Genomic DNA, 116,059 nt, shown 5'->3' on the forward strand with positions numbered 1-116,059 from the left:
AGCGGCTGCGCACAAGCGGCTGCGCACAAGCGGCTGCGCACAAGCGGCTGCGCAGAAGCGGCTGCGCAGAAGCGGCTGCGCAGAAGCGGCTGCGCAGAAGCGGCTGCGCAGAAGCGGCTGCGCGGAAGCGGCTGCGCGGAAGCGGCTGCGCGGAAGCGGCTGCGCAGAAGCGGCTGCGCAGAAGCGGCTGCGCAGAAGCGGCTGCGCAGAAGCGGCTGCGCAGAAGCGGCTGCGCAGAAGCGGCTGCGCAGAAGCGGCTGCGCAGAAACGGCTGCGCAGAAACGGCTGCGCAGAAACGGCTGCGCAGAAACGGCTGCGCAGAAACGGCTGCGCAGAAACGGCTGCGCAGAAACGGCTGCGCAGAAACGGCTGCGCAGAAACGGCTGCGCAGAAGCGGCTGCGCAGAAGCAGCTGCGCAGAAGCAGCTGCGCAGAAGCAGCTGCGCAGAAGCAGCTGCGCAGAAGCAGCTGCGCAGAAGCAGCTGCGCAGAAGCAGCTGCGCAGAAGCAGCTGCGCAGAAGCAGCTGCGCAGAAACAGCTGCGCAGGAACAGCTGCGCAGGAACAGCTGCGCAGGAACAGCTGCGCAGGAACAGCTGCGCAGGAACAGCTGCGCAGGAACAGCTGCGCAGGAACAGCTGCGCAGGAACAGCTGCGCAGGAACAGCTGCGCAGGAACAGCTGCGCAGGAACAGCTGCGCTGGAACAGCTGCGCTGGAACAGCTGCGCAGGAACAGCTGCGCAGGAACAGCTGCGCAGGAACAGCTGCGCAGAAACAGCTGCGCAGAAACAGCTGCGCAGGAACAGCTGCGCAGGAACAGCTGCGCAGGAACAGCTGCGCAGAAACTGCTGCGCAGAAACTGCTGCGCAGAAACAGCTGCGCAGAAACAGCTGCGCAGGAACAGCTGCGCAGGAACAGCTGCGCAGGAACAGCTGCGCAGGAACAGCTGCGCAGGAACAGCTGCGCAGGAACAGCTGCGCAGAAACAGCTGCGCAGGAACAGCTGCGCAGAAACAGCTGCGCAGGAACAGCTGCGCAGAAACAGCTGCGCAGGAACAGCTGCGCAGAAACAACTGCGCAGAAACAACTGCGCAGAAACAGCTGCGCAGGAACAGCTGCGCAGAAACAGCTGCGCAGAAACAGCTGCGCAGAAACAGCTTCGCAGAAACAGCTGCGCAGAAACAGCTGCGCAGGAACAGCTGCGCAGGAACAGTTTCGCAGAAACAGCTGCGCAGAAACAGCTGCGCAGGAACAGCTGCGCAGGAACAGCTGCGCAGGAACAGCTGCGCAGGAACAGCTGCGCAGAAACAGCTGCGCAGAAACAGCTGCGCAGAAACAGCTGCGCAGAAACAGCTGCGCAGAAACAGCTGCGCAGAAACAGCTGCGCAGAAACAGCTGCGCAGAAACAGCTGCGCAGGAACAGCTGCGCAGAAACAGCTGCGCAGGAACAGCTGCGCAGGAACAGCTGCGCAGGAACAGCTGCGCAGGAACAGGTGCGCAGGAACAGGTGCGCAGGAACAGGTGCGGAGGAACAGGTGCGCAGGAACAGCTGCGCAGGAACAGGTGCGCAGGAACAGCTGCGCAGGAACAGCTGCGCAGGAACAGCTGCGCAGGAACAGCTGCGCAGAAACTGCTGCGCAGAAACTGCTGCGCAGAAACTGCTGCGCAGAAACAGCTGCGCAGGAACAGCTGCGCAGGAACAGCTGCGCAGAAACTGCTGCGCAGAAACTGCTGCGCAGAAACTGCTGCGCAGAAACTGCTGCGCAGAAACAGCTGCGCAGGAACAGCTGCGCAGGAACAGCTGCGCAGGAACAGCTGCGCAGGAACAGCTGCGCAGAAACAGCTGCGCAGAAACAGCTGCGCAGGAACAGCTGCGCAGGAACAGCTGCGCAGGAACAGCTGCGCAGGAACAGCTGCGCAGAAACTGCTGCGCAGAAACTGCTGCGCAGAAACAGCTGCGCAGAAACAGCTGCGCAGGAACAGCTGCGCAGGAACAGCTGCGCAGGAACAGCTGCGCAGGAACAGCTGCGCAGGAACAGCTGCGCAGGAACAGCTGCGCAGGAACAGCTGCGCAGAAACAGCTGCGCAGGAACAGCTGCGCAGAAACAGCTGCGCAGGAACAGCTGCGCAGGAACGGCTGCGCAGAAACGGCTGCGCAGAAACGGCTGCGCAGAAACGGCAGCGCAGAAACGGCTGCGCAGAAACGGCTGCGCAGAAACGGCTGCGCAGAAGCAGCTGCGCAGAAGCAGCTGCGCAGAAGCAGCTGCGCAGAAGCAGCTGCGCAGAAGCAGCTGCGCAGAAGCAGCTGCGCAGAAGCAGCTGCGCAGAAGCAGCTGCGCAGAAGCAGCTGCGCAGAAGCAGCTGCGCAGAAGCAGCTGCGCAGAAACAGCTGCGCAGAAACAGCTGCGCAGGAACAGCTGCGCAGGAACAGCTGCGCAGGAACAGCTGCGCAGGAACAGCTGCGCAGGAACAGCTGCGCAGGAACAGCTGCGCAGGAACAGCTGCGCAGGAACAGCTGCGCAGGAACAGCTGCGCAGGAACAGGTGCGCAGGAACAGCTGCGCAGGAACAGCTGCGCAGGAACAGCTGCGCAGGAACAGCTGCGCAGGAACAGCTGCGCAGAAACAGCTGCGCAGAAACAGCAGCGCAGAAACAGCCGCGCAGAAACAGCCGCGCAGAAACAGCCTCGCAGAAACAGCCGCGCAGAAACAGCCGCGCAGCAACAGCCGCGCAGCAACAGCCGCGCAGGAACAGCCGCGCAGGAACAGCCGCGCAGGAACAGCCGCGCAGGAACAGCCGCGCAGGAACAGCCGCGCAGGAACAGCTGCGCAGAAACAGCTGCGCAGAAACAGCTGCGCAGGAACAGCTGCGCAGGAACAGCTGCGCAGGATCAGCTGCGCAGAAACAGCTGCGCAGAAACAGCTGCGCAGGAACAGCTGCGCAGGAACAGCTGCGCAGAAACAGCTGCGCAGAAACAGCTGCGCAGAAACAGCTGCGCAGAAACAGCTGCGCAGGAACAGCTGCGCAGAAACAGCTGCGCAGAAACAGCTGCGCAGAAACAGCTGCGCAGGAACAGCTGCGCAGAAACAGCTGCGCAGAAACAGCTGCGCAGAAACAGCTGCGCAGAAACAGCTTCGCAGAAACAGCTGCGCAGAAACAGCTGCGCAGAAACAGCTGCGCAGAAACAGCTGCGCAGGAACAGCTGCGCAGAAACAGCTGCGCAGAAACAGCTGCGCAGAAACAGCTGCGCAGGAACAGCTGCGCAGAAACAGCTGCGCAGAAACAGCTGCGCAGGAACAGCTGCGCAGAAACGGCTGCGCAGAAACAGCTGCGCAGAAACAGCTGCGCAGAAACAGCTTCGCAGAAACAGCTGCGCAGGAACAGCTGCGCAGAAACAGCTGCGCAGAAGCAGCTGCGCAGAAACAGCTGCGCAGAAACAGCTGCGCAGAAACAGCTGCGCAGAAACAGCTGCGCAGAAACAGCTGCGCAGGAACAGCTGCGCAGAAACAGCTGCGCAGGAGCTGCTGCGCAGGAACAGCTGTGCAGGAGCAGCTGCGCAGGAACAGCTGCGCAGGAACAGCTGCGCAGGAACAGCTGCGCAGGAACAGCTGCGCAGGAACAGCTGCGCAGGAACAGCTGCGCAGGAACAGGTGCGCAGGAACAGGTGCGCAGGAACAGCTGCGCAGGAACAGCTGCGCAGGAACAGGTGCGCACGAACAGCTGCGCAGGAACAGGTGCGCAGGAACAGGTGCGCAGGAACAGGTGCGCAGGAACAGCTGCGCAGGAACAGGTGCGCAGGAACAGCTGCGCAGGAACAGCTGCGCAGGGACAGCTGCGCAGGAACAGGTGCGCAGGAACAGGTGCGCAGGAACAGCTGCGCAGTAACAGCTGCGCAGAAACAGCTGCGCAGAAACAGCCGCGCAGAAACAGCTGCGCAGAAACAGCTGCGCAGAAACAGCTGCGCAGAAACAGCTGCGCAGAAACAGCTGCGCAGAGACAGCTGCGCAGAGACAGCTGCGCAGAGACAGCTGCGCAGAGACAGCTGCGCAGAGACAGCTGCGCAGAAACAGCTGCGCAGAAACAGCTGCGCAGAAACAGCTGCGCAGAAACAGCTGCGCAGAAACAGCTGCGCAGAAACAGCTGCGCAGAAACAGCTGCGCAGAAACAGCTGCGCAGAAACAGCGGCGCAGAAACACTCTATAGCCTCCGGTTACAGGAGCGTACCTCCATGTTCAATGTTTTTTGGGCAGTTGAACATGTAAAGTTGAATCCCGTACGCGCGTGGTAGGATCTCTAGACCACGCGCGCGTACGGAGTTCGTCACCCATGCTGTTGCAGTGAAGTCTCATCAGAAAATCAGAAACAGCTGCGCGGAGACGGCTGTGCAGAAGCGGCTGCGCGGAAGCGGCTGCGCGGAAACGGCTGCGCGGAAACGGCTGCGCGGAAACGGCTGCGCGGAAACGGCTGCGCGGGAACGGCTGCGCGGGAACGGCTGCGCGGGAACAGGTGCGCGGGAACAGGTGCGCGGGAACAGGTGCGCGGGAACAGCTGCGCAGGAACAGCTGCGCAGGAACAGGTGCGCAGGAACAGGTGCGCAGGAACAGGTGCGCAGGTACAGGTGCGCAGGAACAGGTTCGCAGGAACAGGTGCGCAGGAACAGCTGCGCAGGAACAGCTGCGCAGGAACAGGTGCGCAGGAACAGCTGCGCAGGAACAGCTGCGCAGGAACAGCTGCGCAGGAACAGCTGCGCAGGAACAGCTGCGCAGAAACAGCTGCGCAGAAACAGCTGCGCAGAAACAGCCGCGCAGAAACAGCCTCGCAGAAACATCCTCGCAGAAACAGCCGCGCAGAATCAGCCGCGCAGAAACAGGCCGCGCAGGAACAGCCGCGCAGGAACAGCCGCGCAGGAACAGCTGCACAGGAACAGCTGCGCAGGAACAGCTGCGCAGGAACAGCTGCGCAGGAACAGCTGCGCAGGAACAGCTGCGCAGGAACAGCTGCGCAGGAACAGCTGCGCAGAAACAGCGGCGCAGAAACACTCTATAGCCTCCGGTTACAGGAGCGTACCTCCATGTTCAATGTTTTTTGGGCAGTTGAACATGTAAAGTTGAATCCCGTACGCGCGTGGTAGGATCTCTAGACCACGCGCGCGTACGGAGTTCGTCACCCATGCTGTTGCAGTGCAGTCTCATCAGAAAATCAGAAACAGCTGCGCAGAAGCGGCTGCGCAGGAACAGCTGCGCAGAAGCGGCTGCGCAGAAGCGGCTGCGCAGAAGCGGCTGCGCAGAAGCGGCTGCGCAGAAGCGGCTGCGCAGAAGCGGCTGCGCAGAAGCGGCTGCGCAGAAGCGGCTGCGCAGAAGCGGCTGCGCAGAAGCGGCTGCGCAGAAGCGGCTGCGCACAAGCGGCTGCGCACAAGCGGCTGCGCAGAAGCGGCTGCGCAGAAGCGGCTGCGCAGAAGCGGCTGCGCAGAAGCGGCTGCGCAGAAGCGGCTGCGCAGAAGCGGCTGCGCAGAAGCGGCTGCGCAGAAGCGGCTGCGCAGAAGCGGCTGCGCAGAAGCGGCTGCGCAGAAGCGGCTGCGCAGAAGCGCCTGCGCAGAAGCGGCTGCGCAGAAGCGGCTGCGCAGAAGCGGCTGCGCAGAAACGGCTGCGCAGAAACGGCTGCGCAGAAACGGCTGCGCAGAAACGGCTGCGCAGCAGCGGCTGCGCAGAAGCGGCTGCGCAGAAGCGGCTGCGCAGAAGCGGCTGCGCAGAAGCGGCTGCGCAGAAGCGGCTGCGCAGAAGCGGCTGCGCAGAAACGGCTGCGCAGATGCAGCTGCGCAGAAACAGCTGCGCAGAAACAGCTGCGCAGAAACAGCTGCGCAGAAACAGCTGCGCAGAAGCGGCTGCGCAGAAGCGGCTGCGCAGAAGCGGCTGCGCAGAAGCGGCTGCGCAGAAGCGGCTGCGCAGATGCAGCTGCGCAGAAACAGCTGCGCAGAAACAGCTGCGCAGAAACAGCTGCGCAGAAACAACTGCGCAGAAGCGGCTGCGCAGAAGCGGCTGCGCAGAAGCGGCTGCGCAGAAGCGGCTGCGCGGAAGCGGCTGCGCGGAAGCGGCTGCGCGGAAGCGGCTGCGCGGAAGCGGCTGCGCGGAAACGGCTGCGCGGAAACGGCTGCGCGGAAACGGCTGCGCGGAAGCGGCTGCGCGGAAGCGGCTGCGCGGAAGCGGCTGCGCGGAAGCGGCTGCGCGGAAGCGGCTGCGCAGAAGCGGCTGCGCAGAAGCGGCTGCGCAGAAGCGGCTGCGCAGAAGCGGCTGCGCAGAAGCGGCTGCGCAGAAGCGGCTGCGCAGAAACGGCTGCGCAGAAACGGCTGCGCAGAAACGGCTGCGCAGAAACGGCTGCGCAGAAACGGCTGCGCAGAAACGGCTGCGCAGAAACGGCTGCGCAGAAACGGCTGCGCAGAAGCGGCTGCGCAGAAGCAGCTGCGCAGAAGCAGCTGCGCAGAAGCAGCTGCGCAGAAGCAGCTGCGCAGAAGCAGCTGCGCAGAAGCAGCTGCGCAGAAGCAGCTGCGCAGAAGCAGCTGCGCAGGAACAGCTGCGCAGGAACAGCTGCGCAGGAACAGCTGCGCAGGAACAGCTGCGCAGGAACAGCTGCGCAGGAACAGCTGCGCAGGAACAGCTGCGCAGGAACAGCTGCGCAGGAACAGCTGCGCAGGAACAGCTGCGCAGGAACAGCTGCGCAGGAACAGCTGCGCAGGAACAGCTGCGCAGAAACAGCTGCGCTGGAACAGCTGCGCAGGAACAGCTGCGCAGGAACAGCTGCGCAGGAACAGCTGCGCAGGAACAGCTGCGCAGAAACAGCTGCGCAGAAACAGCTGCGCAGGAACAGCTGCGCAGGAACAGCTGCGCAGGAACAGCTGCGCAGGAACAGCTGCGCAGAAACTGCTGCGCAGAAACTGCTGCGCAGAAACTGCTGCGCAGAAACAGCTGCGCAGAAACTGCTGCGCAGAAACAGCTGCGCAGGAACAGCTGCGCAGGAACAGCTGCGCAGGAACAGCTGCGCAGGAACAGCTGCGCAGGAACAGCTGCGCAGAAACAACTGCGCAGAAACAGCTGCGCAGGAACAGCTGCGCAGAAACAGCTGCGCAGAAACAGCTGCGCAGAAACAGCTTCGCAGAAACAGCTGCGCAGAAACAGCTGCGCAGAAACAACTGCGCAGAAACAGCTGCGCAGGAACAGCTGCGCAGAAACAGCTGCGCAGAAACAGCTGCGCAGAAACAGCTGCGCAGGAACAGCTGCGCAGGAACAGCTGCGCAGAAACAGCTGCGCAGGAACAGCTGCGCAGAAACAGCTGCGCAGAAACAGCTGCGCAGAAACAGCTGCGCAGAAACAGCTGCGCAGAAACAGCTGCGCAGAAACAGCTGCGCAGAAACAGCTGCGCAGAAACAGCTGCGCAGGAACAGCTGCGCAGAAACAGCTGCGCAGGAACAGCTGCGCAGGAACGGCTGCGCAGAAACGGCTGCGCAGAAACGGCTGCGCAGAAACGGCAGCGCAGAAACGGCTGCGCAGAAACGGCTGCGCAGAAACGGCTGCGCAGAAGCAGCTGCGCAGAAGCAGCTGCGCAGAAGCAGCTGCGCAGAAGCAGCTGCGCAGAAGCAGCTGCGCAGAAGCAGCTGCGCAGAAGCAGCTGCGCGGAAGCAGCTGCGCGGAAGCAGCTGCGCGGAAGCAGCTGCGCAGAAGCAGCTGCGCAGAAACAGCTGCGCAGAAACAGCTGCGCAGGAACAGCTGCGCAGGAACAGCTGCGCAGGAACAGCTGCGCAGGAACAGCTGCGCAGGAACAGCTGCGCAGGAACAGCTGCGCAGGAACAGCTGCGCAGGAACAGCTGCGCAGGAACAGCTGCGCAGGAACAGCTGCGCAGAAACAGCTGCGCAGGAACAGCTGCGCAGAAACAGCTGCGCTGGAACAGCTGCGCAGGAACAGCTGCGCAGGAACAGCTGCGCAGGAACAGCTGCGCAGGAACAGCTGCGCAGAAACAGCTGCGCAGAAACAGCTGCGCAGGAACAGCTGCGCAGGAACAGCTGCACAGGAACAGCTGCGCAGGAACAGCTGCGCAGAAACTGCTGCGCAGAAACAGCTGCGCAGAAACAGCTGCGCAGAAACAGCTGCGCAGGAACAGCTGCGCAGGAACAGCTGCGCAGGAACAGCTGCGCAGGAACAGCTGCGCAGAAACTGCTGCGCAGAAACTGCTGCGCAGAAACAGCTGCGCAGAAACAGCTGCGCAGGAACAGCTGCGCAGGAACAGCTGCGCAGGAACAGCTGCGCAGGAACAGCTGCGCAGGAACAGCTGCGCAGAAACAGCTGCGCAGGAACAGCTGCGCAGAAACAGCTGCGCAGGAACAGCTGCGCAGAAACAGCTGCGCAGGAACAGCTGCGCAGAAACAACTGCGCAGAAACAACTGCGCAGAAACAGCTGCGCAGGAACAGCTGCGCAGAAACAGCTGCGCAGAAACAGCTTCGCAGAAACAGCTTCGCAGAAACAGCTGCGCAGAAACAGCTGCGCAGGAACAGCTGCGCAGGAACAGCTGCGCAGAAACAGCTGCGCAGAAACAGCTGCGCAGGAACAGCTGCGCAGGAACAGCTGCGCAGAAACAGCTCCGCAGGAACAGCTGCGCAGAAACAGCTGCGCAGAAACAGCTGCGCAGAAACAGCTGCGCAGAAACAGCTGCGCAGAAACAGCTGCGCAGAAACAGCTGCGCAGAAACAGCTGCGCAGAAACAGCTGCGCAGGAACAGCTGCGCAGAAACAGCTGCGCAGGAACAGCTGCGCAGGAACAGCTGCGCAGGAACAGCTGCGCAGGAACAGGTGCGCAGGAACAGGTGCGCAGGAACAGGTGCGGAGGAACAGGTGCGCAGGAACAGCTGCGCAGGAACAGGTGCGCAGGAACAGCTGCGCAGGAACAGCTGCGCAGGAACAGCTGCGCAGGAACAGCTGCGCAGAAACTGCTGCGCAGAAACTGCTGCGCAGAAACTGCTGCGCAGAAACAGCTGCGCAGGAACAGCTGCGCAGGAACAGCTGCGCAGAAACTGCTGCGCAGAAACTGCTGCGCAGAAACTGCTGCGCAGAAACTGCTGCGCAGAAACAGCTGCGCAGAAACAGCTGCGCAGGAACAGCTGCGCAGGAACAGCTGCGCAGGAACAGCTGCGCAGGAACAGCTGCGCAGGAACAGCTGCGCAGAAACAGCTGCGCAGGAACAGCTGCGCAGAAACAGCTGCGCAGGAACAGCTGCGCAGAAACAGCTGCGCAGGAACAGCTGCGCAGGAACAGCTGCGCAGGAACAGCTGCGCAGGAACAGGTGCGCAGGAACAGGTGCGCAGGAACAGGTGCGGAGGAACAGGTGCGCAGGAACAGCTGCGCAGGAACAGGTGCGCAGGAACAGCTGCGCAGGAACAGCTGCGCAGGAACAGCTGCGCAGGAACAGCTGCGCAGAAACTGCTGCGCAGAAACTGCTGCGCAGAAACAGCTGCGCAGGAACAGCTGCGCAGGAACAGCTGCGCAGGAACAGCTGCGCAGGAACAGCTGCGCAGGAACAGCTGCGCAGAAACTGCTGCGCAGAAACTGCTGCGCAGAAACAGCTGCGCAGAAACAGCTGCGCAGGAACAGCTGCGCAGGAACAGCTGCGCAGGAACAGCTGCGCAGGAACAGCTGCGCAGGAACAGCTGCGCAGAAACAGCTGCGCAGGAACAGCTGCGCAGAAACAGCTGCGCAGGAACAGCTGCGCAGAAACAGCTGCGCAGGAACAGCTGCGCAGAAACAACTGCGCAGAAACAACTGCGCAGAAACAGCTGCGCAGGAACAGCTGCGCAGAAACAGCTGCGCAGAAACAGCTTCGCAGAAACAGCTTCGCAGAAACAGCTGCGCAGAAACAGCTGCGCAGGAACAGCTGCGCAGGAACAGCTGCGCAGAAACAGCTGCGCAGAAACAGCTGCGCAGGAACAGCTGCGCAGGAACAGCTGCGCAGAAACAGCTGCGCAGGAACAGCTGCGCAGAAACAGCTGCGCAGAAACAGCTGCGCAGAAACAGCTGCGCAGAAACAGCTGCGCAGAAACAGCTGCGCAGAAACAGCTGCGCAGAAACAGCTGCGCAGAAACAGCTGCGCAGGAACAGCTGCGCAGAAACAGCTGCGCAGGAACAGCTGCGCAGGAACAGCTGCGCAGGAACAGCTGCGCAGGAACAGGTGCGCAGGAACAGGTGCGCAGGAACAGGTGCGGAGGAACAGGTGCGCAGGAACAGCTGCGCAGGAACAGGTGCGCAGGAACAGCTGCGCAGGAACAGCTGCGCAGGAACAGCTGCGCAGGAACAGCTGCGCAGAAACTGCTGCGCAGAAACTGCTGCGCAGAAACTGCTGCGCAGAAACAGCTGCGCAGGAACAGCTGCGCAGGAACAGCTGCGCAGAAACTGCTGCGCAGAAACTGCTGCGCAGAAACTGCTGCGCAGAAACTGCTGCGCAGAAACAGCTGCGCAGGAACAGCTGCGCAGGAACAGCTGCGCAGGAACAGCTGCGCAGGAACAGCTGCGCAGAAACAGCTGCGCAGAAACAGCTGCGCAGGAACAGCTGCGCAGGAACAGCTGCGCAGGAACAGCTGCGCAGGAACAGCTGCGCAGAAACTGCTGCGCAGAAACTGCTGCGCAGAAACTGCTGCGCAGAAACTGCTGCGCAGAAACAGCTGCGCAGAAACAGCTGCGCAGGAACAGCTGCGCAGGAACAGCTGCGCAGGAACAGCTGCGCAGGAACAGCTGCGCAGGAACAGCTGCGCAGGAACAGCTGCGCAGGAACAGCTGCGCAGAAACAGCTGCGCAGAAACAGCTGCGCAGGAACAGCTGCGCAGAAACAGCTGCGCAGGAACGGCTGCGCAGGAACGGCTGCGCAGAAACGGCTGCGCAGAAACGGCTGCGCAGAAACGGCAGCGCAGAAACGGCTGCGCAGAAACGGCTGCGCAGAAACGGCTGCGCAGAAGCAGCTGCGCAGAAGCAGCTGCGCAGAAGCAGCTGCGCAGAAGCAGCTGCGCAGAAGCAGCTGCGCAGAAGCAGCTGCGCAGAAGCAGCTGCGCAGAAGCAGCTGCGCAGAAGCAGCTGCGCAGAAACAGCTGCGCAGAAACAGCTGCGCAGGAACAGCTGCGCAGGAACAGCTGCGCAGGAACAGCTGCGCAGGAACAGCTGCGCAGGAACAGCTGCGCAGGAACAGCTGCGCAGGAACAGCTGCGCAGGAACAGCTGCGCAGAAACAGCTGCGCAGGAACAGCTGCGCAGAAACAGCTGCGCTGGAACAGCTGCGCAGGAACAGCTGCGCAGGAACAGCTGCGCAGGAACAGCTGCGCAGAAACAGCTGCGCAGAAACAGCTGCGCAGAAACAGCTGCGCAGGAACAGCTGCGCAGGAACAGCTGCGCAGGAACAGCTGCGCAGGAACAGCTGCGCAGAAACTGCTGCGCAGAAACTGCTGCGCAGAAACAGCTGCGCAGAAACAGCTGCGCAGGAACAGCTGCGCAGGAACAGCTGCGCAGGAACAGCTGCGCAGGAACAGCTGCGCAGAAACAGCTGCGCAGGAACAGCTGCGCAGAAACAGCTGCGCAGGAACAGCTGCGCAGAAACAGCTGCGCAGGAACAGCTGCGCAGAAACAACTGCGCAGAAACAACTGCGCAGAAACAGCTGCGCAGGAACAGCTGCGCAGAAACAGCTGCGCAGAAACAGCTGCGCAGAAACAGCTTCGCAGAAACAGCTGCGCAGAAACAGCTGCGCAGGAACAGCTGCGCAGGAACAGCTGCGCAGGAACAGCTGCGCAGAAACAGCTGCGCAGAAACAGCTGCGCAGGAACAGCTGCGCAGGAACAGCTGCGCAGAAACAGCTGCGCAGGAACAGCTGCGCAGAAACAGCTGCGCAGAAACAGCTGCGCAGAAACAGCTGCGCAGAAACAGCTGCGCAGAAACAGCTGCGCAGAAACAGCTGCGCAGAAACAGCTGCGCAGGAACAGCTGCGCAGAAACAGCTGCGCAGGAACAGCTGCGCAGGAACAGCTGCGCAGGAACAGCTGCGCAGGAACAGGTGCGCAGGAACAGGTGCGCAGGAACAGGTGCGGAGGAACAGGTGCGCAGGAACAGCTGCGCAGGAACAGGTGCGCAGGAACAGCTGCGCAGGAACAGCTGCGCAGGAACAGCTGCGCAGGAACAGCTGCGCAGAAACTGCTGCGCAGAAACTGCTGCGCAGAAACTGCTGCGCAGAAACAGCAGCGCAGGAACAGCTGCGCAGGAACAGCTGCGCAGAAACTGCTGCGCAGGAACAGCTGCGCAGGAACAGCTGCGCAGGAACAGCTGCGCAGAAACAGCGGCGCAGAAACACTCTATAGCCTCCGGTTACAGGAGCGTACCTCCATGTTCAATGTTTTTTGGGCAGTTGAACATGTAAAGTTGAATCCCGTACGCGCGTGGTAGGATCTCTAGACCACGCGCGCGTACGGAGTTCGTCACCCATGCTGTTGCAGTGCAGTCTCATCAGAAAATCAGAAACAGCTGCGCAGAAGCGGCTGCGCAGGAACAGCTGCGCAGAAGCGGCTGCGCAGAAGCGGCTGCGCAGAAGCGGCTGCGCAGAAGCGGCTGCGCAGAAACGGCTGCGCAGAAGCGGCTGCGCAGAAGCGGCTGCGCACAAGCGGCTGCGCACAAGCGGCTGCGCAGAAGCGGCTGCGCAGAAGCGGCTGCGCAGAAGCGGCTGCGCAGAAGCGGCTGCGCAGAAGCGGCTGCGCAGAAGCGGCTGCGCAGAAGCGGCTGCGCAGAAGCGGCTGCGCAGAAGCGGCTGCGCAGAAGCGGCTGCGCAGAAGCGGCTGCGCAGAAGCGGCTGCGCAGAAGCGCCTGCGCAGAAGCGGCTGCGCAGAAGCGGCTGCGCAGAAGCGGCTGCGCAGAAACGGCTGCGCAGAAACGGCTGCGCAGAAACGGCTGCGCAGAAACGGCTGCGCAGAATCGGCTGCGCAGCAGCGGCTGCGCAGAAGCGGCTGCGCAGAAGCGGCTGCGCAGAAGCGGCTGCGCAGAAGCGGCTGCGCAGAAGCGGCTGCGCAGAAGCGGCTGCGCAGAAACAGCTGTGCAGATGCAGCTGCGCAGAAACAGCTGCGCAGAAACAGCTGCGCAGAAACAGCTGCGCAGAAACAGCTGCGCAGAAGCGGCTGCGCAGAAGCGGCTGCGCAGAAGCGGCTGCGCAGAAGCGGCTGCGCAGAAGCGGCTGCGCAGATGCAGCTGCGCAGAAACAGCTGCGCAGAAACAGCTGCGCAGAAACAGCTGCGCAGAAACAACTGCGCAGAAGCGGCTGCGCAGAAGCGGCTGCGCAGAAGCGGCTGCGCTGAAGCGGCTGCGCAGAAGCGGCTGCGCAGAAGCGGCTGCGCGGTAGCGGCTGCGCGGAAGCGGCTGCGCGGAAGCGGCTGCGCGGAAACGGCTGCGCGGAAACGGCTGCGCGGAAACGGCTGCGCGGAAGCGGCTGCGCGGAAGCGGCTGCGCGGAAGCGGCTGCGCGGAAGCGGCTGCGCGGAAGCGGCTGCGCGGAAGCGGCTGCGCGGAAGCGGCTGCGCGGAAGCGGCTGCGCGGAAGCGGCTGCGCGGAAGCGGCTGCGCGGAAGCGGCTGCGCAGAAGCGGCTGCGCAGAAGCGGCTGCGCAGAAGCGGCTGCGCAGAAGCGGCTGCGCAGAAGCGGCTGCGCAGAAACGGCTGCGCAGAAACGGCTGCGCAGAAACGGCTGCGCAGAAACGGCTGCGCAGAAACGGCTGCGCAGAAACGGCTGCGCAGAAACGGCTGCGCAGAAACGGCTGCGCAGAAGCGGCTGCGCAGAAGCGGCTGCGCAGAAGCGGCTGCGCAGAAGCAGCTGCGCAGAAGCAGCTGCGCAGAAGCAGCTGCGCAGAAGCAGCTGCGCAGAAGCAGCTGCGCAGAAGCAGCTGCGCAGAAGCAGCTGCGCAGAAACAGCTGCGCAGGAACAGCTGCGCAGGAACAGCTGCGCAGGAACAGCTGCGCAGGAACAGCTGCGCAGGAACAGCTGCGCAGGAACAGCTGCGCAGGAACAGCTGCGCAGGAACAGCTGCGCAGGAACAGCTGCGCAGGAACAGCTGCGCAGGAACAGCTGCGCAGGAACAGCTGCGCAGAAACAGCTGCGCTGGAACAGCTGCGCAGGAACAGCTGCGCAGGAACAGCTGCGCAGGAACAGCTGCGCAGAAACAGCTGCGCAGGAACAGCTGCGCAGGAACAGCTGCGCAGGAACAGCTGCGCAGGAACAGCTGCGCAGGAACAGCTGCGCAGAAACTGCTGCGCAGAAACTGCTGCGCAGAAACTGCTGCGCAGAAACAGCTGCGCAGGAACAGCTGCGCAGGAACAGCTGCGCAGGAACAGCTGCGCAGGAACAGCTGCGCAGGAACAGCTGCGCAGAAACAGCTGCGCAGGAACAGCTGCGCAGAAACAGCTGCGCAGAAACAGCTGCGCAGAAACAGCTTCGCAGAAACAGCTGCGCAGAAACAACTGCGCAGAAACAGCTGCGCAGGAACAGCTGCGCAGAAACAGCTGCGCAGAAACAGCTGCGCAGCAACAGCTGCGCAGGAACAGCTGCGCAGAAACAGCTGCGCAGGAACAGCTGCGCAGAAACAGCTGCGCAGAAACAGCTGCGCAGAAACAGCTGCGCAGAAACAGCTGCGCAGAAACAGCTGCGCAGAAACAGCTGCGCAGAAACAGCTGCGCAGAAACAGCTGCGCAGGAACAGCTGCGCAGAAACAGCTGCGCAGGAACGGCTGCGCAGGAACGGCTGCGCAGAAACGGCTGCGCAGAAACGGCTGCGCAGAAACGGCAGCGCAGAAACGGCTGCGCAGAAACGGCTGCGCAGAAACGGCTGCGCAGAAGCAGCTGCGCAGAAGCAGCTGCGCAGAAGCAGCTGCGCAGAAGCAGCTGCGCAGAAGCAGCTGCGCGGAAGCAGCTGCGCGGAAGCAGCTGCGCGGAAGCAGCTGCGCAGAAGCAGCTGCGCAGAAGCAGCTGCGCAGAAACAGCTGCGCAGAAACAGCTGCGCAGGAACAGCTGCGCAGGAACAGCTGCGCAGGAACAGCTGCGCAGGAACAGCTGCGCAGGAACAGCTGCGCAGGAACAGCTGCGCAGGAACAGCTGCGCAGGAACAGCTGCGCAGGAACAGCTGCGCAGGAACAGCTGCGCAGGAACAGCTGCGCAGGAACAGCTGCGCAGGAACAGCTGCGCAGAAACAGCTGCGCTGGAACAGCTGCGCAGGAACAGCTGCGCAGGAACAGCTGCGCAGGAACAGCTGCGCAGGAACAGCTGCGCAGAAACAGCTGCGCAGAAACAGCTGCGCAGGAACAGCTGCGCAGGAACAGCTGCGCAGGAACAGCTGCGCAGGAACAGCTGCGCAGAAACTGCTGCGCAGAAACTGCTGCGCAGAAACAGCTGCGCAGAAACAGCTGCACAGGAACAGCTGCGCAGGAACAGCTGCGCAGGAACAGCTGCGCAGGAACAGCTGCGCAGGAACAGCTGCGCAGAAACAGCTGCGCAGGAACAGCTGCGCAGAAACAGCTGCGCAGGAACAGCTGCGCAGAAACAGCTGCGCAGGAACAGCTGCGCAGAAACAACTGCGCAGAAACAACTGCGCAGAAACAGCTGCGCAGGAACAGCTGCGCAGAAACAGCTGCGCAGAAACAGCTGCGCAGAAACAGCTTCGCAGAAACAGCTGCGCAGAAACAGCTGCGCAGGAACAGCTGCGCAGGAACAGCTGCGCAGAAACAGCTGCGCAGAAACAGCTGCGCAGGAACAGCTGCGCAGGAACAGCTGCGCAGAAACAGCTGCGCAGGAACAGCTGCGCAGGAACAGCTGCGCAGGAACAGGTGCGCAGGAACAGGTGCGCAGGAACAGGTGCGCAGGAACAGGTGCGGAGGAACAGGTGCGCAGGAACAGCTGCGCAGGAACAGGTGCGCAGGAACAGCTGCGCAGGAACAGCTGCGCAGGAACAGCTGCGCAGGAACAGCTGCGCAGAAACTGCTGCGCAGAAACTGCTGCGCAGAAACTGCTGCGCAGAAACAGCTGCGCAGGAACAGCTGCGCAGGAACAGCTGCGCAGAAACTGCTGCGCAGGAACAGCTGCGCAGGAACAGCTGCGCAGGAACAGCTGCGCAGAAACAGCGGCGCAGAAACACTCTATAGCCTCCGGTTACAGGAGCGTACCTCCATGTTCAATGTTTTTTGGGCAGTTGAACATGTAAAGTTGAATCCCGTACGCGCGTGGTAGGATCTCTAGACCACGCGCGCGTACGGAGTTCGTCACCCATGCTGTTGCAGTGCAGTCTCATCAGAAAATCAGAAACAGCTGCGCAGAAGCGGCTGCGCAGGAACAGCTGCGCAGAAGCGGCTGCGCAGAAGCGGCTGCGCAGAAGCGGCTGCGCAGAAACGGCTGCGCAGAAGCGGCTGCGCAGAAGCGGCTGCGCACAAGCGGCTGCGCACAAGCGGCTGCGCAGAAGCGGCTGCGCAGAAGCGGCTGCGCAGAAGCGGCTGCGCAGAAGCGGCTGCGCAGAAGCGGCTGCGCAGAAGCGGCTGCGCAGAAGCGGCTGCGCAGAAGCGGCTGCGCAGAAGCGGCTGCGCAGAAGCGGCTGCGCAGAACCGGCTGCGCAGAAGCGGCTGCGCAGAAGCGCCTGCGCAGAAGCGGCTGCGCAGAAGCGGCTGCGCAGAAGCGGCTGCGCAGAAACGGCTGCGCAGAAACGGCTGCGCAGAAACGGCTGCGCAGAAACGGCTGCGCAGAATCGGCTGCGCAGCAGCGGCTGCGCAGAAGCGGCTGCGCAGAAGCGGCTGCGCAGAAGCGGCTGCGCAGAAGCGGCTGCGCAGAAGCGGCTGCGCAGAAGCGGCTGCACAGAAACAGCTGTGCAGATGCAGCTGCGCAGAAACAGCTGCGCAGAAACAGCTGCGCAGAAACAGCTGCGCAGAAGCGGCTGCGCAGAAGCGGCTGCGCAGAAGCGGCTGCGCAGAAGCGGCTGCGCAGAAGCGGCTGCGCAGATGCAGCTGCGCAGAAACAGCTGCGCAGAAACAGCTGCGCAGAAACAGCTGCGCAGAAACAACTGCGCAGAAGCGGCTGCGCAGAAGCGGCTGCGCAGAAGCGGCTGCGCTGAAGCGGCTGCGCAGAAGCGGCTGCGCAGAAGCGGCTGCGCGGTAGCGGCTGCGCGGAAGCGGCTGCGCGGAAGCGGCTGCGCGGAAACGGCTGCGCGGAAACGGCTGCGCGGAAACGGCTGCGCGGAAGCGGCTGCGCGGAAGCGGCTGCGCGGAAGCGGCTGCGCGGAAGCGGCTGCGCGGAAGCGGCTGCGCGGAAGCGGCTGCGCGGAAGCGGCTGCGCGGAAGCGGCTGCGCGGAAGCGGCTGCGCGGAAGCGGCTGCGCGGAAGCGGCTGCGCGGAAGCGGCTGCGCAGAAGCGGCTGCGCAGAAGCGGCTGCGCAGAAGCGGCTGCGCAGAAGCGGCTGCGCAGAAACGGCTGCGCAGAAACGGCTGCGCAGAAACGGCTGCGCAGAAACGGCTGCGCAGAAACGGCTGCGCAGAAACGGCTGCGCAGAAACGGCTGCGCAGAAACGGCTGCGCAGAAACGGCTGCGCAGAAGCGGCTGCGCAGAAGCGGCTGCGCAGAAGCGGCTGCGCAGAAGCGGCTGCGCAGAAGCAGCTGCGCAGAAGCAGCTGCGCAGAAGCAGCTGCGCAGAAGCAGCTGCGCAGAAGCAGCTGCGCAGAAGCAGCTGCGCAGAAGCAGCTGCGCAGAAACAGCTGCGCAGGAACAGCTGCGCAGGAACAGCTGCGCAGGAACAGCTGCGCAGGAACAGCTGCGCAGGAACAGCTGCGCAGGAACAGCTGCGCAGGAACAGCTGCGCAGGAACAGCTGCGCAGGAACAGCTGCGCAGGAACAGCTGCGCAGGAACAGCTGCGCAGGAACAGCTGCGCAGGAACAGCTGCGCAGGAACAGCTGCGCTGGAACAGCTGCGCAGGAACAGCTGCGCAGGAACAGCTGCGCAGGAACAGCTGCGCAGAAACAGCTGCGCAGGAACAGCTGCGCAGGAACAGCTGCGCAGGAACAGCTGCGCAGGAACAGCTGCGCAGGAACAGCTGCGCAGAAACTGCTGCGCAGAAACTGCTGCGCAGAAACTGCTGCGCAGGAACAGCTGCGCAGGAACAGCTGCGCAGGAACAGCTGCGCAGGAACAGCTGCGCAGGAACAACTGCGCAGAAACAGCTGCGCAGGAACAGCTGCGCAGAAACAGCTGCGCAGAAACAGCTGCGCAGAAACAGCTTCGCAGAAACAGCTGCGCAGAAACAACTGCGCAGAAACAGCTGCGCAGGAACAGCTGCGCAGAAACAGCTGCGCAGAAACAGCTGCGCAGCAACAGCTGCGCAGGAACAGCTGCGCAGAAACAGCTGCGCAGGAACAGCTGCGCAGAAACAGCTGCGCAGAAACAGCTGCGCAGAAACAGCTGCGCAGAAACAGCTGCGCAGAAACAGCTGCGCAGAAACAGCTGCGCAGAAACAGCTGCGCAGAAACAGCTGCGCAGGAACAGCTGCGCAGAAACAGCTGCGCAGGAACAGCTGCGCAGGAACGGCTGCGCAGAAACGGCTGCGCAGAAACGGCTGCGCAGAAACGGCAGCGCAGAAACGGCTGCGCAGAAACGGCTGCGCAGAAACGGCTGCGCAGAAGCAGCTGCGCAGAAGCAGCTGCGCAGAAGCAGCTGCGCAGAAGCAGCTGCGCGGAAGCAGCTGCGCGGAAGCAGCTGCGCGGAAGCAGCTGCGCGGAAGCAGCTGCGCAGAAGCAGCTGCGCAGAAGCAGCTGCGCAGAAACAGCTGCGCAGAAACAGCTGCGCAGGAACAGCTGCGCAGGAACAGCTGCGCAGGAACAGCTGCGCAGGAACAGCTGCGCAGGAACAGCTGCGCAGGAACAGCTGCGCAGGAACAGCTGCGCAGGAACAGCTGCGCAGGAACAGCTGCGCAGGAACAGCTGCGCAGGAACAGCTGCGCAGGAACAGCTGCACAGGAACAGCTGCGCAGAAACAGCTGCGCTGGAACAGCTGCGCAGGAACAGCTGCGCAGGAACAGCTGCGCAGGAACAGCTGCGCAGGAACAGCTGCGCAGAAACAGCTGCGCAGAAACAGCTGCGCAGGAACAGCTGCGCAGGAACAGCTGCGCAGGAACAGCTGCGCAGGAACAGCTGCGCAGAAACTGCTGCGCAGAAACTGCTGCGCAGAAACAGCTGCGCAGAAACAGCTGCACAGGAACAGCTGCGCAGGAACAGCTGCGCAGGAACAGCTGCGCAGGAACAGCTGCGCAGGAACAGCTGCGCAGAAACAGCTGCGCAGGAACAGCTGCGCAGAAACAGCTGCGCAGGAACAGCTGCGCAGAAACAGCTGCGCAGGAACAGCTGCGCAGAAACAACTGCGCAGAAACAACTGCGCAGAAACAGCTGCGCAGGAACAGCTGCGCAGAAACAGCTGCGCAGAAACAGCTGCGCAGAAACAGCTTCGCAGAAACAGCTGCGCAGAAACAGCTGCGCAGGAACAGCTGCGCAGGAACAGCTGCGCAGAAACAGCTGCGCAGAAACAGCTGCGCAGGAACAGCTGCGCAGGAACAGCTGCGCAGAAACAGCTGCGCAGGAACAGCTGCGCAGAAACAGCTGCGCAGAAACAGCTGCGCAGAAACAGCTGCGCAGAAACAGCTGCGCAGAAACAGCTGCGCAGAAACAGCTGCGCAGAAACAGCTGCGCAGAAACAGCTGCGCAGAAACAGCTGCGCAGGAACAGCTGCGCAGAAACAGCTGCGCAGGAACAGCTGCGCAGGAACAGCTGCGCAGGAACAGGTGCGCAGGAACAGGTGCGCAGGAACAGGTGCGGAGGAACAGGTGCGCAGGAACAGCTGCGCAGGAACAGGTGCGCAGGAACAGCTGCGCAGGAACAGCTGCGCAGGAACAGCTGCGCAGGAACAGCTGCGCAGAAACTGCTGCGCAGAAACTGCTGCGCAGAAACTGCTGCGCAGAAACAGCTGCGCAGGAACAGCTGCGCAGGAACAGCTGCGCAGAAACTGCTGCGCAGAAACTGCTGCGCAGAAACTGCTGCGCAGAAACTGCTGCGCAGAAACAGCTGCGCAGGAACAGCTGCGCAGGAACAGCTGCGCAGGAACAGCTGCGCAGAAACAGCTGCGCAGAAACAGCTGCGCAGGAACAGCTGCGCAGGAACAGCTGCGCAGGAACAGCTGCGCAGGAACAGCTGCGCAGAAACTGCTGCGCAGAAACTGCTGCGCAGAAACTGCTGCGCAGAAACAGCTGCGCAGAAACAGCTGCGCAGGAACAGCTGCGCAGGAACAGCTGCGCAGGAACAGCTGCGCAGGAACAGCTGCGCAGGAACAGCTGCGCAGGAACAGCTGCGCAGGAACAGCTGCGCAGAAACAGCTGCGCAGAAACAGCTGCGCAGGAACAGCTGCGCAGAAACAGCTGCGCAGGAACGGCTGCGCAGGAACGGCTGCGCAGAAACGGCTGCGCAGAAACGGCTGCGCAGAAACGGCAGCGCAGAAACGGCTGCGCAGAAACGGCTGCGCAGAAACGGCTGCGCAGAAGCAGCTGCGCAGAAGCAGCTGCGCAGAAGCAGCTGCGCAGAAGCAGCTGCGCAGAAGCAGCTGCGCAGAAGCAGCTGCGCAGAAGCAGCTGCGCAGAAGCAGCTGCGCAGAAGCAGCTGCGCAGAAGCAGCTGCGCAGAAGCAGCTGCGCAGAAGCAGCTGCGCAGAAGCAGCTGCGCAGAAACAGCTGCGCAGGAACAGCTGCGCAGGAACAGCTGCGCAGGAACAGCTGCGCAGGAACAGCTGCGCAGGAACAGCTGCGCAGGAACAGCTGCGCAGGAACAGCTGCGCAGGAACAGGTGCGCAGGAACAGCTGCGCAGGAACAGCTGCGCAGGAACAGCTGCGCAGGAACAGCTGCGCAGGAACAGCTGCGCAGGAACAGCTGCGCAGAAACAGCAGCGCAGAAACAGCCGCGCAGAAACAGCCGCGCAGAAACAGCCTCGCAGAAACAGCCGCGCAGAAACAGCCGCGCAGCAACAGCCGCGCAGCAACAGCTGCGCAGCAACAGCCGCGCAGGAACAGCCGCGCAGGAACAGCCGCGCAGGAACAGCCGCGCAGGAACAGCCGCGCAGGAACAGCCGCGCAGGAACAGCTGCGCAGGAACAGCTGCGCAGAAACAGCTGCGCAGAAACAGCTGCGCAGGAACAGCTGCGCAGGAACAGCTGCGCAGGATCAGCTGCGCAGAAACAGCTGCGCAGAAACAGCTGCGCAGGAACAGCTGCGCAGGAACAGCTGCGCAGAAACAGCTGCGCAGAAACAGCTGCGCAGAAACAGCTGCGCAGAAACAGCTGCGCAGAAACAGCTGCGCAGGAACAGCTGCGCAGAAACAGCTGCGCAGAAACAGCTGCGCAGAAACAGCTGCGCAGAAACAGCTTCGCAGAAACAGCTGCGCAGAAACAGCTGCGCAGAAACAGCTGCGCAGAAACAGCTGCGCAGGAACAGCTGCGCAGAAACAGCTGCGCAGAAACAGCTGCGCAGAAACAGCTGCGCAGGAACAGCTGCGCAGAAACAGCTGCGCAGAAACAGCTGCGCAGGAACAGCTGCGCAGAAACGGCTGCGCAGAAACAGCTGCGCAGAAACAGCTGCGCAGAAACAGCTTCGCAGAAACAGCTGCGCAGGAACAGCTGCGCAGAAACAGCTGCGCAGAAGCAGCTGCGCAGAAACAGCTGCGCAGAAACAGCTGCGCAGAAACAGCTGCGCAGAAACAGCTGCGCAGAAACAGCTGCGCAGGAACAGCTGCGCAGAAACAGCTGCGCAGGAGCTGCTGCGCAGGAACAGCTGTGCAGGAGCAGCTGCGCAGGAACAGCTGCGCAGGAACAGCTGCGCAGGAACAGCTGCGCAGGAACAGCTGCGCAGGAACAGCTGCGCAGGAACAGCTGCGCAGGAACAGCTGCGCAGGAACAGGTGCGCAGGAACAGGTGCGCAGGAACAGCTGCGCAGGAACAGCTGCGCAGGAACAGGTGCGCACGAACAGCTGCGCAGGAACAGGTGCGCAGGAACAGGTGCGCAGGAACAGGTGCGCAGGAACAGCTGCGCAGGAACAGGTGCGCAGGAACAGCTGCGCAGGAACAGCTGCGCAGGGACAGCTGCGCAGGAACAGGTGCGCAGGAACAGGTGCGCAGGAACAGCTGCGCAGTAACAGCTGCGCAGAAACAGCTGCGCAGAAACAGCCGCGCAGAAACAGCTGCGCAGAAACAGCTGCGCAGAAACAGCTGCGCAGAAACAGCTGCGCAGAAACAGCTGCGCAGAAACAGCTGCGCAGAAACAGCTGCGCAGAGACAGCTGCGCAGAGACAGCTGCGCAGAGACAGCTGCGCAGAGACAGCTGCGCAGAAACAGCTGCGCAGAAACAGCTGCGCAGAAACAGCTGCGCAGAAACAGCTGCGCAGAAACAGCTGCGCAGAAACAGCTGCGCAGAAACAGCTGCGCAGAAACAGCTGCGCAGAAACAGCGGCGCAGAAACACTCTATAGCCTCCGGTTACAGGAGCGTACCTCCATGTTCAATGTTTTTTGGGCAGTTGAACATGTAAAGTTGAATCCCGTACGCGCGTGGTAGGATCTCTAGACCACGCGCGCGTACGGAGTTCGTCACCCATGCTGTTGCAGTGAAGTCTCATCAGAAAATCAGAAACAGCTGCGCGGAGACGGCTGCGCAGAAGCGGCTGCGCGGAAGCGGCTGCGCGGAAACGGCTGCGCGGAAACGGCTGCGCGGAAACGGCTGCGCGGAAACGGCTGCGCGGGAACGGCTGCGCGGGAACGGCTGCGCGGGAACAGGTGCGCGGGAACAGGTGCGCGGGAACAGGTGCGCGGGAACAGCTGCGCAGGAACAGCTGCGCAGGAACAGGTGCGCAGGAACAGGTGCGCAGGAACAGGTGCGCAGGTACAGGTGCGCAGGAACAGGTTCGCAGGAACAGGTGCGCAGGAACAGCTGCGCAGGAACAGCTGCGCAGGAACAGGTGCGCAGGAACAGCTGCGCAGGAACAGCTGCGCAGGAACAGCTGCGCAGGAACAGCTGCGCAGGAACAGCTGCGCAGAAACAGCTGCGCAGAAACAGCTGCGCAGAAACAGCCGCGCAGAAACAGCCTCGCAGAAACATCCTCGCAGAAACAGCCGCGCAGAATCAGCCGCGCAGAAACAGCCGCGCAGGAACAGCCGCGCAGGAACAGCCGCGCAGGAACAGCTGCACAGGAACAGCTGCGCAGGAACAGCTGCGCAGGAACAGCTGCGCAGGAACAGCTGCGCAGGAACAGCTGCGCAGGAACAGCTGCGCAGGAACAGCTGCGCAGAAACAGCGGCGCAGAAACACTCTATAGCCTCCGGTTACAGGAGCGTACCTCCATGTTCAATGTTTTTTGGGCAGTTGAACATGTAAAGTTGAATCCCGTACGCGCGTGGTAGGATCTCTAGACCACGCGCGCGTACGGAGTTCGTCACCCATGCTGTTGCAGTGCAGTCTCATCAGAAAATCAGAAACAGCTGCGCAGAAGCGGCTGCGCAGGAACAGCTGCGCAGAAGCGGCTGCGCAGAAGCGGCTGCGCAGAAGCGGCTGCGCAGAAGCGGCTGCGCAGAAGCGGCTGCGCAGAAGCGGCTGCGCAGAAACGGCTGCGCAGAAGCGGCTGCGCAGAAGCGGCTGCGCAGAAGCGGCTGCGCAGAAGCGGCTGCGCACAAGCGGCTGCGCACAAGCGGCTGCGCACAAGCGGCTGCGCAGAAGCGGCTGCGCAGAAGCGGCTGCGCAGAAGCGGCTGCGCAGAAGCGGCTGCGCAGAAGCGGCTGCGCAGAAGCGGCTGCGCAGAAGCGGCTGCGCAGAAGCGGCTGCGCAGAAGCGCCTGCGCAGAAGCGGCTGCGCAGAAGCGGCTGCGCAGAAGCGGCTGCGCAGAAACGGCTGCGCAGAAACGGCTGCGCAGAAACGGCTGCGCAGAAACGGCTGCGCAGAAACGGCTGCGCAGCAGCGGCTGCGCAGAAGCGGCTGCGCAGAAGCGGCTGCGCAGAAGCGGCTGCGCAGAAGCGGCTGCGCAGAAGCGGCTGCGCAGAAGCGGCTGCGCAGAAACGGCTGCGCAGATGCAGCTGCGCAGAAACAGCTGCGCAGAAACAGCTGCGCAGAAACAGCTGCGCAGAAACAGCTGCGCAGAAGCGGCTGCGCAGAAGCGGCTGCGCAGAAGCGGCTGCGCAGAAGCGGCTGCGCTGAAGCGGCTGCGCAGATGCAGCTGCGCAGAAACAGCTGCGCAGAAACAGCTGCGCAGAAACAGCTGCGCAGAAACAACTGCGCAGAAGCGGCTGCGCAGAAGCGGCTGCGCAGAAGCGGCTGCGCAGAAGCGGCTGCGCAGAAGCGGCTGCGCAGAAGCGGCTGCGCGGAAGCGGCTGCGCGGAAGCGGCTGCGCGGAAACGGCTGCGCGGAAACGGCTGCGCGGAAACGGCTGCGCGGAAGCGGCTGCGCGGAAGCGGCTGCGCGGAAGCGGCTGCGCGGAAGCGGCTGCGCGGAAGCGGCTGCGCAGAAGCGGCTGCGCAGAAGCGGCTGCGCAGAAGCGGCTGCGCAGAAGCGGCTGCGCAGAAGCGGCTGCGCAGAAGCGGCTGCGCAGAAACGGCTGCGCAGAAACGGCTGCGCAGAAACGGCTGCGCAGAAACTGCTGCGCAGAAACAGCTGCGCAGGAACAGCTGCGCAGGAACAGCTGCGCAGGAACAGCTGCGCAGGAACAGCTGCGCAGAAACAGCTGCGCAGAAACAGCTGCGCAGGAACAGCTGCGCAGGAACAGCTGCGCAGGAACAGCTGCGCAGGAACAGCTGCGCAGAAACTGCTGCGCAGAAACTGCTGCGCAGAAACAGCTGCGCAGGAACAGCTGCGCAGGAACAGCTGCGCAGGAACAGCTGCGCAGGAACAGCTGCGCAGGAACAGCTGCGCAGGAACAGCTGCGCAGGAACAGCTGCGCAGGAACAGCTGCGCAGGAACAGCTGCGCAGAAACAGCTGCGCAGGAACAGCTGCGCAGAAACGGCTGCGCAGGAACGGCTGCGCAGGAACGGCTGCGCAGAAACGGCTGCGCAGAAACGGCTGCGCAGAAACGGCAGCGCAGAAACGGCTGCGCAGAAACGGCTGCGCAGAAACGGCTGCGCAGAAGCAGCTGCGCAGAAGCAGCTGCGCAGAAGCAGCTGCGCAGAAGCAGCTGCGCAGAAGCAGCTGCGCAGAAGCAGCTGCGCAGAAGCAGCTGCGCAGAAGCAGCTGCGCAGAAGCAGCTGCGCAGAAACAGCTGCGCAGAAACAGCTGCGCAGGAACAGCTGCGCAGGAACAGCTGCGCAGGAACAGCTGCGCAGGAACAGCTGCGCAGGAACAGCTGCGCAGGAACAGCTGCGCAGGAACAGCTGCGCAGGAACAGCTGCGCAGGAACAGCTGCGCAGAAACAGCTGCGCAGGAACAGCTGCGCAGAAACAGCTGCGCTGGAACAGCTGCGCAGGAACAGCTGCGCAGGAACAGCTGCGCAGGAACAGCTGCGCAGAAACAGCTGCGCAGAAACAGCTGCGCAGAAACAGCTGCGCAGGAACAGCTGCGCAGGAACAGCTGCGCAGGAACAGCTGCGCAGGAACAGCTGCGCAGAAACTGCTGCGCAGAAACTGCTGCGCAGAAACTGCTGCGCAGAAACAGCTGCGCAGAAACAGCTGCGCAGGAACAGCTGCGCAGGAACAGCTGCGCAGGAACAGCTGCGCAGGAACAGCTGCGCAGAAACAGCTGCGCAGAAACAGCTGCGCAGAAACAGCTGCGCAGGAACAGCTGCGCAGAAACAGCTGCGCAGGAACAGCTGCGCAGAAACAACTGCGCAGAAACAACTGCGCAGAAACAGCTGCGCAGGAACAGCTGCGCAGAAACAGCTGCGCAGAAACAGCTGCGCAGAAACAGCTTCGCAGAAACAGCTGCGCAGAAACAGCTGCGCAGGAACAGCTGCGCAGGAACAGCTGCGCAGGAACAGCTGCGCAGAAACAGCTGCGCAGAAACAGCTGCGCAGGAACAGCTGCGCAGGAACAGCTGCGCAGAAACAGCTGCGCAGGAACAGCTGCGCAGAAACAGCTGCGCAGAAACAGCTGCGCAGAAACAGCTGCGCAGAAACAGCTGCGCAGAAACAGCTGCGCAGAAACAGCTGCGCAGAAACAGCTGCGCAGGAACAGCTGCGCAGAAACAGCTGCGCAGGAACAGCTGCGCAGGAACAGCTGCGCAGGAACAGCTGCGCAGGAACAGGTGCGCAGGAACAGGTGCGCAGGAACAGGTGCGGAGGAACAGGTGCGCAGGAACAGCTGCGCAGGAACAGGTGCGCAGGAACAGCTGCGCAGGAACAGCTGCGCAGGAACAGCTGCGCAGGAACAGCTGCGCAGAAACTGCTGCGCAGAAACTGCTGCGCAGAAACTGCTGCGCAGAAACAGCTGCGCAGGAACAGCTGCGCAGGAACAGCTGCGCAGAAACTGCTGCGCAGAAACTGCTGCGCAGAAACTGCTGCGCAGAAACTGCTGCGCAGAAACAGCTGCGCAGGAACAGCTGCGCAGGAACAGCTGCGCAGGAACAGCTGCGCAGGAACAGCTGCGCAGGAACAGCTGCGCAGAAACAGCTGCGCAGAAACAGCTGCGCAGGAACAGCTGCGCAGGAACAGCTGCGCAGGAACAGCTGCGCAGGAACAGCTGCGCAGAAACTGCTGCGCAGAAACTGCTGCGCAGAAACTGCTGCGCAGAAACAGCTGCGCAGAAACAGCTGCGCAGGAACAGCTGCGCAGGAACAGCTGCGCAGGAACAGCTGCGCAGGAACAGCTGCGCAGGAACAGCTGCGCAGGAACAGCTGCGCAGGAACAGCTGCGCAGGAACAGCTGCGCAGAAACAGCTGCGCAGGAACAGCTGCGCAGAAACATCTGCGCAGGAACAGCTGCGCAGAAACAACTGCGCAGAAACAACTGCGCAGAAATAGCTGCGCAGAAACAGCTGCGCAGAAACAGCTTCGCAGAAACAGCTGCGCAGAAACAGCTGCGCAGAAACAGCTGCGCAGGAACAGCTGCGCAGGAACAGCTGCGCAGAAACAGCTGCGCAGAAACAGCTGCGCAGGAACAGCTGCGCAGAAACAGCTGCGCAGAAACAGCTGCGCAGGAACAGCTGCGCAGAAACAGCTGCGCAGAAACAGCTGCGCAGAAACAGCTGCGCAGAAACAGCTGCGCAGAAACAGCTGCGCAGAAACAGCTGCGCAGAAACAGCTGCGCAGGAACAGCTGCGCAGAAACAGCTGCGCAGGAGCAGCTGCGCAGGAACAGCTGCGCAGGAACAGCTGCGCAGGAACAGCTGCGCAGGAACAGCTGCGCAGGAACAGGTGCGCAGGAACAGGTGCGCAGGAACAGGTGCGGAGGAACAGGTGCGCAGGAACAGCTGCGCAGGAACAGGTGCGCAGGAGCAGGTGCGCAGGAACAGCTGCGCAGGAACAGCTGCGCAGGAACAGCTGCGCAGGAACAGGTGCGCAGGAACAGGTGCGCAGGAACAGGTGCGCAGGAACAGCTGCGCAGAAACAGCTGCGCAGAAACAGCTGCGCAGAAACAGCTGCGCAGAAACAGCTGCGCAGAAACAGCTGCGCAGAAACAGCTGCGCAGAAACAGCTGCGCAGAAACAGCTGCGCAGAAACAGCTCCGCAGAGACAGCTGCGCAGAGACAGCTGCGCAGAGACAGCTGCGCAGAGACATCTGCGCAGTTACAGCTGCGCAGAAACAGCTGCGCAGAAACAGCTGCGCAGAAACAGCTGCGCAGAAACAGCTGCGCAGAAACAGCTGCGCAGAAACAGCTGCGCAGAAACAGCTGCGCAGAAACAGCTGCGCAGAAATAGCTGCGCAGAAACAGATGCGAAGAAACAGCTGCGCAGAAACAGCTGCGCAGAAACAGCTGCGCAGAAACAGCGGCGCAGAAACAGCGGCGCAGAAACAGCTGCGCAGGAACAGCTGCGCAGGAACAGCTGCGCAGAAACAGCTGCGCAGAAACAGCTGCGCAGGAACAGCTGCGCAGAAACAGCTGCGCAGAAACAGCTGCGCAGAAACAGCTGCGCAGAAACAGCTATGCAGGAACAGCTGCGCAGGAACAGCTGCGCAGAAACAGCTGCGCAGAAACAGCTGCGCAGAAACAGCTGCGCAGAAACAGCTTCGCAGAAACAGCTGCGCAGGAACAGCTACGCAGAAACAGCTGCGCAGAAACAGCTGCGCAGAAACAGCTGCGCAGAAACAGCTGCGCAGAAACAGCTGCGCAGAAACAGCTGCGCAGAAACAGCTGCGCAGAAACAGCTGCGCAGAGACAGCTGCGCAGAGACAGCTGCGCAGAAACAGCTGCGAAGAAACAGCTGCGCAGAAACAGCTGCGCAGAAACAGCTGCGCAGAAAAAGCTGCGCAGAAACAGCTGCGCAGAAACAGCTGCGCAGAAACAGCTGCGCAGAAACAGCTGCGCAGAAACAGCTGCGCAGAAACAGCTGCGCAGAAACAGCGGCGCAGAAACAGCGGCGCAGAAACACTCTATAGCCTCCGGTTACAGGAGCGTACCTCCATGTTCAATGTTTTTTGGGCAGTTGAACATGTAAAGTTGAATCCCGTACGCGCGTGGTAGGATCTCTAGGCCACGCGCGCGTACGGAGTTCGTCACCCATGCTGTTGCAGTGAGTCTCATCAGAAAATCAGAAACAGCTGCGCGGAGACGGCTGCGCAGAAGCGGCTGCGCGGAAGCGGCTGCGCGGAAGCGGCTGCGCGGAAACGGCTGCGCGGAAACGGCTGCGCGGAAACGGCTGCGCGGAAACGGCTGCGCGAGAACAGCTGCGCGAGAACAGGTGCGCGGGAACAGCTGCGCGGGAACAGCTGCGCAGGAACAGCTGCGCAGGAACAGCTGCGCAGGAACAGCTGCGCAGGAACAGGTGCGCAAAAACAGGTGCGCAGGAACAGGTGCGCAGGAACAGCTGCGCAGGAACAGCTGCGCAGAAACAGCTGCGCAGAAACAGCTGCGCAGAAACAGCTTCGCAGAAACGGCTGCGCTGGAACGGCTGCGCAGAAACGGCTGCGCAGAAACGGCTGCGCAGAAACGGCTGCGCAGAAACGGCTGCGCAGAAACGGCTGCGCAGAAACGGCTGCGCAGAAAAGGCTGCGCAGAAACGGCTGCGCAGAAACAGCTGCGCAGAAACAGCTGCGCAGAAGCAGCTGCGCAGAAGCAGCTGCGCAGAAGCAGCTGCGCAGAAGCAGCTGCGCAGAGGCAGCTGCGCAGAAGCAGCTGCGCAGAAGCAGCTGCGCAGAAGCAGCTGCGCAGAAGCAGCTGCGCAGAAGCAGCTGCGCAGAAGCAGCTGCGCAGAAGCAGCTGCGCAGAAGCAGCTGCGCAGAGGCAGCTGCGCAGAAGCAGCTGCGCAGAAGCAGCTGCGCAGAAGCAGCTGCGCAGAAGCAGCTGCGCAGAAGCAGCTGTGCAGAAGCAGCTGCGCAGAAACAGCTGCGCAGAAACAGCTGCGCAGATACAGCTGCGCAGATACAGCTGCGCAGAAACAGCTGCGCAGAAACAGCTGCGCAGAAACAGCTGCGCAGAAACAGCTGCGCAGGAACAGCTGCGCAGGAACAGCTGCGCAGGAACAGCTGCGCAGGAACAGCTGCGCAGGAACAGCTGCGCAGGAACAGCTGCGCAGGAACAGCTGCGCAGGAACAGCTGCGCAGGAACAGCTGCGCAGGAACAGCTGCGCAGGTACAGCTGCGCAGGAACAGCTGCGCAGGAACAGCTGCGCAGAAACAGCTGCGCAGGAACAGCTGCGCAGGAACAGCTGCGCAGGAACAGCTGCGCAGGAACAGCTGCGCAGGTACAACTGCGCAGGAACAGCTGCGCAGGAACAGCTGCGCAGAAACAGCTGCGCAGAAACAGCTGCGCAGAAACAGCTGCGCAGAAACAGCTGCGCAGAAACAGCTGCGCAGGAACAGCTGCGCAGAAACAGCTGCGCAGGAACAGCTGCGCAGGAACAGCTGCGCAGGAACAGCTGCGCAGGAACAGGTGCGCAGGAACAGGTGCGCAGGAACAGGTGCGGAGGAACAGGTGCGCAGGAACAGCTGCGCAGGAACAGGTGCGCAGGAACAGCTGCGCAGGAACAGCTGCGCAGGAACAGCTGCGCAGGAACAGCTGCGCAGAAACTGCTGCGCAGAAACTGCTGCGCAGAAACTGCTGCGCAGAAACAGCTGCGCAGGAACAGCTGCGCAGGAACAGCTGCGCAGAAACTGCTGCGCAGAAACTGCTGCGCAGAAACTGCTGCGCAGAAACAGCTGCGCAGGAACAGCTGCGCAGGAACAGCTGCGCAGGAACAGCTGCACAGAAACAGCTGCGCAGGAACAGCTGCGCAGGAACAGCTGCGCAGGAACAGCTGCGCAGGAACAGCTGCGCAGAAACAGCTGCGCAGGAACAGCTGCGCAGAAACAGCTGCGCAGAAACTGCTGCGCAGAAACTGCTGCGCAGAAACAGCTGCGCAGAAACAGCTGCGCAGAAACAGCTGCGCAGGAACAGCTGCGCAGAAACAGCTGCGCAGGAACAGCTGCGCAGGAACAGCTGCGCAGGAACAGCTGCGCAGGAACAGGTGCGCAGGAACAGGTGCGCAGGAACAGGTGCGGAGGAACAGGTGCGCAGGAACAGCTGCGCAGGAACAGGTGCGCAGGAACAGCTGCGCAGGAACAGCTGCGCAGGAACAGCTGCGCAGGAACAGCTGCGCAGAAACTGCTGCGCAGAAACTGCTGCGCAGAAACTGCTGCGCAGAAACAGCTGCGCAGAAACAGCTGCGCAGGAACAGCTGCGCAGAAACTGCTGCGCAGAAACTGCTGCGCAGAAACTGCTGCGCAGAAACTGCTGCGCAGAAACAGCTGCGCAGGAACAGCTGCGCAGGAACAGCTGCGCAGGAACAGCTGCGCAGGAACAGCTGCGCAGGAACAGTTGCGCAGGAGCAGCTGCGCAGGAACAGCTGCGCAGGAACAGCTGCGCAGAAACAGCTGCGCAGGAACAGCTGCGCAGAAACAGCTGCGCAGAAACAGCTGCGCAGGAACAGCTGCGCAGGAACAGCTGCGCAGGAACAGCTGCGCAGGAACAGCTGCGCAGAAACAGCTGCGCAGAAACAGCTGCGCAGAAACAGCTGCGCAGGAACAGCTGCGCAGGAACAGCTGCGCAGGAACAGCTGCGCAGAAACTGCTGCGCAGAAACTGCTGCGCAGAAACAGCTGCGCAGAAACAGCTGCGCAGGAACAGCTGCGCAGAAACAGCTGCGCAGAAACAGCTGCGCAGAAACAGCTTCGCAGAAACAGCTGCGCAGAAACAGCTGCGCAGAAACAGCTGCGCAGGAACAGCTGCGCAGAAACAGCTGCGCAGAAACAGCTGCGCAGGAACAGCTGCGCAGGAACAGCTGCGCAGGAACAGCTGCGCAGGAACAGCTGCGCAGAAACAGCTGCGCAGGAACAGCTGCGCAGGAACAGCTGCGCAGGAACAGCTGCGCAGGAACAGCTGCGCAGAAACAGCTGCGCAGAAACAGCTGCGCAGAAACAGCTGCGCAGGAACAGCTGCGCAGGAACAGCTGCGCAGGAACAGCTGCGCAGGAACAGCTGCGCAGGAACAGCTGCGCAGGAACAGCTGCGCAGGAACAGCTGCGCAGGTACAGCTGCGCAGGAACAGCTGCGCAGGAACAGCTGCGCAGGAACAGCTGCGCAGGAACAGCTGCGCAGGTACAGCTGCGCAGGAACAGTTGCGCAGGAGCAGCTGCGCAGGAACAGCTGCGCAGGAACAGCTGCGCAGGAACAGCTGCGCAGGAACAGCTGCGCAGGAACAGCTGCGCAGGAGCAGCTGTGCAGGAACAGCTGCGCAGGAACAGCTGCGCAGGAACAGCTGCGCAGAAACAGCTGCGCAGAAACAGCTGCGCGGAAACAGCTGCGCGGGAACAGCTGCGCAGGAACAGCTGCGCAGGAACAGCTGCGCAGGAACAGCTGCGCAGGAACAGCTGCGCAGAAACTGCTGCGCAGAAACTGCTGCGCAGAAACAGCTGCGCAGGAACAGCTGCGCAGGAACAGCTGCGCAGGAACAGCTGCGCAGGAACAGCTGCGCAGGAACAGCTGCGCAGGAACAGCTGCGCAGGAACAGCTGCGCTGGAACAGCTGCGCAGAAACAGCTGCGCAGGAACAGCTGCGCAGAAACAGCTGCGCAGGAACAGCTGCGCAGAAACAACTGCGCAGAAACAACTGCGCAGAAACAGCTGCGCAGAAACAGCTGCGCAGAAACAGCTGCGCAGAAACAGCTTCGCAGAAACAGCTGCGCAGAAACAGCTGCGCAGGAACAGCTGCGCAGAAACAGCTGCGCAGAAACAGCTGCGCAGAAACAGCTGCGCAGAAACAGCTGCGCAGAAACAGCTGCGCAGAAACAGCTGCGCAGAAACAGCTGCGCAGAAACAGCTGCGCAGAAACAGCTGCGCAGAAACAGCTGCGCAGGAACAGCTGCGCAGAAACAGCTGCGCAGGAACAGCTGCGCAGGAACAGCTGCGCAGGAACAGCTGCGCAGGAACAGGTGCGCAGGAACAGGTGCGCAGGAACAGGTGCGGAGGAACAGGTGCGCAGGAACAGCTGCGCAGGAACAGGTGCGCAGGAACAGCTGCGCAGGAACAGCTGTGCAGGAACAGCTGCGCAGGAACAGCTGCGCAGAAACTGCTGCGCAGAAACTGCTGCGCAGAAACAGCTGCGCAGGAACAGCTGCGCAGGAACAGCTGCGCAGAAACTGCTGCGCAGAAACTGCTGCGCAGAAACTGCTGCGCAGAAACTGCTGCGCAGAAACAGCTGCGCAGGAACAGCTGCGCAGGAACAGCTGCGCAGGAACAGCTGCGCAGGAACAGCTGCGCAGGAACAGCTGCGCAGAAACAGCTGCGCAGAAACAGCTGCGCAGGAACAGCTGCGCAGGAACAGCTGCGCAGGAACAGCTGCGAAGGAACAGCTGCGCAGAAACTGCTGCGCAGAAACTGCTGCGCAGAAACTGCTGCGCAGAAACAGCTGCGCAGAAACAGCTGCGCAGGAACAGCTGCGCAGGAACAGCTGCGCAGGAACAGCTGCGCAGGAACAGCTGCGCAGGAACAGCTGCGCAGGAACAGCTGCGCAGGAACAGCTGCGCAGGAACAGCTGCGCAGAAACAGCTGCGCAGGAACAGCTGCGCAGAAACATCTGCGCAGGAACAGCTGCGCAGAAACAACTGCGCAGAAACAACTGCGCAGAAACAGCTGCGCAGAAACAGCTGCGCAGAAACAGCTTCGCAGAAACAGCTGCGCAGAAACAGCTGCGCAGAAACAGCTGCGCAGGAACAGCTGCGCAGGAACAGCTGCGCAGAAACAGCTGCGCAGAAACAGCTGCGCAGGAACAGCTGCGCAGAAACAGCTGCGCAGAAACAGCTGCGCAGGAACAGCTGCGCAGAAACAGCTGCGCAGAAACAGCTGCGCAGAAACAGCTGCGCAGAAACAGCTGCGCAGAAACAGCTGCGCAGAAACAGCTGCGCAGAAACAGCTGCGCAGGAACAGCTGCGCAGAAACAGCTGCGCAGGAGCAGCTGCGCAGGAACAGCTGCGCAGGAACAGCTGCGCAGGAACAGCTGCGCAGGAACAGCTGCGCAGGAACAGGTGCGCAGGAACAGGTGCGCAGGAACAGGTGCGGAGGAACAGGTGCGCAGGAACAGCTGCGCAGGAACAGGTGCGCAGGAGCAGGTGCGCAGGAACAGCTGCGCAGGAACAGCTGCGCAGGAACAGCTGCGCAGGAACAGGTGCGCAGGAACAGGTGCTCAGGAACAGGTGCGCAGGAACAGCTGCGCAGAAACAGCTGCGCAGAAACAGCTGCGCAGAAACAGCTGCGCAGAAACAGCTGCGCAGAAACAGCTGCGCAGAAACAGCTGCGCAGAAACAGCTGCGCAGAAACAGCTGCGCAGAAACAGCTCCGCAGAGACAGCTGCGCAGAGACAGCTGCGCAGAGACAGCTGCGCAGAGACATCTGCGCAGTTACAGCTGCGCAGAAACAGCTGCGCAGAAACAGCTGCGCAGAAACAGCTGCGCAGAAACAGCTGCGCAGAAACAGCTGCGCAGAAACAGCTGCGCAGAAACAGCTGCGCAGAAACAGCTGCGCAGAAATAGCTGCGCAGAAACAGATGCGAAGAAACAGCTGCGCAGAAACAGCTGCGCAGAAACAGCTGCGCAGAAACAGCGGCGCAGAAACAGCGGCGCAGAAACAGCTGCGCAGGAACAGCTGCGCAGGAACAGCTGCGCAGAAACAGCTGCGCAGAAACAGCTGCGCAGGAACAGCTGCGCAGAAACAGCTGCGCAGAAACAGCTGCGCAGGAACAGGTGCGGAGGAACAGGTGCGCAGGAACAGCTGCGCAGGAACAGGTGCGCAGGAACAGCTGCGCAGGAACAGCTGCGCAGGAACAGCTGCGCAGGAACAGCTGCGCAGAAACTGCTGCGCAGAAACTGCTGCGCAGAAACTGCTGCGCAGAAACAGCTGCGCAGGAACAGCTGCGCAGGAACAGCTGCGCAGAAACTGCTGCGCAGGAACAGCTGCGCAGGAACAGCTGCGCAGGAACAGCTGCGCAGAAACAGCGGCGCAGAAACACTCTATAGCCTCCGGTTACAGGAGCGTACCTCCATGTTCAATGTTTTTTGGGCAGTTGAACATGTAAAGTTGAATCCCGTACGCGCGTGGTAGGATCTCTAGACCACGCGCGCGTACGGAGTTCGTCACCCATGCTGTTGCAGTGCAGTCTCATCAGAAAATCAGAAACAGCTGCGCAGAAGCGGCTGCGCAGGAACAGCTGCGCAGAAGCGGCTGCGCAGAAGCGGCTGCGCAGAAGCGGCTGCGCAGAAGCGGCTGCGCAGAAACGGCTGCGCAGAAGCGGCTGCGCAGAAGCGGCTGCGCACAAGCGGCTGCGCACAAGCGGCTGCGCAGAAGCGGCTGCGCAGAAGCGGCTGCGCAGAAGCGCCTGCGCAGAAGCGGCTGCGCAGAAGCGGCTGCGCAGAAGCGGCTGCGCAGAAGCGGCTGCGCAGAAGCGGCTGCGCAGAAGCGGCTGCGCAGAAGCGGCTGCGCAGAAGCGGCTGCGCAGAAGCGGCTGCGCAGAAGCGCCTGCGCAGAAGCGGCTGCGCAGAAGCGGCTGCGCAGAAGCGGCTGCGCAGAAACGGCTGCGCAGAAACGGCTGCGCAGAAACGGCTGCGCAGAAACGGCTGCGCAGAATCGGCTGCGCAGCAGCGGCTGCGCAGAAGCGGCTGCGCAGAAGCGGCTGCGCAGAAGCGGCTGCGCAGAAGCGGCTGCGCAGAAGCGGCTGCGCAGAAGCGGCTGCGCAGAAACAGCTGTGCAGATGCAGCTGCGCAGAAACAGCTGCGCAGAAACAGCTGCGCAGAAACAGCTGCGCAGAAACAGCTGCGCAGAAGCGGCTGCGCAGAAGCGGCTGCGCAGAAGCGGCTGCGCAGAAGCGGCTGCGCAGAAGCGGCTGCGCAGATGCAGCTGCGCAGAAACAGCTGCGCAGAAACAGCTGCGCAGAAACAGCTGCGCAGAAACAACTGCGCAGAAGCGGCTGCGCAGAAGCGGCTGCGCAGAAGCGGCTGCGCTGAAGCGGCTGCGCAGAAGCGGCTGCGCAGAAGCGGCTGCGCGGTAGCGGCTGCGCGGAAGCGGCTGCGCGGAAGCGGCTGCGCGGAAACGGCTGCGCGGAAACGGCTGCGCGGAAACGGCTGCGCGGAAGCGGCTGCGCGGAAGCGGCTGCGCGGAAGCGGCTGCGCGGAAGCGGCTGCGCGGAAGCGGCTGCGCGGAAGCGGCTGCGCAGAAGCGGCTGCGCAGAAGCGGCTGCGCAGAAGCGGCTGCGCAGAAGCGGCTGCGCAGAAGCGGCTGCGCAGAAACGGCTGCGCAGAAACGGCTGCGCAGAAACGGCTGCGCAGAAACGGCTGCGCAGAAACGGCTGCGCAGAAACGGCTGCGCAGAAACGGCTGCGCAGAAGCGGCTGCGCAGAAGCGGCTGCGCAGAAGCGGCTGCGCAGAAGCGGCTGCGCAGAAGCAGCTGCGCAGAAGCAGCTGCGCAGAAGCAGCTGCGCAGAAGCAGCTGCGCAGAAGCAGCTGCGCAGAAGCAGCTGCGCAGAAGCAGCTGCGCAGAAACAGCTGCGCAGGAACAGCTGCGCAGGAACAGCTGCGCAGGAACAGCTGCGCAGGAACAGCTGCGCAGGAACAGCTGCGCAGGAACAGCTGCGCAGGAACAGCTGCGCAGGAACAGCTGCGCAGGAACAGCTGCGCAGGAACAGCTGCGCAGGAACAGCTGCGCAGAAACAGCTGCGCTGGAACAGCTGCGCAGGAACAGCTGCGCAGGAACAGCTGCGCAGGAACAGCTGCGCAGAAACAGCTGCGCAGAAACAGCTGCGCAGGAACAGCTGCGCAGGAACAGCTGCGCAGGAACAGCTGCGCAGGAACAGCTGCGCAGAAACTGCTGCGCAGAAACTGCTGCGCAGAAACTGCTGCGCAGAAACAGCTGCGCAGGAACAGCTGCGCAGGAACAGCTGCGCAGGAACAGCTGCGCAGGAACAGCTGCGCAGAAACAACTGCGCAGAAATAGCTGCGCAGGAACAGCTGCGCAGAAACAGCTGCGCAGAAACAGCTGCGCAGAAACAGCTTCGCAGAAACAGCTGCGCAGAAACAGCTGCGCAGAAACAACTGCGCAGAAACAGCTGCGCAGGAACAGCTGCGCAGAAACAGCTGCGCAGAAACAGCTGCGCAGAAACAGCTGCGCAGGAACAGCTGCGCAGAAACAGCTGCGCAGGAACAGCTGCGCAGAAACAGCTGCGCAGAAACAGCTGCGCAGAAACAGCTGCGCAGAAACAGCTGCGCAGAAACAGCTGCGCAGAAACAGCTGCGCAGAAACAGCTGCGCAGAAACAGCTGCGCAGGAACAGCTGCGCAGAAACAGCTGCGCAGGAACAGCTGCGCAGGAACGGCTGCGCAGAAACGGCTGCGCAGAAACGGCTGCGCAGAAACGGCAGCGCAGAAACGGCTGCGCAGAAACGGCTGCGCAGAAGCAGCTGCGCAGAAGCAGCTGCGCAGAAGCAGCTGCGCAGAAGCAGCTGCGCAGAAGCAGCTGCGCAGAAGCAGCTGCGCGGAAGCAGCTGCGCGGAAGCAGCTGCGCGGAAGCAGCTGCGCAGAAGCAGCTGCGCAGAAGCAGCTGCGCAGAAACAGCTGCGCAGAAACAGCTGCGCAGGAACAGCTGCGCAGGAACAGCTGCGCAGGAACAGCTGCGCAGGAACAGCTGCGCAGGAACAGCTGCGCAGGAACAGCTGCGCAGGAACAGCTGCGCAGGAACAGCTGCGCAGGAACAGCTGCGCAGGAACAGCTGCGCAGGAACAGCTGCGCAGGAACAGCTGCGCAGGAACAGCTGCGCAGAAACAGCTGCGCAGGAACAGCTGCGCAGAAACAGCTGCGCTGGAACAGCTGCGCAGGAACAGCTGCGCAGGAACAGCTGCGCAGGAACAGCTGCGCAGGAACAGCTGCGCAGAAACAGCTGCGCAGAAACAGCTGCGCAGGAACAGCTGCGCAGGAACAGCTGCGCAGGAACAGCTGCGCAGGAACAGCTGCGCAGAAACTGCTGCGCAGAAACTGCTGCGCAGAAACAGCTGCGCAGAAACAGCTGCACAGGAACAGCTGCGCAGGAACAGCTGCGCAGGAACAGCTGCGCAGGAACAGCTGCGCAGGAACAGCTGCGCAGAAACAGCTGCGCAGGAACAGCTGCGCAGAAACAGCTGCGCAGGAACAGCTGCGCAGAAACAGCTGCGCAGGAACAGCTGCGCAGAAACAACTGCGCAGAAACAACTGCGCAGAAACAGCTGCGCAGGAACAGCTGCGCAGAAACAGCTGCGCAGAAACAGCTGCGCAGAAACAGCTTCGCAGAAACAGCTGCGCAGAAACAGCTGCGCAGGAACAGCTGCGCAGGAACAGCTGCGCAGAAACAGCTGCGCAGAAACAGCTGCGCAGGAACAGCTGCGCAGGAACAGCTGCGCAGAAACAGCTGCGCAGGAACAGCTGCGCAGAAACAGCTGCGCAGAAACAGCTGCGCAGAAACAGCTGCGCAGAAACAGCTGCGCAGAAACAGCTGCGCAGAAACAGCTGCGCAGAAACAGCTGCGCAGAAACAGCTGCGCAGAAACAGCTGCGCAGGAACAGCTGCGCAGAAACAGCTGCGCAGGAACAGCTGCGCAGGAACAGCTGCGCAGGAACAGGTGCGCAGGAACAGGTGCGCAGGAACAGGTGCGGAGGAACAGGTGCGCAGGAACAGCTGCGCAGGAACAGGTGCGCAGGAACAGCTGCGCAGGAACAGCTGCGCAGGAACAGCTGCGCAGGAACAGCTGCGCAGAAACTGCTGCGCAGAAACTGCTGCGCAGAAACTGCTGCGCAGAAACAGCTGCGCAGGAACAGCTGCGCAGGAACAGCTGCGCAGAAACTGCTGCGCAGAAACTGCTGCGCAGAAACTGCTGCGCAGAAACAGCTGCGCAGGAACAGCTGCGCAGGAACAGCTGCGCAGGAACAGCTGCGCAGGAACAGCTGCGCAGAAACAGCTGCGCAGAAACAGCTGCGCAGGAACAGCTGCGCAGGAACAGCTGCGCAGGAACAGCTGCGCAGAAACTGCTGCGCAGAAACTGCTGCGCAGAAACTGCTGCGCAGAAACAGCTGCGCAGAAACAGCTGCGCAGGAACAGCTGCGCAGGAACAGCTGCGCAGGAACAGCTGCGCAGGAACAGCTGCGCAGGAACAGCTGCGCAGGAACAGCTGCGCAGGAACAGCTGCGCAGAAACAGCTGCGCAGAAACAGCTGCGCAGGAACAGCTGCGCAGAAACGGCTGCGCAGGAACGGCTGCGCAGGAACGGCTGCGCAGAAACGGCTGCGCAGAAACGGCTGCGCAGAAACGGCAGCGCAGAAACGGCTGCGCAGAAACGGCTGCGCAGAAACGGCTGCGCAGAAGCAGCTGCGCAGAAGCAGCTGCGCAGAAGCAGCTGCGCAGAAGCAGCTGCGCAGAAGCAGCTGCGCAGAAGCAGCTGCGCAGAAGCAGCTGCGCAGAAGCAGCTGCGCAGAAGCAGCTGCGCAGAAGCAGCTGCGCAGAAGCAGCTGCGCAGAAGCAGCTGCGCAGAAGCAGCTGCGCAGAAACAGCTGCGCAGAAACAGCTGCGCAGGAACAGCTGCGCAGGAACAGCTGCGCAGGAACAGCTGCGCAGGAACAGCTGCGCAGGAACAGCTGCGCAGGAACAGCTGCGCAGGAACAGCTGCGCAGGAACAGGTGCGCAGGAACAGCTGCGCAGGAACAGCTGCGCAGGAACAGCTGCGCAGGAACAGCTGCGCAGGAACAGCTGCGCAGGAACAGCAGCGCAGAAACAGCCGCGCAGAAACAGCCGCGCAGAAACAGCCTCGCAGAAACAGCCGCGCAGAAACAGCCGCGCAGCAACAGCCGCGCAGCAACAGCCGCGCAGCAACAGCCGCGCAGGAACAGCCGCGCAGGAACAGCCGCGCAGGAACAGCCGCGCAGGAACAGCCGCGCAGGAACAGCTGCGCAGGAACAGCTGCGCAGAAACAGCTGCGCAGAAACAGCTGCGCAGGAACAGCTGCGCAGGAACAGCTGCGCAGAAACAGCTGCGCAGAAACAGCTGCGCAGGAACAGCTGCGCAGGAACAGCTGCGCAGAAACAGCTGCGCAGAAACAGCTGCGCAGAAACAGCTGCGCAGAAACAGCTGCGCAGAAACAGCTGCGCAGAAACAGCTGCGCAGGAACAGCTGCGCAGAAACAGCTGCGCAGAAACAGCTGCGCAGAAACAGCTGCGCAGAAACAGCTTCGCAGAAACAGCTGCGCAGAAACAGCTGCGCAGAAACAGCTGCGCAGAAACAGCTGCGCAGGAACAGCTGCGCAGAAACAGCTGCGCAGAAACAGCTGCGCAGAAACAGCTGCGCAGGAACAGCTGCGCAGAAACAGCTGCGCAGAAACAGCTGCGCAGGAACAGCTGCGCAGAAACGGCTGCGCAGAAACAGCTGCGCAGAAACAGCTGCGCAGAAACAGCTTCGCAGAAACAGCTGCGCAGGAACAGCTGCGCAGAAACAGCTGCGCAGAAGCAGCTGCGCAGAAACAGCTGCGCAGAAACAGCTGCGCAGAAACAGCTGCGCAGAAACAGCTGCGCAGAAACAGCTGCGCAGGAACAGCTGCGCAGAAACAGCTGCGCAGGAGCTGCTGCGCAGGAACAGCTGTGCAGGAGCAGCTGCGCAGGAACAGCTGCGCAGGAACAGCTGCGCAGGAACAGCTGCGCAGGAACAGCTGCGCAGGAACAGCTGCGCAGGAACAGCTGCGCAGGAACAGGTGCGCAGGAACAGGTGCGCAGGAACAGCTGCGCAGGAACAGCTGCGCAGGAACAGGTGCGCACGAACAGCTGCGCAGGAACAGGTGCGCAGGAACAGGTGCGCAGGAACAGGTGCGCAGGAACAGCTGCGCAGGAACAGGTGCGCAGGAACAGCTGCGCAGGAACAGCTGCGCAGGGACAGCTGCGCAGGAACAGGTGCGCAGGAACAGGTGCGCAGGAACAGCTGCGCAGTAACAGCTGCGCAGAAACAGCCGCGCAGAAACAGCCGCGCAGAAACAGCTGCGCAGAAACAGCTGCGCAGAAACAGCTGCGCAGAAACAGCTGCGCAGAAACAGCTGCGCAGAAACAGCTGCGCAGAGACAGCTGCGCAGAGACAGCTGCGCAGAGACAGCTGCGCAGAGACAGCTGCGCAGAAACAGCTGCGCAGAAACAGCTGCGCAGAAACAGCTGCGCAGAAACAGCTGCGCAGAAACAGTTGCGCAGAAACAGCTGCGCAGAAACAGCTGCGCAGAAACAGCTGCGCAGAAACAGCGGCGCAGAAACACTCTATAGCCTCCGGTTACAGGAGCGTACCTCCATGTTCAATGTTTTTTGGGCAGTTGAACATGTAAAGTTGAATCCCGTACGCGCGTGGTTGGATCTCTAGACCACGCGCGCGTACGGAGTTCGTCACCCATGCTGTTGCAGTGAAGTCTCATCAGAAAATCAGAAACAGCTGCGCGGAGACGGCTGCGCAGAAGCGGCTGCGCGGAAGCGGCTGCGCGGAAACGGCTGCGCGGAAACGGCTGCGCGGAAACGGCTGCGCGGAAACGGCTGCGCGGGAACGGCTGCGCGGGAACGGCTGCGCGGGAACAGGTGCGCGGGAACAGGTGCGCGGGAACAGGTGCGCGGGAACAGCTGCGCAGGAACAGCTGCGCAGGAACAGGTGCGCAGGAACAGGTGCGCAGGAACAGGTGCGCAGGTACAGGTGCGCAGGAACAGGTTCGCAGGAACAGGTGCGCAGGAACAGCTGCGCAGGAACAGCTGCGCAGGAACAGGTGCGCAGGAACAGCTGCGCAGGAACAGCTGCGCAGGAACAGCTGCGCAGGAACAGCTGCGCAGGAACAGCTGCGCAGAAACAGCTGCGCAGAAACAGCTGCGCAGAAACAGCCGCGCAGAAACAGCCTCGCAGAAACATCCTCGCAGAAACAGCCGCGCAGAATCAGCCGCGCAGAAACAGCCGCGCAGGAACAGCCGCGCAGGAACAGCCGCGCAGGAACAGCTGCACAGGAACAGCTGCGCAGGAACAGCTGCGCAGGAACAGCTGCGCAGGAACAGCTGCGCAGGAACAGCTGCGCAGGAACAGCTGCGCAGGAACAGCTGCGCAGAAACAGCGGCGCAGAAACACTCTATAGCCTCCGGTTACAGGAGCGTACCTCCATGTTCAATGTTTTTTGGGCAGTTGAACATGTAAAGTTGAATCCCGTACGCGCGTGGTAGGATCTCTAGACCACGCGCGCGTACGGAGTTCGTCACCCATGCTGTTGCAGTGCAGTCTCATCAGAAAATCAGAAACAGCTGCGCAGAAGCGGCTGCGCAGGAACAGCTGCGCAGAAGCGGCTGCGCAGAAGCGGCTGCGCAGAAGCGGCTGCGCAGAAGCGGCTGCGCAGAAGCGGCTGCGCAGAAACGGCTGCGCAGAAGCGGCTGCGCAGAAGCGGCTGCGCAGAAGCGGCTGCGCAGAAGCGGCTGCGCACAAGCGGCTGCGCACAAGCGGCTGCGCACAAGCGGCTGCGCAGAAGCGGCTGCGCAGAAGCGGCTGCGCAGAAGCGGCTGCGCAGAAGCGGCTGCGCAGAAGCGGCTGCGCAGAAGCGGCTGCGCAGAAGCGGCTGCGCAGAAGCGGCTGCGCAGAAGCGGCTGCGCAGAAGCGGCTGCGCAGAAGCGCCTGCGCAGAAGCGGCTGCGCAGAAGCGGCTGCGCAGAAGCGGCTGCGCAGAAACGGCTGCGCAGAAACGGCTGCGCAGAAACGGCTGCGCAGAAACGGCTGCGCAGAAACGGCTGCGCAGCAGCGGCTGCGCAGAAGCGGCTGCGCAGAAGCGGCTGCGCAGAAGCGGCTGCGCAGAAGCGGCTGCGCAGAAGCGGCTGCGCAGAAGCGGCTGCGCAGAAGCGGCTGCGCAGAAACGGCTGCGCAGATGCAGCTGCGCAGAAACAGCTGCGCAGAAACAGCTGCGCAGAAACAGCTGCGCAGAAGCGGCTGCGCAGAAGCGGCTGCGCAGAAGCGGCTGCGCAGAAGCGGCTGCGCTGAAGCGGCTGCGCAGATGCAGCTGCGCAGAAACAGCTGCGCAGAAACAGCTGCGCAGAAACAGCTGCGCAGAAACAACTGCGCAGAAGCGGCTGCGCAGAAGCGGCTGCGCAGAAGCGGCTGCGCAGAAGCGGCTGCGCAGAAGCGGCTGCGCAGAAGCGGCTGCGCGGAAGCGGCTGCGCGGAAGCGGCTGCGCGGAAACGGCTGCGCGGAAACGGCTGCGCGGAAACGGCTGCGCGGAAGCGGCTGCGCGGAAGCGGCTGCGCGGAAGCGGCTGCGCGGAAGCGGCTGCGCGGAAGCGGCTGCGCAGAAGCGGCTGCGCAGAAGCGGCTGCGCAGAAGCGGCTGCGCAGAAGCGGCTGCGCAGAAGCGGCTGCGCAGAAGCGGCTGCGCAGAAGCGGCTGCGCAGAAACGGCTGCGCAGAAACGGCTGCGCAGAAACTGCTGCGCAGAAACTGCTGCGCAGAAACAGCTGCGCAGGAACAGCTGCGCAGGAACAGCTGCGCAGGAACAGCTGCGCAGGAACAGCTGCGCAGAAACAGCTGCGCAGAAACAGCTGCGCAGGAACAGCTGCGCAGGAACAGCTGCGCAGGAACAGCTGCGCAGGAACAGCTGCGCAGAAACTGCTGCGCAGAAACTGCTGCGCAGAAACAGCTGCGCAGAAACAGCTGCGCAGGAACAGCTGCGCAGGAACAGCTGCGCAGGAACAGCTGCGCAGGAACAGCTGCGCAGGAACAGCTGCGCAGGAACAGCTGCGCAGGAACAGCTGCGCAGGAACAGCTGCGCAGCAACAGCTGCGCAGAAACAGCTGCGCAGGAACAGCTGCGCAGAAACAGCTGCGCAGGAACAGCTGCGCAGGAACGGCTGCGCAGAAACGGCTGCGCAGAAACGGCTGCGCAGAAACGGCAGCGCAGAAACGGCTGCGCAGAAACGGCTGCGCAGAAACGGCTGCGCAGAAGCAGCTGCGCAGAAGCAGCTGCGCAGAAGCAGCTGCGCAGAAGCAGCTGCGCAGAAGCAGCTGCGCAGAAGCAGCTGCGCAGAAGCAGCTGCGCAGAAGCAGCTGCGCAGAAGCAGCTGCGCAGAAACAGCTGCGCAGAAACAGCTGCGCAGGAACAGCTGCGCAGGAACAGCTGCGCAGGAACAGCTGCGCAGGAACAGCTGCGCAGGAACAGCTGCGCAGGAACAGCTGCGCAGGAACAGCTGCGCAGGAACAGCTGCGCAGGAACAGCTGCGCAGGAACAGCTGCGCAGAAACAGCTGCGCAGGAACAGCTGCGCAGAAACAGCTGCGCTGGAACAGCTGCGCAGGAACAGCTGCGCAGGAACAGCTGCGCAGGAACAGCTGCGCAGAAACAGCTGCGCAGAAACAGCTGCGCAGAAACAGCTGCGCAGGAACAGCTGCGCAGGAACAGCTGCGCAGGAACAGCTGCGCAGGAACAGCTGCGCAGAAACTGCTGCGCAGAAACTGCTGCGCAGAAACAGCTGCGCAGAAACAGCTGCGCAGGAACAGCTGCGCAGGAACAGCTGCGCAGGAACAGCTGCGCAGGAACAGCTGCGCAGAAACAGCTGCGCAGAAACAGCTGCGCAGAAACAGCTGCGCAGGAACAGCTGCGCAGAAACAGCTGCGCAGGAACAGCTGCGCAGAAACAACTGCGCAGAAACAACTGCGCAGAAACAGCTGCGCAGGAACAGCTGCGCAGAAACAGCTGCGCAGAAACAGCTGCGCAGAAACAGCTTCGCAGAAACAGCTGCGCAGAAACAGCTGCGCAGGAACAGCTGCGCAGGAACAGCTGCGCAGGAACAGCTGCGCAGAAACAGCTGCGCAGAAACAGCTGCGCAGGAACAGCTGCGCAGGAACAGCTGCGCAGAAACAGCTGTGCAGGAACAGCTGCGCAGAAACAGCTGCGCAGAAACAGCTGCGCAGAAACAGCTGCGCAGAAACAGCTGCGCAGAAACAGCTGCGCAGAAACAGCTGCGCAGAAACAGCTGCGCAGGAACAGCTGCGCAGAAACAGCTGCGCAGGAACAGCTGCGCAGGAACAGCTGCGCAGGAACAGCTGCGCAGGAACAGGTGCGCAGGAACAGGTGCGCAGGAACAGGTGCGGAGGAACAGGTGCGCAGGAACAGCTGCGCAGGAACAGGTGCGCAGGAACAGCTGCGCAGGAACAGCTGCGCAGGAACAGCTGCGCAGGAACAGCTGCGCAGAAACTGCTGCGCAGAAACTGCTGCGCAGAAACTGCTGCGCAGAAACAGCTGCGCAGGAACAGCTGCGCAGGAACAGCTGCGCAGAAACTGCTGCGCAGAAACTGCTGCGCAGAAACTGCTGCGCAGAAACTGCTGCGCAGAAACAGCTGCGCAGAAACAGCTGCGCAGGAACAGCTGCGCAGGAACAGCTGCGCAGGAACAGCTGCGCAGGAACAGCTGCGCAGAAACAGCTGCGCAGAAACAGCTGCGCAGGAACAGCTGCGCAGGAACAGCTGCGCAGGAACAGCTGCGCAGGAACAGCTGCGCAGAAACTGCTGCGCAGAAACTGCTGCGCAGAAACTGCTGCGCAGAAACAGCTGCGCAGAAACAGCTGCGCAGGAACAGCTGCGCAGGAACAGCTGCGCAGGAACAGCTGCGCAGGAACAGCTGCGCAGGAACAGCTGCGCAGGAACAGCTGCGCAGGAACAGCTGCGCAGGAACAGCTGCGCAGAAACAGCTGCGCAGGAACAGCTGCGCAGAAACATCTGCGCAGGAACAGCTGCGCAGAAACAACTGCGCAGAAACAACTGCGCAGAAACAGCTGCGCAGAAACAGCTGCGCAGAAACAGCTTCGCAGAAACAGCTGCGCAGAAACAGCTGCGCAGAAACAGCTGCGCAGGAACAGCTGCGCAGGAACAGCTGCGCAGAAACAGCTGCGCAGAAACAGCTGCGCAGGAACAGCTGCGCAGAAACAGCTGCGCAGAAACAGCTGCGCAGGAACAGCTGCGCAGAAACAGCTGCGCAGAAACAGCTGCGCAGAAACAGCTGCGCAGAAACAGCTGCGCAGAAACAGCTGCGCAGAAACAGCTGCGCAGAAACAGCTGCGCAGGAACAGCTGCGCAGAAACAGCTGCGCAGGAGCAGCTGCGCAGGAACAGCTGCGCAGGAACAGCTGCGCAGGAACAGCTGCGCAGGAACAGCTGCGCAGGAACAGGTGCGCAGGAACAGGTGCGCAGGAACAGGTGCGGAGGAACAGGTGCGCAGGAACAGCTGCGCAGGAACAGGTGCGCAGGAGCAGGTGCGCAGGAACAGCTGCGCAGGAACAGCTGCGCAGGAACAGCTGCGCAGGAACAGGTGCGCAGGAACAGGTGCGCAGGAACAGGTGCGCAGGAACAGCTGCGCAGAAACAGCTGCGCAGAAACAGCTGCGCAGAAACAGCTGCGCAGAAACAGCTGCGCAGAAACAGCTGCGCAGAAACAGCTGCGCAGAAACAGCTGCGCAGAAACAGCTGCGCAGAAACAGCTCCGCAGAGACAGCTGCGCAGAGACAGCTGCGCAGAGACAGCTGCGCAGAGACATCTGCGCAGTTACAGCTGCGCAGAAACAGCTGCGCAGAAACAGCTGCGCAGAAACAGCTGCGCAGAAACAGCTGCGCAGAAACAGCTGCGCAGAAACAGCTGCGCAGAAACAGCTGCGCAGAAATAGCTGCGCAGAAACAGATGCGAAGAAACAGCTGCGCAGAAACAGCTGCGCAGAAACAGCTGCGCAGAAACAGCGGCGCAGAAACAGCGGCGCAGAAACAGCTGCGCAGGAACAGCTGCGCAGGAACAGCTGCGCAGAAACAGCTGCGCAGAAACAGCTGCGCAGGAACAGCTGCGCAGAAACAGCTGCGCAGAAACAGCTGCGCAGAAACAGCTGCGCAGAAACAGCTACGCAGGAACAGCTGCGCAGGAACAGCTGCGCAGAAACAGCTGCGCAGAAACAGCTGCGCAGAAACAGCTGCGCAGAAACAGCTTCGCAGAAACAGCTGCGCAGGAACAGCTACGCAGAAACAGCTGCGCAGAAACAGCTGCGCAGAAACAGCTGCGCAGAAACAGCTGCGCAGAAACAGCTGCGCAGAAACAGCTGCGCAGAAACAGCTGCGCAGAGACAGCTGCGCAGAGACAGCTGCGCAGAAACAGCTGCGAAGAAACAGCTGCGCAGAAACAGCTGCGCAGAAACAGCTGCGCAGAAAAAGCTGCGCAGAAACAGCTGCGCAGAAACAGCTGCGCAGAAACAGCTGCGCAGAAACAGCTGCGCAGAAACAGCTGCGCAGAAACAGCTGCGCAGAAACAGCGGCGCAGAAACAGCGGCGCAGAAACACTCTATAGCCTCCGGTTACAGGAGCGTACCTCCATGTTCAATGTTTTTTGGGCAGTTGAACATGTAAAGTTGAATCCCGTACGCGCGTGGTAGGATCTCTAGGCCACGCGCGCGTACGGAGTTCGTCACCCATGCTGTTGCAGTGAGTCTCATCAGAAAATCAGAAACAGCTGCGCGGAGACGGCTGCGCAGAAGCGGCTGCGCGGAAGCGGCTGCGCGGAAGCGGCTGCGCGGAAACGGCTGCGCGGAAACGGCTGCGCGGAAACGGCTGCGCGGAAACGGCTGCGCGAGAACAGCTGCGCGAGAACAGGTGCGCGGGAACAGCTGCGCGGGAACAGCTGCGCAGGAACAGCTGCGCAGGAACAGCTGCGCAGGAACAGCTGCGCAGGAACAGGTGCGCAAAAACAGGTGCGCAGGAACAGGTGCGCAGGAACAGCTGCGCAGGAACAGCTGCGCAGAAACAGCTGCGCAGAAACAGCTGCGCAGAAACAGCTTCGCAGAAACAGCTGCGCTGGAACGGCTGCGCAGAAACGGCTGCGCAGAAACGGCTGCGCAGAAACGGCTGCGCAGAAACGGCTGCGCAGAAACGGCTGCGCAGAAACGGCTGCGCAGAAACGGCTGCGCAGAAAAGGCTGCGCAGAAACGGCTGCGCAGAAACAGCTGCGCAGAAACAGCTGCGCAGAAGCAGCTGCGCAGAAGCAGCTGCGCAGAAGCAGCTGCGCAGAAGCAGCTGCGCAGAGGCAGCTGCGCAGAAGCAGCTGCGCAGAAGCAGCTGCGCAGAAGCAGCTGCGCAGAAGCAGCTGCGCAGAAGCAGCTGCGCAGAAGCAGCTGCGCAGAAGCAGCTGCGCAGAAGCAGCTGCGCAGAGGCAGCTGCGCAGAAGCAGCTGCGCAGAAGCAGCTGCGCAGAAGCAGCTGCGCAGAAGCAGCTGCGCAGAAGCAGCTGCGCAGAAGCAGCTGCGCAGAAACAGCTGCGCAGAAACAGCTGCGCAGATACAGCTGCGCAGATACAGCTGCGCAGAAACAGCTGCGCAGAAACAGCTGCGCAGAAACAGCTGCGCAGAAACAGCTGCGCAGGAACAGCTGCGCAGGAACAGCTGCGCAGGAACAGCTGCGCAGGAACAGCTGCGCAGGAACAGCTGCGCAGGAACAGCTGCGCAGGAACAGCTGCGCAGGAACAGCTGCGCAGGAACAGCTGCGCAGGAACAGCTGCGCAGGTACAGCTGCGCAGGAACAGCTGCGCAGGAACAGCTGCGCAGAAACAGCTGCGCAGGAACAGCTGCGCAGGAACAGCTGCGCAGGAACAGCTGCGCAGGAACAGCTGCGCAGGTACAACTGCGCAGGAACAGCTGCGCAGGAACAGCTGCGCAGAAACAGCTGCGCAGAAACAGCTGCGCAGAAACAGCTGCGCAGAAACAGCTGCGCAGAAACAGCTGCGCAGGAACAGCTGCGCAGAAACAGCTGCGCAGGAACAGCTGCGCAGGAACAGCTGCGCAGGAACAGCTGCGCAGGAACAGGTGCGCAGGAACAGGTGCGCAGGAACAGGTGCGGAGGAACAGGTGCGCAGGAACAGCTGCGCAGGAACAGGTGCGCAGGAACAGCTGCGCAGGAACAGCTGCGCAGGAACAGCTGCGCAGGAACAGCTGCGCAGAAACTGCTGCGCAGAAACTGCTGCGCAGAAACTGCTGCGCAGAAACAGCTGCGCAGGAACAGCTGCGCAGGAACAGCTGCGCAGAAACTGCTGCGCAGAAACTGCTGCGCAGAAACTGCTGCGCAGAAACTGCTGCGCAGAAACAGCTGCGCAGGAACAGCTGCGCAGGAACAGCTGCGCAGGAACAGCTGCGCAGAAACAGCTGCGCAGGAACAGCTGCGCAGGAACAGCTGCGCAGGAACAGCTGCGCAGGAACAGCTGCGCAGAAACAGCTGCGCAGGAACAGCTGCGCAGAAACAGCTGCGCAGAAACTGCTGCGCAGAAACTGCTGCGCAGAAACAGCTGCGCAGAAACAGCTGCGCAGAAACAGCTGCGCAGGAACAGCTGCGCAGAAACAGCTGCGCAGGAACAGCTGCGCAGGAACAGCTGCGCAGGAACAGCTGCGCAGGAACAGGTGCGCAGGAACAGGTGCGCAGGAACAGGTGCGGAGGAACAGGTGCGCAGGAACAGCTGCGCAGGAACAGGTGCGCAGGAACAGCTGCGCAGGAACAGCTGCGCAGGAACAGCTGCGCAGGAACAGCTGCGCAGAAACTGCTGCGCAGAAACTGCTGCGCAGAAACTGCTGCGCAGAAACAGCTGCGCAGAAACAGCTGCGCGGGAACAGCTGCGCAGAAACTGCTGCGCAGAAACTGCTGCGCAGAAACTGCTGCGCAGAAACTGCTGCGCAGAAACAGCTGCGCAGGAACAGCTGCGCAGGAACAGCTGCGCAGGAACAGCTGCGCAGGAACAGCTGCGCAGGAACAGTTGCGCAGGAGCAGCTGCGCAGGAACAGCTGCGCAGGAACAGCTGCGCAGAAACAGCTGCGCAGGAACAGCTGCGCAGAAACAGCTGCGCAGAAACAGCTGCGCAGGAACAGCTGCGCAGGAACAGCTGCGCAGGAACAGCTGCGCAGGAACAGCTGCGCAGAAACAGCTGCGCAGAAACAGCTGCGCAGAAACAGCTGCGCAGGAACAGCTGCGCAGGAACAGCTGCGCAGGAACAGCTGCGCAGAAACTGCTGCGCAGAAACTGCTGCGCAGAAACAGCTGCGCAGAAACAGCTGCGCAGGAACAGCTGCGCAGAAACAGCTGCGCAGAAACAGCTGCGCAGAAACAGCTTCGCAGAAACAGCTGCGCAGAAACAGCTGCGCAGAAACAGCTGCGCAGGAACAGCTGCGCAGAAACAGCTGCGCAGAAACAGCTGCGCAGGAACAGCTGCGCAGGAACAGCTGCGCAGGAACAGCTGCGCAGAAACAGCTGCGCAGGAACAGCTGCGCAGAAACAGCTGCGCAGGAACAGCTGCGCAGGAACAGCTGCGCAGGAACAGCTGCGCAGGAACAGCTGCGCAGCAACAGCTGCGCAGAAACAGCTGCGCAGAAACAGCTGCGCAGAAACAGCTGCGCAGGAACAGCTGCGCAGGAACAGCTGCGCAGGAACAGCTGCGCAGGAACAGCTGCGCAGGAACAGCTGCGCAGGAACAGCTGCGCAGGAACAGCTGCGCAGGTACAGCTGCGCAGGAACAGCTGCGCAGGAACAGCTGCGCAGGAACAGCTGCGCAGGAACAGCTGCGCAGGTACAGCTGCGCAGGAACAGTTGCGCAGGAGCAGCTGCGCAGGAACAGCTGCGCAGGAACAGCTGCGCAGAAACAGCTGCGCAGGAACAGCTGCGCAGAAACAGCTGCGCAGAAACAGCTGCGCAGGAACAGCTGCGCAGGAACAGCTGCGCAGGAGCAGCTGTGCAGGAACAGCTGCGCAGGAACAGCTGCGCAGGAACAGCTGCGCAGAAACAGCTGCGCAGAAACAGCTGCGCAGAAACAGCTGCGCGGGAACAGCTGCGCAGGAGCAGCTGCGCAGGAACAGCTGCGCAGGAACAGCTGCGCAGGAACAGCTGCGCAGAAACTGCTGCGCAGAAACTGCTGCGCAGAAACAGCTGCGCAGGAACAGCTGCGCAGGAACAGCTGCGCAGGAACAGCTGCGCAGGAACAGCTGCGCAGGAACAGCTGCGCAGGAACAGCTGCGCAGGAACAGCTGCGCTGGAACAGCTGCGCAGAAACAGCTGCGCAGGAACAGCTGCGCAGAAACAGCTGCGCAGGAACAGCTGCGCAGAAACAACTGCGCAGAAACAACTGCGCAGAAACAGCTGCGCAGAAACAGCTGCGCAGAAACAGCTGCGCAGAAACAGCTTCGCAGAAACAGCTGCGCAGAAACAGCTGCGCAGAAACAGCTGCGCAGGAACAGCTGCGCAGAAACAGCTGCGCAGAAACAGCTGCGCAGAAACAGCTGCGCAGAAACAGCTGCGCAGAAACAGCTGCGCAGAAACAGCTGCGCAGAAACAGCTGCGCAGAAACAGCTGCGCAGAAACAGCTGCGCAGAAACAGCTGCGCAGGAACAGCTGCGCAGAAACAGCTGCGCAGGAACAGCTGCGCAGGAACAGCTGCGCAGGAACAGCTGCGCAGGAACAGGTGCGCAGGAACAGGTGCGCAGGAACAGGTGCGGAGGAACAGGTGCGCAGGAACAGCTGCGCAGGAACAGGTGCGCAGGAACAGCTGCGCAGGAACAGCTGCGCAGGAACAGCTGCGCAGGAACAGCTGCGCAGAAACTGCTGCGCAGAAACTGCTGCGCAGAAACTGCTGCGCAGAAACAGCTGCGCAGGAACAGCTGCGCAGGAACAGCTGCGCAGAAACTGCTGCGCAGAAACTGCTGCGCAGAAACTGCTGCGCAGAAACTGCTGCGCAGAAACAGCTGCGCAGGAACAGCTGCGCAGGAACAGCTGCGCAGGAACAGCTGCGCAGGAACAGCTGCGCAGGAACAGCTGCGCAGAAACAGCTGCGCAGAAACAGCTGCGCAGGAACAGCTGCGCAGGAACAGCTGCGCAGGAACAGGTGCGCAGGAACAGGTGCGCAGGAACAGGTGCGCAGGAACAGGTGCGCAGGAACAGCTGCGCAGAAACAGCTGCGCAGAAACAGCTGCGCAGAAACAGCTGCGCAGAAACAGCTGCGCAGAAACAGCTGCGCAGAAACAGCTGCGCAGAAACAGCTGCGCAGAAACAGCTGCGCAGAAACAGCTCCGCAGAGACAGCTGCGCAGAGACAGCTGCGCAGAGACAGCTGCGCAGAGACATCTGCGCAGTTACAGCTGCGCAGAAACAGCTGCGCAGAAACAGCTGCGCAGAAACAGCTGCGCAGAAACAGCTGCGCAGAAACAGCTGCGCAGAAACAGCTGCGCAGAAACAGCTGCGCAGAAACAGCTGTGCAGAAATAGCTGCGCAGAAACAGATGCGAAGAAACAGCTGCGCAGAAACAGCTGCGCAGAAACAGCTGCGCAGAAACAGCGGCGCAGAAACAGCGGCGCAGAAACAGCTGCGCAGGAACAGCTGCGCAGGAACAGCTGCGCAGAAACAGCTGCGCAGAAACAGCTGCGCAGGAACAGCTGCGCAGAAACAGCTGCGCAGAAACAGCTGCGCAGAAACAGCTGCGCAGAAACAGCTACGCAGGAACAGCTGCGCAGGAACAGCTGCGCAGAAACAGCTGCGCAGAAACAGCTGCGCAGAAACAGCTGCGCAGAAACAGCTTCGCAGAAACAGCTGCGCAGGAACAGCTACGCAGAAACAGCTGCGCAGAAACAGCTGCGCAGAAACAGCTGCGCAGAAACAGCTGCGCAGAAACAGCTGCGCAGAAACAGCTGCGCAGAAACAGCTGCGCAGAAACAGCTGCGCAGAGACAGCTGCGCAGAGACAGCTGCGCAGAAACAGCTGCGAAGAAACAGCTGCGCAGAAACAGCTGCGCAGAAACAGCTGCGCAGAAAAAGCTGCGCAGAAACAGCTGCGCAGAAACAGCTGCGCAGAAACAGCTGCGCAGAAACAGCTGCGCAGAAACAGCTGCGCAGAAACAGCTGCGCAGAAACAGCGGCGCAGAAACAGCGGCGCAGAAACACTCTATAGCCTCCGGTTACAGGAGCGTACCTCCATGTTCAATGTTTTTTGGGCAGTTGAACATGTAAAGTTGAATCCCGTTCGCGCGTGGTAGGATCTCTAGGCCACGCGCGCGTACGGAGTTCGTCACCCATGCTGTTGCAGTGAGTCTCATCAGAAAATCAGAAACAGCTGCGCGGAGACGGCTGCGCAGAAGCGGCTGCGCGGAAGCGGCTGCGCGGAAACGGCTGCGCGGAAACGGCTGCGCGGAAACGGCTGCGCGGAAACGGCTGCGCGAGAACAGCTGCGCGAGAACAGGTGCGCGGGAACAGCTGCGCGGGAACAGCTGCGCAGGAACAGCTGCGCAGGAACAGCTGCGCAGGAACAGCTGCGCAGGAACAGGTGCGCAAAAACAGGTGCGCAGGAACAGGTGCGCAGGAACAGCTGCGCAGGAACAGCTGCGCAGAAACAGCTGCGCAGAAACAGCTGCGCAGAAACAGCTTCGCAGAAACAGCTGCGCTGGAACGGCTGCGCAGAAACGGCTGCGCAGAAACGGCTGCGCAGAAACGGCTGCGCAGAAACGGCTGCGCAGAAACGGCTGCGCAGAAACGGCTGCGCAGAAAAGGCTGCGCAGAAACGGCTGCGCAGAAACAGCTGCGCAGAAACAGCTGCGCAGAAGCAGCTGCGCAGAAGCAGCTGCGCAGAAGCAGCTGCGCAGAAGCAGCTGCGCAGAGGCAGCTGCGCAGAAGCAGCTGCGCAGAAGCAGCTGCGCAGAAGCAGCTGCGCAGAAGCAGCTGCGCAGAAGCAGCTGCGCAGAAGCAGCTGCGCAGAAGCAGCTGCGCAGAAGCAGCTGCGCAGAAGCAGCTGCGCAGAAGCAGCTGCGCAGAAGCAGCTGCGCAGAAGCAGCTGCGCAGAAGCAGCTGCGCAGAAGCAGCTGCGCAGAAACAGCTGCGCAGAAACAGCTGCGCAGAAACAGCTGCGCAGATACAGCTGCGCAGAAACAGCTGCGCAGAAACAGCTGCGCAGAAACAGCTGCGCAGAAACAGCTGCGCAGGAACAGCTGCGCAGGAACAGCTGCGCAGGAACAGCTGCGCAGGAACAGCTGCGCAGGAACAGCTGCGCAGGAACAGCTGCGCAGGAACAGCTGCGCAGGAACAGCTGCGCAGGAACAGCTGCGCAGGTACAGCTGCGCAGGAACAGCTGCGCAGGAACAGCTGCGCAGAAACAGCTGCGCAGGAACAGCTGCGCAGGAACAGCTGCGCAGGAACAGCTGCGCAGGAACAGCTGCGCAGGTACAGCTGCGCAGGAACAGCTGCGCAGGAACAGCTGCGCAGAAACAGCTGCGCAGAAACAGCTGCGCAGAAACAGCTGCGCAGAAACAGCTGCGCAGAAACAGCTGCGCAGGAACAGCTGCGCAGAAACAGCTGCGCAGGAACAGCTGCGCAGGAACAGCTGCGCAGGAACAGCTGCGCAGGAACAGGTGCGCAGGAACAGGTGCGCAGGAACAGGTGCGGAGGAACAGGTGCGCAGGAACAGCTGCGCAGGAACAGGTGCGCAGGAACAGCTGCGCAGGAACAGCTGCGCAGGAACAGCTGCGCAGGAACAGCTGCGCAGAAACTGCTGCGCAGAAACTGCTGCGCAGAAACTGCTGCGCAGAAACAGCTGCGCAGGAACAGCTGCGCAGGAACAGCTGCGCAGAAACTGCTGCGCAGAAACTGCTGCGCAGAAACTGCTGCGCAGAAACAGCTGCGCAGGAACAGCTGCGCAGGAACAGCTGCGCAGAAACAGCTGCGCAGGAACAGCTGCGCAGGAACAGCTGCGCAGGAACAGCTGCGCAGGAACAGCTGCGCAGAAACAGCTGCGCAGGAACAGCTGCGCAGAAACAGCTGCGCAGAAACTGCTGCGCAGAAACTGCTGCGCAGAAACAGCTGCGCAGAAACAGCTGCGCAGAAACAGCTGCGCAGGAACAGCTGCGCAGAAACAGCTGCGCAGGAACAGCTGCGCAGGAACAGCTGCGCAGGAACAGCTGCGCAGGAACAGGTGCGCAGGAACAGGTGCGCAGGAACAGGTGCGGAGGAACAGGTGCGCAGGAACAGCTGCGCAGGAACAGGTGCGCAGGAACAGCTGCGCAGGAACAGCTGCGCAGGAACAGCTGCGCAGGAACAGCTGCGCAGAAACTGCTGCGCAGAAACTGCTGCGCAGAAACTGCTGCGCAGAAACAGCTGCGCAGAAACAGCTGCGCAGGAACAGCTGCGCAGAAACTGCTGCGCAGAAACTGCTGCGCAGAAACTGCTGCGCAGAAACAGCTGCGCAGGAACAGCTGCGCAGGAACAGCTGCGCAGGAACAGCTGCGCAGGAACAGCTGCGCAGGAACAGTTGCGCAGGAGCAGCTGCGCAGGAACAGCTGCGCAGGAACAGCTGCGCAGAAACAGCTGCGCAGGAACAGCTGCGCAGAAACAGCTGCGCAGAAACAGCTGCGCAGGAACAGCTGCGCAGGAACAGCTGCGCAGGAACAGCTGCGCAGGAACAGCTGCGCAGAAACAGCTGCGCAGAAACAGCTGCGCAGAAACAGCTGCGCAGGAACAGCTGCGCAGGAACAGCTGCGCAGGAACAGCTGCGCAGGAACAGCTGCGCAGAAACTGCTGCGCAGAAACTGCTGCGCAGAAACAGCTGCGCAGAAACAGCTGCGCAGGAACAGCTGCGCAGAAACAGCTGCGCAGAAACAGCTTCGCAGAAACAGCTGCGCAGAAACAGCTGCGCAGAAACAGCTGCGCAGGAACAGCTGCGCAGAAACAGCTGCGCAGAAACAGCTGCGCAGGAACAGCTGCGCAGGAACAGCTGCGCAGGAACAGCTGCGCAGAAACAGCTGCGCAGGAACAGCTGCGCAGAAACAGCTGCGCAGGAACAGCTGCGCAGGAACAGCTGCGCAGGAACAGCTGCGCAGGAACAGCTGCGCAGAAACAGCTGCGCAGAAACAGCTGCGCAGAAACAGCTGCGCAGAAACAGCTGCGCAGGAACAGCTGCGCAGGAACAGCTGCGCAGGAACAGCTGCGCAGGAACAGCTGCGCAGGAACAGCTGCGCAGGAACAGCTGCGCAGGAACAGCTGCGCAGGTACAGCTGCGCAGGAACAGCTGCGCAGGAACAGCTGCGCAGGAACAGCTGCGCAGGAACAGCTGCGCAGGTACAGCTGCGCAGGAACAGTTGCGCAGGAGCAGCTGCGCAGGAACAGCTGCGCAGGAACAGCTGCGCAGAAACAGCTGCGCAGGAACAGCTGCGCAGAAACAGCTGCGCAGAAACAGCTGCGCAGGAACAGCTGCGCAGGAACAGCTGCGCAGGAGCAGCTGTGCAGGAACAGCTGCGCAGGAACAGCTGCGCAGGAACAGCTGCGCAGAAACAGCTGCGCAGAAACAGCTGCGCAGAAACAGCTGCGCGGGAACAGCTGCGCAGGAACAGCTGCGCAGGAACAGCTGCGCAGGAACAGCTGCGCAGGAACAGCTGCGCAGAAACTGCTGCGCAGAAACTGCTGCGCAGAAACAGCTGCGCAGGAACAGCTGCGCAGGAACAGCTGCGCAGGAACAGCTGCGCAGGAACAGCTGCGCAGGAACAGCTGCGCAGGAACAGCTGCGCTGGAACAGCTGCGCAGAAACAGCTGCGCAGGAACAGCTGCGCAGAAACAGCTGCGCAGGAACAGCTGCGCAGAAACAACTGCGCAGAAACAACTGCGCAGAAACAGCTGCGCAGAAACAGCTGCGCAGAAACAGCTGCGCAGAAACAGCTTCGCAGAAACAGCTGCGCAGAAACAGCTGCGCAGAAACAGCTGCGCAGGAACAGCTGCGCAGAAACAGCTGCGCAGAAACAGCTGCGCAGAAACAGCTGCGCAGAAACAGCTGCGCAGAAACAGCTGCGCAGAAACAGCTGCGCAGAAACAGCTGCGCAGGAACAGCTGCGCAGAAACAGCTGCGCAGGAGCAGCTGCGCATGAACAGCTGCGCAGGAACAGCTGCGCAGGAACAGCTGCGCAGGAACAGCTGCGCAGGAACAGGTGCGCAGGAACAGGTGCGCAGGAACAGGTGCGGAGGAACAGGTGCGCAGGAACAGCTGCGCAGGAACAGGTGCGCAGGAGCAGGTGCGCAGGAACAGCTGCGCAGGAACAGCTGCGCAGGAACAGCTGCGCAGGAACAGCTGCGCAGGAACAGGTGCGCAGGAACAGGTGCGCAGGAACATTTGCGCAGGAACAGGTGCGCAGAAACAGCTGCGCAGAAACAGCTGCGCAGAAACAGCTGCGCAGAAACAGCTGCGCAGAAACAGCTGCGCAGAAACAGCTGCGCAGAAACAGCTGCGCAGAAACAGCTGCGCAGAAACAGCTCCGCAGAAACAGCTGCGCAGAGACAGCTGCGCAGAGACAGCTGCGCAGAGACATCTGCGCAGTTACAGCTGTGCATAAACAGCTGCGCAGAAACAGCTGCGCAGAAACAGCTGCGCAGAAACAGCTGCGCAGAAACAGCTGCGCAGAAACAGCTGCGCAGAAACAGCTGCGCAGAAACAGCTGCGCAGAAACAGCTGCGCAGAAACAGCTGCGCAGAAACAGATGCGAAGAAACAGCTGCGCAGAAACAGCGGCGCAGAAACAGCGGCGCAGAAACAGCGGCGCAGAAACAGCTGCGCAGGAACAGCTGCGCAGGAACAGCTGCGCAGAAACAGCTGCGCAGAAACAGCTGCGCAGGAACAGCTGCGCAGAAACAGCTGCGCAGAAACAGCTGCACAGAAACAGCTGCGCAGGAACAGCTGCGCAGGAACAGCTGCGCAGAAACAGCTGCGCAGAAACAGCTGCGCAGAAACAGCTGCGCAGAAACAGCTGCGCAGAAACAGCTGCGCAGGAACAGCTGCGCAGAAACAGCTGCGCAGAAACAGCTGCGCAGAAACAGCTGCGCAGAAACAGCTGCGCAGAAACAGCTGCGCAGAAACAGCTGCGCAGAAACAGCTGCGCAGAGACAGCTGCGCAGAAACAGCTGCGAAGAAACAGGTTCGCAGAAACAGCTGCGCAGAAACAGCTGCGCAGAAAAAGCTGCGCAGAAACAGCTGCGCAGAAACAGCTGCGCAGAAACAGCTGCGCAGAAACGGCTGCGCAGGAACGGCTGCGCAGGAACGGCTGCGCAGGAACGGCTGCGCAGAAACGGCTGCGCAGAAACGGCTGCGCAGAAACGGCAGCGCAGAAACGGCTGCGCAGAAACGGCTGCGCAGAAACGGCTGCGCAGAAGCAGCTGCGCAGAAGCAGCTGCGCAGAAGCAGCTGCGCAGAAGCAGCTGCGCAGAAGCAGCTGCGCAGAAGCAGCTGCGCAGAAGCAGCTGCGCAGAAGCAGCTGCGCAGAAGCAGCTGCGCAGAAACAGCTGCGCAGGAACAGCTGCGCAGGAACAGCTGCGCAGGAACAGCTGCGCAGGAACAGCTGCGCAGGAACAGCTGCGCAGGAACAGCTGCGCAGGAACAGCTGCGCAGGAACAGCTGCGCAGGAACAGCTGCGCAGGAACAGCTGCGCAGAAACAGCTGCGCAGGAACAGCTGCGCAGAAACAGCTGCGCTGGAACAGCTGCGCAGGAACAGCTGCGCAGGAACAGCTGCGCAGGAACAGCTGCGCAGAAACAGCTGCGCAGAAACAGCTGCGCAGAAACAGCTGCGCAGGAACAGCTGCGCAGGAACAGCTGCGCAGGAACAGCTGCGCAGGAACAGCTGCGCAGAAACTGCTGCGCAGAAACTGCTGCGCAGAAACAGCTGCGCAGAAACAGCTGCGCAGGAACAGCTGCGCAGGAACAGCTGCGCAGGAACAGCTGCGCAGGAACAGCTGCGCAGAAACAGCTGCGCAGAAACAGCTGCGCAGAAACAGCTGCGCAGGAACAGCTGCGCAGAAACAGCTGCGCAGGAACAGCTGCGCAGAAACAACTGCGCAGAAACAACTGCGCAGAAACAGCTGCGCAGGAACAGCTGCGCAGAAACAGCTGCGCAGAAACAGCTGCGCAGAAACAGCTTCGCAGAAACAGCTGCGCAGAAACAGCTGCGCAGGAACAGCTGCGCAGGAACAGCTGCGCAGGAACAGCTGCGCAGAAACAGCTGCGCAGAAACAGCTGCGCAGGAACAGCTGCGCAGGAACAGCTGCGCAGAAACAGCTGTGCAGGAACAGCTGCGCAGAAACAGCTGCGCAGAAACAGCTGCGCAGAAACAGCTGCGCAGAAACAGCTGCGCAGAAACAGCTGCGCAGAAACAGCTGCGCAGAAACAGCTGCGCAGGAACAGCTGCGCAGAAACAGCTGCGCAGGAACAGCTGCGCAGGAACAGCTGCGCAGGAACAGCTGCGCAGGAACAGGTGCGCAGGAACAGGTGCGCAGGAACAGGTGCGGAGGAACAGGTGCGCAGGAACAGCTGCGCAGGAACAGGTGCGCAGGAACAGCTGCGCAGGAACAGCTGCGCAGGAACAGCTGCGCAGGAACAGCTGCGCAGAAACTGCTGCGCAGAAACTGCTGCGCAGAAACTGCTGCGCAGAAACAGCTGCGCAGGAACAGCTGCGCAGGAACAGCTGCGCAGAAACTGCTGCGCAGAAACTGCTGCGCAGAAACTGCTGCGCAGAAACTGCTGCGCAGAAACAGCTGCGCAGGAACAGCTGCGCAGGAACAGCTGCGCAGGAACAGCTGCGCAGGAACAGCTGCGCAGGAACAGCTGCGCAGAAACAGCTGCGCAGAAACAGCTGCGCAGGAACAGCTGCGCAGGAACAGCTGCGCAGGAACAGCTGCGCAGGAACAGCTGCGCAGAAACTGCTGCGCAGAAACTGCTGCGCAGAAACTGCTGCGCAGAAACAGCTGCGCAGAAACAGCTGCGCAGGAACAGCTGCGCAGGAACAGCTGCGCACGAACAGCTGCGCAGGAACAGCTGCGCAGGAACAGCTGCGCAGGAACAGCTGCGCAGGAACAGCTGCGCAGGAACAGCTGCGCAGAAACAGCTGCGCAGGAACAGCTGCGCAGAAACATCTGCGCAGGAACAGCTGCGCAGAAACAACTGCGCAGAAACAACTGCGCAGAAACAGCTGCGCAGAAACAGCTGCGCAGAAACAGCTGCGCAGAAACAGCTTCGCAGAAACAGCTGCGCAGAAACAGCTGCGCAGAAACAGCTGCGCAGGAACAGCTGCGCAGGAACAGCTGCGCAGAAACAGCTGCGCAGAAACAGCTGCGCAGGAACAGCTGCGCAGAAACAGCTGCGCAGAAACAGCTGCGCAGGAACAGCTGCGCAGAAACAGCTGCGCAGAAACAGCTGCGCAGAAACAGCTGCGCAGAAACAGCTGCGCAGAAACAGCTGCGCAGAAACAGCTGCGCAGAAACAGCTGCGCAGGAACAGCTGCGCAGAAACAGCTGCGCAGGAGCAGCTGCGCAGGAACAGCTGCGCAGGAACAGCTGCGCAGGAACAGCTGCGCAGGAACAGCTGCGCAGGAACAGGTGCGCAGGAACAGGTGCGCAGGAACAGGTGCGCAGGAACAGCTGCGCAGGAACAGGTGCGCAGGAGCAGGTGCGCAGGAACAGCTGCGCAGGAACAGCTGCGCAGGAACAGCTGCGCAGGAACAGGTGCGCAGGAACAGGTGCGCAGGAACAGGTGCGCAGGAACAGCTGCGCAGAAACAGCTGCGCAGAAACAGCTGCGCAGAAACAGCTGCGCAGAAACAGCTGCGCAGAAACAGCTGCGCAGAAACAGCTGCGCAGAAACAGCTGCGCAGAAACAGCTGCGCAGAAACAGCTCCGCAGAGACAGCTGCGCAGAGACAGCTGCGCAGAGACAGCTGCGCAGAGACATCTGCGCAGTTACAGCTGCGCAGAAACAGCTGCGCAGAAACAGCTGCGCAGAAACAGCTGCGCAGAAACAGCTGCGCAGAAACAGCTGCGCAGAAACAGCTGCGCAGAAACAGCTGCGCAGAAACAGCTGCGCAGAAATAGCTGCGCAGAAACAGATGCGAAGAAACAGCTGCGCAGAAACAGCTGCGCAGAAACAGCTGCGCAGAAACAGCGGCGCAGAAACAGCGGCGCAGAAACAGCTGCGCAGGAACAGCTGCGCAGGAACAGCTGCGCAGAAACAGCTGCGCAGAAACAGCTGCGCAGGAACAGCTGCGCAGAAACAGCTGCGCAGAAACAGCTGCGCAGAAACAGCTGCGCAGAAACAGCTACGCAGGAACAGCTGCGCAGGAACAGCTGCGCAGAAACAGCTGCGCAGAAACAGCTGCGCAGAAACAGCTGCGCAGAAACAGCTTCGCAGAAACAGCTGCGCAGGAACAGCTACGCAGAAACAGCTGCGCAGAAACAGCTGCGCAGAAACAGCTGCGCAGAAACAGCTGCGCAGAAACAGCTGCGCAGAAACAGCTGCGCAGAAACAGCTGCGCAGAAACAGCTGCGCAGAGACAGCTGCGCAGAGACAGCTGCGCAGAAACAGCTGCGAAGAAACAGCTGCGCAGAAACAGCTGCGCAGAAACAGCTGCGCAGAAAAAGCTGCGCAGAAACAGCTGCGCAGAAACAGCTGCGCAGAAACAGCTGCGCAGAAACAGCTGCGCAGAAACAGCTGCGCAGAAACAGCTGCGCAGAAACAGCGGCGCAGAAACAGCGGCGCAGAAACACTCTATAGCCTCCGGTTACAGGAGCGTACCTCCATGTTCAATGTTTTTTGGGCAGTTGAACATGTAAAGTTGAATCCCGTACGCGCGTGGTAGGATCTCTAGGCCACGCGCGCGTACGGAGTTCGTCACCCATGCTGTTGCAGTGAGTCTCATCAGAAAATCAGAAACAGCTGCGCGGAGACGGCTGCGCAGAAGCGGCTGCGCGGAAGCGGCTGCGCGGAAGCGGCTGCGCGGAAACGGCTGCGCGGAAACGGCTGCGCGGAAACGGCTGCGCGAGAACAGCTGCGCGAGAACAGGTGCGCGGGAACAGCTGCGCGGGAACAGCTGCGCAGGAACAGCTGCGCAGGAACAGCTGCGCAGGAACAGCTGCGCAGGAACAGGTGCGCAAAAACAGGTGCGCAGGAACAGGTGCGCAGGAACAGCTGCGCAGGAACAGCTGCGCAGAAACAGCTGCGCAGAAACAGCTGCGCAGAAACAGCTTCGCAGAAACGGCTGCGCTGGAACGGCTGCGCAGAAACGGCTGCGCAGAAACGGCTGCGCAGAAACGGCTGCGCAGAAACGGCTGCGCAGAAACGGCTGCGCAGAAACGGCTGCGCAGAAAAGGCTGCGCAGAAACGGCTGCACAGAAACAGCTGCGCAGAAACAGCTGCGCAGAAGCAGCTGCGCAGAAGCAGCTGCGCAGAAGCAGCTGCGCAGAAGCAGCTGCGCAGAGGCAGCTGCGCAGAAGCAGCTGCGCAGAAGCAGCTGCGCAGAAGCAGCTGCGCAGAAGCAGCTGCGCAGAAGCAGCTGCGCAGAAGCAGCTGCGCAGAAGCAGCTGCGCAGAAGCAGCTGCGCAGAGGCAGCTGCGCAGAAGCAGCTGCGCAGAAGCAGCTGCGCAGAAGCAGCTGCGCAGAAGCAGCTGCGCAGAAGCAGCTGCGCAGAAACAGCTGCGCAGAAACAGCTGCGCAGATACAGCTGCGCAGATACAGCTGCGCAGAAACAGCTGCGCAGAAACAGCTGCGCAGAAACAGCTGCGCAGAAACAGCTGCGCAGGAACAGCTGCGCAGGAACAGCTGCGCAGGAACAGCTGCGCAGGAACAGCTGCGCAGGAACAGCTGCGCAGGAACAGCTGCGCAGGAACAGCTGCGCAGGAACAGCTGCGCAGGAACAGCTGCGCAGGTACAGCTGCGCAGGAACAGCTGCGCAGGAACAGCTGCGCAGAAACAGCTGCGCAGGAACAGCTGCGCAGGAACAGCTGCGCAGGAACAGCTGCGCAGGAACAGCTGCGCAGGTACAACTGCGCAGGAACAGCTGCGCAGGAACAGCTGCGCAGAAACAGCTGCGCAGAAACAGCTGCGCAGAAACAGCTGCGCAGAAACAGCTGCGCAGAAACAGCTGCGCAGGAACAGCTGCGCAGAAACAGCTGCGCAGGAACAGCTGCGCAGGAACAGCTGCGCAGGAACAGCTGCGCAGGAACAGGTGCGCAGGAACAGGTGCGCAGGAACAGGTGCGGAGGAACAGGTGCGCAGGAACAGCTGCGCAGGAACAGGTGCGCAGGAACAGCTGCGCAGGAACAGCTGCGCAGGAACAGCTGCGCAGGAACAGCTGCGCAGAAACTGCTGCGCAGAAACTGCTGCGCAGAAACTGCTGCGCAGAAACAGCTGCGCAGGAACAGCTGCGCAGGAACAGCTGCGCAGAAACTGCTGCGCAGAAACTGCTGCGCAGAAACTGCTGCGCAGAAACTGCTGCGCAGAAACTGCTGCGCAGAAACAGCTGCGCAGGAACAGCTGCGCAGGAACAGCTGCGCAGGAACAGCTGCGCAGAAACAGCTGCGCAGGAACAGCTGCGCAGGAACAGCTGCGCAGGAACAGCTGCGCAGGAACAGCTGCGCAGAAACAGCTGCGCAGGAACAGCTGCGCAGAAACAGCTGCGCAGAAACTGCTGCGCAGAAACTGCTGCGCAGAAACAGCTGCGCAGAAACAGCTGCGCAGAAACAGCTGCGCAGGAACAGCTGCGCAGAAACAGCTGCGCAGGAACAGCTGCGCAGGAACAGCTGCGCAGGAACAGCTGCGCAGGAACAGGTGCGCAGGAACAGGTGCGCAGGAACAGGTGCGGAGGAACAGGTGCGCAGGAACAGCTGCGCAGGAACAGGTGCGCAGGAACAGCTGCGCAGGAACAGCTGCGCAGGAACAGCTGCGCAGGAACAGCTGCGCAGAAACTGCTGCGCAGAAACTGCTGCGCAGAAACTGCTGCGCAGAAACAGCTGCGCAGAAACAGCTGCGCAGGAACAGCTGCGCAGAAACTGCTGCGCAGAAACTGCTGCGCAGAAACTGCTGCGCAGAAACTGCTGCGCAGAAACAGCTGCGCAGGAACAGCTGCGCAGGAACAGCTGCGCAGGAACAGCTGCGCAGGAACAGCTGCGCAGGAGCAGCTGCGCAGGAACAGCTGCGCAGGAACAGCTGCGCAGAAACAGCTGCGCAGGAACAGCTGCGCAGAAACAGCTGCGCAGAAACAGCTGCGCAGGAACAGCTGCGCAGGAACAGCTGCGCAGAAACAGCTGCGCAGAAACAGCTGCGCAGAAACAGCTGCGCAGGAACAGCTGCGCAGGAACAGCTGCGCAGGAACAGCTGCGCAGAAACTGCTGCGCAGAAACTGCTGCGCAGAAACAGCTGCGCAGAAACAGCTGCGCAGGAACAGCTGCGCAGAAACAGCTGCGCAGAAACAGCTGCGCAGAAACAGCTTCGCAGAAACAGCTGCGCAGAAACAGCTGCGCAGAAACAGCTGCGCAGGAACAGCTGCGCAGAAACAGCTGCGCAGAAACAGCTGCGCAGGAACAGCTGCGCAGGAACAGCTGCGCAGGAACAGCTGCGCAGAAACAGCTGCGCAGGAACAGCTGCGCAGAAACAGCTGCGCAGGAACAGCTGCGCAGGAACAGCTGCGCAGGAACAGCTGCGCAGGAACAGCTGCGCAGAAACAGCTGCGCAGAAACAGCTGCGCAGAAACAGCTGCGCAGAAACAGCTGCGCAGGAACAGCTGCGCAGGAACAGCTGCGCAGGAACAGCTGCGCAGGAACAGCTGCGCAGGAACAGCTGCGCAGGAACAGCTGCGCAGGAACAGCTGCGCAGGTACAGCTGCGCAGGAACAGCTGCGCAGGAACAGCTGCGCAGGAACAGCTGCGCAGGTATAGCTGCGCAGGAACAGTTGCGCAGGAGCAGCTGCGCAGGAACAGCTGCGCAGGAACAGCTGCGCAGAAACAGCTGCGCAGGAACAGCTGCGCAGAAACAGCTGCGCAGAAACAGCTGCGCAGGAACAGCTGCGCAGGAACAGCTGCGCAGGAGCAGCTGTGCAGGAACAGCTGCGCAGGAACAGCTGCGCAGGAACAGCTGCGCAGAAACAGCTGCGCAGAAACAGCTGCGCAGAAACAGCTGCGCGGGAACAGCTGCGCAGGAACAGCTGCGCAGGAACAGCTGCGCAGGAACAGCTGCGCAGGAACAGCTGCGCAGAAACTGCTGCGCAGAAACTGCTGCGCAGAAACAGCTGCGCAGGAACAGCTGCGCAGGAACAGCTGCGCAGGAACAGCTGCGCAGGAACAGCTGCGCAGGAACAGCTGCGCAGGAACAGCTGCGCAGGAACAGCTGCGCTGGAACAGCTGCGCAGAAACAGCTGCGCAGGAACAGCTGCGCAGAAACAGCTGCGCAGGAACAGCTGCGCAGAAACAACTGCGCAGAAACAACTGCGCAGAAACAGCTGCGCAGAAACAGCTGCGCAGAAACAGCTGCGCAGAAACAGCTTCGCAGAAACAGCTGCGCAGAAACAGCTGCGCAGAAACAGCTGCGCAGGAACAGCTGCGCAGAAACAGCTGCGCAGAAACAGCTGCGCAGAAACAGCTGCGCAGAAACAGCTGCGCAGAAACAGCTGCGCAGAAACAGCTGCGCAGAAACAGCTGCGCAGGAACAGCTGCGCAGAAACAGCTGCGCAGGAGCAGCTGCGCATGAACAGCTGCGCAGGAACAGCTGCGCAGGAACAGCTGCGCAGGAACAGCTGCGCAGGAACAGGTGCGCAGGAACAGGTGCGCAGGAACAGGTGCGGAGGAACAGGTGCGCAGGAACAGCTGCGCAGGAACAGGTGCGCAGGAGCAGGTGCGCAGGAACAGCTGCGCAGGAACAGCTGCGCAGGAACAGCTGCGCAGGAACAGGTGCGCAGGAACAGGTGCGCAGGAACAGGTGCGCAGGAACAGGTGCGCAGAAACAGCTGCGCAGAAACAGCTGCGCAGAAACAGCTGCGCAGAAACAGCTGCGCAGAAACAGCTGCGCAGAAACAGCTGCGCAGAAACAGCTGCGCAGAAACAGCTCCGCAGAAACAGCTGCGCAGAGACAGCTGCGCAGAGACAGCTGCGCAGAGACATCTGCGCAGTTACAGCTGTGCATAAACAGCTGCGCAGAAACAGCTGCGCAGAAACAGCTGCGCAGAAACAGCTGCGCAGAAACAGCTGCGCAGAAACAGCTGCGCAGAAACAGCTGCGCAGAAACAGCTGCGCAGAAACAGCTGCGCAGAAACAGATGCGAAGAAACAGCTGCGCAGAAACAGCGGCGCAGAAACAGCGGCGCAGAAACAGCGGCGCAGAAACAGCTGCGCAGGAACAGCTGCGCAGGAACAGCTGCGCAGAAACAGCTGCGCAGAAACAGCTGCGCAGGAACAGCTGCGCAGAAACAGCTGCGCAGAAACAGCTGCGCAGAAACAGCTGCGCAGGAACAGCTGCGCAGGAACAGCTGCGCAGAAACAGCTGCGCAGAAACAGCTGCGCAGAAACAGCTGCGCAGAAACAGCTGCGCAGAAACAGCTGCGCAGGAACAGCTACGCAGAAACAGCTGCGCAGAAACAGCTGCGCAGAAACAGCTGCGCAGAAACAGCTGCGCAGAAACAGCTGCGCAGAAACAGCTGCGCAGAAACAGCTGCGCAGAAACAGCTGCGCAGAGACAGCTGCGCAGAAACAGCTGCGAAGAAACAGGTTCGCAGAAACAGCTGCGCAGAAACAGCTGCGCAGAAAAAGCTGCGCAGAAACAGCTGCGCAGAAACAGCTGCGCAGAAACAGCTGCGCAGAAACAGCTGCGCAGAAACAGCTGCGCAGAAACAGCTGCGCAGAAACAGCGGCGCAGAAACAGCGGCGCAGAAACACTCTATAGCCTCCGGTTACAGGAGCGTACCTCCATGTTCAATGTTTTTTGGGCAGTTGAACATGTAAAGTTGAATCCCGTACGCGCGTGGTAGGATCTCTAGACCACGCGCGCGTACGGAGTTCGTCACCCATGCTGTTGCAGTGAAGTCTCATCAGAAAATCAGAAACAGCTGCGCGGAGACGGCTGCGCAGAAGCGGCTGCGCGGAAGCGGCTGCGCGGAAACGGCTGCGCGGAAACGGCTGCGCGGAAACGGCTGCGCGGAAACGGCTGCGCGAGAACAGCTGCGCGAGAATAGGTGCGCGGGAACAGCTGCGCAGGAACAGCTGCGCAGGAACAGCTGCGCAGGAACAGCTGCGCAAAAACAGGTGCGCAGGAACAGCTGCGCAGGAACAGCTGCGCAGGAACAGCTGCGCAGAAACAGCTGCGCAGAAACAGCTGCGCAGAAACAGCTGCGCAGAAACAGCTTCGCAGAAACAGCTGCGCAGGAACAGCTGCGCAGAAACAGCTGCGCAGAAACAGCTGCGCAGGAACAGCTGCGCAGAAAAAGCTGCGCAGAAACAGCTGCGCATAACAGCTGCGCAGGAACAGCTGCGCAGAAACAGCTGCGCAGAAACAGCTGCGCAGGAACAGCTGCGCAGAAACAGCTGCGCAGAAGCAGCTGCGTAGAAGCAGCTGCGCAGAAGCAGCTGCGCAGAAGCAGCTGCGCAGAAGCAGCTGCGCAGAAACAGCTGCGCAGAAACAGCTGCGCAGATACAGCTGCGCAGATACAGCTGCGCTGAAACAGCTGCGCAGAAACAGCTGCGCAGAAACAGCTGCGCAGAAACAGCTGCGCAGGAACAGCTGCGCAGGAACAGCTGCGCAGGAACAGCTGCGCAGGAACAGCTGCGCAGGAACAGCTGCGCAGGAACAGCTGCGCAGGAACAGCTGCGCAGGAACAGCTGCGCAGGAACAGCTGCGCAGGAACAGCTGCACAGAAACAGCTGCGCAGAAACAGCTGCGCAGGAACAGCTGCGCAGGAACAGCTGCGCAGGAACAGCTGCGCAGGAACAGCTGCGCATGAACAGCTGCGCAGGAACAGCTGCGCAGGAACAGCTGCGCAGGAACAGCTGCGCAGGTACAGCTGCGCAGGAACAGCTGCGCAGGAACAGCTGCGCAGGAACAGCTGCGCAGGAACAGCTGCGCAGGTACAGCTGCGCAGGAACAGCTGCGCAGGAACAGCTGCGCAGGAACAGCTGCGCAGAAACAGCTGCGCAGAAACAGCTGCGCAGAAACAGCTGCGCAGAAACAGCTGCGCAGGAACAGCTGCGCAGGAACAGCTGCGCAGGAACAGCTGCGCAGGAACAGCTGCGCAGGAACAGCTGCGCAGGAACAGCTGCGCAGAAACAGCTGCGCAGAAACAGCTGCGCAGGAACAGCTGCGCAGAAACAGCTGCGCAGAAACAGCTGCGCAGAAACAGCTGCGCAGGAACAGCTGCGCAGGAACAGCTGCGCAGGAACAGCTGCGCAGGAACAGCTGCGCAGAAACTGCTGCGCAGAAACTGCTGCGCAGAAACAGCTGCGCAGAAACAGCTGCGAAGGAACAGCTGCGCAGAAACAGCTGCGCAGAAACAGCTGCGCAGAAACAGCTGCGCAGAAACAGCTGCGCAGAAACAGCTGCGCAGGAACAGCTGCGCTGAAACAGCTGCGCAGAAACAGCTGCGCAGAAACAGCTGCGCAGGAACAGCTGCGCAGGAACAGCTGCGCAGGAACAGCTGCGCAGGAACAGCTGCGCAGGAACAGCTGCGCAGAAACAGCTGCACAGGAACAGCTGCGCAGGAACAGCTGCGCAGGAACAGCTGCGCAGGAACAGCTGCGCAGGAACAGCTGCGCAGAAACTGCTGCGCAGAAACTGCTGCGCAGAAACTGCTGCGCAGAAACAGCTGCGCAGAAACAGCTGCGCAGGAACAGCTGCGCAGGAACAGCTGCGCAGGAACAGCTGCGCAGGAACAGCTGCGCAGGAACAGCTGCGCAGGAACAGCTGCGCAGGAACAGCTGCGCAGGAACAGCTGCGCAGAAACAGCTGCGCAGGAACAGCTGCGCAGGAACAGCTGCGCAGAAACAACTGCGCAGAAACAACTGCGCAGAAACAGCTGCGCAGAAACAGCTGCGCAGAAACAGCTTCGCAGAAACAGCTGCGCAGAAACAGCTGCGCAGAAACAGCTGCGCAGGAACAGCTGCGCAGGAACAGCTGCGCAGAAACAGCTGCGCAGAAACAGCTGCGCAGGAACAGCTGCGCAGAAACAGCTGCGCAGAAACAGCTGCGCAGGAACAGCTGCGCAGAAACAGCTGCGCAGAAACAGCTGCGCAGAAACAGCTGCGCAGAAACAGCTGCGCAGAAACAGCTGCGCAGAAACAGCTGCGCAGAAACAGCTGCGCAGGAACAGCTGCGCAGAAACAGCTGCGCAGGAGCAGCTGCGCAGGAACAGCTGCGCAGGAACAGCTGCGCAGGAACAGCTGCGCAGGAACAGCTGCGCAGGAACAGCTGCGCAGGAACAGGTGCGCAGGAACAGGTGCGCAGGAACAGGTGCGGAGGAACAGGTGCGCAGGAACAGCTGCGCAGGAACAGGTGCGCAGGAACAGCTGCGCAGGAACAGCTGCGCAGGAACAGCTGCGCAGGAACAGCTGCGCAGGAACAGGTGCGCAGGAACAGGTGCGCAGGAACAGGTGCGCAGGAACAGCTGCGCAGAAACAGCTACGCAGAAACAGCTGCGCAGAAACAGCTGCGCAGAAACAGCTGCGCAGAAACAGCTGCGCAGAAACAGCTGCGCAGAAACAGCTGCGCAGAAACAGCTGCGCAGAAACAGCTGCGCAGAAACAGCTCCGCAGAAACAGCTGCGCAGAGACAGCTGCGCAGAGACAGCTGCGCAGAGACATCTGCGCAGTTACAGCTGCGCAGAAACAGCTGCGCAGAAACAGCTGCGCAGAGACAGCTGCGCAGAAACAGCTGCGCAGAAACAGCTGCGCAGAAACAGCTGCGCAGAAACAGCTGCGCAGAAACAGCTGCGCAGAAACAGCTGCGCAGAAACAGATGCGAAGAAACAGCTGCGCAGAAACAGCTGCGCAGAAACAGCTGCGCAGAAACAGCGGCGCAGAAACAGCGGCGCAGAAACAGCTGCGCAGGAACAGCTGCGCAGGAACAGCTGCGCAGAAACAGCTGCGCAGAAACAGCTGCGCAGGAACAGCTGCGCAGAAACAGCTGCGCAGAAACAGCTGCGCAGAAACAGCTACGCAGGAACAGCTGCGCAGGAACAGCTGCGCAGGAACAGCTGCGCAGAAACAGCTGCGCAGAAACAGCTGCGCAGAAACAGCTGCGCAGAAACAGCTTCGCAGAAACAGCTGCGCAGGAACAGCTACGCAGAAACAGCTGCGCAGAAACAGCTGCGCAGAAACAGCTGCGCAGAAACAGCTGCGCAGAAACAGCTGCGCAGAAACAGCTGCGCAGAGACAGCTGCGCAGAGACAGCTGCGCAGAAACAGCTGCGAAGAAACAGCTGCGCAGAAACAGCTGCGCAGAAACAGCTGCGCAGAAAAAGCTGCGCAGAAACAGCTGCGCAGAAACAGCTGCGCAGAAACAGCTGCGCAGAAACAGCTGCGCAGAAACAGCTGCGCAGAAACAGCTGCGCAGAAACAGCGGCGCAGAAACAGCGGCGCAGAAACACTCTATAGCCTCCGGTTACAGGAGCGTACCTCCATGTTCAATGTTTTTTGGGCAGTTGAACATGTAAAGTTGAATCCCGTACGCGCGTGGTAGGATCTCTAGACCACGCGCGCGTACGGAGTTCGTCACCCATGCTGTTGCAGTGAAGTCTCATCAGAAAATCAGAAACAGCTGCGCGGAGACGGCTGCGCAGAAGCGGCTGCGCGGAAGCGGCTGCGCGGAAACGGCTGCGCGGAAACGGCTGCGCGGAAACGGCTGCGCGAGAACAGCTGCGCGAGAACAGGTGCGCGGGAACAGCTGCGCGGGAACAGCTGCGCAGGAACAGCTGCGCAGGAACAGCTGCGCAGGAACAGCTGCGCAGGAACAGGTGCGCAAAAACAGGTGCGCAGGAACAGGTGCGCAGGAACAGCTGCGCAGGAACAGCTGCGCAGGAACAGCTGCGCAGGAACAGCTGCGCAGGAACAGCTGCGCAGAAACAGCTGCGCAGGAACAGCTGTGCAGGAACAGCTGCGCAGAAACAGCTGCGCAGAAACAGCTGCGCAGAAACAGCTGCGCAGAAACAGCTTCGCAGAAACAGCTGCGCTGGAACAGCTGCGCAGAAACGGCTGCGCAGAAACGGCTGCGCAGAAACGGCTGCGCAGAAACGGCTGCGCAGAAACGGCTGCGCAGAAACGGCTGCGCAGAAAAGGCTGCGCAGAAACGGCTGCGCAGAAACGGCTGCGCAGAAACGGCTGCGCAGAAGCGGCTGCGCAGAAGCAGCTGCGCAGAAACAGCTGCGCAGAAGCAGCTGCGCAGAAGCAGCTGCGCAGAAGCAGCTGCGCAGAAGCAGCTGCGCAGAAGCAGCTGCGCAGAAGCAGCTGCGCAGAAGCAGCTGCGCAGAAACAGCTGCGCGGAAACAGCTGCGCGGATACAGCTGCGCAGATACAGCTGCGCAGAAACAGCTGCGCAGAAACAGCTGCGCAGAAACAGCTGCGCAGAAACAGCTGCGCAGAAACAGCTGCGCAGGAACAGCTGCGCAGGAACAGCTGCGCAGGAACAGCTGCGCAGGAACAGCTGCGCAGGAACAGCTGCGCAGGAACAGCTGCGCAGGAACAGCTGCGCAGGAACAGCTGCGCAGGTACAGCTGCGCAGGAACAGCTGCGCAGAAACAGCTGCGCAGGAACAGCTGCGCAGGAACAGCTGCGCAGGAACAGCTGCGCAGGAACAGCTGCGCAGGTACAGCTGCGCAGGAACAGCTGCGCAGGAACAGCTGCGCAGGAACAGCTGCGCAGAAACAGCTGCGCAGGAACAGCTGCGCAGAAACAGCTGCGCAGGAACAGCTGCGCAGAAACAGCTGCGCAGGAACAGCAGCGCAGGAACAGCTGCGCAGGAACAGCTGCGCAGGAACAGCTGCGCAGAAACAGCTGCGCAGAAACAGCTGCGCAGGAACAGCTGCGCAGAAACAGCTGCGCAGAAACAGCTGCGCAGGAACAGCTGCGCAGGAACAGCTGCGCAGGAACAGCTGCGCAGGAACAGCTGCGCAGAAACAGCTGCGCAGGAACAGCTGCGCAGAAACAGCTGCGCAGAAACAGCTGCGCAGAAACAGCTGCACAGAAACAGCTTCGCAGAAACAGCTGCGCAGGAACAGCTGCGCAGAAACAGCTGCGCAGAAACAGCTGCGCAGGAACAGCTGCGCAGAAAAAGCTGCGCAGAAACAGCTGCGCAGAAACAGCTGCGCAGGAACAGCTGCGCAGAAACAGCTGCGCAGAAACAGCTGCGCAGGAACAGCTGCGCAGAAACAGATGCGCAGAAACAGCTGCGCAGAAACAGCTGCGCAGAAACAGCTGCGCAGAAACAGCTGCGCAGAAACAGCTGCGCAGGAACAGCTGCGCAGAAACAGCTGCGCAGGAGCAGCTGCGCAGGAACAGCTGCGCAGGAACAGCTGCGTAGGAACAGCTGCGCAGGAACAGCTGCGCAGGAACAGGTGCGCAGGAACAGCTGCGCAGGAACAGGTGCGGAGGAACAGGTGCGCAGGAACAGCTGCGCAGGAACAGGTGCGCAGGAGCAGGTGCGCAGGAACAGCTGCGCAGGAACAGCTGCGCAGGAACAGCTGCGCAGGAACAGGTGCGCAGGAACAGGTGCGCAGGAACAGCTGCGCAGAAACAGCTGCGCAGAAACAGCTGCGCAGAAACAGCTGCGCAGGAACAGCTGCGCAGAAACAGCTGCGCAGAAACAGCTGCGCAGAAACAGCTGCGCAGAAACAGCTGCGCAGAAACAGCTGCGCAGAAACAGCTGCGCAGAAACAGCTGCGCAGAGACAGCTGCGCAGAGACAGCTGCACAGAGACAGCTGCGCAGAAACAGCTGCGCAGATACAGCTGCGCAGAAACAGCTGCGCAGAAACAGCTGCGCAGAAACAGCTGCGCAGAAACAGCTGCGCAGAAACAGCTGCGCAGAAACAGCTGCGCAGAAACAGCTGCGCAGAAACAGATGCGCAGAAACAGCTGCGCAGAAACAGCTGCACAGAAACAGCTGCGCAGAAACAGCTGCGCAGAAACAGCTGCGCAGAAACAGCTGCGCAGAAACAGCTGCGCAGAAACAGCTGCGCAGAAACATCTGCGCAGAAACAGCTGCGCAGAAACAGATGCGCAGAAACAGCTGCGCAGAAACAGCTGCGCAGAAACAGCGGCGCAGAAACAGCGGCGCAGAAACACTCTATAGCCTCCGGTTACAGGAGCGTACCTCCATGTTCAATGATTTTTGGGCAGTTGAACATGTAAAGTTGAATCCCGTACGCGCGTGGTAGGATCTCTAGACCACGCGCGCGTACGGAGTTCGTCACCCATGCTGTTGCAGTGAAGTCTCTTCAGAAAATCAGAAACAGCTGCGCGGAGACGGCTGCGCAGAAGCGGCTGCGCGGAAGCGGCTGCGCGGAAGCGGCTGCCCGGAAGCGGCTGCGCGGAAACGGCTGCGCGGAAACGGCTGCGCGGAAACGGCTGCGCGGAAACGGCTGCGAGGAAACGGCCGCGCGGGAACAGGTGCGGGGGAACATGTGCGCAGGAACAGCTGCGCAGGAACAGCTGCGCAGGAACAGCTGCGCAGGAACAGCTGCGCAGGAACAGGTGCGCAGGAGCAGGTGCGCAAAAACAGGTGCGCAAAAACAGGTGCGCAGGAATAGGTGCGCAGGAACAGGTGCGCAGGAACAGCTGCGCAGGAACAGCTGCGCAGGAACAGCTGCGCAGGAACAGCTGCGCAGGAACAGCTGCGCAGGAACAGCTGCGCAGGAACAGCTGCGCAGGAACAGCTGCGCAGGAACAGGTGCGCAGGAACAGCTGCGCAGGAACAGCTGCGCAGGAACAGCTGCGCAGGAACAGCTGCGCAGAAACAGCTGCGCAGAAACAGCTGCGCAGAAACAGCCGCGCAGAAACAGCCTCGCAGAAACAGCCGCGCAGAAACAGCCGCGCAGAAACAGCCGCGCAGCAACAGCCGCGCAGCAACAGCCGCGCAGGAACAGCCGCGCAGGAACAGCCGCGCAGGAACAGCCGCGCAGGAACAGCTGCGCAGGAACAGCTGCGCAGGAACAGCTGCGCAGAAACAGCTGCGCAGAAACAGCTGCGCAGGAACAGCTGCGCAGGAACAGCTGCGCAGGATCAGCTGCGCAGAAACAGCTGCGCAGGAACAGCTGCGCAGGAACAGCTGCGCAGGAACAGCTGCGCAGAAACAGCTGCGCAGAAACAGCTGCGCAGAAACAGCTGCGCAGAAACAGCTGCGCAGGAACAGCTGCGCAGAAACAGCTGCGCAGAAACAGCTGCGCAGAAACAGCTGCGCAGGAACAGCTGCGCAGAAACAGCTGCGCAGAAACAGCTGCGCAGAAACAGCTGCGCAGAAACAGCTTCGCAGAAACAGCTGCGCAGAAACAGCTGCGCAGAAACAGCTGCGCAGAAACAGCTGCGCAGGAACAGCTGCGCAGAAACAGCTGCGCAGAAACAGCTGCGCAGAAACAGCTGCCCAGGAACAGCTGCGCAGAAACAGCTGCGCAGAAACAGCTGCGCAGGAACAGCTGCGCAGAAACGGCTGCGCAGAAACAGCTGCGCAGAAACAGCTGCGCAGAAACAGCTTCGCAGAAACAGCTGCGCAGGAACAGCTGCGCAGAAACAGCTGCGCAGAAGCAGCTGCGCAGAAACAGCTGCGGAGAAACAGCTGCGCAGAAACAGCTGCGCAGAAACAGCTGCGCAGAAACAGCTGCGCAGGAACAGCTGCGCAGAAACAGCTGCGCAGGAGCTGCTGCGCAGGAACAGCTGTGCAGGAGCAGCTGCGCAGGAACAGCTGCGCAGGAACAGCTGCGCAGGAACAGCTGCGCAGGAACAGCTGCGCAGGAACAGCTGCGCAGGAACAGCTGCGCAGGAACAGGTGCGCAGGAACAGGTGCGCAGGAACAGCTGCGCAGGAACAGCTGCGCAGGAACAGGTGCGCACGAACAGCTGCGCAGGAACAGGTGCGCAGGAACAGGTGCGCAGGAACAGGTGCGCAGGAACAGCTGCGCAGGAACAGGTGCGCAGGAACAGCTGCGCAGGAACAGCTGCGCAGGGACAGCTGCGCAGGAACAGGTGCGCAGGAACAGGTGCGCAGGAACAGCTGCGCAGTAACAGCTGCGCAGAAACAGCTGCGCAGAAACAGCCGCGCAGAAACAGCTGCGCAGAAACAGCTGCGCAGAAACAGCTGCGCAGAAACAGCTGCGCAGAAACAGCTGCGCAGAAACAGCTGCGCAGAAACAGCTGCGCAGAGACAGCTGCGCAGAGACAGCTGCGCAGAGACAGCTGCGCAGAGACAGCTGCGCAGAAACAGCTGCGCAGAAACAGCTGCGCAGAAACAGCTGCGCAGAAACAGCTGCGCAGAAACAGCTGCGCAGAAACAGCTGCGCAGAAACAGCTGCGCAGAAACAGCTGCGCAGAAACAGCGGCGCAGAAACACTCTATAGCCTCCGGTTACAGGAGCGTACCTCCATGTTCAATGTTTTTTGGGCAGTTGAACATGTAAAGTTGAATCCCGTACGCGCGTGGTAGGATCTCTAGACCACGCGCGCGTACGGAGTTCGTCACCCATGCTGTTGCAGTGAAGTCTCATCAGAAAATCAGAAACAGCTGCGCGGAGACGGCTGCGCAGAAGCGGCTGCGCGGAAGCGGCTGCGCGGAAACGGCTGCGCGGAAACGGCTGCGCGGAAACGGCTGCGCGGAAACGGCTGCGCGGGAACGGCTGCGCGGGAACGGCTGCGCGGGAACAGGTGCGCGGGAACAGGTGCGCGGGAACAGGTGCGCGGGAACAGCTGCGCAGGAACAGCTGCGCAGGAACAGGTGCGCAGGAACAGGTGCGCAGGAACAGGTGCGCAGGAACAGGTGCGCAGGAACAGGTTCGCAGGAACAGGTGCGCAGGAACAGCTGCGCAGGAACAGCTGCGCAGGAACAGGTGCGCAGGAACAGCCGCGCAGGAACAGCCGCGCAGGAACAGCTGCACAGGAACAGCTGCGCAGGAACAGCTGCGCAGGAACAGCTGCGCAGGAACAGCTGCGCAGGAACAGCTGCGCAGGAACAGCTGCGCAGGAACAGCTGCGCAGAAACAGCGGCGCAGAAACAGCGGCGCAGAAACACTCTATAGCCTCCGGTTACAGGAGCGTACCTCCATGTTCAATGTTTTTTGGGCAGTTGAACATGTAAAGTTGAATCCCGTACGCGCGTGGTAGGATCTCTAGACCACGCGCGCGTACGGAGTTCGTCACCCATGCTGTTGCAGTGCAGTCTCATCAGAAAATCAGAAACAGCTGCGCAGAAGCGGCTGCGCAGGAACAGCTGCGCAGAAGCGGCTGCGCAGAAGCGGCTGCGCAGAAGCGGCTGCGCAGAAGCGGCTGCGCAGAAGCGGCTGCGCAGAAGCGGCTGCGCAGAAGCGGCTGCGCAGAAGCGGCTGCGCAGAAGCGGCTGCGCAGAAGCGGCTGCGCACAAGCGGCTGCGCACAAGCGGCTGCGCACAAGCGGCTGCGCAGAAGCGGCTGCGCAGAAGCGGCTGCGCAGAAGCGGCTGCGCAGAAGCGGCTGCGCAGAAGCGGCTGCGCAGAAGCGGCTGCGCAGAAGCGGCTGCGCAGAAGCGGCTGCGCAGAAGCGGCTGCGCAGAAGCGGCTGCGCAGAAGCGGCTGCGCAGAAGCGGCTGCGCAGAAGCGGCTGCGCAGAAACGGCTGCGCAGAAACGGCTGCGCAGAAACGGCTGCGCAGAAACGGCTGCGCAGAAACGGCTGCGCAGCAGCGGATGCGCAGAAGCGGCTGCGGAGAAGCGGCTGCGCAGAAGCGGCTGCGCAGAAACAGCTGCGCAGATGCAGCTGCGCAGAAACAGCTGCGCAGAAACAGCTGCGCAGAAACAGCTGCGCAGAAACAGCTGCGCAGAAGCGGCTGCGCAGAAGCGGCTGCGCAGAAGGGGCTGCGCAGAAGCGGCTGCGCAGAAGCGGCTGCGCAGATGCGGCTGCGCAGAAACAGCTGCGCAGAAACAGCTGCGCAGAAACAGCTGCGCAGAAACAACTGCGCAGAAGCGGCTGCGCAGAAGCGGCTGCGCAGAAGCGGCTGCGCAGAAGCGGCTGCGCAGAAGCGGCTGCGCGGAAGCGGCTGCGCGGAAGCGGCTGCGCGGAAGCGGCTGCGCGGAAACGGCTGCGCGGAAACGGCTGCGCGGAAGCGGCTGCGCGGAAGCGGCTGCGCGGAAGCGGCTGCGCGGAAGCGGCTGCGCGGAAGCGGCTGCGCGGAAGCGGCTGCGCGGAAGCGGCTGCGCGGAAGCGGCTGCGCAGAAGCGGCTGCGCAGAAGCGGCTGCGCAGAAGCGGCTGCGCAGAAACGGCTGCGCAGAAACGGCTGCGCAGAAACGGCTGCGCAGAAACGGCTGCGCAGAAACGGCTGCGCAGAAACGGCTGCGCAGAAACGGCTGCGCAGAAACGGCTGCGCAGAAGCAGCTGCGCAGAAGCAGCTGCGCAGAAGCAGCTGCGCAGAAGCAGCTGCGCAGAAGCAGCTGCGCAGAAGCAGCTGCGCAGAAGCAGCTGCGCAGAAGCAGCTGCGCAGAAAGAGCTGCGCAGAAACAGCTGCGCAGGAACAGCTGCGCAGGAACAGCTGCGCAGGAACAGCTGCGCAGGAACAGCTGCGCAGGAACAGCTGCGCAGGAACAGCTGCGCAGGAACAGCTGCGCAGGAACAGCTGCGCAGGAACAGCTGCGCAGGAACAGCTGCGCAGGAACAGCTGCGCAGAAACAGCTGCGCAGGAACAGCTGCGCAGAAACAGCTGCGCTGGAACAGCTGCGCAGGAACAGCTGCGCAGGAACAGCTGCGCAGGAACAGCTGCGCAGGAACAGCTGCGCAGAAACAGCTGCGCAGGAACAGCTGCGCAGGAACAGCTGCGCAGGAACAGCTGCGCAGGAACAGCTGCGCAGAAACTGCTGCGCAGAAACTGCTGCGCAGAAACTGCTGCGCAGAAACAGCTGCGCAGGAACAGCTGCGCAGGAACAGCTGCGCAGGAACAGCTGCGCAGGAACAGCTGCGCAGGAACAGCTGCGCAGGAACAGCTGCGCAGAAACAGCTGCGCAGAAACAGCTGCGCAGGAACAGCTGCGCAGAAACAGCTGCGCAGAAACAGCTGCGCAGAAACAGCTTCGCAGAAACAGCTGCGCAGAAACAGCTGCGCAGAAACAACTGCGCAGAAACAGCTGCGCAGGAACAGCTGCGCAGAAACAGCTGCGCAGAAACAGCTGCGCAGAAACAGCTGCGCAGGAACAGCTGCGCAGGAACAGCTGCGCAGAAACAGCTGCGCAGGAACAGCTGCGCAGAAACAGCTGCGCAGAAACAGCTGCGCAGAAACAGCTGCGCAGAAACAGCTGCGCAGAAACAGCTGCGCAGAAACAGCTGCGCAGAAACAGCTGCGCAGAAACAGCTGCGCAGAAACAGCTGCGCAGGAACAGCTGCGCAGAAACAGCTGCGCAGGAACAGCTGCGCAGAAGCGGCTGCGCAGAAGCGGCTGCGCAGAAGGGGCTGCGCAGAAGCGGCTGCGCAGAAGCGGCTGCGCAGATGCGGCTGCGCAGAAACAGCTGCGCAGAAACAGCTGCGCAGAAACAGCTGCGCAGAAACAACTGCGCAGAAGCGGCTGCGCAGAAGCGGCTGCGCAGAAGCGGCTGCGCAGAAGCGGCTGCGCGGAAGCGGCTGCGCGGAAGCGGCTGCGCGGAAGCGGCTGCGCGGAAGCGGCTGCGCGGAAACGGCTGCGCGGAAACGGCTGCGCGGAAACGGCTGCGCGGAAGCGGCTGCGCGGAAGCGGCTGCGCGGAAGCGGCTGCGCGGAAGCGGCTGCGCGGAAGCGGCTGCGCGGAAGCGGCTGCGCGGAAGCGGCTGCGCGGAAGCGGCTGCGCAGAAGCGGCTGCGCAGAAGCGGCTGCGCAGGAACAGCTGCGCAGGAACAGCTGCGCAGGAACAGGTGCGCAGGAACAGGTGCGCAGGAACAGGTGCGGAGGAACAGGTGCGCAGGAACAGCTGCGCAGGAACAGGTGCGCAGGAGCAGGTGCGCAGGAACAGCTGCGCAGGAACAGCTGCGCAGGAACAGGTGCGCAGGAACAGGTGCGCAGGAACAGGTGCGCAGGAACAGGTGCGCAGGAACAGCTGCGCAGAAACAGCTGCGCAGAAACAGCTGCGCAGAAACAGCTGCGCAGAAACAGCTGCGCAGAAACAGCTGCGCAGAAACAGCTGCGCAGAAACAGCTGCGCAGAAACAGCTCCGCAGAAACAGCTGCGCCGAGACAGCTGCGCAGAGACAGCTGCGCAGAGACATCTGCGCAGTTACAGCTGCGCAGAAACAGCTGCGCAGAAACAGCTGCGCAGAAACAGCTGCGCAGAAACAGCTGCGCAGAAACAGCTGCGCAGAAACAGCTGCGCAGAAACAGCTGCGCAGAAACAGCTGCGCAGAAATAGCTGCGCAGAAACAGATGCGAAGAAACAGCTGCGCAGAAACAGCTGCGCAGAAACAGCTGCGCAGAAACAGCGGCGCAGAAACAGCGGCGCAGAAACAGCTGCGCAGGAACAGCTGCGCAGGAACAGCTGCGCAGAAACAGCTGCGCAGAAACAGCTGCGCAGGAACAGCTGCGCAGAAACAGCTGTGCAGAAACAGCTGCGCAGAAACAGCTGCGCAGAAACAGCTGCGCAGAAACAGCTGCGCAGAAACAGCTGCGCAGAAACAGCTGCGCAGAAACAGCTGCGCAGAAACAGCTGCGCAGAAACAGCTGCGCAGAAACAGCTGCGCAGAAACAGCTGCGCAGAAACAGCTGCGCAGAAACAGCTGCGCAGAGACAGCTGCGCAGAAACAGCTGCGAAGAAACAGCTGCGCAGAAACAGCTGCGCAGAAACAGCTGCGCAGAAAAAGCTGCGCAGAAACAGCTGCGCAGAAACAGCTGCGCAGAAACAGCTGCGCAGAAACAGCTGCGCAGAAACAGCTGCGCAGAAACAGCTGCGCAGAAACAGCGGCGCAGAAACAGCGGCGCAGAAACACTCTATAGCCTCCGGTTACAGGAGCGTACCTCCATGTTCAATGTTTTTTGGGCAGTTGAACATGTAAAGTTCGTCACCCATGCTGTTGCAGTGAGTCTCATCAGAAAATCAGAAACAGCTGCGCGGAGACGGCTGCGCAGAAGCGGCTGCGCGGAAGCGGCTGCGCGGAAACGGCTGCGCGGAAACGGCTGCGCGGAAACGGCTGCGCGGAAACGGCTGCGCGAGAACAGCTGCGCGAGAACAGGTGCGCGGGAACAGCTGCGCGGGAACAGCTGCGCAGGAACAGCTGCGCAGGAACAGCTGCGCAGGAACAGGTGCGCAAAAACAGGTGCGCAGGAACAGGTGCGCAGGAACAGCTGCGCAGGAACAGCTGCGCAGAAACAGCTGCGCAGAAACAGCTGCGCAGAAACAGCTTCGCAGAAACAGCTGCGCTGGAACGGCTGCGCAGAAACGGCTGCGCAGAAACGGCTGCGCAGAAACGGCTGCGCAGAAACGGCTGCGCAGAAACGGCTGCGCAGAAACGGCTGCGCAAAAACGGCTGCGCAGAAACGGCTGCGCAGAAAAGGCTGCGCAGAAACGGCTGCGCAGGAACAGCTGCGCAGGAACAGCTGCGCAGGAACAGCTGCGCAGGAACAGCTGCGCAGAAACAGCTGCGCAGAAGCAGCTGCGCAGAGGCAGCTGCGCAGAAGCAGCTGCGCAGAAGCAGCTGCGCAGAAGCAGCTGCGCAGAAGCAGCTGCGCAGAAGCAGCTGCGCAGAAGCAGCTGCGCAGAAGCAGCTGCGCAGAAGCAGCTGCGCAGAAGCAGCTGCGCAGAGGCAGCTGCGCAGAAGCAGCTGCGCAGAAGCAGCTGCGCAGAAGCAGCTGCGCAGAAGCAGCTGCGCAGGAACAGCTGCGCAGAAACAGCTGCGCAGAAACAGCTGCGCAGAAACAGCTGCGCAGAAACAGCTGCGCAGAAACAGCTGCGCAGAAACAGCTGCGCAGAAACAGCTGCGCAGAAACAGCTGCGCAGAAACAGCTGCGCAGGAACAGCTGCGCAGGAACAGCTGCGCAGGAACGGCTGCGCAGGAACGGCTGCGCAGGAACAGCTGCGCAGGAACAGCTGCGCAGGAACAGCTGCGCAGGAACAGCTGCGCAGGAACAGCTGCGCAGGAACAGCTGTGCAGGTACAGCTGCGCAGGAACAGCTGCGCAGGAACAGCTGCGCAGAAAAAGCTGCGCAGGAACAGCTGCGCAGGAACAGCTGCGCAGGAACAGCTGCGCAGGTACAGCTGCGCAGGAACAGCTGCGCAGGAACAGCTGCGCAGGAACAGCTGCGCAGGAACAGCTGCGCAGGAACAGCTGCGCAGGAACAGCTGCGCAGGAACAGCTGCGCAGAAACAGCTGCGCAGAAACAGCTGCGCAGGAACAGCTGCGCAGGAACAGCTGCGCAGGAACAGCTGCGCAGGAACAGCTGCGCAGGAACAGCTGCGCAGAAACAGCTGCGCAGAAACAGCTGCGCAGGAACAGCTGCGCAGGAACAGCTGCGCAGGAACAGCTGCGCAGGAACAGCTGCGCAGAAACAGCTGCGCAGGAACAGCTGCGCAGAAACAGCTGCGCAGAAACAGCTGCGCAGAAACAGCTGCACAGAAACAGCTTCGCAGAAACAGCTGCGCAGGAACAGCTGCGCAGAAACAGCTGCGCAGAAACAGCTGCGCAGGAACAGCTGCGCAGAAACAGCTGCGCAGGAACAGCTGCGCAGGAACAGCTGCGCAGGAACAGCTGCGCAGAAACAGCTGCGCAGAAACAGCTGCGCAGGAACAGCTGCGCAGGAACAGCTGCGCAGAAACAGCTGCGCAGGAACAGCTGCGCAGAAACAGCTGCGCAGAAACAGCTGCGCAGAAACAGCTGCGCAGAAACAGCTGCGCAGAAACAGCTGCGCAGAAACAGCTGCGCAGAAACAGCTGCGCAGAAACAGCTGCGCAGAAACAGCTGCGCAGGAACAGCTGCGCAAAAGCAGCTGCGCAGAAGCAGCTGCGCAGAAGCAGCTGCGCAGAAGCAGCTGCGCAGAGGCAGCTGCGCAGAAGCAGCTGCGCAGAAGCAGCTGCGCAGAAGCAGCTGCGCAGAAGCAGCTGCGCAGAAGCAGCTGCGCAGAAGCAGCTGCGCAGAAGCAGCTGCGCAGAAGCAGCTGCGCAGAAACAGCTGCGCAGATACAGCTGCGCAGATACAGCTGCGCAGAAACAGCTGCGCAGAAACAGCTGCGCAGAAACAGCTGCGCAGAAACAGCTGCGCAGAAACAGCTGCGCAGGAACAGCTGCGCAGGAACAGCTGCGCAGGAACAGCTGCGCAGGAACAGCTGCGCAGGAACAGCTGCGCAGGAACAGCTGCGCAGGAACAGCTGCGCAGGAACAGCTGCGCAGGAACAGCTGCGCAGGTACAGCTGTGCAGGAACAGCTGCGCAGGAACAGCTGCGCAGAAACAGCTGCGCAGGAACAGCTGCGCAGGAACAGCTGCGCAGGAACAGCTGCGCAGGTACAGCTGCGCAGGAACAGCTGCGCAGGAACAGCTGCGCAGGAACAGCTGCGCAGGAACAGCTGCGCAGAAACAGCTGCGCAGGAACAGCTGCGCAGAAACAGCTGCGCAGGAACAGCTGCGCAGAAACAGCTGCGCAGGAACAGCAGCGCAGGAACAGCTGCGCAGGAACAGCTGCGCAGGAACAGCTGCGCAGAAACAGCTGCGCAGAAACAGCTGCGCAGAAACAGCTGCGCAGAAACAGCTGCGCAGGAACAGCTGCGCAGGAACAGCTGCGCAGGAACAGCTGCGCAGGAACAGCTGCGCAGAAACAGCTGCGCAGGAACAGCTGCGCAGAAACAGCTGCGCAGAAACAGCTGCGCAGAAACAGCTGCACAGAAACAGCTTCGCAGAAACAGCTGCGCAGGAACAGCTGCGCAGAAACAGCTGCGCAGAAACAGCTGCGCAGGAACAGCTGCGCAGAAAAAGCTGCGCAGAAACAGCTGCGCAGAAACAGCTGCGCAGGAACAGCTGCGCAGAAACAGCTGCGCAGAAACAGCTGCGCAGGAACAGCTGCGCAGAAACAGCTGCGCAGAAACAGCTGCGCAGAAACAGCTGCGCAGAAACAGCTGCGCAGAAACAGCTGCGCAGAAACAGCTGCGCAGGAACAGCTGCGCAGAAACAGCTGCGCAGGAGCAGCTGCGCAGGAAGAGCTGCGCAGGAACAGCTGCGTAGGAACAGCTGCGCAGGAACAGCTGCGCAGGAACAGGTGCGCAGGAACAGCTGCGCAGGAACAGGTGCGGAGGAACAGGTGCGCAGGAACAGCTGCGCAGGAACAGGTGCGCAGGAGCAGGTGCGCAGGAACAGCTGCGCAGGAACAGCTGCGCAGGAACAGCTGCGCAGGAACAGGTGCGCAGGAACAGGTGCGCAGGAACAGCTGCGCAGAAACAGCTGCGCAGAAACAGCTGCGCAGAAACAGCTGCGCAGGAACAGCTGCGCAGAAACAGCTGCGCAGAAACAGCTGCGCAGAAACAGCTGCGCAGAAACAGCTGCGCAGAAACAGCTGCGCAGAAACAGCTGCGCAGAAACAGCTGCGCAGAGACAGCTGCGCAGAGACAGCTGCGCAGAGACAGCTGCACAGAGACAGCTGCGCAGAAACAGCTGCGCAGATACAGCTGCGCAGAAACAGCTGCGCAGAAACAGCTGCGCAGAAACAGCTGCGCAGAAACAGCTGCGCAGAAACAGCTGCGCAGAAACAGCTGCGCAGAAACAGATGCGCAGAAACAGCTGCGCAGAAACAGCTGCACAGAAACAGCTGCGCAGAAACAGCTGCGCAGAAACAGCTGCGCAGAAACAGCTGCGCAGAAACAGCTGTGCAGAAACATCTGCGCAGAAACAGCTGCGCAGAAACAGATGCGCAGAAACAGCTGCGCAGAAACAGCTGCGCAGAAACAGCGGCGCAGAAACAGCGGCGCAGAAACACTCTATAGCCTCCGGTTACAGGAGCGTACCTCCATGTTCAATGATTTTTGGGCAGTTGAAGATGTAAAGTTGAATCCCGTACGCGCGTGGTAGGATCTCTAGACCACGCGCGCGTACGGAGTTCGTCACCCATGCTGTTGCAGTGAAGTCTCATCAGAAAATCAGAAACAGCTGCGCGGAGACGGCTGCGCAGAAGCGGCTGCGCGGAAGCGGCTGCGCGGAAGCGGCTGCGCGGAAGCGGCTGCGCGGAAACGGCTGCGCGGAAACGGCTGCGCGGAAACGGCTGCGCGGAAACGGCTGCGCGGAAACGGCCGCGCGGGAACAGGTGCGGGGGAACAGGTGCGCAGGAACAGCTGCGCAGGAACAGCTGCGCAGGAACAGCTGCGCAGGAACAGGTGCGCAGGAACAGGTGCGCAAAAACAGGTGCGCAAAAACAGGTGCGCAGGAATAGGTGCGCAGGAACAGCTGCGCAGGAACAGCTGCGCAGGAACAGCTGCGCAGGAACAGCTGCGCAGGAACAGCTGCGCAGGAACAGCTGCGCAGGAACAGCTGCGCAGGAACAGCTGCGCAGGAACAGCTGCGCAGGAACAGCTGCGCAGAAACAGCTGCGCAGAAACAGCAGCGCAGAAACAGCCGCGCAGAAACAGCCTCGCAGAAACAGCCTCGCAGAAACAGCCGCGCAGAAACAGCCGCGCAGAAACAGCCGCGCAGCAACAGCCGCGCAGGAACAGCCGCGCAGCAACAGCCGCGCAGGAACAGCCGCGCAGGAACAGCCGCGCAGGAACAGCCGCGCAGGAACAGCTGCGCAGGAACAGCTGCACAGAAACAGCTGCGCAGAAACAGCTGCGCAGGAACAGCTGCGCAGGATCAGCTGCGCAGAAACAGCTGCGCAGAAACAGCTGCGCAGAAACAGCTGCGCAGGAACAGCTGCGCAGGAACAGCTGCGCAGAAACAGCTGCGCAGAAACAGCTGCACAGAAACAGCTGCGCAGAAACAGCTGCGCAGGAACAGCTGCGCAGAAACAGCTGCGCAGAAACAGCTGCGCAGAAACAGCTGCGCAGAAACAGCTGCGCAGAAACAGCTGCGCAGAAACAGCTGCGCAGAAACAGCTTCGCAGAAACAGCTGCGCAGAAACAGCTGCGCAGAAACAGCTGCGCAGAAACAGCTGCGCAGGAACAGCTGCGCAGAAACAGCTGCGCAGAAACAGCTGCGCAGAAACAGCTGCGCAGGAACAGCTGCGCAGAAACAGCTGCGCAGAAACAGCTGCGCAGGAACGGCTGCGCAGAAACGGCTGCGCAGAAACAGCTGCGCAGAAACAGCTGCGCAGAAACAGCTTCGCAGAAACAGCTGCGCAGGAACAGCTGCGCAGAAACAGCTGCGCAGAAGCAGCTGCGCAGAAACAGCTGCGCAGAAACAGCTGCGCAGAAACAGCTGCGCAGAAACAGCTGCGCAGAAACAGCTGCGCAGGAACAGCTGCGCAGGAACAGGTGCGCAGGAACAGGTGCGCAGGAACAGGTGCGCAGGAACAGCTGCGCAGGAACAGCTGCGCAGGAACAGCTGCGCAGGAACAGCTGCGCAGGAACAGCTGCGCAGGAACAGGTGCGCAGGAACAGGTGCGCAGGAACAGCTGCGCAGGAACAGCTGCGCAGGAACAGGTGCGCACGAACAGCTGCGCAGGAACAGGTGCGCAGGAACAGGTGCGCAGGAACAGGTGCGCAGGAACAGCTGCGCAGGAACAGGTGCGCAGGAACAGCTGCGCAGGAACAGCTGCGCAGGGACAGCTGCGCAGGAACAGGTGCGCAGGAACAGGTGCGCAGGAACAGCTGCGCAGTAACAGCTGCGCAGAAACAGCTGCGCAGAAACAGCCGCGCAGAAACAGCTGCGCAGAAACAGCTGCGCAGAAACAGCTGCGCAGAAACAGCTGCGCAGAAACAGCTGCGCAGAAACAGCTGCGCAGAGACAGCTGCGCAGAGACAGCTGCGCAGAGACAGCTGCGCAGAGACAGCTGCGCAGAAACAGCTGCGCAGAAACAGCTGCGCAGAAACAGCTGCGCAGAAACAGCTGCGCAGAAACAGCTGCGCAGAAACAGCTGCGCAGAAACAGCTGCGCAGAAACAGCTGCGCAGAAACAGCGGCGCAGAAACACTCTATAGCCTCCGGTACAGGAGCGTACCTCCATGTTCAATGTTTTTTGGGCAGTTGAACATGTAAAGTTGAATCCCGTACGCGCGTGGTAGGATCTCTAGACCACACGCGCGTACGGAGTTCGTCACCCATGCTGTTGCAGTGAAGTCTCATCAGAAAATCAGAAACAGCTGCGCGGAGACGGCTGCGCAGAAGCGGCTGCGCGGAAGCGGCTGCGCGGAAACGGCTGCGCGGTAACGGCTGCGCGGAAACGGCTGCGCGGAAACGGCTGCGCGGGAACGGCTGCGCGGGAACGGCTGCGCGGGAACAGGTGCGCGGGAACAGGTGCGCGGGAACAGGTGCGCGGGAACAGCTGCGCAGGAACAGCTGCGCAGGAACAGGTGCGCAGGAACAGGTGCGCAGGAACAGGTGCGCAGGAACAGGTGCGCAGGAACAGGTGCGCAGGAACAGGTGCGCAGGAACAGCTGCGCAGGAACAGCTGCGCAGGAACAGGTGCGCAGGAACAGCTGCGCAGGAACAGCTGCGCAGGAACAGCTGCGCAGGAACAGCTGCGCAGAAACAGCTGCGCAGAAACAGCTGCGCAGAAACAGCCGCGCAGAAACAGCCTCGCAGAAACAGCCTCGCAGAAACAGCCGCGCAGAATCAGCCGCGCAGAAACAACAGCCGCGCAGGAACAGCCGCGCAGGAACAGCTGCACAGGAACAGCTGCGCAGGAACAGCTGCGCAGGAACAGCTGCGCAGGAACAGCTGCGCAGGAACAGCTGCGCAGGAACAGCTGCGCAGGAACAGCTGCGCAGAAACAGCGGCGCAGAAACAGCGGCGCAGAAGCACTCTATAGCCTCCGGTTACAGGAGCGTACCTCCATGTTCAATGTTTTTTGGGCAGTTGAACATGTAAAGTTGAATCCCGTACGCGCGTGGTAGGATCTCTAGACCACGCGCGCGTACGGAGTTCGTCACCCATGCTGTTGCAGTGCAGTCTCATCAGAAAATCAGAAACAGCTGCGCAGAAGCGGCTGCGCAGGAACAGCTGCGCAGAAGCGGCTGCGCAGAAGCGGCTGCGCAGAAGCGGCTGCGCAGAAGCGGCTGCGCAGAAGCGGCTGCGCAGAAGCGGCTGCGCAGAAGCGGCTGCGCAGAAACGGCTGCGCAGAAGCGGCTGCGCAGAAGCGGCTGCGCAGAAGCGGCTGCGCAGAAGCGGCTGCGCAGAAGCGGCTGCGCACAAGCGGCTGCGCAGAAGCGGCTGCGCACAAGCGGCTGCGCACAAGCGGCTGCGCAGAAGCGGCTGCGCAGAAGCGGCTGCGCAGAAGCGGCTGCGCAGAAGCGGCTGCGCAGAAGCGGCTGCGCAGAAGCGGCTGCGCAGAAGCGGCTGCGCAGAAGCGGCTGCGCAGAAGCGGCTGCGCAGAAGCGGCTGCGCAGAAGCGGCTGCGCAGAAGCGGCTTCGCAGAAGCGGCTGCGCAGAAGCGGCTGCGCAGAAGCGGCTGCGCAGAAGCGGCTGCGCAGAAACGGCTGCGCAGAAACGGCTGCGCAGAAACGGCTGCGCAGAAACGGCTGCGCAGAAACGGCTGCGCAGCAGCGGCTGCGCAGAAGCGGCTGCGCAGAAGCGGCTGCGCAGAAGCGGCTGCGCAGAAGCGGCTGCGCAGAAACAGCTGCGCAGATGCAGCTGCGCAGAAACAGCTGCGCAGAAACAGCTGCGCAGAAACAGCTGCGCAGAAACAACTGCGCAGAAGCGGCTGCGCAGAAGCGGCTGCGCAGAAGCGGCTGCGCGGAAGCGGCTGCGCGGAAGCGGCTGCGCGGAAGCGGCTGCGCGGAAACGGCTGCGCGGAAACGGCTGCGCGGAAACGGCTGCGCGGAAGCGGCTGCGCGGAAGCGGCTGCGCGGAAGCGGCTGCGCGGAAGCGGCTGCGCGGAAGCGGCTGCGCAGAAGCGGCTGCGCAGAAGCGGCTGCGCAGAAGCGGCTGCGCAGAAGCGGCTGCGCAGAAGCGGCTGCGCAGAAACGGCTGCGCAGAAACGGCTGCGCAGAAACGGCTGCGCAGAAACGGCAGCGCAGAAACGGCTGCGCAGAAACGGCTGCGCAGAAACGGCTGCGCAGAAGCAGCTGCGCAGAAGCAGCTGCGCAGAAGCAGCTGCGCAGAAGCAGCTGCGCAGAAGCAGCTGCGCAGAAGCAGCTGCGCAGAAGCAGCTGCGCAGAAGCAGCTGCGCAGAAGCAGCTGCGCAGAAGCAGCTGCGCAGAAACAGCTGCGCAGGAACAGCTGCGCAGGAACAGCTGCGCAGGAACAGCTGCGCAGGAACAGCTGCGCAGGAACAGCTGCGCAGGAACAGCTGCGCAGGAACAGCTGCGCAGGAACAGCTGCGCAGGAACAGCTGCGCAGGAACAGCTGCGCAGAAACAGCTGCGCAGGAACAGCTGCGCAGAAACAGCTGCGCTGGAACAGCTGCGCAGGAACAGCTGCGCAGGAACAGCTGCGCAGGAACAGCTGCGCAGAAACAGCTGCGCAGAAACAGCTGCGCAGAAACAGCTGCGCAGAAACAGCTGCGCAGGACCAGCTGCGCAGGAACAGCTGCGCAGGAACAGCTGCGCAGGAACAGCTGCGCAGAAACTGCTGCGCAGAAACTGCTGCGCAGAAACAGCTGCGCAGAAACAGCTGCGCAGGAACAGCTGCGCAGGAACAGCTGCGCAGGAACAGCTGCGCAGGAACAGCTGCGCAGGAACAGCTGCGCAGAAACAGCTGCGCAGAAACAGCTGCGCAGGAACAGCTGCGCAGAAACAGCTGCGCAGAAACAGCTGCGCAGAAACAGCTTCGCAGAAACAGCTGCGCAGAAACAGCTGCGCAGAAGCAACTGCGCAGAAACAACTGCGCAGAAACAGCTGCGCAGGAACAGCTGCGCAGAAACAGCTGCGCAGAAACAGCTGCGCAGAAACAGCTTCGCAGAAACAGCTGCGCAGAAACAGCTGCGCAGGAACAGCTGCGCAGGAACAGCTGCGCAGGAACAGCTGCGCAGAAACAGCTGCGCAGAAACAGCTGCGCAGGAACAGCTGCGCAGGAACAGCTGCGCAGAAAACAGCTGCGCAGGAACAGCTGCGCAGAAAGCTGCAGAAACAGCTGCGCAGAACAGCTGCGCAGAAACAGCTGCGCAGAAACAGCTGCGCAGAAACAGCTGCGCAGAAACAGCTGCGCAGAAACAGCTGCGCAGAAACAGCTGCGCAGGAACAGCTGCGCAGGAACGGGCTGCGCAGGAACGGCTGCGCAGAAACGGCTGCGCAGAAACGGCTGCGCAGAAACGGCAGCGCAGAAACGGCTGCGCAGAAACGGCTGCGCAGAAACGGCTGCGCAGAAGCGGCTGCGCAGAAGCAGCTGCGCAGAAGCAGCTGCGCAGAAGCAGCTGCGCAGAAGCAGCTGCGCAGAAGCAGCTGCGCAGAAGCAGCTGCGCAGAAGCAGCTGCGCAGAAGCAGCTGCGCAGAAGCAGCTGCGCAGAAGCAGCTGCGCAGAAGCAGCTGCGCAGAAACAGCTGCGCAGAAACAGCTGCGCAGGAACAGCTGCGCAGGAACAGCTGCGCAGGAACAGCTGTGCAGGAACAGCTGCGCAGGAACAGCTGCGCAGGAACAGCTGCGCAGGAACAGCTGCGCAGAAACAGCTGCGCAGGAACAGCTGCGCAGAAACAGCTGCGCTGGAACAGCTGCGCAGGAACAGCTGCGCAGGAACAGCTGCGCAGAAACAGCTGCGCAGAAACAGCTGCGCAGGAACAGCTGCGCAGGAACAGCTGCGCAGGAACAGCTGCGCAGGAACAGCTGCGCAGAAACTGCTGCGCAGAAACTGCTGCGCAGAAACAGCTGCGCAGAAACAGCTGCGCAGGAACAGCTGCGCAGGAACAGCTGCGCAGGAACAGCTGCGCAGGAACAGCTGCGCAGGAACAGCTGCGCAGGAACAGCTGCGCAGAAACAGCTGCGCAGGAACAGCTGCACAGAAACAGCTGCGCAGGAACAGCTGCGCAGAAACAGCTGCGCAGGAACAGCTGCGCAGAAACAACTGCGCAGAAACAGCTGCGCAGAAACAGCTGCGCAGAAACAGCTGCGCAGAAACAGCTGCGCAGAAACAGCTGCGCAGAAACAGCTGCGCAGAAACAGCTGCGCAGGAACAGCTGCGCAGAAACAGCTGCGCAGGAGCAGCTGCGCAGGAACAGCTGCGCAGGAACAGCTGCGCAGGAACAGCTGCGCAGGAACAGCTGCGCAGGAACAGGTGCGCAGGAACAGGTGCGCAGGAACAGGTGCGGAGGAACAGGTGCGCAGGAACAGCTGCGCAGGAACAGGTGCGCAGGAGCAGCTGCGCAGGAACAGCTGCGCAGGAACAGCTGCGCAGGAACAGCTGCGCAGGAACAGGTGCGCAGGAACAGGTGCGCAGGAACAGGTGCGCAGGAACAGGTGCGCAGAAACAGCTGCGCAGAAACAGCTGCGCAGAAACAGCTGCGCAGAAACAGCTGCGCAGAAACAGCTGCGCAGAAACAGCTGCGCAGAAACAGCTGCGCAGAAACAGCTGCGCAGAAACAGCTGCGCAGAAACAGCTGCGCAGAAACAGCTCCGCAGAAACAGCTGCGCAGAGACAGCTGCGCAGAGACAGCTGCGCAGAGACATCTGCGCAGTTACAGCTGCGCAGAAACAGCTGCGCAGAAACAGCTGCGCAGAAACAGCTGCGCAGAAACAGCTGCGCAGAAACAGCTGCGCAGAAACAGCTGCGCAGAAACAGCTGCGCAGAAACAGCTGCGCAGAAACAGCTGCGCAGAAACAGCTGCGCAGAAACAGATGCGAAGAAACAGCTGCGCAGAAACAGCTGCGCAGAAACAGCGGCGCAGAAACAGCGGCGCAGAAACAGCTGCGCAGGAACAGCTGCGCAGGAACAGCTGCGCAGAAACAGCTGCACAGAAACAGCTGCGCAGGAACAGCTGCGCAGAAACAGCTGCGCAGAAACAGCTGCGCAGAAACAGCTGCGCAGGAACAGCTGCGCAGGAACAGCTGCGCAGAAACAGCTGCGCAGAAACAGCTGCGCAGAAACAGCTGCGCAGAAACAGCTGCGCAGAAACAGCTGCGCAGGAACAGCTGCGCAGAAACAGCTGCGCAGAAACAGCTGCGCAGAAACAGCTGCGCAGAAACAGCTGCGCAGAAACAGCTGCGCAGAAACAGCTGCGCAGAAACAGCTGCGCAGAAACAGCTGCGCAGAAACAGCTGCGCAGAAACAGCTGCGCAGAGACAGCTGCGCAGAAACAGCTGCGAAGAAACAGCTTCGCAGAAACAGCTGCGCAGAAACAGCTGCGCAGAAAAAGCTGCGCAGAAACAGCTGCGCAGAAACAGCTGCGCAGAAACAGCTGCGCAGAAACAGCTGCGCAGAAACAGCTGCGCAGAAACAGCTGCGCAGAAACAGCGGCGCAGAAACAGCGGCGCAGAAACACTCTATAGCCTCCGGTTACAGGAGCGTACCTCCATGTTCAATGTTTTTTGGGCAGTTGAACATGTAAAGTTGAATCCCGTACGCGCGTGGTAGGATCTCTAGACCACGCGCGCGTACGGAGTTCGTCACCCATGCTGTTGCAGTGAAGTCTCATCAGAAAATCAGAAACAGCTGCGCGGAGACGGCTGCGCAGAAGCGGCTGCGCGGAAGCGGCTGCGCGGAAACGGCTGCGCGGAAACGGCTGCGCGGAAACGGCTGCGCGAGAACAGCTGCGCGAGAATAGGTGCGCAGGAACAGCTGCGCAGGAACAGCTGCGCAGGAACAGCTGCGCAAAAACAGGTGCGCAGGAACAGCTGCGCAGGAACAGCTGCGCAGGAACAGCTGCGCAGAAACAGCTGCGCAGGAACAGCTGCGCAGAAACAGCTGCGCAGAAACAGCTGCGCAGAAACAGCTTCGCAGAAACAGCTGCGCAGGAACAGCTGCGCAGAAACAGCTGCGCAGAAACAGCTGCGCAGGAACAGCTGCGCAGAAAAAGCTGCGCAGAAACAGCTGCGCAGAAACAGCTGCGCAGGAACAGCTGCGCAGAAACAGCTGCGCAGAAACAGCTGCGCAGGAACAGCTGCGCAGAAACAGCTGCGCAGAAGCAGCTGCGCAGAAGCAGCTGCGCAGAAGCAGCTGCGCAGAAGCAGCTGCGCAGAAGCAGCTGCGCAGAAACAGCTGCGCAGAAACAGCTGCGCAGATACAGCTGCGCAGATACAGCTGCGCAGAAACAGCTGCGCAGAAACAGCTGCGCAGAAACAGCTGCGCAGGAACAGCTGCGCAGGAACAGCTGCGCAGGAACAGCTGCGCAGGAACAGCTGCGCAGGAACAGCTGCGCAGGAACAGCTGCGCAGGAACAGCTGCGCAGGAACAGCTGCGCAGAAACAGCTGCGCAGAAACAGCTGCGCAGGAACAGCTGCGCAGGAACAGCTGCGCAGGAACAGCTGCGCAGGAACAGCTGCGCAGGAACAGCTGCGCAGGAACAGCTGCGCAGGTACAGCTGCGCAGGTACAGCTGCGCAGGAACAGCTGCGCAGGAACAGCTGCGCAGGAACAGCTGCGCAGGAACAGCTGCGCAGGTACAGCTGCGCAGGAACAGCTGCGCAGGAACAGCTGCGCAGGAACAGCTGCGCAGAAACAGCTGCGCAGGAACAGCTGCGCAGAAACAGCTGCGCAGAAACAGCTGCGCAGGAACAGCTGCGCAGGAACAGCTGCGCAGGAACAGCTGCGCAGGAACAGCTGCGCAGGAACAGCTGCGCAGAAACAGCTGCGCAGAAACAGCTGCGCAGGAACAGCTGCGCAGGAACAGCTGCGCAGGAACAGCTGCGCAGAAACTGCTGCGCAGAAACTGCTGCGCAGAAACAGCTGCGCAGAAACAGCTGCGAAGGAACAGCTGCGCAGAAACAGCTGCGCAGAAACAGCTGCGCAGAAACAGCTGCGCAGAAACAGCTGCGCAGAAACAGCTGCGCAGAAACAGCTGCGCAGGAACAGCTGCGCAGAAACAGCTGCGCAGAAACAGCTGCGCAGAAACAGCTGCGCAGGAACAGCTGCGCAGGAACAGCTGCGCAGGAACAGCTGCGCAGGAACAGCTGCGCAGGAACAGCTGCGCAGAAACAGCTGCGCAGGAACAGCTGCGCAGGAACAGCTGCGCAGGAACAGCTGCGCAGGAACAGCTGCGCAGGAACAGCTGCGCAGGTACAGCTGCGCAGGAACAGCTGCGCAGGAACAGCTGCGCAGGAACAGCTGCGCAGGAACAGCTGCGCAGGAACAGTTGCGCAGGAGCAGCTGCGCAGGAACAGCTGCGCAGGAACAGCTGCGCAGGAACAGCTGCGCAGAAACAGCTGCGCAGAAACAGCTGCGCAGGAACAGCTGCGCAGGAACAGCTGCGCAGGAACAGCTGCGCAGGAACAGCTGCGCAGGAACAGCTGCGCAGGAACAACTGCGCAGAAACAGCTGCGCAGGAACAGCTGCGCAGGAACAGCTGCGCAGGAACAGCTGCGCAGAAACTGCTGCGCAGAAACTGCTGCGCAGAAACTGCTGCGCAGAAACAGCTGCGCAGAAACAGCTGCGCAGGAACAGCTGCGCAGGAACAGCTGCGCAGGAACAGCTGCGCAGGAACAGCTGCGCAGGAACAGCTGCGCAGGAACAGCTGCGCAGAAACAGCTGCGCAGGAACAGCTGCGCAGAAACAGCTGCGCAGGAACAGCTGCGCAGAAACAACTGCGCAGAAACAACTGCGCAGAAACAGCTGCGCAGAAACAGCTGCGCAGAAACAGCTTCGCAGAAACAGCTGCGCAGAAACAGCTGCGCAGAAACAGCTGCGCAGGAACAGCTGCGCAGGAACAGCTGCGCAGAAACAGCTGCGCAGAAACAGCTGCGCAGGAACAGCTGCGCAGAAACAGCTGCGCAGAAACAGCTGCGCAGGAACAGCTGCGCAGAAACAGCTGCGCAGAAACAGCTGCGCAGAAACAGCTGCGCAGAAACAGCTGCGCAGAAACAGCTGCGCAGAAACAGCTGCGCAGAAACAGCTGCGCAGGAACAGCTGCGCAGAAACAGCTGCGCAGGAGCAGCTGCGCAGGAACAGCTGCGCAGGAACAGCTGCGCAGGAACAGCTGCGCAGGAACAGCTGCGCAGGAACAGCTGCGCAGGAACAGGTGCGCAGGAACAGGTGCGCAGGAACAGGTGCGGAGGAACAGGTGCGCAGGAACAGCTGCGCAGGAACAGGTGCGCAGGAGCAGGTGCGCAGGAACAGCTGCGCAGGAACAGCTGCGCAGGAACAGCTGCGCAGGAACAGGTGCGCAGGAACAGGTGCGCAGGAACAGGTGCGCAGGAACAGGTGCGCAGAAACAGCTGCGCAGAAACAGCTGCGCAGAAACAGCTGCGCAGAAACAGCTGCGCAGAAACAGCTGCGCAGAAACAGCTGCGCAGAAACAGCTGCGCAGAAACAGCTGCGCAGAAACAGCTGCGCAGAAACAGCTCCGCAGAAACAGCTGCGCAGAGACAGCTGCGCAGAGACAGCTGCACAGAGACATCTGCGCAGTTACAGCTGCGCAGAAACAGCTGCGCAGAAACAGCTGCGCAGAAACAGCTGCGCAGAAACAGCTGCGCAGAAACAGCTGTGCAGAAACAGCTGCGCAGAAACAGCTGCGCAGAAACAGCTGCGCAGAAACAGCTGCGCAGAAACAGATGCGAAGAAACAGCTGCGCAGAAACAGCTGCGCAGGAACAGCTGCGCAGAAACAGCTGCGCAGAAACAGCTGCGCAGAAACAGCTGCGCAGAAACAGCTGCGCAGAAACAGCTCCGCAGAAACAGCTGCGCTGGAACGGCTGCGCAGAAACGGCTGCGCAGAAACGGCTTCGCAGAAACGGCTGCGCAGAAACGGCTGCGCAGAAACGGCTGCGCAGAAACGGCTGCGCAGAAACGGCTGCGCAGAAACGGCTGCGCAGAAAAGGCTGCGCAGAAACGGCTGCGCAGAAACAGCTGCGCAGAAACAGCTGCGCAGAAGCAGCTGCGCAGAAGCAGCTGCGCAGAAGCAGCTGCGCAGAAGCAGCTGCGCAGAAGCAGCTGCGCAGAAGCAGCTGCGCAGAAGCAGCTGCGCAGAAGCAGCTGCGCAGAAGCAGCTGCGCAGAAGCAGCTGCGCAGAAACAGCTGCGCAGAAACAGCTGCGCAGATACAGCTGCGCAGATACAGCTGCGCAGAAACAGCTGCGCAGAAACAGCTGCGCAGAAACAGCTGCGCAGAAACAGCTGCGCAGAAACAGCTGCGCAGAAACAGCTGCGCAGGAACAGCTGCGCAGGAACAGCTGCGCAGGAACAGCTGCGCAGGAACAGCTGCGCAGGAACAGCTGCGCAGGAACAGCTGCGCAGGAACAGCTGCGCAGGTACAGCTGCGCAGGAACAGCTGCGCAGGAACAGCTGCGCAGGAACAGCTGCGCAGGAACAGCTGCGCAGAAACAGCTGCGCAGGAACAGCTGCGCAGAAACAGCTGCGCAGGAACAGCAGCGCAGGAACAGCTGCGCAGGAACAGCTGCGCAGGAACAGCTGCGCAGGAACAGCTGCGCAGAAACAGCTGCGCAGGAACAGCTGCGCAGAAACAGCTGCGCAGGAACAGCTGCGCAGGAACAGCTGCGCAGGAACAGCTGCGCAGGAACAGCTGCGCAGGAACAGCTGCGCAGAAACAGCTGCGCAGGAACAGCTGCGCAGAAACAGCTGCGCAGAAACATCTGCGCAGAAACAGCTGCACAGAAACAGCTTCGCAGAAACAGCTGCGCAGGAACAGCTGCGCAGAAACAGCTGCGCAGAAACAGCTGCGCAGGAACAGCTGCGCAGAAAAAGCTGCGCAGAAACAGCTGCGCAGAAACAGCTGCGCAGGAACAGCTGCGCAGAAACAGCTGCGCAGAAACAGCTGCGCAGGAACAGCTGCGCAGAAACAGCTGCGCAGAAACAGCTGCGCAGAAACAGCTGCGCAGAAACAGCTGCGCAGAAACAGCTGCGCAGGAACAGCTGCGCAGAAACAGCTGCGCAGGAGCAGCTGCGCAGGAACAGCTGCGCAGGAACAGCTGCGTAGGAACAGCTGCGCAGGAACAGCTGCGCAGGAACAGGTGCGCAGGAACAGGTGCGGAGGAACAGGTGCGCAGGAACAGCTGCGCAGGAACAGGTGCGCAGGAGCAGGTGCGCAGGAACAGCTGCGCAGGAACAGCTGCGCAGGATCAGCTGCGCAGGAACAGGTGCGCAGGAACAGGTGCGCAGGAACAGCTGCGCAGAAACAGCTGCGCAGAAACAGCTGCGCAGAAACAGCTGCGCAGGAACAGCTGCGCAGAAACAGCTGCGCAGAAACAGCTGCGCAGAAACAGCTGCGCAGAAACAGCTGCGCAGAAACAGCTGCGCAGAAACAGCTGCGCAGAAACAGCTGCGCAGAAACAGCTGCGCAGAAACAGCTGCGCAGAGACAGCTGCGCAGAGACAGCTGCACAGAGACAGCTGCGCAGAAACAGCTGCGCAGATACAGCTGCGCAGAAACAGCTGCGCAGAAACAGCTGCGCAGAAACAGCTGCGCAGAAACAGCTGCGCAGAAACAGCTGCGCAGAAACAGCTGCGCAGAAACAGCTGCGCAGAAACAGATGCGCAGAAACAGCTGCGCAGAAACAGCTGCACAGAAACAGCTGCGCAGAAACAGCTGCGCAGAAACAGCTGCGCAGAAACAGCTGCGCAGAAACAGCTGCGCAGAAACAGCTGCGCAGAAACATCTGCGCAGAAACAGCTGCGCAGAAACAGATGCGCAGAAACAGCTGCGCAGAAACAGCTGCGCAGAAACAGCGGCGCAGAAACAGCGGCGCAGAAACACTCTATAGCCTCCGGTTACAGGAGCGTACCTCCATGTTCAATGATTTTTGGGCAGTTGAACATGTAAAGTTGAATCCCGTACGCGCGTGGTAGGATCTCTAGACCACGCGCGCGTACGGAGTTCGTCACCCATGCTGTTGCAGTGAAGTCTCTTCAGAAAATCAGAAACAGCTGCGCGGAGACGGCTGCGCAGAAGCGGCTGCGCGGAAGCGGCTGCGCGGAAGCGGCTGCCCGGAAGCGGCTGCGCGGAAACGGCTGCGCGGAAACGGCTGCGCGGAAACGGCTGCGCGGAAACGGCTGCGCGGAAACGGCCGCGCGGGAACAGGTGCGGGGGAACAGGTGCGCAGGAACAGCTGCGCAGGAACAGCTGCGCAGGAACAGCTGCGCAGGAACAGCTGCGCAGGAACAGGTGCGCAGGAGCAGGTGCGCAAAAACAGGTGCGCAAAAACAGGTGCGCAGGAATAGGTGCGCAGGAACAGGTGCGCAGGAACAGCTGCGCAGGAACAGCTGCGCAGGAACAGCTGCGCAGGAACAGCTGCGCAGGAACAGCTGCGCAGGAACAGCTGCGCAGGAACAGGTGCGCAGGAACAGCTGCGCAGGAACAGCTGCGCAGGAACAGCTGCGCAGAAACAGCTGCGCAGAAACAGCAGCGCAGAAACAGCTGCGCAGAAACAGCCGCGCAGAAACAGCCGCGCAGAAACAGCCTCGCAGAAACAGCCGCGCAGAAACAGCCGCCCAGAAACAGCCGCGCAGCAACAGCCGCGCAGGAACAGCCGCGCAGCAACAGCCGCGCAGGAACAGCCGCGCAGGAACAGCCGCGCAGGAACAGCCGCGCAGGAATAGCTGCGCAGGAACAGCTGCGCAGGAACAGCTGCGCAGAAACAGCTGCGCAGAAACAGCTGCGCAGGACAGCTGCGCAGGAACAGCTGCGCAGGATCAGCTGCGCAGAAACAGCTGCGCAGAAACAGCTGCGCAGGAACAGCTGCGCAGGAACAGCTGCGCAGAAACAGCTGCGCAGAAACAGCTGCGCAGAAACAGCTGCGCAGGAACAGCTGCGCAGAAACAGCTGCGCAGAAACAGCTGCGCAGAAACAGCTGCGCAGGAACAGCTGCGCAGAAACAGCTGCGCAGAAACAGCTGCGCAGAAACAGCTGCGCAGAAACAGCTTCGCAGAAACAGCTGCGCAGAAACAGCTGCGCAGAAACAGCTGCGCAGAAACAGCTGCGCAGGAACAGCTGCGCAGAAACAGCTGCGCAGAAACAGCTGCGCAGAAACAGCTGCGCAGGAACAGCTGCGCAGAAACAGCTGCGCAGAAACAGCTGCGCAGGAACAGCTGCGCAGAAACGGCTGCGCAGAAACAGCTGCGCAGAAACAGCTGCGCAGAAACAGCTTCGCAGAAACAGCTGCGCAGGAACAGCTGCGCAGAAACAGCTGCGCAGAAGCAGCTGCGCAGAAACAGCTGCGCAGAAACAGCTGCGCAGAAACAGCTGCGCAGAAACAGCTGCGCAGAAACAGCTGCGCAGGAACAGCTGCGCAGAAACAGCTGCGCAGGAGCTGCTGCGCAGGAACAGCTGTGCAGGAGCAGCTGCGCAGGAACAGCTGCGCAGGAACAGCTGCGCAGGAACAGCTGCGCAGGAACAGCTGCGCAGGAACAGCTGCGCAGGAACAGCTGCGCAGGAACAGGTGCGCAGGAACAGGTGCGCAGGAACAGCTGCGCAGGAACAGCTGCGCAGGAACAGGTGCGCACGAACAGCTGCGCAGGAACAGGTGCGCAGGAACAGGTGCGCAGGAACAGGTGCGCAGGAACAGCTGCGCAGGAACAGGTGCGCAGGAACAGCTGCGCAGGAACAGCTGCGCAGGGACAGCTGCGCAGGAACAGGTGCGCAGGAACAGGTGCGCAGGAACAGCTGCGCAGTAACAGCTGCGCAGAAACAGCTGCGCAGAAACAGCCGCGCAGAAACAGCTGCGCAGAAACAGCTGCGCAGAAACAGCTGCGCAGAAACAGCTGCGCAGAAACAGCTGCGCAGAAACAGCTGCGCAGAAACAGCTGCGCAGAGACAGCTGCGCAGAGACAGCTGCGCAGAGACAGCTGCGCAGAGACAGCTGCGCAGAAACAGCTGCGCAGAAACAGCTGCGCAGAAACAGCTGCGCAGAAACAGCTGCGCAGAAACAGCTGCGCAGAAACAGCTGCGCAGAAACAGCTGCGCAGAAACAGCGGCGCAGAAACACTCTATAGCCTCCGGTTACAGGAGCGTACCTCCATGTTCAATGTTTTTTGGGCAGTTGAACATGTAAAGTTGAATCCCGTACGCGCGTGGTAGGATCTCTAGACCACGCGCGCGTACGGAGTTCGTCACCCATGCTGTTGCAGTGAAGTCTCATCAGAAAATCAGAAACAGCTGCGCGGAGACGGCTGCGCAGAAGCGGCTGCGCGGAAGCGGCTGCGCGGAAACGGCTGCGCGGAAACGGCTGCGCGGAAACGGCTGCGCGGAAACGGCTGCGCGGGAACGGCTGCGCGGGAACAGGTGCGCGGGAACAGGTGCGCGGGAACAGGTGCGCGGGAACAGCTGCGCAGGAACAGCTGCGCAGGAAAAGGTGCGCAGGAACAGGTGCGCAGGAACAGGTGCGCAGGAACAGGTGCCCAGGAACAGGTTCGCAGGAACAGGTGCGCAGGAACAGCTGCGCAGGAACAGCTGCGCAGGAACAGGTGCGCAGGAACAGCTGCGCAGGAACAGCTGCGCAGGAACAGCTGCGCAGGAACAGCTGCGCAGGAACAGCTGCGCAGAAACAGCTGCGCAGAAACAGCTGCGCAGAAACAGCCGCGCAGAAACAGCCTCGCAGAAACAGCCTCGCAGAAACAGCCGCGCAGAATCAGCCGCGCAGGAACAGCCGCGCAGGAACAGCCGCGCAGGAACAGCCGCGCAGGAACAGCTGCACAGGAACAGCTGCGCAGGAACAGCTGCGCAGGAACAGCTGCGCAGGAACAGCTGCGCAGGAACAGCTGCGCAGGAACAGCTGCGCAGGAACAGCTGCGCAGAAACAGCGGCGCAGAAACAGCGGCGCAGAAACACTCTATAGCCTCCGGTTACAGGAGCGTACCTCCATGTTCAATGTTTTTTGGGCAGTTGAACATGTAAAGTTGAATCCCGTACGCGCGTGGTAGGATCTCTAGACCACGCGCGCGTACGGAGTTCGTCACCCATGCTGTTGCAGTGCAGTCTCATCAGAAAATCAGAAACAGCTGCGCAGAAGCGGCTGCGCAGGAACAGCTGCGCAGAAGCGGCTGCGCAGAAGCGGCTGCGCAGAAGCGGCTGCGCAGAAGCGGCTGCGCAGAAGCGGCTGCGCAGAAGCGGCTGCGCAGAAGCGGCTGCGCAGAAACGGCTGCGCAGAAACGGCTGCGCAGAAGCGGCTGCGCAGAAGCGGCTGCGCAGAAGCGGCTGCGCAGAAGCGGCTGCGCAGAAGCGGCTGCGCACAAGCGGCTGCGCACAAGCGGCTGCGCAGAAGCGGCTGCGCAGAAGCGGCTGCGCAGAAGCGGCTGCGCAGAAGCGGCTGCGCAGAAGCGGCTGCGCAGAAGCGGCTGCGCAGAAGCGGCTGCGCAGAAGCGGCTGCGCAGAAGCGGCTGCGCAGAAGCGGCTGCGCAGAAGCGCCTGCGCAGAAGCGGCTGCGCAGAAGCGGCTGCGCAGAAGCGGCTGCGCAGAAACGGCTGCGCAGAAACGGCTGCGCAGAAACGGCTGCGCAGAAACGGCTGCGCAGAAACGGCTGCGCAGCAGCGGCTGCGCAGAAGCGGCTGCGCAGAAGCGGCTGCGCAGAAGCGGCTGCGCAGAAACAGCTGCGCAGATGCAGCTGCGCAGAAACAGCTGCGCAGAAACAGCTGCGCAGAAACAGCTGCGCAGAAACAACTGCGCAGAAGCGGCTGCGCAGAAGCGGCTGCGCAGAAGCGGCTGCGCAGAAGCGGCTGCGCAGAAGCGGCTGCGCAGATGCAGCTGCGCAGAAACAGCTGCGCAGAAACAGCTGCGCAGAAACAGCTGCGCAGAAACAACTGCGCAGAAGCGGCTGCGCAGAAGCGGCTGCGCAGAAGCGGCTGCGCAGAAGCGGCTGCGCAGAAGCGGCTGCGCGGAAGCGGCTGCGCGGAAGCGGCTGCGCGGAAGCGGCTGCGCGGAAACGGCTGCGCGGAAACGGCTGCGCGGAAACGGCTGCGCGGAAGCGGCTGCGCGGAAGCGGCTGCGCGGAAGCGGCTGCGCGGAAGCGGCTGCGCAGAAGCGGCTGCGCAGAAGCGGCTGCGCAGAAGCGGCTGCGCAGAAGCGGCTGCGCAGAAGCGGCTGCGCAGAAGCGGCTGCGCAGAAGCGGCTGCGCAGAAACGGCTGCGCAGAAACGGCTGCGCAGAAACGGCTGCGCAGAAACGGCTGCGCAGAAACGGCTGCGCAGAAACGGCTGCGCAGAAACGGCTGCGCAGAAACGGCTGCGCAGAAGCAGCTGCGCAGAAGCAGCTGCGCAGAAGCAGCTGCTCAGAAGCAGCTGCGCAGAAGCAGCTGCGCAGAAGCAGCTGCGCAGAAGCAGCTGCGCAGAAGCAGCTGCGCAGAAGCAGCTGCGCAGAAGCAGCTGCGCAGAAACAGCTGCGCAGGAACAGCTGCGCAGGAACAGCTGCGCAGGAACAGCTGCGCAGGAACAGCTGCGCAGGAACAGCTGCGCAGGAACAGCTGCGCAGGAACAGCTGCGCAGGAACAGCCGCGCAGGAACAGCCGCGCAGGAACAGCCGCGCAGGAACAGCCGCGCAGGAACAGCCGCGCCGAAACAGCCGCGCCGAAACAGCCGCGCCGAAACAGCCGCGCCGAAACAGCCGCGCCGAAACAGCCGCGCCGAAACAGCCGCGCCGAAACAGCCGCGCCGAAACAGCCGCGCCGAAACTGCCGCGCCGAAACTGCCGCGCCGAAACTGCCGCGCCGAAACTGCCGCGCCGAAACTGCCGCGCCGAAACTGCCGCGCCGAAACTGCCGCGCCGAAACTGCCGCGCCGAAACTGCTGCGCCGAAACAGCTGCGCCGAAACAGCTGCGCCGAAACAGCTGCGCCGAAACAGCTGCGCAGAAACAGCTAGGCATAAGCAGCTGCGCAGAAACAGCTGCGCAGAAACAGCTGCGCAGAAACAGATGCGCAGAAACAGCTGCGCAGAAACAGCTGCGCAGAAACAGCTGCGCAGAAACAGCTGCGCAGAAACAGCTGCGCAGAAACAGCTGCGCAGAAACAGCTGCGCAGAGACAGCTGCGCAGAGACAGCTGCGCAGAGACAGCTGCGCAGAAACAGCTGCGCAGAAACAGCTGCGCAGAAACAGCTGCGCAGAAACAGCTGCGCAGAAACAGCTGCGCAGAAACAGCTGCGCAGAAACAGCTTCGCAGAAACAGCTGCGCAGAAACAGATGCGCAGAAACAGCTGCGCAGAAACAGCTGCGCAGAAACAGCGGCGCAGAAACACTCTATAGCCTCCGGTTACAGGAGCGTACCTCCATGTTCAATGTTTTTTGGGCAGTTGAACATGTAAAGTTGAATCCCGTACGCGCGTGGTAGGATCTCTAGACCACGCGCGCGTACGGAGTTCGTCACCCATGCTGTTGCAGTGAAGTCTCATCAGAAAATCAGAAACAGCTGCGCGGAGACGGCTGCGCAGAAGCGGCTGCGCAGAAGCGGCTGCGCGGAAGCGGCTGCGCGGAAGCGGCTGCGCGGAAGCGGCTGCGCGGAAGCGGCTGCGCGGAAGCGGCTGCGCGGAAACGGCTGCGCGGAAACGGCTGCGCGGAAACGGCTGCACGGAAACGGCTGCGCGGGAACGGCTGCGCGGGAACAGGTGCGCGGGAACAGGTGCGCGGGAACAGGTGCGCGGGAACAGCTGCGCAGGAACAGCTGCGCAGGAACAGCTGCACAGGAACAGGTGCGCAGGAACAGCTGCGCAGGAACAGCTGCGCAGGAACAGGTGCGCAGGAACAGGTGCGCAGAAACAGCGGCGCAGAAACAGCGGCGCAGAAACAGCGGCGCAGAAACAGCGGCGCAGAAACACTCTATAGCCTCCGGTTACAGGAGCGTACCTCCATGTTCAATGTTTTTTGGGCAGTTGAACATGTAAAGTTGAATCCCGTACGCGCGTGGTAGGATCTCTAGACCACGCGCGCGAACGGAGTTCGTCACCCATGCTGTTGCAGTGAAGTCTCATCAGAAAATCAGAAACAGCTGCGCAGAAGCGGCTGCGCGGAAGCGGCTGCGCGGAAGCGGCTGCGCGGAAGCGGCTGCGCGGAAGCGGCTGCGCGGAAGCGGCTGCGCGGAAGCGGCTGCGCGGAAGCGGCTGCGCGGAAGCGGCTGCGCGGAAGCGGCTGCGCGGAAACGGCTGCGCGGATACGGCTGCGCAGAAACGGCTGCGCAGAAACGGCTGCGCAGAAACGGCTGCGCAGAAACGGCTGCGCAGAAACGGCTGCGCAGAAACGGCTGCGCAGAAACGGCTGCGCAGAAACGGCTGCGCAGAAACGGCTGCGCAGAAACGGCTGCGCAGAAACGGCTGCGCAGAAACGGCTGCGCAGAAACAGCTGCGCAGAAACAGCTGCGCAGAAACAGCTGCGCAGAAACAGCTGCGCAGAAACAGCTGCGCAGAAGCAGCTGCGCAGAAACAGCTGCGCAGAAACAGCTGCGCAGAAACAGCTGCGCAGAAACAGTGCGCAGAAACAGCTGCGCAGAAACAGCTGCGCAGAAACAGCTGCGCAGATACAGCTGCGCAGATACAGCTGCGCAGATACAGCTGCGCAGAAACAGCTGCGCAGAAACAGCTGCGCAGAAACAGCTGCGCAGAAACAGCTGCGCAGAAACAGCTGCGCAGAAACAGCTGCGCAGGAACAGCTTCGCGGAAACAGCTGCGCAGGAACAGCTGCGCAGGAACAGCTGCGCAGGAACAGCTGCGCAGAAACAGCTGCGCAGGAACAGCTGCGCAGGAACAGCTGCGCAGGAACAGCTGCGCAGGAACAGCTGCGCAGAAACAGCTGCGCAGGAACAGCTGCGCAGGAACAGCTGCGCAGGAACAGCTGCGCAGAAACAGCTGCGCAGAAACAGCTGCGCAGAAACAGCTGCGCAGAAACAGCTGCGCAGAAACAGCTGCGCAGAAACAGCGGCGCAGGAACAGCGGCGCAGAAACAGCGGCGCAGAAACACTCTATAGCCTCCGGTTACAGGAGCGTACCTCCATGTTCAATGTTTTTTGGGCAGTTGAACATGTAAAGTTGAATCCCGTACGCGCGTGGTAGGATCTCTAGACCACGCGCGCGTACGGAGTTCGTCACCCATGCTGTTGCAGTGAAGTCTCATCAGAAAATCAGAAACAGCTGCGCAGAAGCGGCTGCGCAGAAACGGCTGCGCAGAAACGGCTGCGCAGAAACGGCTGCGCAGGAACAGCTGCGCATAAGCGGCTGCGCATAAGCGGCTGCGCAGAAGCGGCTGCGCTGAAGCGGCTGCGCAGAAGCGGCTGCGCAGAAGCGGCTGCGCAGAAGCGGCTGCGCAGAAGCGGCTGCGCAGAAGCGGCTGCGCAGAAGCGGCTGCGCAGAAGCGGCTGCGCAGAAGCGGCTGCGCAGAAGCGGCTGCGCAGTAGCGGCTGCGCAGTAGCGGCTGCGCAGAAGCGGCTGCGCAGAAGCGGCTGCGCAGAAGCGGCTGCGCAGAAGCGACTGCGCAGAAGCGGCTGCGCAGAAGCGGCTGCGCAGAAGCGGCTGCGCAGAAGCGGCTGCGCAGAAGCGGCTGCGCAGAAACGGCTGCGCAGAAACGGCTGCGCAGAAACGGCTGCGCAGAAGCGGCTGCGCAGAAGCGGCTGCGCAGAAGCGGCTGCGCAGAAGCGGCTGCGCAGAAGCGGCTGCGCAGAAGCGGCTGCGCAGAAGCGGCTGCGCAGAAGCGGCTGCGCAGAAGCGGCTGCGCAGAAGCGGCTGCGCAGAAGCGGCTGCGCAGAAGCGGCTGCGCAGAAGCGGCTGCGCAGGAACGGCTGCGCAGAAACGGCTGCGCAGAAACGGCTGCGCAGATACGGCTGCGCAGAAACGGCTGCGCAGAAACGGCTGCGCAGAAACGGCTGCGCAGATACGGCTGCGCAGAAACGGCTGCGCAGAAACGGCTGCGCAGAAACGGCTGCGCAGAAACGGCTGCGCAGAAACGGCTGCGCAGGAACGGCTACGCAGGAACGGCTGCGCAGGAACGGCTGCGCAGGAACGGCTGCGCAGGAACGGCTGCGCAGGAACGGCTGCGCAGGAACGGCTTCGCAGAAGCGGCTGCGCAGAAGCGGCTGCGCAGATGCGGCTGCGCAGAAGCGGCTGCGCAGAAACGGCTGCGCAGAAGCGGCTGCGCAGAAGCGGCTGCGCAGAAGCGGCTGCGCAGAAGCGGCTGCGCAGAAGCGGCTGCGCAGAAGCGGCTGCGCAGAAGCGGCTGCGCAGAAGCGGCTGCGCAGAAGCGGCTGCGCAGAAACGGCTGCGCAGAAACGGCTGCGCAGAAACGGCTGCGCAGAAACGGCTGCGCAGAAACGGCTGCGCAGAAACGGCTGCGCAGGAACGGCTGCGCAGGAACGGCTGCGCAGAAACGGCTGCGCAGAAACGGCTGCGCAGAAACGGCTGCGCAGAAACGGCTGCGCATAAACGGCTGCGCAGAAACGGCTGCGCAGAAACGGCTGCGCAGAAACGGCTGCGCAGAAACGGCTGCGCAGAAACGGCTGCGCAGAAACGGCTGCGCAGAAACGGCTGCGCAGAAACAGCTGCGCAGAAACAGCTGCGCAGAAACAGCTGCGCAGGAACAGCTGCACAGAAACAGCTGCGCAGAAACAGCTGCGCAGAAACAGCTGCGCAGGAACAGCTGCGCAGGAACAGCTGCGCAGAAACAGCTGCGCAGGAACAGCTGCGCAGGAACAGCTACGCAGGAACAGCTGCGCAGGAACAGCTGCGCAGGAACAGCTGCGCAGGAACAGCTGCGCAGGAACAGCTGCGCAGGAACAGCTGCGCAGAAACAGCTGCGCAGGAACAGCTGCGCAGAAACAGCTGCGCAGGAACAGCTGCGCAGAAACAACTGCGCAGAAACAACTGCGCAGAAACAGCTGCGCAGGAACAGCTGCGCAGGAACAGCTGCGCAGAAACAGCTGCGCAGAAACAGCTTCGCAGAAACAGCTGCGCAGAAACAGCTGCGCAGAAACAGCTGCGCAGGAACAGCTGCGCAGGAACAGCTGCGCAGAAACAGCTGCGCAGAAACAGCTGCGCAGAAACAGCTGCGCAGGAACAGCTGCGCAGAAACAGCTGCGCAGAAACAGCTGCGCAGAAACAGCTGCGCAGAAACAGCTGCGCAGAAACAGCTGCGCAGAAACAGCTGCGCAGAAACAGCTGCGCAGAAACAGCTGCGCAGAAACAGCTGCGCAGAAACAGCTGCGCAGAAACAGCTGCGCAGAAACAGCTGCGCAGGAACAGCTGCGCAGGAACAGCTGCGCAGGAACAGCTGCGCAGGAACAGCTGCGCAGGAACAGGTGCGCAGGAACAGGTGCGCAGGAACAGGTGCGGAGGAACAGGTGCGCAGGAACAGCTGCGCAGGAACAGGTGCGCAGGAGCAGGTGCGCAGGAACAGCTGCGCAGGAACAGCTGCGCAGGAACAGCTGCGCAGGAACAGCTGCGCAGGAACAGCTGCGCAGGAACAGCTGCGCAGGAACAGCTGCGCAGGAACAGCTGCGCAGGAACAGGTGCGCAGGAACAGCTGCGCAGAAACAGCTGCGCAGAAACAGCTGCGCAGAAACAGCTGCGCAGAAACAGCTGCGCAGAAACAGCTGCGCAGAAACAGCTGCGCAGAAACAGCTGCGCAGAAACAGCTGCGCAGAAACAGCTCCGCAGAAACAGCTGCGCAGAGACAGCTGCGCAGAGACAGCTGCGCAGATACAGCTGCGCAGAAACAGCTGCGCAGAAACAGCTGCGCAGAAACAGCTGCGCAGAAACAGCTGCGCAGAAACAGCTGCGCAGAAACAGCTGCGCAGAAACAGCTGCGCAGAAACAGCTGCGCAGAAACAGATGCGAAGAAACAGCTGCGCAGAAACAGCTGCGCAGAAACACCTGCGCAGAAACAGCGGCGCAGAAACAGCGGCGCAGAAACAGCTGCGCAGGAACAGCTGCGCAGAAACAGCTGCGCAGAAACAGCTGCGCAGGAACAGCTGCGCAGGAACAGCTGCGCAGAAACAGCTGCGCAGAAACAGCTGCGCAGAAACAGCTGCGCAGGAACAGCTGCGCAGGAACAGCTGCGCAGAAACAGCTGCGCAGAAACAGCTGCGCAGAAACAGCTGCGCAGGAACAGCTGCGCAGGAACAGCTGCGCAGAAACAGCTGCGCAGAAACAGCTGCGCAGAAACAGCTGCGCAGAAACAGCTGCGCAGAAACAGCTGCGCAGAGACAGCTGCGCAGAAACAGCTGCGCAGAAACAGCTGCGCAGAAACAGCTGCGCAGAAACAGCTGCGCAGAAACAGCTGCGCAGAAACAGCTGCGCAGAAACAGCTGCGCAGAAACAGCTGCGCAGAAACAGCGGCGCAGAAACAGCGGCGCAGAAACAGCGGCGCAGAAACACTCTATAGCCTCTGGTTACAGGAGCGTACCTCCATGTTCAATGTTTTTTGGGCAGTTGAACATGTAAAGTTGAATCCCGTACGCGCGTGGTAGGATCTCTAGACCACGCGCGCGTACGGAGTTCGTCACCCATGCTGTTGCAGTGAAGTCTCATCAGAAAATCAGAAACAGCTGCGCGGAGACGGCTGCGCAGAAGCGGCTGCGCGGAAGCGGCTGCGCGGAAACGGCTGCGCGGAAACGGCTGCGCGAGAACAGCTGCGCGAGAACAGGTGCGCGGGAACAGGTGCGCGGGAACAGCTGCGCAGGAACAGCTGCGCAGGAACAGCTGCGCAGGAACAGCTGCGCAGGAACAGGTGCGCAAAAACAGGTGCGCAAAAACAGGTGCGCAGGAACAGCTGCGCAGGAACAGCTGCGCAGGAACAGCTGCGCAGGAACAGCTGCGCAGAAACAGCTGCGCAGGAACAGCTGCGCAGGAACAGCTGCGCAGAAACAGCTGCGCAGAAACAGCTGCGCAGAAACAGCTGCGCAGAAACAGCTGCGCAGAAACGGCTTCGCAGAAACGGCTGCGCAGAAACGGCAGCGCAGGAACGGCTGCGCAGAAACGGCTGCGCAGAAACGGCTGCGCAGAAACGGCTGCGCAGAAACGGCTGCGCAGAAACGGCTGCGCAGAAACGGCTGCGCAGAAACGGCTGCGCAGAAACGGCTGCGCAGAAACAGCTGCGCAGAAACAGCTGCGCAGAAACAGCTGCGCAGAAGCAGCTGCGCAGAAGCAGCTGCGCAGAAGCAGCTGCGCAGAAGCAGCTGCGCAGAAGCAGCTGCGCAGAAGCAGCTGCGCAGAAACAGCTGCGCAGAAACAGCTGCGCAGAAACAGCTGCGCAGATACAGCTGCGCAGAAACAGCTGCGCAGAAACAGCTGCGCAGAAACAGCTGCGCAGGAACAGCTGCGCAGGAACAGCTGCGCAGGAACAGCTGCGCAGGAACAGCTGCGCAGGAACAGCTGCGCAGAAACAGCTGCGCAGGAACAGCTGCGCAGGAACAGCTGCGCAGGAACAGCTGCGCAGGAACAGCTGCGCAGGAACAGCTGCGCAGAAACAGCTGCGCAGAAACAGCTGCGCAGAAACAGCTGCGCAGGAACAGCTGCGCAGGAACAGCTGCGCAGGAACAGCTGCGCAGGAACAGCTGCGCAGGAACAGCTGCGCAGGAACAGCTGCGCAGGTACAGCTGCGCAGGAACAGCTGCGCAGGAACAGCTGCGCAGGAACAGCTGCGCAGGAACAGCTGCGCAGGAACAGCTGCGCAGGTACAGCTGCGCAGGAGCAGCTGCGCAGGAACAGCTGCGCAGGAACAGCTGCGCAGAAACAGCTGCGCAGGAACAGCTGCGCAGAAACAGCTGCGCAGAAACAGCTGCGCAGGAACAGCTGCGCAGGAACAGCTGCGCATGAACAGCTGCGCAGGAACAGCTGCGCAGGAACAGCTGCGCAGAAACAGCTGCGCAGAAACAGCTGCGCAGAAACAGCTGCGCAGGAACAGCTGCGCAGGAACAGCTGCGCAGGAACAGCTGCGCAGGAACAGCTGCGCAGAAACTGCTGCGCAGAAACTGCTGCGCAGAAACAGCTGCGCAGAAACAGCTGCGCAGGAACAGCTGCGCAGGAACAGCTGCGCAGGAACAGCTGCGCAGGAACAGCTGCGCAGGAACAGCTGCGCAGGAACAGCTGCGCAGGAACAGCTGCGCAGAAACAGCTGCGCAGGAACAGCTGCGCAGAAACAGCTGCGCAGGAACAGCTGCGCAGAAACAACTGCACAGAAACAACTGCGCAGAAACAGCTGCGCAGGAACAGCTGCGCAGAAACAGCTGCGCAGAAACAGCTGCGCAGAAACAGCTTCGCAGAAACAGCTGCGCAGAAACAGCTGCGCAGAAACAGCTGCGCAGGAACAGCTGCGCAGGAACAGCTGCGCAGAAACAGCTGCGCAGAAACAGCTGCGCAGGAACAGCTGCGCAGAAACAGCTGCGCAGAAACAGCTGCGCAGGAACAGCTGCGCAGAAACAGCTGCGCAGAAACAGCTGCGCAGAAACAGCTGCGCAGAAACAGCTGCGCAGAAACAGCTGCGCAGAAACAGCTGCGCAGGAACAGCTGCGCAGAAACAGCTGCGCAGGAGCAGCTGCGCAGGAACAGCTGCGCAGGAACAGCTGCGCAGGAACAGCTGCGCAGGAACAGCTGCGCAGGAACAGGTGCGCAGGAACAGGTGCGCAGGAACAGGTGCGGAGGAACAGGTGCGCAGAAACAGCTGCGCAGGAGCAGGTGCGCAGGAACAGCTGCGCAGGAACAGCTGCGCAGGAACAGCTGCGCAGGAACAGGTGCGCAGGAACAGCTGCGCCGAAACAGCCGCGCCGAAACAGCCGCGCCGAAACAGCCGCGCCGAAACAGCCGCGCCGAAACTGCCGCGCCGAAACTGCCGCGCCGAAACTGCCGCGCCGAAACTGCCGCGCCGAAACTGCCGCGCCGAAACTGCCGCGCCGAAACTGCCGCGCCGAAACTGCTGCGCCGAAACTGCTGCGCCGAAACAGCTGCGCCGAAACAGCTGCGCCGAAACAGCTGCGCCGAAACAGCTGCGCAGAAACAGCTAGGCATAAGCAGCTGCGCAGAAACAGCTGCGCAGAAACAGCTGCGCAGAAACAGATGCGCAGAAACAGCTGCGCAGAAACAGCTGCGCAGAAACAGCTGCGCAGAAACAGCTGCGCAGAAACAGCTGCGCAGAAACAGCTGCGCAGAAACAGCTGCGCAGAGACAGCTGCGCAGAGACAGCTGCGCAGAGACAGCTGCGCAGAAACAGCTGCGCAGAAACAGCTGCGCAGAAACAGCTGCGCAGAAACAGCTGCGCAGAAACAGCTGCGCAGAAACAGCTGCGCAGAAACAGCTGCGCAGAAACAGCTTCGCAGAAACAGCTGCGCAGAAACAGATGCGCAGAAACAGCTGCGCAGAAACAGCTGCGCAGAAACAGCGGCGCAGAAACACTCTATAGCCTCCGGTTACAGGAGCGTACCTCCATGTTCAATGTTTTTTGGGCAGTTGAACATGTAAAGTTGAATCCCGTACGCGCGTGGTAGGATCTCTAGACCACGCGCGCGTACGGAGTTCGTCACCCATGCTGTTGCAGTGAAGTCTCATCAGAAAATCAGAAACAGCTGCGCGGAGACGGCTGCGCAGAAGCGGCTGCGCAGAAGCGGCTGCGCGGAAGCGGCTGCGCGGAAGCGGCTGCGCGGAAGCGGCTGCGCGGAAGCGGCTGCGCGGAAGCGGCTGCGCGGAAACGGCTGCGCGGAAACGGCTGCGCGGAAACGGCTGCACGGAAACGGCTGCGCGGGAACGGCTGCGCGGGAACAGGTGCGCGGGAACAGGTGCGCGGGAACAGGTGCGCGGGAACAGCTGCGCAGGAACAGCTGCGCAGGAACAGCTGCACAGGAACAGGTGCGCAGGAACAGCTGCGCAGGAACAGCTGCGCAGGAACAGGTGCGCAGGAACAGGTGCGCAGAAACAGCGGCGCAGAAACAGCGGCGCAGAAACAGCGGCGCAGAAACAGCGGCGCAGAAACACTCTATAGCCTCCGGTTACAGGAGCGTACCTCCATGTTCAATGTTTTTTGGGCAGTTGAACATGTAAAGTTGAATCCCGTACGCGCGTGGTAGGATCTCTAGACCACGCGCGCGAACGGAGTTCGTCACCCATGCTGTTGCAGTGAAGTCTCATCAGAAAATCAGAAACAGCTGCGCAGAAGCGGCTGCGCGGAAGCGGCTGCGCGGAAGCGGCTGCGCGGAAGCGGCTGCGCGGAAGCGGCTGCGCGGAAGCGGCTGCGCGGAAGCGGCTGCGCGGAAGCGGCTGCGCGGAAGCGGCTGCGCGGAAGCGGCTGCGCGGAAACGGCTGCGCGGATACGGCTGCGCAGAAACGGCTGCGCAGAAACGGCTGCGCAGAAACGGCTGCGCAGAAACGGCTGCGCAGAAACGGCTGCGCAGAAACGGCTGCGCAGAAACGGCTGCGCAGAAACGGCTGCGCAGAAACGGCTGCGCAGAAACGGCTGCGCAGAAGCGGCTGCGCAGAAACGGCTGCGCAGAAACGGCTGCGCAGAAACGGCTGCGCAGAAACAGCTGCGCAGAAACAGCTGCGCAGAAACAGCTGCGCAGAAACAGCTGCGCAGAAACAGCTGCGCAGAAACAGCTGCGCAGAAGCAGCTGCGCAGAAACAGCTGCGCAGAAACAGCTGCGCAGAAACAGCTGCGCAGAAACAGTGCGCAGAAACAGCTGCGCAGAAACAGCTGCGCAGAAACAGCTGCGCAGATACAGCTGCGCAGATACAGCTGCGCAGATACAGCTGCGCAGAAACAGCTGCGCAGAAACAGCTGCGCAGAAACAGCTGCGCAGAAACAGCTGCGCAGGAACAGCTGCGCGGAAACAGCTGCGCAGGAACAGCTGCGCAGGAACAGCTGCGCAGAAACAGCTGCGCAGGAACAGCTGCGCAGGAACAGCTGCGCAGGAACAGCTGCGCAGGAACAGCTGCGCAGAAACAGCTGCGCAGGAACAGCTGCGCAGGAACAGCTGCGCAGGAACAGCTGCGCAGAAACAGCTGCGCAGAAACAGCTGCGCAGAAACAGCTGCGCAGAAACAGCTGCGCAGAAACAGCTGCGCAGAAACAGCGGCGCAGGAACAGCGGCGCAGAAACAGCGGCGCAGAAACACTCTATAGCCTCCGGTTACAGGAGCGTACCTCCATGTTCAATGTTTTTTGGGCAGTTGAACATGTAAAGTTGAATCCCGTACGCGCGTGGTAGGATCTCTAGACCACGCGCGCGTACGGAGTTCGTCACCCATGCTGTTGCAGTGAAGTCTCATCAGAAAATCAGAAACAGCTGCGCAGAAGCGGCTGCGCAGAAGCGGCTGCGCAGAAACGGCTGCGCAGAAACGGCTGCGCAGAAACGGCTGCGCAGGAACAGCTGCGCATAAGCGGCTGCGCATAAGCGGCTGCGCAGAAGCGGCTGCGCTGAAGCGGCTGCGCAGAAGCGGCTGCGCAGAAGCGGCTGCGCAGAAGCGGCTGCGCAGAAGCGGCTGCGCAGAAGCGGCTGCGCAGAAGCGGCTGCGCAGAAGCGGCTGCGCAGAAGCGGCTGCGCAGAAGCGGCTGCGCAGTAGCGGCTGCGCAGTAGCGGCTGCGCAGAAGCGGCTGCGCAGAAGCGGCTGCGCAGAAGCGGCTGCGCAGAAGCGACTGCGCAGAAGCGGCTGCGCAGAAGCGGCTGCGCAGAAGCGGCTGCGCAGAAGCGGCTGCGCAGAAGCGGCTGCGCAGAAACGGCTGCGCAGAAACGGCTGCGCAGAAGCGGCTGCGCAGAAGCGGCTGCGCAGAAGCGGCTGCGCAGAACCGGCTGCGCAGAAGCGGCTGCGCAGAAGCGGCTGCGCAGAAGCGGCTGCGCAGAAGCGGCTGCGCAGAAGCGGCTGCGCAGAAGCGGCTGCGCAGAAGCGGCTGCGCAGAAGCGGCTGCGCAGAAGCGGCTGCGCAGAAGCGGCTGCGCAGGAACGGCTGCGCAGAAACGGCTGCGCAGAAACGGCTGCGCAGATACGGCTGCGCAGAAACGGCTGCGCAGAAACGGCTGCGCAGAAACGGCTGCGCAGATACGGCTGCGCAGAAACGGCTGCGCAGAAACGGCTGCGCAGAAACGGCTGCGCAGAAACGGCTGCGCAGAAACGGCTGCGCAGGAACGGCTACGCAGGAACGGCTGCGCAGGAACGGCTGCGCAGGAACGGCTGCGCAGGAACGGCTGCGCAGGAACGGCTGCGCAGGAACGGCTTCGCAGAAGCGGCTGCGCAGAAGCGGCTGCGCAGATGCGGCTGCGCAGAAGCGGCTGCGCAGAAACGGCTGCGCAGAAGCGGCTGCGCAGAAGCGGCTGCGCAGAAGCGGCTGCGCAGAAGCGGCTGCGCAGAAGCGGCTGCGCAGAAGCGGCTGCGCAGAAGCGGCTGCGCAGAAGCGGCTGCGCAGAAACGGCTGCGCAGAAACGGCTGCGCAGAAACGGCTGCGCAGAAACGGCTGCGCAGAAACGGCTGCGCAGAAACGGCTGCGCAGGAACGGCTGCGCAGGAACGGCTGCGCAGAAACGGCTGCGCAGAAACGGCTGCGCAGAAACGGCTGCGCAGAAACGGCTGCGCATAAACGGCTGCGCAGAAACGGCTGCGCAGAAACGGCTGCGCAGAAACGGCTGCGCAGAAACGGCTGCGCAGAAACGGCTGCGCAGAAACGGCTGCGCAGAAACGGCTGCGCAGAAACAGCTGCGCAGAAACAGCTGCGCAGAAACAGCTGCGCAGGAACAGCTGCACAGAAACAGCTGCGCAGAAACAGCTGCGCAGAAACAGCTGCGCAGGAACAGCTGCGCAGGAACAGCTGCGCAGAAACAGCTGCGCAGGAACAGCTGCGCAGGAACAGCTACGCAGGAACAGCTGCGCAGGAACAGCTGCGCAGGAACAGCTGCGCAGGAACAGCTGCGCAGGAACAGCTGCGCAGGAACAGCTGCGCAGAAACAGCTGCGCAGGAACAGCTGCGCAGAAACAGCTGCGCAGGAACAGCTGCGCAGAAACAACTGCGCAGAAACAACTGCGCAGAAACAGCTGCGCAGGAACAGCTGCGCAGGAACAGCTGCGCAGAAACAGCTGCGCAGAAACAGCTTCGCAGAAACAGCTGCGCAGAAACAGCTGCGCAGAAACAGCTGCGCAGGAACAGCTGCGCAGGAACAGCTGCGCAGAAACAGCTGCGCAGAAACAGCTGCGCAGAAACAGCTGCGCAGGAACAGCTGCGCAGAAACAGCTGCGCAGAAACAGCTGCGCAGAAACAGCTGCGCAGAAACAGCTGCGCAGAAACAGCTGCGCAGAAACAGCTGCGCAGAAACAGCTGCGCAGAAACAGCTGCGCAGAAACAGCTGCGCAGAAACAGCTGCGCAGAAACAGCTGCGCAGAAACAGCTGCGCAGGAACAGCTGCGCAGGAACAGCTGCGCAGGAACAGCTGCGCAGGAACAGCTGCGCAGGAACAGGTGCGCAGGAACAGGTGCGCAGGAACAGGTGCGGAGGAACAGGTGCGCAGGAACAGCTGCGCAGGAACAGGTGCGCAGGAGCAGGTGCGCAGGAACAGCTGCGCAGGAACAGCTGCGCAGGAACAGCTGCGCAGGAACAGCTGCGCAGGAACAGCTGCGCAGGAACAGCTGCGCAGGAACAGCTGCGCAGGAACAGCTGCGCAGGAACAGGTGCGCAGGAACAGCTGCGCAGAAACAGCTGCGCAGAAACAGCTGCGCAGAAACAGCTGCGCAGAAACAGCTGCGCAGAAACAGCTGCGCAGAAACAGCTGCGCAGAAACAGCTGCGCAGAAACAGCTGCGCAGAAACAGCTCCGCAGAAACAGCTGCGCAGAGACAGCTGCGCAGAGACAGCTGCGCAGATACAGCTGCGCAGAAACAGCTGCGCAGAAACAGCTGCGCAGAAACAGCTGCGCAGAAACAGCTGCGCAGAAACAGCTGCGCAGAAACAGCTGCGCAGAAACAGCTGCGCAGAAACAGCTGCGCAGAAACAGATGCGAAGAAACAGCTGCGCAGAAACAGCTGCGCAGAAACACCTGCGCAGAAACAGCGGCGCAGAAACAGCGGCGCAGAAACAGCTGCGCAGGAACAGCTGCGCAGAAACAGCTGCGCAGAAACAGCTGCGCAGGAACAGCTGCGCAGGAACAGCTGCGCAGAAACAGCTGCGCAGAAACAGCTGCGCAGGAACAGCTGCGCAGGAACAGCTGCGCAGAAACAGCTGCGCAGAAACAGCTGCGCAGAAACAGCTGCGCAGGAACAGCTGCGCAGGAACAGCTGCGCAGAAACAGCTGCGCAGAAACAGCTGCGCAGAAACAGCTGCGCAGAAACAGCTGCGCAGAAACAGCTGCGCAGAGACAGCTGCGCAGAAACAGCTGCGCAGAAACAGCTGCGCAGAAACAGCTGCGCAGAAACAGCTGCGCAGAAACAGCTGCGCAGAAACAGCTGCGCAGAAACAGCTGCGCAGAAACAGCTGCGCAGAAACAGCGGCGCAGAAACAGCGGCGCAGAAACAGCGGCGCAGAAACACTCTATAGCCTCTGGTTACAGGAGCGTACCTCCATGTTCAATGTTTTTTGGGCAGTTGAACATGTAAAGTTGAATCCCGTACGCGCGTGGTAGGATCTCTAGACCACGCGCGCGTACGGAGTTCGTCACCCATGCTGTTGCAGTGAAGTCTCATCAGAAAATCAGAAACAGCTGCGCGGAGACGGCTGCGCAGAAGCGGCTGCGCGGAAGCGGCTGCGCGGAAACGGCTGCGCGAGAACAGCTGCGCGCGAACAGGTGCGCGGGAACAGGTGCGCGGGAACAGCTGCGCAGGAACAGCTGCGCAGGAACAGCTGCGCAGGAACAGCTGCGCAGGAACAGGTGCGCAAAAACAGGTGCGCAAAAACAGGTGCGCAGGAACAGCTGCGCAGGAACAGCTGCGCAGGAACAGCTGCGCAGGAACAGCTGCGCAGGAACAGCTGCGCAGAAACAGCTGCGCAGGAACAGCTGCGCAGGAACAGCTGCGCAGAAACAGCTGCGCAGAAACAGCTGCGCAGAAACAGCTGCGCAGAAACAGCTGCGCAGAAACGGCTTCGCAGAAACGGCTGCGCAGAAACGGCAGCGCAGGAACGGCTGCGCAGAAACGGCTGCGCAGAAACGGCTGCGCAGAAACGGCTGCGCAGAAACGGCTGCGCAGAAACGGCTGCGCAGAAACGGCTGCGCAGAAACGGCTGCGCAGAAACGGCTGCGCAGAAACAGCTGCGCAGAAACAGCTGCGCAGAAACAGCTGCGCAGAAGCAGCTGCGCAGAAGCAGCTGCGCAGAAGCAGCTGCGCAGAAGCAGCTGCGCAGAAGCAGC

The 116,059-nt window shown here is 61.9% G+C and overlaps 5 protein-coding genes across 5 annotated transcripts; all 5 read left to right on the top strand.

Annotated features, from left to right (window-relative positions):
* Positions 1–12,390: 12,390 nt before the first annotated feature.
* LOC126232338 (trichohyalin-like) lies at positions 12,391–16,260 on the top strand. The gene is made up of 2 exons (XM_049942615.1): positions 12,391–12,420; positions 12,529–16,260. Exons 1-2 carry the CDS (start codon positions 12,391–12,393, stop codon positions 16,258–16,260), a joined length of 3,762 nt encoding a protein of 1,253 aa, XP_049798572.1.
* A 38-nt stretch (positions 16,261–16,298) lies between these two features.
* On the top strand, positions 16,299–34,221 carry LOC126232339 (uncharacterized). Its single transcript, XM_049942616.1, has 5 exons — positions 16,299–22,204; positions 22,289–22,567; positions 22,697–23,458; positions 23,539–28,654; positions 28,762–34,221. The coding sequence occupies exons 1-5, from the start codon at positions 16,299–16,301 to the stop codon at positions 34,219–34,221; spliced, it is 17,523 nt and encodes a 5,840-aa protein (XP_049798573.1).
* Positions 34,222–34,235: 14 nt separating this feature from the next.
* LOC126232340 (trichohyalin-like) lies at positions 34,236–41,893 on the top strand. Its single transcript, XM_049942617.1, has 4 exons — positions 34,236–34,759; positions 34,840–35,728; positions 35,817–41,009; positions 41,087–41,893. Exons 1-4 carry the CDS (start codon positions 34,236–34,238, stop codon positions 41,891–41,893), a joined length of 7,413 nt encoding a protein of 2,470 aa, XP_049798574.1.
* Positions 41,894–41,957: 64 nt separating this feature from the next.
* Positions 41,958–60,591, top strand: LOC126232341 (uncharacterized). Its single transcript, XM_049942618.1, has 4 exons — positions 41,958–46,057; positions 46,128–47,061; positions 47,207–52,714; positions 52,822–60,591. Exons 1-4 carry the CDS (start codon positions 41,958–41,960, stop codon positions 60,589–60,591), a joined length of 18,312 nt encoding a protein of 6,103 aa, XP_049798575.1.
* A 14-nt stretch (positions 60,592–60,605) lies between these two features.
* LOC126232342 (uncharacterized) lies at positions 60,606–72,810 on the top strand. Its single transcript, XM_049942619.1, has 5 exons — positions 60,606–61,351; positions 61,433–66,478; positions 66,609–67,079; positions 67,202–70,137; positions 70,256–72,810. Exons 1-5 carry the CDS (start codon positions 60,606–60,608, stop codon positions 72,808–72,810), a joined length of 11,754 nt encoding a protein of 3,917 aa, XP_049798576.1.
* Positions 72,811–116,059: the final 43,249 nt, after the last annotated feature.

Source organism: Schistocerca nitens, unplaced genomic scaffold, assembly GCF_023898315.1.
Source record: "Schistocerca nitens isolate TAMUIC-IGC-003100 unplaced genomic scaffold, iqSchNite1.1 HiC_scaffold_468, whole genome shotgun sequence".
In the NCBI taxonomy this organism is placed as follows: Eukaryota; Metazoa; Arthropoda; class Insecta; order Orthoptera; family Acrididae; genus Schistocerca; species Schistocerca nitens.

Bases quoted from the DNA above. Each gene is read 5' to 3' on its own strand.
- LOC126232342 (XM_049942619.1), top strand. From the start codon at position 60,606: ATGCGAAGAAACAGCTGCGCAGAAACAGCTGCGCAGAAACAGCTGCGC. The intron at 66,479-66,608 runs GTAAAGTTGAAT...ACGGCTGCGCAG, and splicing joins TTTTTTGGGCAGTTGAACAT to AAGCGGCTGCGCGGAAGCGG. The intron at 70,138-70,255 runs GTACCTCCATGT...ATGCTGTTGCAG, and splicing joins TAGCCTCCGGTTACAGGAGC to TGAAGTCTCATCAGAAAATC.
- LOC126232338 (XM_049942615.1), top strand. From the start codon at position 12,391: ATGTTCAATGTTTTTTGGGCAGTTGAACAT. The intron at 12,421-12,528 runs GTAAAGTTGAAT...AATCAGAAACAG, and splicing joins TTTTTTGGGCAGTTGAACAT to CTGCGCAGAAGCGGCTGCGC.
- LOC126232339 (XM_049942616.1), top strand. From the start codon at position 16,299: ATGCTGTTGCAGTGCAGTCTCATCAGAAAATCAGAAACAGCTGCGCAG. The intron at 23,459-23,538 runs GTAAAGTTGAAT...ATGCTGTTGCAG, and splicing joins TTTTTTGGGCAGTTGAACAT to TGCAGTCTCATCAGAAAATC. The intron at 28,655-28,761 runs GTAAAGTTGAAT...AATCAGAAACAG, and splicing joins TTTTTTGGGCAGTTGAACAT to CTGCGCGGAGACGGCTGCGC.
- LOC126232341 (XM_049942618.1), top strand. From the start codon at position 41,958: ATGCTGTTGCAGTGCAGTCTCATCAGAAAATCAGAAACAGCTGCGCAG. The intron at 46,058-46,127 runs GTGCGCAGGAAC...GCGCAGAAACAG, and splicing joins GAACAGGTGCGCAGGAACAG to CTGCGCAGAAACAGCTGCGC. The intron at 52,715-52,821 runs GTAAAGTTGAAT...AATCAGAAACAG, and splicing joins TTTTTTGGGCAGTTGAACAT to CTGCGCGGAGACGGCTGCGC.
- LOC126232340 (XM_049942617.1), top strand. From the start codon at position 34,236: ATGCGAAGAAACAGCTGCGCAGAAACAGCTGCGCAGAAACAGCTGCGC. The intron at 35,729-35,816 runs GTAGCGGCTGCG...GCTGCGCGGAAG, and splicing joins TGCGCAGAAGCGGCTGCGCG to CGGCTGCGCGGAAGCGGCTG. The intron at 41,010-41,086 runs GTACCTCCATGT...TTGGATCTCTAG, and splicing joins TAGCCTCCGGTTACAGGAGC to ACCACGCGCGCGTACGGAGT.